Below are 120,095 nucleotides of genomic sequence, written 5' to 3'. Positions count from 1 at the left end.
ACACAAACAACAAGTGTGCGGTTAAAATTGGCAAAAAACACACACATTTCTTCACACAGGGTCGTGGGGTGAGACAGGGATGCAGCTTAAGCCCCACCCTCTTCAACATATATATCAACGAATTGGCGCGGGCACTAGAACAGTCGGCAGCACCCGGTCTCACCCTACTAGAATCCGAAGTCAAATGTCTACTGTTTGCTGATGATCTGGTGCTTCTGTCACCAACCAAGGAGGGCCTACAGCAGCACCTAGATCTTCTGCACAGATTCTGTCAGACCTGGGCCCTGACAGTCAATCTCAGTAAGACCAAAATAATGGTGTTCCAAAAAAGGTCCAGTCACCAGGACCACAAATTCCATCTAGACACCATTGCCCTAGAGCACACAAAAAACTATACATACCTCGGCCTAAACATCAGCACCACAGGTAACTTCCACAAAGCTGTGAACGATCTGAGAGACAAGGCAAGAAGGGCCTTCTATGCCATCAAAAGGAACATAAATTTCAACATACCAATTAGGATCTGGCTAAAAATACTTGAATCAGTCATAGAGCCCATTGCCCTTTATGGTTGTGAGGTCTGGGGTCCGCTCACCAACCAAGATTTCACAAAATGGGACAAACACCAAATTGAGACTCTGCATGCAGAATTCTGCAAAAATATCCTCCGTGTACAACGTAGAACACCAAATAATGCATGCAGAGCAGAATTAGGCCGATACCCACTAATTATCAAAATCCAGAAAAGAGCCGTTAAATTCTACAACCACCTAAAAGGAAGCGATTCTCAAACCTTCCATAACAAAGCCATCACCTACAGAGAGATGAACCTGGAGAAGAGTCCCCTAAGCAAGCTGGTCCTAGGGCTCTGTTCACAAATACAAACACACCCCACAGAGCCCCAGGACAACAGCACAATTAGACCCAACCAAATCATGAGAAAACAAAAAGATAATTACTTGACACATTGGAAAGAATTAACAAAAAAACAGAGCAAACTAGAATGCTATTTGGCCCTAAACAGAGAGTACACAGTGGCAGAATACCTGACCACTGTGACTGACCCAAACTTAAGGAAAGCTTTGACTATGTACAGACTCAGTGAGCATAGCCTTGCTATTGAGAAAGGCCGCCGTAGGCAGACATGGCTCTCAAGAGAAGAAAGGCTATGTGCACACTGCCCACAAAATGAGGTGGAAACTGAGCTGCACTTCCTAACCTCCTGCCCAATGTATGACCATATTAGAGAGACATATTTCCCTCAGATTACACAGATCCACAAAGAATTTGAAAACAAATCCAATTTTGATAAACTCCCATATCTACTGGGAGAAATTCCACAGTGTGCCATCACAGCAGCAAGATTTGTGACCTGTTGCCACAAGAAAAGGGCAACCAGTGAAGAACAAACACCATTGTAAATACAACCCATATTTATGCTTATTTATTTTAACTTGTGTGCTTTAACCATTTGTACATTGTTACAACACTGTATATATATAATATAACATTTGTAATGTCTTTATTGTTTTGAAACTTCTGTATGTGTAATGTTTACTGTTAATTTGTATTGTTTATTTCACTTTTGTATAATATCTACCTCACTTGCTTGGCAATGTTAACACATGTTTCCCATGCCAATAAAGCCCCTTGAATTGAATTGAATTGAGAGAGAGAGGACTAAACTGAAAAGTAAGGAAGCAGGGAAAGAAACTGTGTGTGCACTGGTTGGATTCATACAGACAGTCAGTATCACAATGCAGTTTATTTACTGCCTATATAAGGATGACAGACGCTTGCTTTTAAAGCTGATCTGGAGTCAGATATGAGTTGAGTTTTCTTCCCCCCCCCCACCGATGCCTGTGCAGTTCCGAGTAGGGTTTTTAACCAGCATTGATCTGATTAGGCTGCAGTCTTCCTTTGTTATCATCAGGGTCGTAAATGTTTAAGGAGCATTAGGAAACACAAACGAAGTGGACGGAGGAGGGCTTAATGCTTAAATGACCATTACTGGATACCTCTCTCTCCATTTACAGATTAAAAGCTTTACTGGGTCTCCTGCTCCTCCATCTCTCTCCGTCTGAACACTCATCTGTCTGAACGGACTCAGGAGGAAAAGTTTGTTGGCTTCCCCAGGGAGGACGGAGGATAAGGTAGAGAGAAAGGAATAGAGAGAGAGTAAACAAGGCCTTTTGTCTGTGCCAACGTGCACCACACACGCACGCACGCACGCACGCACGCACGCACGCACGCACGCACACACACACACACACACACACACACACACACACACACGAGCCATGTAATGCCAATGTGCACCACTCTAATTACAGGTCCTGTCTCTCACAGGCTAGAACCCTTTCTCTCACTGACTGACTGATAGCAACGTGCTGGAGGGGTAGAGTCACGACAAACCAGTCCCCCCCCACACACACACACACTCTCAGCCCAGGGGCAGAGTGATCACGAAGTAGCAGAGAGCAGGAGACCTATTCGTTTTGATTGGACACAGTGGGAGAGAAACCTGTCTGATTATTTAATAGGTCTGTGATTGGTGCTCCTCTGACTCACAGACAGTGTGTGTTTGTGTATCTGTATGTGTCAGTGTTGGTGTGTGTGCACGTCAGTGTGTGCGGTTAAGCTGACAACGTCACCAATGTGGCCGGAAGGCATGCGTTGTTATGATCATGAGCCGTCGGATAGCTAGCAACAATGACAAGAAGCTGGCATGTGGGGAATCATGTGGGACTCGTTTCAGCTAGTTGCATCTTGTTATTGATACCATATCTTGTTTTGAGGTGTTTTGACTGATGTCATGTCTATGCTAAAATGGCAAAAATTCACAAGCTAGCTAACTTACAACTGTAATAATGTATTTGAGAGACAACAAGTGCTCATTGTGCAAATGTATTTATGTTTTCAATAAACATTTGGAGAGAGGAAATATAGTTTACATGTTGTCAACAAATCTAAGCCAACCCCGTCTGTTCTGCCCCACAGTTGCACAAGCCTCGGTTTTGTTGCTAAACAACCAACCCCTCTATGTGACCACAGTGTTTGGTAGGTTTGTAGTCGCTCTTCAATGATTTAATAATGCACTGGAGAATGTACTATTGAGGAGAACTGAGACAAAGCAGAAATACATCACAGTGATTTCATTAACCACACACTGACAACGGCCATTAAAGTTGATGTAGTGTTTCAATCATCATCATCATCATCATCATCATCATCACTGCCACTGCTTCAACACAGTATCACCATGTCAGAACTAGGACAGAGAATTGGTGCGTGTGAAGTTCATCTATAGGCCTTTTTTATATGTGCCCATTAAATGCAGTCAACTGTTGATAGAGGCACATTGGATAAGTGCCATCTCTGTGTTATTCAAATACCTTTTCTTGACTTGCTCATGTACATGAGCATTCAACTCTGACCCCACGAGGTCCGCACTACTTCTGCTTTCCTCCTCTACCTGATAATGCATTGCTCCCCGCTGGCATCCCAGGTCTAAATCGGTCCCTGGTTGGAGGGGAAGCATGAAAAAAGCAGTGGGAACTGGCTTTGAGGTTCCACATTTGAATTTGAGGGATCTAGTCAGTGCATTCACAACAGTTCCAAGCCATGCTACTTAAGGTCAACTGCACACTGAAGCAGGAAGAGAAAGTAAGAAAACGTAAGATCATATTTTTTTTATTATATTCATGTACACAGTGGAGGTGTGTGTCTGAACTGCAGAGAGAGGAAAAGCACACAACACAATCTGATCAAGAGAACACTGTGCAGGGTGTGTAGAGGAGGGGTCAGAACAGAACCTGTTCTGAGGGAGCAGGGTGAAGAGAATCAGTGTATTGGCATCACGGTTTGTTTTCGTATTCTTGAACACCAGCAGAACAGTTCAGTGATCCTGAATGGTCTTTCCTGTCACTTTCCATTGTCCAATCGGCACAGAAGATAGTGGGGGAAAGTCTCGTAGCCTGACTAGAAAGAGAGGAGATCGGTCCACTCAGCGTTGCAGCGTTCAGGAGAGCGAGAGAGCGAGGGAAAAAGCATTTCATCATCATATTGTTGCTGTGCAGAGTAGTCAGGCAGCTCAGTTCTGCCTGCTCATGAATGCGTGTCTCATTTGCAGTCCCAGCGTGCGTCCTCTCCCCTCCTGAATACCCATCAGCCCATTGGGCCAGCTACCTGCAGGAGGCACGGCCCACCGGGCGGAAAAATGCTAAAAAGGGCTGCTTCACCTCTGGAGGTGCTGGGATAGAAAACATCTGATCATTATTCAGCACCATTTAGCATTATTTGGTGCTACAGTGAACAGAGGCAGAAACAAAGCATCACCAGAGATACACAGACAGAGAGACAGTGCTGAGTACAGATGCAGCATGAAAACACTGTAACCATTGAGCATCCTCTGACCTGACAAGAGTCATCCCTATGTCCAAGACACGAACACACCCACACTAAGTCATCCTGATGGCCGATATACACTCAATAGAACGTGACATTGTTGGTTACTGCGTGTATGCATAAATAAATAATGGCGTACACACCTGGCATTGACATTTTAATGAGTATGCAGTACAGTACTGTCAATTAAAGATGGGTGATTATTGAAGATGAAAGTTGATTGTGCATGTGAAAGCAGGGCAGGGCAGGTATGGAGCATAGAAAACTGGTTGAAACACTTCACACAGAAACTCTTCACACAGAAACACTGAGCGTATGCATGAATACAATCAACGAATGCGTGTGTTACAGGTGTGGCGTTAAAGGAGGAGTTTAGGAAGGGTCGAGCTCAAGCAGGCCTTTATGCTTTTGTTTCTTTTGTTATTTGTTTAAACTAACAGAAACTCTAAGAATGCTGCTCTGTCATCCTCCACTGTGTGTCTTGGCTGTAGCAGCAGAGCTGTGGCTGAGGTTGCGAGGCTGTGCTACAGTAGAGAGCTGATGCTTTAGGACCTAGGGAGTGTGAAATAGATCAAGTAGGGTAAGCCAAGCTACAGCACTAATACTGATATAAGCCTGCAGGCCATGTCAGCTCTCACTCTCTCTTCCTCTCCGTCTCTCATTCTCCCCCTCCGCTTTCCTCCCTTCGTCTCTCCCTGTACATGTTTCTTACGGAGTGTGTGTCATTCTAGTTCCTTGTGTCCCTTTCTGTTTGTGTTTTTCTTGCTTCGTTTTGATTTCACTCTGACTGTCTCTCCGCAGTGAACAGAATAACTAAGCCATGGTGCTGCTAACATTCCTGTTTCAGGCCAATGATGGTTTAAAATGCTCAAGTCCACGACAATCAGACACCAATGAACTAATATTTAACTGAGTGTGTGTGTGTGTGTGTGTGTGTGTGTGTGTGTGTGTGTGTGTGTGTGTGTGTGTGTGTGTGTGTGTGTGTGTGTGTGTGTGTGTGTGTGTGTGTGTGTGTGTCTGTGTGTGTGTTTATGATAGAGCTGTAATACAAGCGAACATGAACAGTAAAAGAATCCCTTCATCTACCCTCCTACTCTGTCAATTGATTTAACGCATGGCTTCTCGACTTATTTATTTCAGGGATATTGATGTAAATGATTCTGTCTGTTGGCAGTGGCGAGGTGTCAGCAGACGACAAACGGCCACAACAACAATTAAAAAATAACAACAGACCTCGTAAAGACCCCACACAGGCCTGACAGGCACATCAATCTACCACCTATTCTCCTCCCTGCTCTCAATTAACCCCAGAAGGAGATCTGTGAGCGGCTAGCTGACCTTGGCATTAATGATGCTCATGTTCTACGGAATGGAAGCATAGATCTTCAGGTAAGCATGTTCCCCTTTCCTTTAGAAAAGAATGACTGATTGACAGACAATATGTGTAGGGGTCTGTTGTTCAGGTGGACAGTTGGTGTGTGTGTGGGGGGTTATAATTTGATATTAGGGCCTGGGGAGTGACGCAAGATGCATACTGCAGACCTACCGCCACTTCAGCCCCTCCCTAACCCCCCAACCCCCCCCCCCCCCCTTCCCTCCTTTCTTTGTCCACCACCATCTCCAACCCCTCCGGATGGAAGTTAATTTTACACGTTCCCCAGAAATAGAGGAGACAAAAAAAAACATTAGTGTCAGCAAAAGATTTATAAGACAGAGGAAATATAGGGCCAGCGATTCTCTACGGTATGTTTGCGCTCGAGGGTCTCTCTCTCTGTCTGGTTCACTCTTTTTCTCTCTCCCTCTATCGCTCCTCACCAACGATTTCCCCCCCAGAGCTCACCAGAATATAAAGGGCTCAATTCAATCTAACCCGCATTGCAGTATTTACGCAGTAGCTTTTTCCAATGATCAAATTAACTGACAGATTGATCTTGGGTACCGTATAAAAACCCACAACTACTACCATGGCGACCCCTCTCACAGGTATGCTTTCACTTTTCAGAATTAGAAATGTGTGGGAACGGGATGAATATGGTGAACATAAGACACTGGTGGGTTTGAATGAATTCCAGCCAAAGAGTTCACACCAGATTATATTATCTCAACTAAAACAAGTAAAAAGTGCAGAGGAAATGGACGATACACCAGAAACTCACTCCCTCTTTATCCCTTGTCTTCTATCGCTCTCTCTCTCTCTCTCTCTCTCTCTCTCTCTCTCTCTCTCTCTCTCTCTCTCTCTCTCTCTCTCTCTCTCTCTCTCTTTCTCTGTTTCCTTCTCTCTCCCTCTTTGTCTCTTTCTCCCTCTCTCTCTGTTTCCTTCTCTCTCCCTCTTTGTCTCATTCTCTCTCTCTCTCTCTCTGTTTCCTTCTCCCTCTCTCTCGGTCTCTTTCTCCCTCTCCCTCTGTTTTTCTCTCTCCTTCTCTGCCTGTGAGTGTCAACCCCAGACGGGCATCTACACCTACTGAGAAGATATTAGATTTTTTATTACTTATATTGTATCAGTTTTTTGATGATGGTGTTTTATTTGTATTTCTGCAGCTGGTTTTTCTCCCAGGCCGCTGTGCTGAGTCATTTAGACACAGGTAGAGCAATAAACCAAAAGCGCTTGCATTATGACCACCTGCTCTTTGCGTGACAGACTCACCAGGTGAATCCAGGTGAAAGCTATGATCCCTTATTGATGTCACTTGTTAACTCCACTTCAATCAGTGTAGATGAAGGGGAGGAGACGGGTTAAAGGACATTTTCTACGCCTTGAGACAACTGAGACATGGATTGTGTATGTGTGCCATTCAGAGGGTGAATAGGCAAGACAAAAGATTTAAGTGCCTTTGAACGGGATACGGTAGTAGGTGCGAGGCGCACCGGTTTGTGCCAAGAACTGCAACGCTGCTGAGTTTTTCATGCTCAACGGTTTCCCGTGTGTATCAAGAATGGTTCACCACCCAAAGGACATCAAGCCAACTTGATATAACTGTGGGAAGCACAGGAGTCAACATGGGCCAGCATCCCTGTGGAACGCTTTCGACACCTTGTAGAGTCCATGCCCCGACGAATTGAGGCTGTTCTGAGGGCAACTCAATATTAGGAAGGTGCTCCTATTGTTTGGTATACTCAGTGTACATTCCTTCCTAACACTGACTGTAAGCACTTCTCCATCACTGGAGAGTACAGAGGTATGAATGGACAGAGTGAAGCTTGGATATACTAAAGCGCTATCGGACACATGGTACCCTGTCACATGTCTTCACCAAAGGAGGAAATTACTCACATATCATCTATCAAGTCACTGAGTTTAACCTCCCTCTGTCACTGTGGAGTTGGTTCACCTCTATGTCTGTCATACACAAAAAGTCTCCATCGGGCAAAACCATCACCTGACAGTGGGAGGTGAAGCAATAAAAAGAAAACAGACTGTACAAGACCGTCTCAAAAGGAAGAGAGAAGGAAGGAAGCAATAAACACTAGAGGTCCTTTATCTTCTCTTATTTTCTCCCTCCTCTCTCTCTCTGTGCCTTTCTCAGAGACTCTGTGTCTGTGTGCAAGGGCCCCGCCCCTCCTTACCCCCAGCTCAGAGAGGCTGACAGTAGCAGAAGGAGCAGCAGCAGGGAGAGGGGGGGGGCTGAGGACAGACGGGGGGACACCCCCCCACCCCCAGAACCCAGATTGGACACCGTGGCCTTCTCAGCATAGAGAGGGATCACGTCAAACTGACCCCCCTCCTCCTCTTCCTCATCCTCTTCTTCCTCACTCTGCTCCACCTGAGATAGAGAGAGATATATATTGTTAGAGGAGAGGAAGGGAGAATGAGATGAGGGATGAGTGAGGAGAAGAGAGGGGAGAGAGAGAGAGAGAGAGAGTGAATGGAGCGAGGGATTACAATGTGGAACACAGAGACGAGGGAGAGAGAGCAAGAGCAAAGAGGGGAGAGAGAGAGTGAAGGAGGACAGAGTAGGAGGAAGGATTAGGGGAGAGAGAGAGGAAAGGAGAGAGAGAGAGAGAGAGAGCAAAGAGGGGAGAGAGAGAGTGAAGGAGGACAGAGTAGGAGGAAGGATTAGGGGAGAGAGAGAGGAAAGGAGAGAGAGAGAGAGAGAGAGAGAGAGAGACAGATGGGCATGCATAAATTAATACTGATGAAGTCTGATTGATGCACTGCCTCTTGCGAACACCTTCATCTAATCCTCTCAGAGAAAGAGATGGGGGGAGAGGGAGGGAGAGAGAGAAAGAGAGAGATTAAGAGATGTAGAAAACGTGAGGGAGAGAGATAATTGAAGAGAGGGAAAGAGAGGGAAAGAGAGGGAAAAAGAGAAAGGGAGACAGACAGCCAATGAGAGAGAGAGGCACAAAAGAGAGAGAGAGAAAGGAAAAGAGAGAGCGAGAGAAAGAGGGAGAGAGAGAGCGAGAGAGAGAGAGAGCGAGAGAGCGAGAGAGAGAGAGAGAGAGAGAGAGAGAGAGAGAGAGAGAGAGAGAGAGAGAGAGAGAGAGAGAGAGAGAGAGAGAGAGAGAGAGAGAGAGAGAGAGAGAGAGAGAGAGAGAGAGAGAGAGAGAGAGAGAGAGAGAGAGAGAGAGAGAGAGAGAGAGAAAAGGAAGAGAAAGAGAGTATTGGAATCCCCCTGGTCTAGCTCGCAGCTCAGATAATCTCTAGCTGTGTTGAGCATGCGGGGAGCAGAGGAGACAAAAAGCGCTTCACTGTCACTCTGCTCAATGGACCAGACAGGGTTTAGCAGTCAGCCACCAGCAGTCACTCCTGTGGTCAATGGTCATTCCAGCAGCCTGTTGTCACGACAGTGGTCAATGGTCAGAGTGCTAGAGGTGTGTACTAGGTTGAACATTCTGTACTTGATGGTTAGCGTTCAGTCAGGTGGTCAGTGTCTAATCGAACGATCAGTCAGTGGTCAGTCCATCTGTTTGTGGTCCAGCTGGCAGTGGTCAGTCCATCTGTTTGTGGTCAAGCTGGCAGTGGTCAGTCCATCTGTTTGTGGTCCAGCTGGAAGTGGTCAGTGCTGGGTGGAGTGGTATTTTACTTTGCTTTATTTGATTGCCAGTTGTGTGATTCGTGTTTGGAGGAGCGATGCATGTTTCTGAGTGATGGTAGTTCAGCTAAAGTGATGAGTCGTTCAAAGTGTTGAGTCATGTTGAATAGTGTTCAGTAATGTAAGGTAGTATTGGGTAGTATTGAGTAATGTTATGTAGTATTGGGTAGTGTTGAGTAATGTTATGTAGTATTGGGTAATGTTGAGTAATGTTAGGTAGTATTGGGGATTGTTAGGTGGCATTGGGTAATGGCAGGTTATGTAAGGTAATATTGGGTAATGTCGTGCAATGTTAGGTAGTATTGGTAATGTTGAGTAATGTTAGGTAGTACTGGGTAATGTTAGGTGGTATTGGGTAATGTCAGGTTATGTTAGGTAATATTTGGTAATGTTGGGTAGAGTTGAGTAATGTTAGGTAGTATTGAGTAATGTTGAGTAATGTTAGGTAGTATTGGGGATTGTTAGGTGGCATTGGGTATTGGCAGGTTATGTAAGGTAATATTGGGTAATGTTGGGTAGAGTTGAGTAATGTTAGGTAGTATTTAGTAATGTTAGGTGGCATTGGGTAATGGCAGGTTATGTAAGGTAATATTGGGTAATGTCGAGTAATGTTAAGTAGTATTGGTAATGTTGAGTAATGTTAGGTAGTACTGGGTAATGTTAGGTGGTATTGGGTAATGTCAGGTTATGTTAGGTAATATTTGGTAATGTTGGGTAGAGTTGAGTAATGTTAGGTAGTATTGAGTAATGTTAAGTAGTATTGGGTAATGTTGACTAATATTAGGTAGTATTGGGTAATGTTAAGTAATGCTAGGTAGTATTGGGCAATGTTGAGTAATGCTAGGTAAATTGGGTAATTTGAGTAATGTTAGGTAGTATTGCGGGTGGGTGGGGTTATATCCTGCCTGTTTGGCCCCTCCTGTCTCAGCCTCCAGTATTTATGCTGCAGTAGTTTATGTGTATGTTCTCTCTAATTCTTTCTTTCTTTCTTTCTTTCTTTCTTTCTTTCTTTCTTTCTTTCTTTCTTTCTTTCTTTCTTTCTTAGGACCTAGGACCATGCCTCAGGACTACCTGGCCTGATGACTCCTTGATGTCCCCAGTCCACCTGGCCGTGCTGCTGCTACAGTTTCAACTGTTCTGCCTACGGCTATGGAACCCTGATCTGTTCACCGGACGTGCTGCCTGTCCCAGATCTGCTGTTTTCAACTCTCTAGAGACAGCAGGAGCGATAGAGATACTCTGAATGATCGGCTATGAAAAGCCAACTGACATTTACTCCTGAGGTGCTGATCTGTTGCACCCTCTACAACCACTGTGATTATTATTATTTGACCCTGCTGGTCATCTATGAGCATTTGAACATCTTGGCCATGTTCTGTTATAATCTCCACCCGGCACAGCCAGAAGAAGACTGGCCACCCCATAGTCTGGTTCCTCTCTAGGTTTCTTCCTAGGTTCTGGCCTTTCTTGGGAATTTTTCCTAGCCACCGTGCTTCTACACCTGCATTGCTTGCTGTTTGGGGTTTTAGGCTGGGGTTTTAGGCTGGGATGTCACTTTGTGACATCAGCTGATGTAAGAAGGGCTTTATAAATAAATTTGATTGAAATTTGATATTGCCCAATGTTAAGCAATGTTAGGTAGTATTGAGTAATGTCGAGTAATGTCAGGTATTATTGAGCAATGTTATGTAGTAGTGAGTAATGTTAAGTAGTATTGGGTAATGTTGAGTAATGTTAGGTAGTATTGGGTAATGTGGCGTAATGCTAAGTAGCATTGGGTAATGTTGAGTAATATTAGGTCATGTTGAGTAATGTTAGGTAGTATTTGGTAATGGTGTGTAATGGTAGGTAGTATTGGGTAATGTTGAGTATTATTATGTACTATTGGGTAATGTTGAGTAATGTTAGATAGTAGTGGGTAATGTTGAGTAATGTTAGGTAGTATTGGGTACTGTAGTATTGGGTACTGTATTGGGTATATTGGGTAATATTGAGTAATGCTAGGTAATGCTAGGTAGTATTTGGTAATGTTGAGTAATGTTAGGTAGTATTGGGTAATGTTGAGTAATATTAGGTAGTATTGGGTAATGTTGAGTAATGTTAGGTTAGCATTGGGTAATGTTGAGTAGTAGTACTCACAGCGTTGTTGCTGAGCTCATCCTGGGCGTTGTTGCTGAGCTTGTTCTGCTGGTCCAGGGGGGAGGGGCGAGGGGAAGGGGGAAGAATGCTCTCCACTGGCCGAGGGGGTAAGCTACCCATGGTACTTATGGAGTTCTCTGTGAGACGGACAGATAGACACATTACATTACATATTGTGTGTGTGTGTGTGTGTGTGTGTGCATGTTCACATGCGTGCATGAGAGCGAGTGTAGCTGACCATGTGACAGATTGATGGATTGAAGTGTCAAGTTGTAAATTCATTGCTTGCCGTATAGAAATTGCATTGATTGGTTAGACGGTTAATTGACAGGTAGGTGGATGTATAGACTCACCCAGACAGGCGTTATTGGTGAACATGTTCTGGATCTTCAGGCAGTTCTTCCATTGGTTGCCACTGCCCTCACAATTGCACCACAGGGCCACGTCCATAGTGCTGTTGCTAAGGTAGTTGGGGGTCATGATGGTGCCTGGAGGAGGGGGTCAAAGGTTACAGAGGTCAACTCCTACTGCAAAAGGTCAAGTCCTACCGCTGGCCATCTGACACCCCCACTCACCCACCCCTGACATGACCCGATAACACCGTCTGTCATCTTTATCACTCTCTAGTGATCCACCCAAATCTATATCCTAGAATACTCTTTATTCTCTCCGTCTCTCTCCTCTCTCATCTCACCCCTCTCCATCCTTCATATATCTGCATCCCTCGTTCTCCTATAGCCTCATCTCATCTCTCTTACCGATGAGTCCGGCATAGGATTTGAGGCACACTGTTCCACTATCTCTGAAACAGCGAGAGGGGGAATGGCCGGAGGACTGGCAGTTATGCTGGAAATCAGCCAGTCTGGACCTGAGACAGACACAGACACACACACACACACACACACACACGTACACATATGAAAATGTGAGCGCTTTTAAGAGACAAATGTGTTTATGTGTGTGTACATGTTGTGTGTCTGACCTGCAGAGATGGTCCCTCGTGCAGGAGCTCTGCAGATGCAGACAGTTGGGCTGTTTCCCGTCTCTCTCCTGGTAGGAACAGGAAGGGACGATGGTCTTCCTGCGTCTCTCCCCACACAGTTTGTCAGTACAGGGGCAGAACAGCAACCCCAGGCTGTACTCCCCCGGGACGCGCTCCAGGAAGCGCCGCAGTGCCCGGTGGCACTTCTGCCTGTTGCAGTGGTCCAAGCCTGGGACGCGCTTAGTGCAGGCCAGGACGTACTCAGACCTCAGGGACCCGCATTTCTCATATAGACCACAGTCCTGGGCTGCCTTCAGACATGCGTTCTGTCCATCGAGAGGAAGAGAGGAGGCTGAGAGAGAGAGGGGAATGGGGAAAGATAGAGAGGAGAGATATAGAGAGGAAGAGGGGAGCGAGGGAGATAGAAAGAGGAGAGAAAGTAGACATCTGGTCACTTGAGGGCTGTGTAGATGAGTTGATTGATTGGGTTTTGTAGTGTATTGATATATTGACCAGGAGTGCCTGAGGGTTTTAATGTAATGGGGGATTGTGTCGTTGGCTACCTGCTGCCACTATGGAGGCCATGTGAGACATTTCCACTGGCGAGTCATCATAGGGAGACGCCTCCAAGTCCTCATAACCTACATGATCACAGAGGAGAACATCACATTACAACCTCATCATGACAACATCGGAGACGACGTCATATCACAACCCAACACCATGATATCACATCGTAACCTAACCATGACACGCAGGAGAGATCACCACGTAATCTATGCATCCCTAATCGCATCATAATCTCCCAACACCACAGGAGACTGAATCACAAGATAACGGAACACGCAGGGAAACATCACAATATAACAGGGACTCGAATCAGACAACCACCATTTCATTATATTCACACAGCTTCTGCCAACATCATAATAACACCTACTCTAAAATCTATCGTGGATATATTTACCTAATAATAGGCATGTTGTTCCAGATTTGAAATAATTACATGGGTATGGGTACAACCTAAATATACATATTTTATTCTGTTCATATGTAAATCCCGTTCATTATTTTTCATAATGACACGGTAGGGGAGAGCACTCTCTCTGTTGTGTTAGAGTAGTGTGTAATTACCATATGCATGGTGACTAACAGGGCATGGGGAATAACTCCATTAGCTGTCATTCACCCTCATCGATGTGCGGACGGAATGGCACCCTATTCCCTACGTAGTGCACTACTTTTGACCAGGACACATAGGGAATAGGCTGCCCACTATGTAGGGAATAGAGTGCCATATAGGACGCAGACAGACGAGTGGCCGTGCTCTGACGGTAGCATCAGTGACATCACACGGTGGCTGTAGGGACGGGTCACAGAGGACGGCTAAGGGTCCAACCTAGTCGTGGCCAAATGGTGAGTCAAGAACCAGTGGTGCTAGAAGTCTATACTGAATCCTTACTTCTACAAGCTAGTAACAAACATACACATTTCTGTCACACACACACACACACACACACACACACACACACACACACACACACACACACACACACACACACACACACACACACACACACACACACACACACACACACACACACACACACACACACACACATACACAAACACACACTTTTCCCTTTTTCACACACGCTCACACGTACACACACTCACTCTGCAGGATCCTGACACTCCAGTAGACTCGGAGGCAGTGCTCCTCTCTGCGTGCGCCGCGCTGACACTTGCAGGCCAACAGGGGGAGGTAGTGTAGGGCGCTCAGGGCCTCCAGGCACTCTATCCTGGCCTTGCTCCCCGGCGGAGCCTCCTCCTCCTCGGACACACAGTACTGCAAGGTGCTGTACAGCTCCTTACACTGGGGATCTGCTTCACATCCACTCTCTGCCTCCAAACAGTCCATAATGCCCGGGGGGAGGGGAGGCAAGGAGGTGACCACATCTAGAGGGGGAGACAGAGAGGGGAAGGGGAGGGGAGAATGGTCAGCCATCTCTACATTCAAAGACTCAATCGTGAACACTCTTACTAACACTTGTAAGGCTGCTTCACGTGATGCGTTGTCTCTACCTTCTTGCCCTTTGTCATGTTGTGTTGCTACCGTGTTGTTGTCATGTGTTGCTACCATGTTGTGTTGTTGTCTTATAGGTCTCTCTTCATGTAGTGTTGTGGTGCCTCTCTTGTCGTGATGTGTGTTTTGTCCGTTCTTTTTAGGTTTAATCCCAGCCCCCGTCCCGGCAGGAGGCCTTTTGCCTCTTGGTATTGTAAAAAAGAATTTGTTCTTAACTGACTTGCCTAGTTAAATAAAGGTTAAAAAGATTTTTTTTAAATCACTCTGTGCTACAATGTATTTGCCTTCGGGATGAATGCACTGACACTGAATATGAAAAGCCATTACTGTCCTCTTATATATTTAATTTGCTTGGACGTGAAGGAATTTTCATTGAGTGAATCCAAATGTATTGTGATGAGTTTTCCATATTGTGTGGAGAAAAGCCAGAGCTTACACAGCACGAGGCTTCATATTTGGGAAATACCTCATATTTTACCCCCCAAAATTTTCTGCATTATATGTTGGCTGCTCTCCACTTTTATTTGTAAACCAAAAGCAAAATGCTCCCTTGGTAAATTTCAACGGCTCACGCACAGACCTACACACACACGCTCCTACGAGAGACCCTTTTATGTCTGGCTTATGCGGTGGGGGAGACTGAGGGGCGGAGCCTATCATTACTACAAAACACAACACCACACATCCACAGGAGGGGGTAGAGCAATCTGTCTGTGACACACGGACACAGACACCCTGCCACACACGCACACTAGATGAATGAAGTGGTTGAGAGAGCAAAAAGAGATTAATATTCAACAGAGCAGCAAATGTAAATCGAATATAATGAGTTTCATGAAATAGACTACCCGAGACACTAGGCACAGCATAGATCAACGGGAGAATGCAAATTGACTAAATAAAGTAGAGTGGGGTGCATGTACACTTAAACACCAGAGCACCAACTACAAAAACGAATGACCCATGTCACTTAAAAACCTGGAAGCTCATCAGCCTTCCCCCCTAAACTAGTCACGCGTTGCCATAGACATACCAGGCGAATCACTCACTGTCACATGACGTCACATTGACCTCATCACCTTTCAAAAGGAGAAGCTGAGAGGGCCAGTATGTATGTGGTTTATAAGACATTATAAATGCTCATACACATGTTTACAGCCAAGTTATAAAGCAGTACACCTATAAGGTTTAAGTAAAGTGTTCCTGTTTTACTTGTAACTGATCCTGGGCCAGTTCTGATGTGTTGTTCATTAATGGTTAGGGATAGGTCACAGATTGGGAGAGCTGGCTCTAGATCAGTGGTTATGGGTGCAGTGCAGTGCTATCCCAGAGTTCAGTTTAAGGAGCGGTGAGGTCCCCATGGGTACAGCAGAACGGCATATGACAGAGTTCCAGTGAAGATACACACATACACACCAAATCTCCCAGTCAAGGAGACAAAATCCGTACACACCATCTGTTGCTCCTGTGTTTGAGATTCCAAATCCTAGTTCTCAACAAACCAACGACCTCTAGACTGCCCTAGTCTCTCTCTCTCTCAATTCAATTCAATTTCAATTTAAAGGCTTTATTGGCAAGGGAAACATTTACATGGCCAAAGCAAGTGAAATAAATAATAAAGAAAAGTGAAATAAACAATAAAAAATGTACAGTAAAAATTACACTTCCAAAAGTTCCAAAAGAATAAAGATATTTCAAATGTCATATTATATATATATATAAATATATATATATATAGTGTTGTAGTTAAAGTATGAAAGGGAAAATAAATAAACATAAATATAGGTTGTATTTACAATGGTGTTTGTTCTTCACTGGTTGCCCTTTTCTTGTGGCAACAGGTCCCAATCTTGCTGCTGTGATGGCACGCTGTGGTATTTCACCCAATTGATATGGGAGTTTATCAAAATTTGATTTCTTTTTGAATTATTTGTGAGTCTGTGTAATCGGAGGGAAATATGTGTCTCTATCATGGTCGCACATTTGGCAGGAGGTTAGGAAGTGGAGCTCAGTTTCTACCTCATTTTGTGGGCAGTGTGCACATAGCCTGTCTTCTCTTGAGAGCCAGGTCTGCCTTCGGCGGCCTTTCTCAATATCAAGGCTATGCTCACTGACTCTGTACATAGCCAAAGATTTCCTTAATTTTGGGTCAGTCACAGTGGTCTGTCTCTCTCTCTCTCTCTCTCTCTCTCGCTCTCAAACCCTTTGAAACATACTAATAAAACTTCAAACGTGAAACACACACAGACCTTGGCTTTCCCTGTCCTTATCTGAACACACAATCCATATTCCAAACAAAATGTTTTATCAACCCTATCATCACATCTGTACACTACGTATACAGTGCATTTGGAAAGTATTCAGACCCCGTCATTTTTTCCACATAACAGCCTTACTCTAAAATGGATCAAATATTTTTTCCCCCCATAAATCTACACACAACACCCCATAATGACAAAGCAAAAACTGTTTTTTTGAATTATTTGCAAATGTATTAAAAATAAAAAACAGAAATACCTTATTTACACAAGTATTCAGACCCTTTGCTATGAGACTCGAAATTGAGCTCAGGTGCATCCTGTTTCCATTGATCATCATTGAGATGTTTCTACAACTTGATTGGAGTCCACCTGTGGTAAATTCAATTGATTGGACATGATTTGGAAAGGCACACACCTGTCCATATAAGGTCCCACAGTTCACAGTTCATGTCAGAGCAAAGACCAAGGCATGAGGTTGAAGGAATTGTTCGTAGAGCTCCGAGAAAGGATTGTGTCAAGGCACAGACCTGGGGAAGGGTACCAACAAATTTCTGAAGATCCCCAAGAACACAGTGGCCTCCATCATTCTTAGATGGAAGAAGTTTGGAACCACCAAGACTCTTCCTAGAGCTGGCCGCCCGGCCAAACTGAGTAATCGGGGGAGAAGGGCCTTGGTCAGGGAGGTGACCAAGAACCCGATGGTCACCCTGACAAAGCTCCAGAGTTCCTCTGTGGAGATGGGAGAACCTTCCAGAAGGACAACCATCTGTGCAGCACTCCACCTATAAGGCCTTTATTGTAGAGTGACCAGACGGAAGCCACTCCTCAGTAAAAGACACATGAAAGGTGGCTTGGTGTTTGCCAAAAGGCACCTAAAGGACTCTCAGACCATGAGAAACAAGATGCTCTGGTCTGATGAAACCAAGATTGAACTCTTTGGCCTGAATGCCAAGCGTCACGTCTGGAGGAAATCTGGCACCTTCCCTACAGTCAAGCATGGTGGTAGCAGCATCATGCTGTGGGGATTTATTTCAGCGGCAGGGACTGGGAGACTAGTCAGGATTGAGGGAAAGATGAACGGAGCAAAGTACAGGGAGATCCTTGATGAAAACCTGCTCCAGAGTGCTCAGAGCGAAGGTTCACCTTCCAACAGGACAACAACCCTAAGCACACAGCCAAGACAACATAGGAGTGGCTTTAGGACAAGTCTCTGAATGTCCTTGAGTGGCCCAGCCAGTGCCCGGACTTGAACCCAATCGAACATCTCTGGAGAGACCTGAAAATAGTTGTGCAGCGATGCTCCCCATCCAACCTGACAGAGCTTGAGAAGATATAATTAACAGGTGTGCCGTGTTAAAAATAAATTTGTGGAATGTTTTTCCTTCTTAATGCGTTTGAGCCAATCAGTTGTGTTGTGACAAGGTAGGAGGAGTATACAGAAGATAGCCCTATTTGGTAAAAGACCAAGTCCATATTATGGCAAGAACAGCTCAAATAGGCAAAGAGAAACGACAGTCCATCATTACTTTAAGACATGAAGGTCAGTCAATTCGGAAAATGTCAAGAACAAGAATTGTTCTTAGAGGCACTTTAGTATTGCCAGCCTAATCTCAGGAGTTCATAGGTTTGAAGTCATAAACAGCGCTGTGCTTCAAACAATGCTAAGAGCTGCTGGCAAACGCAGTAAAGTGCTGGTTGAATGAATGCTAACGAGCCTAATGCTGCCTACCACCGCTCAGTCAGACTGCTCTATCAAATATCATATCATAGACTTAATTATAATATAATAAACACAGAAATACGAGCCTTTGGTCATTAATATGGTAAAATCTGGAAACTATAATTTTAAAAACAAAACCTTTATTCTTTCAGTGAAATACGGAACCGCTCCGTATTTTATCGAATGGGTGGCAACACTAAGTCTAAATATTGCTGTTACACTGCACAACCTTCAATGTTATGTCATAATTATGTAAAATTCTGGCAAATTAGTTCACAACGAGCCAGGCGGCCCAAACTGTTGCATATACCCTGACTCTGCTTGCAATGAACGCAAGAGAAGAGACACAATTTCCGAAGTTAATATTGCCTGCTAACATGAATTTCTTTTAACTAAATATGCAGGTTTAAAAAATGTATACTTCTGTGTATTGATTTTAATGTCACGCCCTGACCATAGAGAGCTTTTATTCTCGATGTTGGTTAGGTCGGGGTGTGATTTAAGGGTGGGTTATCTAGGTGAATTATATTTCTATGTTGGCCTAGTATGGTTCCCAATCAGAGGCAGCTGTTTATCGTTGTCTCTGATTGGGGATCATATTTAGGTAGCCAAATTTCCCATTGTGCTTTGTGGGATCTTGTCTATGTTTAGTTGCCTATGAGAATTATTTATAGCTTCACGTTTCGTTTGTTCGTTTTGTTGTTTTGTTGTTTGAAGTTTTCTATTCCATAATAAAGGATGGAAACATACCACGATGCATCTTGGTCTACTCCTTATGACGAACGTGACAGAAGATCCCACCACAAACGGACCAAGCAGCGTGGCCAGGAGGAGAAGACATCCTGGACTTGGGAGGAGATAATGGCCGGAGACGAAAGCCTTCCATGGAAGCAGACGCAGGAGGATCAACAGTGACTCCGAAGTTCACGACCACGAAGGAAGCCCGAGAGGCAGCCCCAAAAATTATTTTTTTGGGGGGGGGCACACGGGTTGGTCGGTGAAGCCGAGGGGCGAGTCTGAGAGCGAAGAGGAATATTGGGATAGACTGAGCGAGGAGTATTGTGAGATAGTTGAGGGGAGTGATGAGGTAGAGTGGATGTTTTGGTGTCTGGAGCAAGACAGTCGCCGTGAGGAGCATGGGACCAGTCAAGCACCATGTTTTGCGGAGATACGCAATGACCATAGAGAGCTTTTATTCTCTATGTTGGTTAGGTCTGGGTGTAATTTAAGGGTGGGTTATCTAGGTGATTTATATTTCTATGTTGGCCTAGTATGGTTCCCAATCAGAGGCAGCTGTTTATCGTTGTCTCTGATTGGGGATCATATTTAGGTAGCCATTATCCCATTGTGCTTTGTGGGATCTTGTCTATGTTTAGTTGCCTGTGAGCATTATTTATAGCTTCACGTTTCGTTTGTTCGTTTTCTTTTTTGTTCTTTGAAGTTTTCTATTCCATAATAAAGGATGGAAACATACCACGATGCATCTTGGTCTACTCCTTATGACGAACGTGACATTTAAGAAAGGCATTGATGTTTATGGTTAGGTACATTTGTGCAACGATTGTGCTTTTTCGCTAATGCGATTTGTTAAATCATCACCCGTTTGGCGAAGTTGAGGTAGGCTGTGATTCGATGATAAATTAATAGGCAACGCATTGATTATATGTAACACAGGTCAAGCTAGTTAAACTAGTAATATCATCAACCATGTGTAGTTAACTAGTGATTATGTGAAGATAGATCGTTTTTTATAAGATAAGTTTAATGCTAGCAAGCAACTTACCTCGGCTCCTTGCAGCCACAAGGTCCTTTTGATGCTGCACTCGCGTAACAGGTGGTCAGCCTGCCACGCAGGCCATGCCAATTAATCGGTTGACCTCTAAAAGAAATCACTACTAAAGGACACCAATACGAAGAAGAGACTTGCTATGGCCAAGAAACACAAGCAACGGACATCCGACCGGTGACAATTTGTCCTTTGGTCTGGAGTCCAAATTGGAGATTTTTGGTTCCAACCACCGTGTCTTTGTGAGACGCGGTGTAGGTGAACGGATGATCTCCGCATGTGTATTTCCCACCTTAAAGCATGAAGGAGGAGGTGTTATGCTGTGGGGGTGCTTTGTTAGTGACACTGTCTGTGATTTATTTAGAATTCAAGGCATACTTAACCAGCATGGCTACCACAGCATTCTGCAGCGATACGCAATCCCATTTGGTTTGGGCTTAGTGGGACTATCATTTGTTTTTCAACAGGACAATGACCCAACACACCTCCAGGCTGTGTAAGGGCTATTTTACCAAGAAGGAGAGTGATGGAGTGCTGCATCAGATGACCTGGCCTTCACAATCCCCGGACCTCAACCAATTTGAGATGGTTTGGGATGAGTCGGACTGCAGAGTGAAGGAAAAGCAGCCAAAAAGTGCTCAGCATATGTGGGAACTCCTTCAAGACTGTTGGAAAAGAATTCCAGGTGAAGATGGTTGAGAGAATGCCAAGAATGTTCAAAGCTGTCATCAAGGCAAAGGGTGGCTATTTGAAGAATCTCAAATATAAAATATATTTTGATTTATTGAACACTTCTTTGGTTACTACATTATTCCATGTGTTATTTCATAGTTGTGATGTCTCCACTATTATTCTACAATGTACAAAATAGTAAAAATAAGAAATACCCTTGAATGAGTAGGTGTTCTATAACGTTTGACTGGTAGTGTATATACATTTGTAAGAACTTCTAAAAACCTGTTTTTGTTTTGTCATTATGAGGTATTGTGTGGAAATTGATAAGGAAAAAAAAAACTTTATCCATTTTAGAATACGGCTGTAATGTAACAAAATGTTGAAAAAGTCAAGGGGTCTGAATACTTTCCGAATGCACTGTACCTTGTCATTTTTCATGCATGTTATTTTCTTTCTCTTGCCGTCATCCCTCTTCATAAGGAAATCATAATGGAGTTTACACTCCCCTCTAGGTTGTTCCAAATGATTTCAATCATTTTCTGATTTGAACGAAACCATTCATACATGTTTTCCCATGGTGGAAGTAGTCAGCAAAACATTCAGGAGATAAAGGTGCTCAAAGTTGACCCATTTTGCATACCCCACCATACCATGAGACATGTCTTCGCCACTGAAAAGGATAAACTATTCAGTTTGATATCATTTGAAAGCTTAAAAACAGGTTTGTCAAACTACTCTAGGATTTCTTCAAAAAACATTTTTTTTTATCTTGAATGTAAATTATCTAAAAACGCGTAAACTCCAAAAAAAAAAAAAAACATTTTCAGAAATGTTGTACTTTAGACACAATTTTACATAATCTGAGGTGTTTGTGTTGTGCCCAACATTGGTTGAGACACTGCATAGTCTTGAATACAGGGTGGGTGTCATTTCAAACATAGAAATGGAACTCATAGAATGGACCTATCCCTTCAGACCCCTGCAATTTAGCTGGTACACCACTGACATTTAAGTTGAATTGAAACTTTAACTTCCGATTACTACCAGAAACATGTCCACCGGTCCACCCACTGATGAAAGTCAACTTGGGAATGTCTATTCTATTATCTATAGTTCTGTGATTTCAATAGGTTTCCTACGGAAGATTGATAGTTTAATTTATAACAATGGATATTCCCACTCAAGTCAACATTCTATGATGTGTGGAACTCCAACCATCCATGTGGTACCATATGAAAGTTGAAATTTCAACATTATTCACATTTTAGTAAATTTATTAGCCAAAACATGACACCCATGCCATATTCAGGGTGGGGCGGCAGGTAGCCTAGTGGTTAGAGCGTAGGACTAGTAAACGAAAGGTTACAAGATCAAATCCCTGAGCTGACAAGGTAAAAATATGTTGTTCTGCCCATGAACAAGGCAGTTAACCCGCTGTCATTGAAAATAAGAATTAGTTCTTAACTGACTTGTCTAGTTAAATGAAGGTAACATTTCTATATGATAAACTGGGTGGTTCCAGCCTTAAATGCTGATTGGCTGACAACAATTTATTGTTACTGCTCTAATTACATAGGTAACCAGTTTATAATAGCAATAAGGCACCTCGGGAGCTTGTGATATATGGCCAATATACCATGGCTACGGGTAGTGTCCAGGCACTCTGCGTTGCATCGTGGACTATTTGCATTGTGCCCCCCCAACCCGTCTTTTACGCTGCTACTCTCTGTTTATCATATATGCATAGTCACTTTAACTATACATTCATGTACATACTACCTCAATTGTCCCAACTAGCCGGTGCCCCCGCACATTGGCTACCCGGACTATCTGCATTGTGTCCTGCCACCCACCACCCGCCAACCCCTCTTTTACACTACTGCTACCCTCTGTTTATCATATACGCATAGTCACTTTAACCATACCTACATGTACATACTACCTCCATTAGCACGACTAACCGGTGCCTGTATATAGCCTCAATACTGTTATAGCCTCGCTACTGTACATAGCCTCGCCACTGTTTTTTTCACTATCTTTTTACTGTTGTACTTATCTATTGTTCAACTAATACCTATTTAAAATAAAAAAAATTGCAATGTTGTAAGGTCTACTGTTCTATTCCGGTGCATGTGACAAATAAACTTTGATTAGATTTGATATTGGCCATATATCATACCCCCTCGGGCCTTATTGCTTAAGTAAGCTGTGTCTCAACCAATGACGGGCTCAACACAAAAACAACTCAGATGACGTAAAATACAGTCTGAGCTACAACATATCTAAATATTTATTTTATTTTATTTACACGTTTGTAGATAACTGACTTTAAAGCTTAAAAGAATACTGGTTTTATTAAGATTTTTTTAATTTTTATAAATCATAAAGCAATTTGACAACCCTGTTTGTAAGCTTTCAAATTATATCAAACTGAACCGTTAATCTTTTTCAGTGATGAAAACATGTCTCACGGTATGGTGGGGAATGCAAAATGGGTCAACTTTGAGCACCTCTATCTCCTGAATGTGTTGGTATTCATGTCCAAAAAGTTACTTTCTGACCACTTCCACCATGGGCAAACATGTATGGAAGGTTCAAATCAAAAGGGGTGCAGTGAGAAAGTGATTCAAATCATATGGAACCTCTTTATGACCTTTTCCAATGCCCTGCTGTTCAAACCCCGGCCTCCCGCTATGCGGTAAAATCACCTCCGAAGGAGATATCAGGTGGGCGGGAGTCTAGGCCTAATACACTTTGGAACACCTGTCACCGGAGTGTGTGACACGAGATGGGCGCGCGCCCTGGGAGGCTGTCAACACATAGAGCGCGACCCCGCCGTGTGGCGCCCAGTCCCGGTGTCTGTCTCCGCGGCTATTCAAACACACCTGGACGCGCATCTGGCCTCAAGCACCTGCGTGCGGATAAGACGTCAACCACGATTCCGCTGTTTGCACACCGGTGTCGGTTGAATGCGCTTCCTCATTGAACAACAACTTTACAATTTATTCTGAGATTTTTTTTAAAGATTTTTTAAAATATTTTTTTTAAATCAAGAGACCTGTAAGCCAAAAAGGTGTTCGCGTTAATCAAAACACAGAAAAAGACACCGCGCTGATATACGATGCGACCCTTGGGACCCTTGTCGACTAGGCCTACACCAGCACCTCAAACACACAATAATTAACTCGGCTAATAAATAAAACTGTCGATCCGTGGTGGAATTATGCGCGCAGTCTATGCCTCAGGCGGCAGCAACTCACAGAGGGAGCGGAGACTTGGGGATGCCAACTTCCGAATATCCAAAAATAGTGGTTGTACAAGAGATCATCAAACTTTGCCCAAAGTCTGTAATGGAAATGTCTTAAGTATTTTCAGTAATCAGATCACAAAGTTGAAATTGAAGTCGTTTCCATTTGTTTCCTAAAATCTCTAATTTCATCAAATATTCCTGCTGTCATAAAGGTTTAATTAAGAGCAGCCTAGATTCAAGGAATACATTCCTTGCAAAGAGTACATCTATTTGGAAAATTAGAAGCCATGCCTGCATCCAAAGCTCACTGAAAACGCGCATTTGAACCATGTTTGTAATATGTTAAATAAAAAATTGGCGTTGTGGGCAATTAGCCTTATTACGTCTTCAGGCTTTAAATACGATATTAGTAAGATGTCATGATTGCCTGTACAATCATATTGCTAAAAAAGTGATTTTAAGGCTAGATAATAGGCTAGATATAGCCTGAATGACTGACGACAAAAATGGATGTAACACCATGGATACCTTCCTGCATCTTACCTTGTATGAAGATGCTGAGCAGTATTCCGAGGAACAACATCTCCGTTATGGGGCGGGAAGAGGCACCGGGACACGAAAAGGGAGATGGAATTTGGACTTCGTGCGTTTGCTCCGCCACGGCTCTATTCGTCCGCACACCGACCCGCGTCACTCCGCTCAACGTTACATCCAGCGGGAGTCACGCTCCACGGTTCTGGGTACGTGTTGCAGGTGTATAGTCCTGTATAACGATTAATTCTTAGATTACACTGGTCGAGAAGACAGCTAAAATAGTTTGTCTGTCACCACCGCCAAAGTGCGCAGCGTGTAGCGCGTGCCCCGATAGACTGAACACAATTAACCAAGACTCCCAAATACAGCTGTGGAACATCAGGTTACTCTGCATCCATAGATAGTGTCAAAATTAGAGAATATTTTTCTAATGCCATTTCTCTCTCCGCAGTGGCACTAGAGGAGCCCGTCTACATGCTGCCGGAGACGTCGGGAGACCATGAGGATGACAGATGCAGTGCAGTTGGGTTATTAACCGGCGGTCCCTCCTCCTCGCGCTCGTCCGTTCACTGTGCGACAGTGGGTTAAATGCCATACACAGCTGCGTCCTGATGATTGGCTCAGAAGAAGAAGTTCTCAGATGCGGCGACGGGGGACATATAGTAAGGGGTGTACCAGGCTATATTACGTCTGGACATATTCGAGTTTCCTCATAGTTTCAAACTAAATAGGATTTCATGGACGTTTGTATTTCATGTAGCCTACCGTATTACAACAGCCATGTCTGAATGCAGGTCCCCTTATCCTCGGACTGATGACATGATGCCCTGGTGTGTTTACTCATGTTGGGTCAATGAAACTCAGGTCATCCATGTAAATATTGACCTTTGGACTTAACTGTCAACACCTCTCACCGTTGTGAAAGATTTTGGCTAGTGCACAGGCTATGCTATCATGGCCCCAGATCTGTCTGTGGCTTGCCAACTGCTTATTGTCAAGCCAAACGCTCCCTTTATATTGACTGACAAACTTTTCCATTCTGTATATTCTGTTGCTGCCATGCAATGCCATTCTATCTATTCTACAGTCTATTCTATTCTATTCTATTGAGGGGGTGAGTGTTGAAGTGGATGTGTAGCCTAATGTGCAAGTGGAGAAGAGGCTCAGGGAGGTTTATGGCTGGGCAGCCATAAATAATCATGACAGAAGCGATGAGAGGAGGATCATGAGTCTTTAAATTATTCACGCAATTTCATAATTGGCAAACTCACTGGCTTGAGAACTGTGTAGTTTACGAGCTGGAATCTGCATGCTAATGAGGCCAACCTGTCAGGGTGTCACTGATTATAAGACAATGGAACAAGAAAACAATTGGGATGCTTATGAAAAACATTAGCCTACTGTGTTAGGCCTACTGGTTTCTTGTACAACGATGTTCAGAATATTCAACTTCAAATTTTTAGACCGATAAGAGAGAGAGAGAAACACAACCTATATGACTTCTGCTGTTGCTGGTATTCGCAATCCGGTATTCACTGCTTGTTTGCTATTTTCAACCTCAAATTGCCAACAGCAATCATCAGTGGGGTCATTTTAATGATGACACACACAGACATCCACACGTTATGGTCTTGTCCAGTCAAATAAATGACAGGCCTTTGTGTTGTCAACCCAGAGGTCGTATAACCCTACAGCTTGCTGGGTAATCACCAGGACCTATCCATTCAGCTAATCAGGGAAGAGATCCTGGACAATACTATGACAACACTGTGACAACACAATATAACAGCTTCACCACCATCTGGCTGGAACTACTGTTCCACCTTCCTTCTCTCTCCTCAACTACCTCTCTCTATTCTCTCTCCTCAACTACCTCTCTCCCTCTCTATTCTCTCTTCTCAACGACCTCTCTCCCTCTCTCTATTCTCTCTTCGACAACCCTTACCAAGGTTTCCAAACAGTTTCTCCCATACTCAACCTTCTCTGTCTTCCCTGGTTCTCTCTCACACTAGTCCTGCTAAAACTGCTGTCTACTACAATAATATACTGTACACTAATACCATTATCCTAAATCAGACCAGATTTATAGACTTATCTTTTCATTAATGTGTACTATGCCTGTGCATCAACATCCATTTGAAAAGGGGGAGAGACATGTCCCACTGGCACAAACGTCAATTCAACGTCTATTCCATGTTAGTTCAATGTAATTTGATTGAAATGACGTGGAAACAACGTTGATTCAACCAGTTTGTGCCCAGTGGGGAGGAGAGTAGGGTGAATATCCACACAGGCATGTAATACCCAGATATTGTTACAAAATCTCACAAACAATTTCACACGCAATTTCTTTCATTCTCTCTCCCGTTTTATATTATTTTTTAGTTCCACTTGATATGGCAAATGACAAAACAATCAAAGGCAGTGGGACGGTAGTTTACCAGCTCACAGCACCAGGAAGACAAAACAAACAAGACATTCAGTGAAATCTACACGATACAGGGGGAAGTGGATACTGAAGGCATTCATCTGAAATGTGTCTTCCTCTCTGTGATTGATTGATTGCTAGATTGTATTTGACAGTTTAAAACGTGACAGGGATCCTATAGACTTATTTCCATTGTGGTCCCCAAATTCCACGGTGCAAAAAAATAAAATAAAATTACAGACACATTACATAGATACAGACACATTACATAGATACAGACACATTACATAGATACAGACACATTACATAGATACAGACACATTACATAGATACAGACGTAGATTACATAGATTTCTATTGCTCGATCATTAGCCAGCTTTTGACATTCATGAGGTTATTGTCGGTATGGCTTTGAGTTGCTGTGGTAGTTTGTTCCATTCAACTTCGCCGGTATACACTGAGTATACCAAACATTTGGAACACCTTTCTGATATTGAGTTGCACCCCTTTTGCCCTCAGAACAGCCTCAATTCGTCGGGGCATGGACTCCACAAAGTGTTGAAAGCGTTCCATAGGGATGCTGGCCCATGTTGACTCCAATGCTTCCCATAGTTGTGTCAAGTTGGTTGGATGGTCCTTTGGGTGGTGGACCATTCTTGATACACACAGGAAACTGTTGAGCGTGAAAAACCCAGCAGTGTTGCAGTTCTTGACACAAACTGGTGCGCCTGACACTACCATACCCCGTTCAAAGGCACTTCAATCCTTTACCTAGCCCATTCACCATCTGAACGGCACACATACACTGAGTATACAAAACATTAAGGACACCTGCTCTTTCCTTGACATAGACTGACCAGGTGAATCCAGGTGAAAGCTATGATCCCTTATTGATGTCACTTGTTAAATCCACTTCAATCAGTGTAGATGGAGGGGGTAGGCTAAATAAGGATTTTTATGCCTTGAGACAACTGAGACATGGATTGTGTATGTATGCCAGTCAGAGGGTGAATGGGCAAGACAAAATATTTAAGTGCCTTTGAATGGGGTATGGTAGTAGGTGCAAGGAGCACTGCAAGGCTGCTGGGGTTTTCAAGCGCAACAGTTTCCTATGTGGATCAAGAATGGTCCACCACCCACTGGACATCCGGCCAACTTGACATAACTGTGGGAAGCATTGGAGTCAACATAGGCCAGCATCTCTGTGGAATGCTTTCAACATCTTGTAGAGTCCATGCCCCAACGAATTGAGGCTGTTCTGAAGGCAAAAAATCCTTCCTTAACCTGTCTCCTCCCCTTCATCTGCGCTGATTGAAGTGGATTTAACAGGTGACATTAATAAGGGATCATAGCTTTCACCTGGATTCACCTGGTCAGTCTATGTAATGGAAAAAGCAGGTGTTCCTAATGTTTTGTACACTCAGTGTATAAAAATGTGTTCTTACCAGATAGACTCTTACCTTTAAAATGTTCAATTTCAGAGTCTCTGGTTCTGGTGTTGTATCAGTGGACATCTCTAAATAAAATAAATAAATAAATACAAGTAAATAATTCAATAGGTACCTTGGGGCTGAGTCAATAATAATGGACCAAACCAAGTTGAATTAACTTACCCTTTTCTCTACAGAATTTGTGACCTCCAGATGAGTACGAGGGGGGAGTTCCTCACCAGCTTGTTTTGGCTGGTTTGTAGCTTATTCTTTCAATGTTTGGGGCTGCTGGTAAACCATGATGTGCACACATAATCAAAGTTACACTGAACTAGCGCACCTGTCAGTCTTTAGGGTCCGCAAAGAGCAGGCCGATTTCAGATTGTCAATGTACATTTTAGTCATTTAGCTGACACTTATCCAGAGTGACTTACAGTTAGTGCATTCATCTTAAGATAGCTAAGTGGAACAACCACATATCACAGTCATAGTAAGTAAGTATTTTTCCTCAATAAAGTATATATTTTTTGGTGTGTGCGGGGAGGGGGTGTGGTGAGAAGGGTTGCGAGGGGAGGTGTTGTGGGATTATTTATGATACTCGTTGAAGAGGTTGGGTTTCAGGTGTTTTCGGAAGATGGGCAGGGACTCTGCTGTCCTAGCTTCAGGGGGAAGCTGGTTCCACCATTGGGGTGCCAGGACAGAGAAGAGCTTGGACTGGGCTGAGCGGGTGCTACCCTCCCTTAGGGGTGGGAGAACCAAGAGACCAGAGGTGGTAGAACGGAATGCTCGGGTTGGGGTGTAGGGTTTGAGCATAGCCTGAAGGTAGGGAAGGGCAGTTCCTCTTGCTGCTCCATAGGCAAGTACCATGATCTTGTATTGGATGCGAGCTTCGACTGGAAACCAGTGGAGTGTGCGGAGGAGTGGGGTGACATGCGAGAACTTGGGAAGATTGAACACTAGGCAAGCTGCAGCGTTATGGATAAGTTGCAGGGGTTTGATGGCACAAGCGGGGAGCCCAGGCAACAGCGAGTTGCAGTAGTCCAGACAGGAGATGACAAGTGCCTGGATTAGGACCTGCGCCACTTCTTGTGTGAGGTAGGGTCGTATGTTGTAGAGCATAAACCTGCAGGAGCGAGTCACTGCTTTGATGTTTGCAGAGAACAACAGGGTGTTATCCAGGGTCACGCCAAGGTTCTTTGCACTCTGGGAGGGTGACACCGTGGAGTTGTCAACTATAATGGAGAGGTCATTGAGTGGGCAGGCCTTCGTCGGGAGGAAGAGCAGCTCCGTCTTGTCGAGGTTGAGCTTGAGATGGTGGGCCGACATCCAAGCTGAGATATCTGCCAGGCACGCAGAGATGAGTATCGCCACCTGGGTGTCTGAAGGGGGGAAAGAGAAAAGTAGTTGAGTGTCATCTGAATAGCAATGAGGAGAGACCATGTGATGATATGACAGTGCCGAGTGAGTTGGTGTATAGAGAGAAAAGGAGAAGGCCTACAACCGAGCCCTGGGGGACACCAGTAGTGAGAGTATGTGGTGCAGACACAGATCCTCTCCACATAACCTGGTAGAAGCGACCTGTCAGGTAGGATGCAATACAACAGTGTGCAGAGCCTGAGATGCCCAGTCCTGAGAGGGTGGAGAGGAGGATCTGATGGTCGAAGGCAGCGGATAGATCTAGAAGGATGAGAACAGAGGATAGAGATTTAGCTTTGGCAGTGTGGAGAGCCTCCGTGCCATAGAGAAGCGCAGTCTCGATTAAGTGACCCGTCTTGAAGCCTGACTGGTTAGGGTCAAGAAGATCGTTCTGAGAGAGACAGTGAGAGAGTTGTTCAGAGACAGCATGATCAAGTGTATTGGAAAGAAAAGAAAGGGATTTGGACGTCAGAGGAGTCGAGTGTTGGTTTCTTGAGGAGGGGAGCACCTCGGGCCATTTTGAAGTCAGAGGGATGAGTTGATGAGGGAATTGAGGAATGGGAGAAGGTCTCCAGAGATGGTCTGGAGAAGTGAGGAGGGGATGGGGTTGAGCGGGCAAGTTGTCGGTGGCCAGACCTCACTAGTCACAGCATTTCAACTGGAGAGAGGGGGGAAAGAGGTCAAGGCATAGGGTAGTTCTGTGTGAAAGGGAGGAGAGTAGAGTTGAAGAGGCAGAATCAGGGGAAAGGAGGGAAAAGGATATAGCAGAAAGGAGAGACGATAGGATAGAAGAGGATAGAGTAGTGGAAGAGAGAGAGCGAAGATTGCAACGGCGCGTGACCATCTGTGTAGAGGCTGAGTGCTTAAGGTTGGAGGAAAGGGGGACAGAAAAGAAACAAAGTAGTGATCAGAGACCTGGAGGGGGGTTGAAGTGAGATTATTAGGCGAGCATCCTCTAGTAAAGATGAGGTCAAGCGTATTGCCTGCTTTGTGAGTGGGAGGGGACTGGGAAAGGGTGAGGCCAAAAGAGGCAAGGAGGGGAAAGAGAGAGTTGGAAAGGAATCGAAGGCAGACGTCGGGAGGTTGAAGTAGCCAAGTACGAAGAGCGGTGAGCCACCGTCAGGAAATGAGCTTATCAATGTGGCAAGTAATTGAGGAACTCTCGAAGGGAACCTGGTGGGAAATAGATGACAACAATGTTAAGCTTGAGTGGAGAAGTAAAAGTGAAAGCATGGAATTCAAATGAGGAGATGGACAGGTGCGAGAGGGAGAAAAGAGAACATTTCCACTTAGGAGAAATGAGTAGCCCTGTGCCACCACTGTGACAACCAGATGCTCTCAGTCTATGAGAGAAAACATAGTCAGATGAAGAGGAGTTGTAGTACCATTTCTCCATAGAAAGAGAAGTGGGCTAAGAATGTTCCCCTGCGGGACCCCACAGCTAATCCCCTTTGCACTAGAAAGTTTTCCATTAAATCTACCATTTGGTCTCTCCCTGTTAAATAAGATTCAACCCAGTTAATTGTCCTGCTGTTAAAACCAAGGGCTTTTTACTTGCAGAGAATCTGCCTCCTGCAGATCCAGCATTACCATTCCACAGAAATGTCCCCTTTCTCCTGATGAAGTCCGTTAAAACAATAGACGTGTCAGTGGAAAGTCATGCTATTAGCACATTCATAAAGATCTATAGACGTGTTGGTTGTTTTGCAACAAAACCGACACGTGCGGAAAACAGACGGGGTTGGCTTAGATTGTTGACAACATGTAAAGTATATTTCGTCTCCAATGTTTATTGAAAACATAAATAAATGTGTACAATGAGGACTTGTTGTCTCTCAAATAGATCGTTACAGTTGTTGGCTGTTCCACGCTCTCCGCAGCCGATGTGAGTAAGACCTTTAAACAGGTCAACATTCACAAGGCCGCAGGGCCAGATGGATTACCAGGACCTGTACTCCGAGCATGCGCTGACCAACTGGCAAGTGTCTTCACTGACATTTTCGACCCCTCACTGTCTGAGTCTGTAATACCAACATGTTTCAAGCAAGACCACCATAGTCCCTGTGCCCAAGAACACTAAGGTAACCTGCCTAAATGACTACAGAGCCGTAGCACTCACGTCTGTAGCCATGAAGTGCTTTGAAAGGTTGGTCATGGCTCACATCAAGACCATTTTCCCAGAAACCCTAAACCTACTCCAATTTGCATACCGCCCCAACAGATCCACAGATGATGCAATCTCTAATGCAGCCACACTGCCCTTTCACACCTGGACAAAGGGAACACCTATGTGAGAATGCTATTCCTTGACTACAGCTCAGCGTTCAACACCATAGTGCCCTCAAAGCTCATCACTTAGCTAAGGACCCTGGGACTAAACACCTCCCTCTAGTAAGGGTAGGTAACAACACAGCCACGCTGATCCTCAACACGGGGGCCCCTCAGGGGTGCGTGCTCAGTACCCTCCTGTACTCCCTGTTCACTCATGACTGCACGGCCAGACACGACTCCAACACCATCATTAAGTTTGCAGATGACACAACAGTGGTAGGCCTGACCACCAACAACGATGAGACAGCCTATAGGGAGGACAGAGACCTGACCATGTGGTGCAAGGACAACAACCTCTCCCTCAACGCGATCAAGACAAAGGAGATGATTGTGGACTACAGGAAAAGGAGGACCGAGCATGCCCCCCATTCTCGTCGACGAGGCTGTAGTGGAGCAGGTTGAGAGCTTCAAGTTCCTTGGCATCCACATCACCAACAAATTAACATGGTCCAAGCACACCAAGACAGTAGTGAAGAGGGCATGACAAAACCTATTCCCCCTCAGGAGACTGAAAAGATTTGGCATTGGTCCTCAGAAGGTTCTACAGCTGCACCATCGAGAGCATCCTGACGGGTTGCATCACTGCCTGGTATGGCAACTGCTTGGCCTCCGACCGCAAGGCACTACAGAGGGTAGTGTGTACGGCCCAGTACATCAACGGGGCCAAGCTTCCTGCCATCTAGGACCTCTATACCAGGCGGTGTCAGAGGAAGGCCCTAAAAATTGTGAAAGACTCCAGCCACCCTGGTCATAGACTGTTCTCTCTGCTACCGCATGGCAAGCGGTACCGGAGTGCCAAGTCTAGGTCCAAGAAGCTTCTAAACAGCTTCTACCCTCTGGGTAGCTGGGTAGCCATTTGATTAGATGTTCAGGAGTCTTATGGCTTATAAGACTCCTGAACATCTAATCAAATGGCTACCCAGACTATTTGAATTGCCCCCCCCCCTCTACGCTGCTGCTACTCTCTGTTATTATCTATGCATAGTCACTTTAACTCTACCTACATGTACATATTACCTCAATTACCGCAACTAACCGGTGGCCTTGCACATTGACTCTGTACCGGTACCCCCTGTATATAGCCTCGCTATTGTAATTTTACTGCTGCTCTTTAATTATTTGTTACTTTTATTTGTTACTTTTTTTGTGTTTTCTTAAAACTGCATTGTTGGTTAAGGGCTTGTAAGTAAGCATTTCACTGTAAGGTTGTATTCGGCGCATGTGACAAATACGATTTGAGCCATATTAACATTAACATGAAATCAGTCAAAACACATCATCAAAACAAGACATGGTGTCAAGAACAAGATGAAACTAGATGAAATGAGTCACTTACGATTCCCCAGACGGCAGTTTCATTGTTGGTAGCCATCTAACCATACAGAATCACAACAACTCACAGACTTCTGCCCCATTGAAGCGTGGACAGTGTTTTCGTGATGTTGTCAGCAAACCCATACACATTATAGATTCCCTTAAACATCAATGACACCATATACAGCCTTATTCTGAAATAGATTTGTTCTTATCCTCATCCGTCTACACACAATACCCCATAATTGTCACGTTCCTGACCTGTTTTATGTTATTTTTGTATGTGTTTAGTTGGTCAGGGCGTGAGTTGGGGTGGGCATTCTATGTTTTGTGTTTCTTGTTTAGGTCACTTGTAATTAGCCTTATATGGTTCTCAATCAGGGACAGGTGTTTGACGTTTTCCTCTGATTGAGAACCATATATAGGTTGGCTGTTCACACTGTTTGTTTGTGGGTGATTGTCTTCCGTGTCTGTGTCTGCGCACCACACGGGACTGTTTCAGTTGTTCGTTCGTTTGATGTAGTCTGTTCCTGTTCGTGAGTTCTTCGTGTAGTTATGTAAGTTCCATGTTCAGGTCTGTCTACGTCGTTTTGTTATTTTGTAATTTTTCGTGTTCGTCTTCGTCTTTAAATAAATTTCAATATGTCATCACACCTCGCTGCATTTTGGTCGAATCCTTGCTCCTCCTCTTCGGTTACCAGAGAACCGTTACAATAATGACAAAGCAAAAACCAGTCTTTAGAAATGTTTGCAAATGTATAAAAACACGGAAATATCACATTTACATAAGTATTCAGACTCTTTACTCAGTACTTTGTTGAAGCACCTTTAGCTGCGATAACAGCCTTGAGTCTTTTTGGGTATGACGATACAAGCTTGGCACACCTTTATTTGGGGAGTTTCTCCTACCTATCTTTCCGATTTGGTCCTGCCGTACATACCTACACGTACACTACGGTCACAAGACGCAGTCCTCCTTACTGTCCCTAGAATTTCTAAGTAAACAGCTGGAGGCAGGGCTTTCTCCTATAGAGCTCCATTTTTAGGGAATGGTCTGCCTATCCATGTGAGAGACGCAGACTCGGTCTCGACCTTTAAGTCTTTATTGAAGTCTCATCTCTTCAGTAGGTCCTATGATTGAGTGTATTCTGGCCCAGGATGTAATGTAAACGGAAAGGCTCTGGAGCAACGAACCGCCCTTGCTGTCTCTGCCTGGCCGGTTCCCCTCTCTCCACTGGGAATCTCTGCCTCAAACCCTATTACAGGGTCCGAGTCACTGGCTTTCTGGTGCTCTTCCATGCCGTCCCTAGGAGGGGTGCGTCACTTGAGTGGGTTGAGTCCCTGACGTGATCTTCCTGTCTGGGTTGGCGACCCCCCTTGGGTTCGTGCCATGGGGGAGATCTTCGTGGGCTATACTCGGCCTTGTCTCAGGATAGTCTCTCTCTCCCTCTCCCCTCTCTCTCTTGGAGGACCTGAGCCCTAGGACCATGCCTCAGGACTACCTGGCCTGATGACTCCTTGCTGTCCCCAGTCCACCTGGCCGTGCTGCTGCTCCAGTTTCAACTGTTCTGCCTGTTCTGACTGCGGCTAAGGAACCCTGACCTGTTCACCGGACGTGCTACCTTGCCCCAGACCTGCTGTTTTCAACTCTCTAGAGACAGCAGGAGCGGTAGAGATACTCTGAATGAAAAGCTAACTCGGCTATGAAAAGCTAACTGACATTTACTCCTGAGGTGTTGACACCCTCTACAACCACTGTGATTATTATTATTTGACCATGCTGGTCATCTATGAACATTTGAACATCTTGGCCATGTTCTGTTATAATCTCCACCCAGCACAGCCAGAAGAGGACTGGCCACCCCTCATAGCCTGGTTCCTCTCTAGGTTTCTTCCTAGGTTCCGGCCAATCTAGGGAGTTTTTCCTAGCCACCATGCTTCTACACCTGCATTGCTTGCTGTTTGGGGTTTTAGGCTGGGTTTCTGTGCAGCACTTTGTGACATCAGCTGATGTAAGAAGGGCTTTATAAATGCATTTGATTGATTTCTCCCATTATTCTCTGCAGATCCTCTCAAGCTCTATCAGGTTGGATGGGAAGCATCGCTGCACAGCTATTTTCAGGTCTCTCCAGAGATGTTCGATCGGGTTCAAGTCCGGGATCTGGCTGGGCCATTCAAGGACATTCAGAGACTTGTCCCGAAGCCACTCCTGCATTGTCTTAGCTGTGTGCTTAGGGTCGTTGTCCTGTTGTCCCAGTCTGAGGTCCTGAGCGCTCTTGAGCAGGTTTACATAAAGGATCTCTCTGTACTTTGCTCCGTTCATCTTTCCCTCGATCCCAACTAGTCTCCCAGTCCCTGCTGCTGAAAAACATCCCCACAGCATGATGCTACCACCACCATGCTTCACCGTAAGGATGGTGCCAGGTTTCCTCCAGACGTGACGCTTGGCATTCAGGCCAAATCTTGGTCTTTATCAGACCAGAGAATCTTGTTTCTCATGGTCTGAGAGTCCTTTAGGTGCCTTTTGGCAAACCCCCAAGCGGGCTGTCATGTGCCTTTTAATGAGGAGTGGCTTCCATCTGGCCACTCTACCATAAAGGCCTGATTGGTGGAGTGCTGCAGAGACAGTTGTCCTTGTGGATGGTTCTCCCATCTCCACAGAGGAACTCCATCGGGTTCTTGGTCACCTCTCTCTGACCAAGGCCTTTCTCTCCCAATTGCTCAGTTTGGCTGGGCAGCCAGCTCTAGAAAGAGTCTTGGTGGTTCCAAACTTCTTCCATTTTTAGAAGGATGGAAGCCACTGTGTTCTTGGGGACCTTCAATGCTGCAGACATTTGTTGGTACCCTTCCCCAGATCTGTGCCTCGATACAATCCTGTTTCGGAGCTCCACGGACAATTCCTTCGACCTCATGGCTTGGTTTTTGCTCTGACATGCACTGTCAACTGTGGGACCTTATATGGAAAGGTGTGTGCCTTTCCAAATCATGTCCAATCAATTGAATTTACCACAGGTGGACTCCAATCAAGTTGTAGAAACATCTCAAGGATAATCAATGGAAACAGGATGCACATGAGCTCAATTTCGAGTCTTGTACAAAAGAGTCTGAATACTTATGTAAATAAGGTATTTCTGTTTTTTATTTGTAATAAATGTAAAACAATTGCTAAAAACATGTTTTCACTTTGTCATTATGGGGTGTTGTGTGTAGATTGATGAGGAAAAAAATTATACAATCCATTTTAGAATAAGGCTGAAACGTAACAAAATGTGGAAAAAGTTGGCACTGAAGGCACTGTTCACAACGACACATTCATGTGCACCCACAAACACACACAGACTCAGACACACATCCAATGATGCCAGCAGCATACCACCCTGCATCCCCACTGCTGGCTTGTCCTGGCTAAATTCCCCAATCTGGCCCTCATACCATCATGGTCACCTAATCATCCCCAGCTTCCAATTGGCTCATTCATCCCCCCTCCTCTCCCCTGTAACCATTTCCCGGGTCGTTGCTGTAAATGAGAATGTGTTCTGAGTCAACTTCCCTGGTGAAATAAATAAACATACAAATGTATGCAAAAAGTTTCCATGTAGGTTTAGTTGAAAATCTCCTTTATATTACAGTCACACTGGGATGGTCAGGTCAAATTTAAGCTCAGTTCTACTGCCTCAACACACGCTGCTCCACACACTTCCTTATTAAACATCTGCTGGTGGCTGTGTTTTAATGTTGTCACAGTACATAGACACTTCTCTCCTGGTGAGTGACTGCTCGGCTCCACGCGTATCACTATCAGGAGCATCGGGGGGCGGGGGTTGGGAGGTATGAGGGAGGGAGGGAGGGAAGGAGAGCAAACACATCCCTTTGAGAAAGAGCCTCCAGAGCTAATATTGACCAGCACGCTCAACTACACACAGCAATACAAATTAGCTACAGTACTGACCCCCGCACAAAGGACACATGTTATCACCTGGTTGAATTAGGCCCGTCTGCCACTGATCAGCAGTGCCCAGACACACATCTACTGGGAGGGAGAGAGAGAGAGAGAGAGGGAGGGAGAGAGACCGAGAGATTTTTCACAACTGGGAAAGATGGAAACCTAGTCAGTTACACAACTGAATGCATTCAACTGAAATGTGTCTTCCGCATTTCACCCAGCCCCTCTTAATAAGAGAGTTGCGGGGGATGCCTTAAATCGACATCCATGTCATCAGAGCCCGGGGAGCAGTTGTTGTCGGGGGTTAATTGCCTTGCACAAGGGCAGAACGGCAGATTTTTCCACCAGGGATTCGAATCAGCAGCGCTTTGCTTACTGGCCCAACTGAGCGACACACGCGTGCACACACACACACCATAAAAACATGACAGAACACAGTAAAGCCTACTTTTAAATATAATTGAATCTAGTAATCTGGCTCTTTACACAGGTGCCATAAAAACAACACATTTTATTGACCAACAAGTGGCTTCTTTTTCACAGTATCTATAGTTATTTTCAAGAAAGACCAATTCCCAAACATACTGCATAAATAAAATGCTGATACATATTCTGATAAATGCTGCGAGGTCACCGTTTGAAAAATACATGAACAAAGTCCTGAGTAAGAAAAAGCCCTGCTAGCCTTCAGCAATTCAGAAGCCAACATCAAGGTCCTTCTCATAACCAAGCAAATACACTGAGTGTACAAAATATTAGGAACACCGTTCGCCCTCAGAACAGCCTCAATTCGTCAGGGCATGGACTCTACAATGTGTTGAAAGCGTTCCACAGGGATGCTGACCCATGTTGATTCCAATGCTTCCCACAGTTGTGTCAAGTTGGCTGGATGTCCTTTGGGATGGTAGACCATTCTTGATACACACGGGAAATTGTTGAGCGTGAAAATACCCAGCCGCGTTGCAGTTCTTGACAAACCGGTGCGCTGCGCTCCTAAGACCATACCCCGTTTAATGCACTTCAATATTTTTTCTTGCCCATTCACCCTCTGAATGGCACACACATCCATGTCTCAACTGCTCAAGGTTTAAAAATTCTTCTTTAACCTGTCTCCTCCCCTTAATCTACACTGATTGAAGTGGATTTAACAAGTGACATCAATAAGGGATCATAGCTTTCAGCTGGATTCACCTGGTCAGTCTATGTCATGGAAAGAGCAGGTGTTCCTAAAGTTTTCTACACAGTGTACGATGCTGATGTCAAAACTCACACACTCAGATTATTAAAGTCTGTTTCAAAGTCTTGAAGACTTGTTGGGAGTTGTGTAACGGCAGATGCAGGGTGACAGGAAACAGATTGACGCTGCCCAGGGCACGCCCTCAGGTTAGACTGGGGAAAGAGATCACTCCCTGTCCCTGATGTTTAGGTGAGAGAGGCGGGGACACAGCTGTGTGTGTGTGTGTGTGTGTGTGTGTGTGTGTGTGTGTGTGTGTGTGTGTGTGTGTGTGTGTGTGTGTGTGTGTGTGTGTGTGTGTGTGTGTGTGTGTGTGTGTGTGTGTGTGTGTGTGTGTGTGTGTGTGAGTGTGTGAGAGAGAGAGCATCCCAAGGCCCTACGGCTCAGAATCTGCCGTCGCTATGCAGCTGACACTTCTTAGCAACAGAGTGACACAGTCTCAGAGACTAATTTGACTCTGTACAGGAGTAGATATTCTGGAACCTTCACCTCTACTTAAAATGTACCTCCTAGTTTTTAAAATGAAGAGATATAAAAGCTGAAAATTACCCAAAAGGCAGCAGCATAAAATAGCAGAAGCCAACTCAGTTTTAAATCATTTATCAATTACGAAGACGTTATATTTCTTCACCAACACAGTTGCTAACAACTTCACAGTAATAAAACGTACTTTCTATGGGAAGACTGTCCCCTGTGGCTCCCTGCTACTGTCATGTACCGTATCTGCCTCCTAACCAAGGCCAATATGGCAGGCAGCAGTTATGCTACCAATGATGTAACAACTTGCAGCACTAAATCATCTAGTTGGTTTTGTATAGACTAATAAACACATTTACGCGTGACACAGTGCCGTGTAACCACTCAATGGCCCTGTGCTGTTGTGTGTAATGGGGGTGTGTGTTCCTTTGCCGCACACGTCAACACTTTATATTGCACAGTCACTCACCCAACCATGGAAAGGCACACAGACACGCACAGGATGGTGTAGAAAGAAGGGAGGAAACCTTCAAACAAACACACAGGGGGAAACCCATTCATCTATATCCACCTCAGCATCAAGTCCAGAAGCCATGGTCAATAAAAATGTTCAGGACCTTGATGTAAATCTCATTAGGTTGAAGCAAGGCTGTTATCTGGCCAGTCTAGATACAGTAATTCACTTTGTTTCATAGAGACACTTCAGATAAATCACTCTACTGGGAACAGTGTGTCTCTCTCTCCAACTTTCCATCTCTCCTTTTTTTGGCAGAGGGAAATTAACAAGCTGCTTCGAAAGCCATTATCAGAAATCCATAAAAGTCATCCGAAGGTGCAGTGCACCCCTGCAAAGACATGGCCAAACTACTCCACAGTAGTCAATTCTCCAAACACGGTTTACCCACCACCCCCACTGTGTTGTTTTGGACCCAGACAGACAGCCCCTGCTATCACACAGTGGATCACAGAGCAAGCAGGTTCAAAGCCCATTCTTATTCCCCTCGGCCTCAAACACATCTAATTACCAACGGTAACACACACACACACCAGCACCACGACACAGACCACCCACCCACCCGACACAACCACCCTCACACGGTTGGTCTTTAAAACATGTTTTACAGGATGTATGTGTTACACACACACACACACACACAGAGAGAGAGAAAAAGAGAGAGACAGAAGACCTTGATGTGCAGATGTGAGGGAGAATGGCTAGCAGCGGGAATGAAACGCTCCTCTAATGCCAGACTCAGACACAGAGACATCCGTAGTGATGCCTGGCTACGTCACACTACAAAGCAAAACCACACCAAACAGTCAAGCAATCCTAACCCCGTGTCCCCATCAAACCACGTCCAGCCGCATATACACTACAAAATCCCCCATCCCTTCAGGCCATTACATGCCATACAGGTGAGTACCAACACAACTGTTGGGGGGAAAACACCATTGCGCACATGCAACTGGTGTGAAATAGCTAGCTAGTTAGCGTCGCTCGCTCTGAGACCTTGGAGTAGTTGTTTCCCTTGCTCTGCAGGGGCAGTGTGTGCAGGGGGTCCCTGGGTCGAGGGAAGGAAGCAATACTGTTATATTGGTGCCGTGACCTGGTTCACTCAGTTGGGCTCTGCCCAGCAGCTGGGGTTGCTATAGAGGAGGGGGTGGTGAGTGTAACCGGTGTGAAATGGCTAGCTAGTTCGCGTCACTTGCTCTGAGACCTTGGAGTAATTGTTTCCCTTGCTTTGCAAAGACCATGACTTCTGTGGAGCGATAGGCACAGATGCTTCATGGGTGACTGTTGTCGATTTGTGTAGTGGGTCCCTGGTTAAAGCACTGGTTGAGGGATGGATACAATACTGTTACACACAACCCAAAAACACTGGCAGCGCTATGTGTTTGAGGATGTGATGAGAAGCTCAAGATCCTATTGAGAGTTTGATGATGATTACTATAAGCCTACTTACAACAGACCTGGTGAGATGCTGACATCTTGTGAGAGAAAAGTGTAGTTGCATCCCTCCAAATAGGGGACCACAGTCATCCTTTTAGAATCCTGTTTCCCTATATTAATTTTTAATTCAAAGATTAAAATGATACAGCTCTGAAATAACGCAGGTTGAAGGATGCACCTGTTAGAAATTCACCTAGGCCTACCTCTAGGGACCCGGTGCAGTTAAAATACTTGAGGTTTCTTCTCCAGATGATTTCAACATTTGTCTTGCTGCAAATGGCCTTTCCGTCACCACAAATGTAGTCAGTCGCCCTGGCCTTCAAACTTGAGCAACTTTACAACCTTTTGCCCACTCCCCCGACAACATCAGCGATGTAATCGATTTTTACCTGATGGCACGGTATATCTCCGTTGTACCTCACTAATCAATAGGAATCTGCAATTGAAGGCTAACGTTACTTTTTCGAGAGTTGGGATGATGGAGGACCGCTCAAGCCAGGTAAACTAAAATGACGTATACCGATATTGTTTTTAAGCATTGTTGATTGACATAACATGCACGTGTTTCTGATGCAGTTCACTAGTTTTGCTGGCATTCGTGTAATATGATGCACGCACACTGGACAATGGTGTGCAATGCTTTTTGCGCGTGAATGTTTATTTTTTCACCGAAAACAAGTGCCCATACACTTCAACATCCTTACTTACTTATTTGTCAGCATCACCCAAAGTGTCTGTTTATATTATGAAGGGCGCAAAATGTTTGGAACTTTTTTTTCCGATTATCTAGGCCTGTTTGCAAAAGCAGCTAATTGGCTGGTGTATTGGCTAGTCTATTGATCTGCAAGACGCACATGTCTTTCATCAAATAGTGATGGCATTCAGTGTTTTATTTTCGGAGAGCCGGCAGGCCCATTAGGCTCCCGAACGGCTCTTCGTTTTAAACGCTTAAATTGAACTAGAACCATAATTTTTAGAACCAATCTCCAATGATCAGAGTACACACCGCTTTCTGTTAACATCTCGTTTACATTTGAAATGCTCGCATCTCTCCTTTAATCATTTCCCCCCCTCTGCCTGTCCTCTCTCCCTATTTCTGCAGCCGTTAAGAAGCGCTTCAGACTGGCCATCATTGTGAAGTGGCAGTCCACTGCTAGGCCCAAGCACGACAAGCCTTCCAGACCCCCACCTATCCCTGCCGCTTCCTCCTCGATCTCCCCTGCTGCCCCCGCGTTCTGCTGGGCTGTGGGGGGGGGGGCTCTCCCATGGTGCACGCTGCTCCTGTTTCCCCCGGGGGGGTATCTAAGTTGCCTCCTGTGGACGCAGCAGCTCTGCTCCAGGGTGTGTGTGAGGTGTTACGGGCGGAGTAAGCTCCTCAACGACCTGCAGTACCGCCACATGGGGGCCTGACGGGTTCCTGTGCTTCAGCTACCAGGTGTATGCGTCGGGGCTGGCCACACCCTTCACTGGGATGGTGCAGACTCTTCCCGGCCCCAACCCTGGAGCTATACAGGAGGCTCGCAGAGCTGCAGGACCTGATATCACCCCGACCCCTGTGAGGCACAGAGCCGCTACTCGTACTTCTCATGTTGTATAAAGACTTTTGTGTGTTTTGCACTCTTTTATTTGTAGTAAATCGTGAGTAGATGCATGATTTTACTTTTGCCTGTTTCTAATTTGAATTAAAATATTTTTAATAAATGTCAGTTTGGCTGTCTAATATGGAGTTCAGGGTGGTAGGTATTATACATCTGAAATATCCCCCATGGATTCCATAAATGTACATTTGAGGTCTTTTCACAAGGACTGGATGTAACCCTTGTAGTATTAGGGAATGCTGTTGGTGGTTGGGAGCATCCTGGAGAGGCAGCAACAGACTAGGTTTACATCTGTCAACAATGAACACTCAACAGTTTGATAGTTCAGCTGAACAAATGTACATTTAGTAAGCATTTACATACTGCAAATTTTCAGGATGCTGCAAACCACCCCCTTTTAGTAAAACACAGGAAGAATTCACAGGGGTAAATGTCCTATATTATTTTGGGAATATCCAACACTCGCCGACTGTGTAGCATTTGTTTCAGTGATTTATTGCAGACCAATGTTTTTACTATTGTAATTTGACAGTTTCTAGTTTTAGTTATTCAAGTAGGTTTTCTAAAACACAACAGTCCACATTAAATTGTAATCTGCTGTTGGATACACCTGTTGTAAATCAATCTCTTAAGGTGGAGGTAAATATCCGTTTATTGGTATGCTGATAGGACAGGCATTTTCATATTTCCAATATAGGCAGATCAACCTTTAGCGCTAAGACTAATACAGTGACTATTGCAATGTTACCCATGTCATACAATTGTCTTATGTACGTTATCAATGTTCCTCGTCCTTGAGGGTACGCAGGTGTCTGGGTAGTCGGCACGAAACCACTGCCTTTTGAGACCACTAATATGCAAGGCCTGGACAAGTGAAACTATTGGGCAATCTTCTGCAGTTGAGACGTGATGATCTTGGTTGGCATGTTGAGGGCTTTGGGTGGTCAGCGGGGAGACCTGTGGTAAACAACTTCTTGAGCCAATCGGATGATGAGGCGGGGTGTTGTCAGGCAAAACCATGACTTAGACGACTGAGGTCCTTCTCTTGATCTCCTCCACTAGTTCGGCTCTGGACACGTCAATCTGAGAAAAAAAAACAGAAATGTGGTGTTTTATTCAAGAGTGTGTGTGTGTTAGATGCTGTGTGTATGAGAATCTCACCTCCTCTCGGCTGTGGACCGTTCGGAGCTTCACCACCCCGTCCTTGAGCTCCTGCTCCCCTAGGATCGCCACCAGGGGGATCCCAGAGTCCTCACAGTGCTGCAGCTGGCTCAGCAGCTTGGGGTTCTTCTTATACATCACCTCTGCCTGACAACCCAACCACAGTTATATAAAGATTCCTCTTATGAATAGCCACAGCCCACACACGCACCATCTCTGACTCACCGTGTCAATCTCAGATCGAACACACACACACACACACACACACACACACACACACACACACACACACACCTTGATCCCAGCGTTCCACAGTTCAGCGGTCAGTCGGAGTCTCTCCTCCAGAAGGTTTTTCTGTGCCGAGGCCACCATGACTTGAGTCTCTGTGGTTCGCACCTTCTCCGCCGATGCCTGGGGAGCCAGACCCCAACACACCAGTCAACCACACACAGAGTTTCTCTCTGGCACATTGATGAACAGACCAGCCTGTGGGGGGAGCTGGCTGTTGATAATGCCCGTCCCCCTTCCTTACCTCAGCCTTCTGCTCCATGATGGAGAAGACCCTCTCGATGCCGATGCTGACCCCCACACACGGCACCTTCCTGCCCTTGGGGTCGAACATGCCCACCAGGCCGTCGTAGCGCCCGCCGCCCGCCACGCTGCCCACGCTCACACCTTCCTCAGCCTTCTCGCCCGCCCCGTTCTGGGCTGCCGCCACTGGGACCGGGCCGGTCTGGGTCAGAATGGCCTCATAAATCACACCTGTGTAGTAGTCCAACCCACGGGCCAGACTCAGGTCAAACACAACCTGGGAGAGGGGGAAGAGAGGGAAGAAAGAAGGGAGGGAGAGGACAGATTAAAAGGAGACAGTAGGAAGGAACACGAGGCAAGGAATTTGGAAAAAAGGACTGCACCCTCAGACTTATTTCAGCTGATCATATCATGACATCTATATATATATATATATAACCCCTGAACCCCCAAAAAACTATTACTGTTCATAGAGAACTAAATGCCTCTACGGAGTAGGCTGTTGATGGAAATATTTCTATAGAGACGCATTACCTGTCATATCACCTTGGTCACCAGATAACCTGTCACCTCTGACCCCTCACCTTGTCTGTAACCTGGAAGAGCTGCAGGTAGCTGAAGAGCTGCTTCATGTCTGTGAGGCCGGCACACGCCTGCTTGCTCTGTGACATCTTAGCATCCTGCAGCAGGCGCTCAGCTAGGTCCATCCCCCCTGGAACACACACCAATCACAGACAGGGTCAGACCAGGGGAAAGGTCAAAGGTCAGTCTGTGTGTGTGACCTGTCCTCACCCTGCAAGCTGACATACTGTCCGATCTGATCGGCTGCTTCCTCAGACAGACCCTTCTCCTTCACCATTTCACTCCTCACATCCTCCCAAGACATCTGGGGGGTGGGGGGGTGAAGAGAGAACACAAAGGTGGGAGAGAAAAGCAGGGAGCAGCATAGAAAGGGTGGAGAAAATAAGGGAGAAATGTTATCCTTTATTTACTTTGTTTGCATATTAAAACATTGTTAATGTTTACCGTTTAGCATTCCATTTCCTTAACCACATAAGGTTATTGTCCAGCGGGTTTACCTTGTCCAGTTTGTCCACTGTGGAGCAGATGGTGCGGAACTTGTCATCCGGAACTCCACACACTGCAAACATTCCGTCTAGAATACGTCTGTCGTTCACCTGCACAGAGAGGATATTAGGGTGGGGAGGGGAGTTAGGACGAGTATGGCCACACATACAGACCTTCCGTGTATTCCTTGCTTCATATTGCGTCACAGGATGTTTTACCACGGGTGATGTGTGTCTCTGACCTACCTTGATGCGGAAGTCTCCCAGCTCCAGCTCACTCAGGATCTCGTGGACGATCTTCAGGCACTCAGCGTCTGGGATCATGGGGTCGTACTGGCCTGCAATGTCAAAATCCTGGGAGGCGGAGAAACACACACTTAGCAAGAAAATGGGCCATGTGTATCCACAAACATCTGGATGTAGCAGAAAGCAAAAATGATTCCAGTGTTATGGCTGATGTGGACGGTCGAACCCGGGTTCGCTCTGACGCTTACACACTGATAGAACTCCCTGTAGCGTCCGCGGGTCATGGCGGGGTTGTCACGGCGATAGACCTTGGCAATGTGGTAGCGCTTGATGTTGGTGACCTTGTTCATGGCCAGGTAACGGGCGAAAGGCACCTGGGAGGGGGTGGGGTCAAGGACTAGTAGACACCTGATTGGCTCCTAACCTTGTTAAAATCCACCAGTTGGTTTGCTTTCGAGGCATGACCATGAAAAACATAGGGAATTAACTGACCAGCTTGCAGGCTAGCCCACTTAGCAAGGTACGCATCAGGACTAATACAAGGATACAGTGAGATCATATCTAAGGGACAGCAGCTCTCCTCCCTGGTCCTTCAGGTCGTAGATGAGCTTAGAATCCTCACCATACTTTCCTGTCAACGTTTCCTACAAATTGTCAACATAAGCACAAAATCCCGATTTATTACAAACCCACTGGCTAGTTTACAACTTTCTATTCATTGTCAACAGTGTGTGTGTGTGTGTGTGCCTCCCACACACCTTCAGCTCAAAGACGGGTGTGTCGATGTTCTCGGCTCCGTGGCGTTTAAAACAGCTGATGATGGTGTTGAAGACTTTCTCTCTGATGGCCATCTGCTTAGGGTTATAGTCCCTGGTACCCTGAGAGAGATGGAGGGAGAGAAAGAGTGCATAAGCAAGACATCACCTGCTGATTTGGATTTTCAGTAAAAGACGAGTAGTAAACATGTTATGCAGCAAGTTCTCTTCATGATCACCCGGTGCCTGTGAGGTGCACTCTCTATGGAGGCAGTATTTACCTTTGCGGTCTTGAGCGTGAATTGGTGTCTGCCTTCATCTCCTCCAAGCTGAGCCTTCAGCTCTAGCAGTTTGGCCACTTCTTCATCAATCTAGGAAAGAAAGACACAAACACAGTTCAGTGTTCCTCAGGACCTTGGAACAGATCCTCCCCCATCCCACCCTCCAGAGTCAGGGTCCTACCTGAGACACAGTCATCCCAGAGAGGGTGCGTAGAGAGCGGGCACAAAATCCAGACCGACGGCCCGCCAACCCCGCACAAAGACGCAGGGACGCCATACCCAGGTTAATCATCCCAGCAGGGGAAAGCAAAACAAAATCAAATGAAAAACAAAAACAAACAAAATGGCCGTTCAGGAGTGCAGCGTCAGAGCAGCAATACAGTGCAATGGCAAAGTCCACCAAGCCATGTTGTCCAATAACCACAGTCCGTGAATGCCAGGTGACGGTAAGGTTATCCAATCCAAACGCAGTGTTATCCAAGAATATCCAGTCGTAGTGTTTGGATTCCAAATGTTGACGTGTAAGGTAGAGGAAGTAGATGACGGACGGAGATGAAGGTATGACCCCAGCAGGGTTGTTGGCATCGAGCAGGAAGAACAGGAGAAAAGTGGTGAGCAACCCTATCACTAGGGAGACGGGCGGGCATGACGCATCATCACAACATGGAGGACAAAACATGAGGCAGGGGTCAATCAAACCAACCTATCACAGCCAAAAATCAAACCAACCAGCCTATCACAGCCCAGATTCAAACCAGCCGGCCTATCAAAGCCCAGAGACATGGGTGGGGGTGGGACGTCACTGATCCCTGGAATCAGAACTACCCCTAGACCAGACAAGCTTTGGGCCATGTTCAGTACGCACGGAGGAAACGGTGTGCTTTTAACACGACCCAGAACTACCTCTGGCCCAGACAAGCACAGGGTCTTGTTCAGGAGGCACAAACCAGGAGAACATTTGTTGAAACTATGTGTCCTACTGAACATGACCCTGGCCTGGTGCTGGAGGAAGATCTGAAGACTCAGTGAGATCCCACCCCCTGACTGACACACGACAAGTAAATGAAAACGCATACAGATCATCTCTATCCTCACCTGTGTAGTTAGTTAAAGGTGGGGAGAGACTCTCGGAGAAGCTCAACATTCAGCCATTAAAAGGAACCATGAGTTTACACAATGAATGACCAGCCCATGCAGTGACAACTATCCTAAGGGGATTGCATCAGTTTGGATTGATAACTGGCTTCTACTAGCTGTATCATTTGAAGCACTATTATTAACTAACGTGCATAAGAAAAATAGCATTCTTGATTTACTTTGTAATAGCCATTAAATTCCACTTCTAATTGAACTGACTAGATAATTCATCTGACCGTGAACCGGCAAGGCCCGTATTTTGGCATGAGTAGCCAGCTAACGCTAGCTTCGTTCATGACATATGTAGAACGCGTGTCTGTTCATCCCATCCCAGTCCCGCTGTCGTACAACCTTTTGGAACATCGTCGTGCTAGGCGTTGAATACTGACCTGTTCTTTGCTTGCTTTTTCTGCCTTTATTTTCCGCACGACTTCTCCTTGTGTTTTAATCGCCTCTTGTATCTGTGCTTTGTCCGCCATGGTGTTGCATCTAATGGCAGAGACTAGAAGACCATGCTAACGCTTCCTCAAAGACCGGAAGCCGAGAACCGGAGTATATACCTCCACGTACCGCACGGTGGCAGTAGATTTACATTGGTGTTTAACAGCGCGCCGTGAGATGTACATGCCAGATACAGTGTAACAATCGTGTTTAGCAGCAAAACATGGAAATGAACAGAAAGTTGCAAGTAGTTCCACACTTCTACACTATCAACTTTTTTGGGACTAAATTTGATATCTCAGAATTCACAGTATCTATAGGGTGCATTTCTAGGTTGACCTCAGTAGGGGATGTAGCTCAGTGGTAGAGCGCATGCTTTGCATGTATGAGGCCCCGGGTTCAATCCCCGGCATCTCCACTCCTTTTGATCAAGATCTGTTTTCTGGCAACTATCTTACAATCAGATAACATTGCCTATCTCATCAACAAAAATAAGAATATGAACAGCTTTAGTTTTTTTTATGATTTGATGACCACCATGCCCCCAATTTGTTGATGCATTCATTTTTGGGATTTTGTAAAACAATTTGGCACTATTATTTGTAATATATGTTCTCAGTGACCCAAATCAAGTCAAGAAAAAATATAACTGGCATTCATTTAGCTTAATAACATAATTCATTTATTAAGTGAAAGAGGATTTGTGAATAAATGTCAACAGACATTCTGACGCGGAATAGTCAGCTTTCTGCAGTGCTCACTGAGAATGCTTTGATGTGAAACTTGATATATTTTATTGTTTATAATGTCTCTGAAGGCATGAACATGCCTGCTAGTGGTTAGGTTACGCTTGTAATGTGTAGTTTGTCGGTAATAGTATACCCCATTTTAGCCTAACACAAACACACACACACGTTTCAAGTTTTAATGTCACATGCACAAGTACAGTGAAATGTCTTTATTGCAAGATCTAACCCAACAATACAGTAATCAATAACAATGTAGAAGTAAAAATAACAAGGTGTAACAAAAACACAGGAGATATAAAATTAAGAAATGAGAAGAACACGATTAAGTAAGTAAGCATACTATATACAGCTTATAGGGAGGAGGTCAGAGACCTGGCCGTGTGGTGCCAGGACAACAACCTCTCCCTCAACGTGATCAAGACAAAGGAGATGATTGTGGACTACAGGAAAAAGAGGCCTGAGCACGCCCCCATTCTCATCAACGGGGCTGCAGTGGAGCAGGTTGAGAGCTTCAAGTTCCCTGGTGTCCACATCACTAACATGGTCCAAGCACACCATGACAGTCATGAAGCGGACACGACAAAACCTATTCCCCCTCAGGAGACTGAAAAGATTGGGCATGGGTCCTCAGATCCTCAAAAGGTTCTACAGCTGCACCATCGAGAGCATCCTGACTGGTTGCATCACTGCCTGGTATGGCAACTGCTCGGCCTCCGACCACAAGGCACTACAGAGGGTAGTGCGAACAGCCCAGTACATCACTGGGGCCAAGCTTCCTGCCATCCAGGACCTCTATACCAGGCGATGTCAGAGGAAGGCCCTAAAAATTGTCAAAGACTCCAGCCACACTAGTCATAGACTGTTCTCTCTGCTACCGCACGGCAAGCGGTACCGGAGCGCCAAGTTTAGGTCCAAGAGGCTTCTACCCAGCCTATTTGCATTGCCTCCCCCCTCCCCTCCCCTCTCCACGCCACTGCCACTCTCTGTTGTCATCTATGCATAGTCACTTTAATTAACTCTACCTACATGTACATACTACCTCAACTAACCGGTGCCCCCGTACATTGACTCTGTACCGGCACCCCCCTGTATATATTGTTATTTTTATCTCTTATTCTTATCCGTATTTTTTAAAACTGCACTGTCGGTTAGGGGCTCGTGAGTAAGCATTTCACTGTATTCGGCGCATGTGACAAATACAATTTGATTTGATTTGATATACAGGGTCAGTTCCAGTAGGGGAGAGTGAGGTATGTTGTCACACTTTTCACGCTGTCTAACATTTACTGGGCACAATACATCCCAATGGTATAAATGTCATACCAAATGAAAGAAGGAAGTCTTGGGCACATATGTTGTATTCATTACATCTTCATATCTTATTTCAGTACCGGAGTTGTAGACCGTTAAATAGAGAGAGTGCACTTGTGACAATTTTCCCCATCAACGGACAAATTGTCACACTACTGTACATCGGGTAAGTTGTCACATTGGATTATCAACAAATAAGAACACAACTAATTAATTGTGAATATTGATTTTAAATTTCAAATTCCAAACCAAATTCAACTTCATTAAAAAACTCAAAATAAAAACAATCATGCCTAGAGAATCTGGCAAATCATGCCTTTCAATCAAAACAATAATGCTGGCAGAGCACACATTAATTAAGTGGCATGTCCACTTTACTTTGAACTCCAACGTTCTCTGGCGTGCACATAGATCCACGGTAATTGTTGGAATCGGAATGGAATGTAATGCTGCAGATAACTTGCTTAAATGTTTAAAGTCTTAACAAAACAGACGTGGTGTTTAAACACAATAATGCATTAACGCACAGTTTTTTAACAGCCTATATGACGTACTGTACATCCGTATCTGACTAATCAGACTGATCTTCAGAGTCACAGTTCTGGCACACATAAATTGCCTGGCCTGAGGTGCAAGCATCATGGGCCCATTTGTTGCATCTCACACACTTCACTCAAGTCTCCTTTGGAAGGATTTGAAAATGGCTCCACACAGATGAGGCAGAAGCACTCCTCTTCATCTGAAGACTCTTCTACACAATTTTTTTTTATATATATTTTTTTAGCTGGCTTCTTGTTCTTTGCAGATCCAGATTTTGACTCCCCCCTTACTTCCTTTTCTTCGGAAACAGCCTTTCACTAGATTGTGCCTTATTCTTTTCCATTTCTAGTGCCTGCTTCATTGGTGTGTCAGTTAGAATTGTTTTGCGCCATTTTCTTCCTTTGCAAGCTGGTTTTCGGGGGCCAGCTTTTGGATATGGCCGGATGTCCTCTGGAGATGGTAGTCCACTGTCAGCAATGACATTGCTGGTCAAGGGTGAGCTGGTGCTAGCATAAGAACTGGGCAGGTCTGTGTCTGAGCTCGTGCTAGGCAGGGCTGGAATGGTGCTGGGGCCTGGCAGGTTGGTGCTGGGGCCTGGCAGGGCTGAAATGGTGCTGGGGCCTGGTAGGTTGGTGCTGGGGCCTGGCAGGACTGGAATAGTGCTGGGGCCTGGCAGGTTGGTGCTGGAGCCTGGCAGGACTGGATTGTTGCTGGGGTCTGGCAGGGCAGGGTTGATGCTGGGGCCTGGCAGGTTGGTGCTGGAGCCTGGCAGGACTGGAATGTTGCTGGGGCCTGGCAGGGCAGGGTTGGTGCTGGGGCCTGGTAGGGTTGGTTTCTGAATGGGGCGATCTGTAATGTAGGATGGCGCAAACTTGGTTTCCAGAAATACATCCCTGTTGTAAGGTTGTACCCCAGCTACCCTAAAGCCAGGCCCCAGCAACATCTATGTGCACATCTAGCAGTCAACTCTAGCATCTAGCAGTCAACTCTAGCATCTAGTAGTCAACTCTAGCATCTAGCAGTCAACTCTAGCATCTAGCAGTCAACTCTAGCATCTAGTAGTCAACTCTAGCATCTAGCAGTCAACTCTAGCATTTCAACTCTAGCATCTAGTAGTCAACTCTAGCATCTAGCAGTCAACTCTAGCATCTAGCAGTCAACTCTAGCATTTCAACTCTAGCATCTAGTAGTCAACTCTAGCATCTAGCAGTCAACTCTAGCATCTAGTAGTCAACTCTAGCATTTCAACTCTAGCATCTAGCAGTCAACTCTAGCATTTCAACTCTAGCATCTAGCAGTCAACTCTAGCATCTAGTAGTCAACTCTAGCATTTCAACTCTAGCATCTAGTAGTCAACTCTAGCATTTCAACTCTAGCATCTAGCAGTCAACTCTAGCATTTCAACTCTAGCATCTAGCAGTCAACTCTAGCATTTCAACTCTAGCATCTAGCAGTCAACTCTAGCATCTAGCAGTCAACTCTAGCATCTAGCAGTCAACTCTAGCATTTCAACTCTAGCCTCTAGCTTTCAACTCTAGCATTTCAAATCTAGCATCTGCAGTCAACTCTAGCATTTCAACTCTAGCCTCTAGCAGTCAACTCTAGCATCTAGCAGTCAACTCTAGCATTTCAACTCTAGCATCTGCAGTCAACTCTAGCATTTCAACTATAGCCTCTAGCAGTCAACTCTAGCATTTCAAATCTAGCATCTGCAGTCAACTCTAGCATTTCAACTATAGCAGTCGTCTGTGCAACATCAGAGGTTTATGCTTCCCTAACTAGACATCTAGTTAACAGGGGAAAGATAGAGGCACAATAGGGACACTGTGGACTACAAAAAATGTACAAAGACTCCAGTCACCCAAGTCATAGACTGTTCTCTCTGCTACCGCACGGCAAGCGGTACGGCAGCGCCAAGTCTTTGGTCCAAAAGGCTCCTTAACAGCTTCTACCCCCAAGCCATAAGACGGCTGAACAATTAATCAAATGGACACCAGTTCTATTTACATTCACGGTAAGGTCTACACCTGTTGTATTCGGAGCTTGTGACAAATAAAATTTGATTCGATTTGAATACCCAGCTAACAGCAGGCCTACAGTCACAGTATGGCTCTGCATTCTCCTCCAAGTGATGTTCCTTATGGAGTTGGCCTCACTTGATGTCAGTTACTGTAAGTCTAATGCCAGTTGTCCTAGAGAGGATGCCAGTCTGTTTCTGCACTGAAGTGCCTGCCATATTAGTTTTAGTTGAACTAAAGATTATCTACAGTGAAAAATGTAAAATAATCAGTGTCATTTGATGATCTGGTCATTTCAACAACCTTCCCAACCCTGTTCTTGTCATTCGAGCAGACTGGCATCAGGCAATGAACACCCTTCCCACTGGGCACACTGGTTGAATCAACATGGTTTCCATGTCATTTCAGTGAAATGACGTTGAACCAACGTGGAATAGACGTCGAATGGATGTCTGTACCCAGTGGGTTCCTTCTAGGAGTATGTGACAGAACAATTAACCCAGTAAGAACTCTTATATCCTTAATGTTGCAGAGTGTAAAAAAAAAACAGGACATCTGAAAGATGTCAGTTGTGAGGTATGCCACATGCTGAGTGAACAACAAAGACCCCATGCAATGTAGAGTTCCTAAAAAGTGCCTCAGTTGCCTGGGGAACCACAAGTTCAGCCCCACAATTGGGGCATTCGCAGATTCCCAGACAAACAAGCCCATTCACATATTCAAGCCTATACCCCCTTCCCTGTTTCAGGAGTACAAAATACAGCCTCCATGCGTTAACCATCTCCCCCTCCAGCACATCACCTTTGACCCTGCCCAACCACCACATGCATTCATGTGGGTTGGCCCCGTCGTCAAGACAACAGGGGGAACTATTTTCTATTTTCTCCACCTAGTTGGCAACCAACTATAGATTCAAGGAATTCGAATATAGTCAATGGTGTTAAACCACAGTTGCGAACAGGGTTTTGATGTCCCAATACCTTGGCATTGGGTCTATGAACTGACATATAAAACAACAATTGACACATCAATCAGTTTGTTTCAATGTAAGCTATTATATAAAGTACTTGCTATAAGGATGTATTGCGAAATAAAATGGCATTATACTGGGAAAGATGGGTTAATCTGTGGACATTGGAGGTTTGGAGTTAAGATCAGAATGAATGGTGGATTGGCTGCTGTGGGTGAAAATCCAGCACTTGAAGAAAGAGGAAATGAGGAATATATGTATAAGTATTTAACTACAGGTACCGTAGATGTGAGTGAAATAGCTGTAAGTAGCAGTTGAAGTTTACTCCAAATTAGGGTAGGCATTCTATGGTAGGGGGAAAAAGCCCAGAGAAAAGAAAAATATCACAGAAAAATGGGGTCAGTTGGCGAGGTTGTGATGAGTTGAGGTTCAGAGTGAGGGCTTTAAATGAGCGAAGTGGTGGTGCTAATGTTGCCATTAGGTATTTTATCCCTTTTTGTCTCTGCTATGACAGGTCCTGGTTAAAGATTAGGGGCAGATCAGGGGATCAAGTTTTCTTGTAAAAACAGGGTGTCCTAACGTCCTTTTTCAATCAAACCTTTCCCCCCGAGGGAGAGAGAGAATGGAGGAGGAGAAAGAGGGATACATTTGGAAAAGCATCTGTTCTCTCTCTCTACTTTCTCTCTCTCCTCTCTCTCTCTCTCTCTGTCGATAGAAAGCTTCAACAGGTGGTGTTATAGTTATCCTGCATTGTCGCTCAAATCTGCTTATTTTTGGCTCTGTATTCTTTCTGTCTCCTCTGTTTGGGGTGGCAGGTAGCCTAGAGGTTAGAGCATTGGGCCAGTAACTGAAGGGTTGCTGAATCAAATCCCTGAGCCAACAATGTAAAAATCTATCGTTCTACCCCTGAACAAGGCAATTAACCCACTGTTCCCCGGTAGGCTGTCATTGTAAATAAGAATTTGTTCTTAACTGACTTGCCTAGTGAATTTTTTTGGGGTAATTGGCTTTCTTAGTCAGTATTATTTCCAGAAGGAGGTCAGTAGGATAGAATAATACCCCTGTAGAGAGAAAGAGAGTGGGAGCTAGAGAGACAGTTAGCGAGCGAGATCTGTTCTAATCTTTATCTTACATTTTTTTTAAATCCTTTCGTTAAGATGATTTAATCAAAATCTTACTAACCCCCCTCCTTACTACACACAGTCAAACGTGGACACTCACACTCACACACACAGAGACACAAACAAACACACTATATGTGCTGTCTCACTCTCACTAATTCCACAGAGAGAATCTTTAGTTACACATCAAATGTATTCTTATATGCCATGCCAAACACGTTTCTGAGCCTAATTGAATTATAAAAAAAAAACATGGATTAATTCAAAATGTGGTTTTCATATTGAATGTGTTATAGTTTACATACAGTATACAGTACACACATATATACTGTGTATAAATATTACAATTAATTAGGAGTTGGAAAGGATTGATAGCCATATGTGTGGTTTGAGTGACACACACACAGATTTGTTTTAGTGGTAGTATTGAGGAGACTATTGTGAGAGCTCAGCAACATGGGGGGGGGGTGGTTTATAGAGTTTGAGGGAGTGAAGGCGGAGTGAGTGGGTTAGCGGTTGGGAAAGGGACACATCTGTTCAGAGTGAGTGAGAGGAGAGAGCGAGAGAGAGAGAGTTCGAAGGCAGGGACGAAGGGTAAGGTAAGCATTGGATAAACTGCACTTTTTATCAATTTTTGTTTAACTGTCAATCGTGAGAATCAACTTGTGTGAGTATGCACTATTTTTGAGTTTGTGTGTATGCAGTAAAAAGGAATGTTGCACTTTGTTTCCAGTATTGGTGTACAGATGCATTGTAGTAGCTATTAAACATAATATATTTTTTATTTGCACCCCCTCTTACAGTATGCTTTTTAGCTAATGTGTTTCTTTGCCATATTGTCTGACAGTGGGTGTTAGAACCATTTGTGCGTGATGAGTGCTTTAGAACGCCAACATGCACTGAACCAGATGGCGGGCCCAAGTCAAGAGTGCGTGTTTGGAACCCAGCATAATTAAAGAATCCCTTCATTAACACCCGCTGGCACTTTCATTACTCAACCACCACATGCCACCCTTCACCCACCTTACTGTACACCTCCCTTTCTTTCTTTCTGTAGCCTACCTCCTCTCTTAAGCGTCTCTCTCCTAGTCTCCCCTTTACTCTCTCCTTTTATCCTTGAAAGGGAGATGGAGGCACCACTTGTCTTTTATTTCCTCCCTTTCTCCTTCTATCTGTCCCTTGAGAAAAGGACTGAACCCACATTCCACTTTAATCCCATTACCTTAAAACTGTCCTCCATGATCTCTCTATCCTTTCATCCCTCCCTTTTTGCCCCCCCCCCCTTCTTTAACTAAATGACAGCCGCTAATTTAATTAAACCACCACATCCTTCTCAGCCCCCCTTACTCCCACCTCCATCCCACACACACTTTCCCTCTTCGAAATTAAATCTTATTGTACACACCCTTCCATTTCCGTACACCCCTCCCTTATTTACTTTATGCAAATGTTCTTCCATCTCCTGATTAGATATTTCTTGGTTCGTCTCCTATTGATCGTGCCTACATGTCCTGACCATCTTCATCGACATTTTCATTCATCATTATTTTCAGTATGAATATAATATTGTATCTCTGCATTATATACATATTATTTAAAATGTCTCAATGAGAAAGAGGTAGATTTACTCACTTTTATGCTGAGTAAAAACGAGGCTATACAGTAGAGGCGTCAGTTGGGTCGCCATACCCTAGCTAGCTCAAGACCAAAAATGTAAAGTAGGCAACAACAAAAAAGTAGACTCAAATCATTCCAATCCCGGTTAAAACGCAACAGCTGTTTAAAGTTTCCAAGGCTGGCTTTAGGACCATGTGGAGCGTCGCTCGGAGAGCAGCTGCCAGTTCGCGCCCTTTTCTCTCACTTTTAGAAAGCAGAGAAGGTGCTAGCTTGCTTTGCCAGTCCGCGGTTTGTGCAGTGCGCCGATTGCTTTGATTTTAATGTCAGCATTTGAACTCGGCCGTGTAAACCTTGTTGTAATCTGAGAGCCAGGGGTTAATTGCATTGGTAATTGGGAGGTTAGGGAGCCCTCCTTTTAGGTGACCTTTCGAAACCAAAAGCTATTTTATTGCTCTTAAAATGCTGTGATATCTATGGGCCTAATTGATATTTAGATACATTTTCCCAGTAAGCTAGTGCAATTTGTGGTATGAAACCCCCCCACAACTGAACAACTTGCTATTGAGAGCATTTCTCCAAAATACATGTCCTGTTTTTGGCTTCAAAGACAATGACAATTGTAGGATATAAAACATGTACATTGTCATACAGTGACAGAATGATAATTGAGATCATGCAAATCAATAATGATTTAGTTGTAGGCCTACTTCTTCATCATCCTCTGCCTGCATCCCTAATCCCTACCTGTAGCCCACCTGCCTCTGGTATAATCCATTTCCACCTCTCACTCTATCAGTCTTGCTTGTCCATCTTGCTCAATTAAAATCACATATACTTACAGATCAATCTTGCTAGCAAAACGTTATTAAATAGTGCTAAGTTATTTAGTGTGGATGTAGTTTTTTATATTTTTATAATAACCACCCAGACAGTGCAATTACCACGTAGGCAACATAATAATATCAGACAGAGTCAAACTGGCCCATGGAAAGATGCCGCACCTTCGTTGGCTACTATGTTGCAATCAATATTCTCGGAGCTGCCTTGTTGATACAGAATGTTTCAATATTCTCCGAGCCGCCTTGTTGATACAATGTCAAAATATTCGCAGAAAGTTTCCCTTCTCTGTTTCCCTTCTCCCTTCTTTGGTGATTGCCAATTTACAATTGATCCTACCATTTCTCAAGATCTGCGTGCCAGTTGTGAATTTCATATTTGTATTAACTTTTATTTAATCAGGGAAGCCCAATTGAGACCAGGGTCTCCTTTTCAATATACGCACTGTAGGCTACCTAACTGTGACCAAAACATTTCCAACGGCCCCACAAACTAAATAATTATATACACTATATATACAAAAGTATATGGACACCCCTTCAAATTAGTGGATTTGGCTATTTCAGCCACACCCATTGCTGACAGGTGTATAAAATCGAGCACACCGCCATGCAATCTCCATAGCCAAACATTGGCAGTAGAATGGTCTTACTGAAGAGCTCAGTGACTTTCAACGTGGCACCGTCATAGGATGCCACCTTTCCAACAAGTCAGTTTGTCAAATTTTGACCCTGCTAGAGCTGCCCTTGTCAACTGTAAGTGCTGTTATCGTGAAGTGGAAACGTCTAGGAGCAACAATTGCTCAGCCGCGAAGTGGTAGGCCACACAAGCTCACAGAACGGGACCGCCGAGTGCTGAAGCCCGTAAAAATCGTCTGTCCTCAGTTGCAAAACACTCACTACCAAGTTCCAAACTGCCTCTGGAAGCAACGTCAGCACATAACGGAGCTTCATAAAATGTGTTTCCATGGCCGAGCAGCCGCACACAAACCTAAGAAAACCATGCGCAATGCCAAGCGTCGGCTGGAGTGGTGGTAAGCTCACCGCCATTGGACTCTGGAGCAGTGAAAACGCGTTCTCTGGAGTGATGAATCACACTTCACCATTTGACAGTCCGACAGACAAATCTGGGTTTGGCGGATGCCAGGAAAACACTATCTGCCCAAATGCAGAGTGCCAACTGTAAAGTTTGGTGGAGGAGGAATAATGGTCTGGAGCTGTTTTTCATGGTTCGGGCTAGGCCCCTTAGTTCCAGTGAAGGGAAATCTTAACACTACAGCATACAATGACATTCTAGATGATTCTGTGCTTTGTGGTAACAGTTTGGGAATGCCCTTTCTGTTTCAGCATGACAATGCCCCCTTGCACAAAGCGAGATCCATACAGAAATGGTTTGTCGAGATCGGTGTGGAAGAACTTGACTGGCCTGCACAGAGCCCTGACCTCAACCCAATCGAACACCTTTGGGATGAATTGGAACGATGACTGAGAGCCAGGCCTACTCGCCCAACATCAGTGCCCGACCTCACTAATGCTCTTGTGGCTGAATGGAAGCGAGTCCCCGCAGCAATGTTCCAACATATACTGGAAAGCCTTCCCAGAAAAGTAGAGGCTGTTATAGCCACAAAGGGGGGACCAACTCCCACGAGCAGGTGTCCACATACTTTTGATCATGTAGTGTATATTGATATATATATACTGTATATATATCCTGAACCAACACATATATCGTTTTTTGGGGGGGTGGGGGTCATGGAGGGCGATTATTTAGGATTTTATTTTATTTTTTATTTCACCTTTATTTAACCAGGTAGGCTAGTTGAGAACAAGTTCTCATTTACAACTGCGACCTGGCCAAGATAAAGCAAAGCAGTGCGACACAAACAACAACACAGTTACACATGGAATAAACAAACATACATATAACATATAACACAATAGAGAAAAAAATGTCTATATACAGTGTGTGCAAATGAGGTAAGATAAGAGAGGTAAGGCAATAAATATGCCATAGTGGTGAAATAATTACAATTTAGCAATTAATCACTGGAGTGATAGATGTGCAGAAGATGAATGTGCAACTAGAGATACTGGGGTGCAAAGGAGAAGAAAAAAAATAACAGTATGGGGATGAGGTAGTTGGATGGGCTATTTACAGATGGGCTATGTACAGGTGCAGTGATCTGTGAGCTGCTCTGACAGCTGGTGTTTAAAGTTAGTGAGGGAGATTTGGGTCTCCAGCTTCAGTGATTTTTGCAATTCGTTCCAGTCATTGGCAGCAGAGAACTGGAAGGAAAGGCGGCCAAAGGAGGAATTGGCTTTGGGGGTGACCAGTGAAATATACCTGCTGGAGCGCGTGCTATGGGTGGGTGCTGCTATGGTGACCAGTGAGCTGAGATAAGGTGGGGCTTTAGCTAGCAAAGAATTATAGATGACCTGGAGCCAGTGGATTTGGCGACGAATATGAAGCGAGGGCCAGCCAACGAGAGCGTACAGGTCGCAGTGGTGGGTAGTATATGGGGCTTTGGTGACAAAACGGATGGCACTGTGATAGACTGCATCCAATTTGCTGAGTAGAGTGTTGGAAGCTATTTTGTAAATGACATCGCCCAAGTCAAGGATCGGCAGGATAGTCAGTTTTACGAGGGTATGTTTGGCAGCATGAGTGAAGGATGCTTTGTTGCAAAAAAAGATACTCTTTGAAGAGGTACGGTTTCCGGTGTTTTCAGAAGATTGGCAGGGACTCTCAGGTAGGCAGGGGCAGTTCTTCTTGCATGTTTGAAATATTTGTGCCATATGGTGCAAAGCCAAGCTTCGTAGTCATTTAAAGCCTTTAACATAAACTGTGTCAATGTTCGCTTTGGCAACAACAGCGTAAAACCAACAATGTAAACCGGTGGTTTCTCCCTCCCATTCCCAGAGCGTTGGACTGGTTTCACGAGCAGTGGCAAAAAGTTCCAAGAGGTCCTGTCACGGCTTACCTTCACTCTGCACCGTCAACCCGACCATGAAGGACGGATGACACCTCATAGACCTTGACCAGTCGCATGGCTGAACTGACCGGAGGTGATAAATGTTCACTCCAACTTTGTTTCCCGAGTTTGATTGGAATATGTGAACGCCAGCAGGATGAAGGCAGCGGCGTGGAGTTTTCTCCTCCTGTACGTGTGCGAGCGCATGCAAACCGTGTCCGTGGCCGGGGTCCAAGGCTCAGCAGTTGCCCCAACGGACACAACAGCTTCCACATGCTCTACTCCTGTTACCCCCACGGACGACGAGACCACTGGACTGGTGGTGAGGGACAATGCAGAGGCGTATAGGTCTTTAACAAGGACGTTTTTATTATTCATGCAGAATGGATTATTTAGTTCAGCAAGTTGTCATTTACGTTGGCCTAGTGAAAATAGTCAAAGTGAATAGAGAAAATAGTGAATACCAATCCACTAGCAAAGGTGATACATCACATGCCTTGATCTGGTTTTGACTCATTTAGAGCTGCCTTGATGAGCAAGCTTAACTGGGCTCACGTGCATATGGTCATGTACCTTCACAGGATTGGTCTATTGAGTTAGACGCTTTATGTAGACACTTTGAAGAGCTGTCGAGTCAACCCCTGCTTTTTACTTATCTGATTTCCACTTAACCTGTGATTTCCCTTTACCCACTCAAAACCACCACCTCTGCTGCTCATGACGTTGTCACATTGTCACAATGAACCCACGACTCGGTAGTTTACACCTGAGTCCTACCTACATGATGCTTCTCAATGCAATACTTTGGTGTCTTGTCCCAGGATTGGCTGACGAGGTATGGCTACCTCCCGCCCTCGGACCCCTCCACTGGACAGCTACAAGCCTGGACAGCTGTCACTCATGCTGTTAGCGCCATGCAAAGGTTTGCAGGCCTAGAGGAGACAGGAGTTGCAAGTGAGAAAATAAAAAAGAGGGTTGGGGTTGGGGAAATTAGGGTGATTGTATCCATCCTCTGTGGTTCTCTCTCTCCTTCTCTCTTTCTCGCTCGCTCTCTCTGTCCTCCTGTCTAAGATGAGGAGACGCTGGCTCTGATGCGAGCCCCGCGATGTTCACTGCCAGACAAAGGGGAGGAGCCCAAACCACTGGCCAATCAGCTCCAGGAGGGGCAGGGCCTGAGGAGAAAGAGGGCTGTGACAACATGGACACGAAGGAACATCAACTGGAGGTTCCTTAGACTTCTGCTCATCATCCCTCCAACATACCCTCTTATTCATCAACTTATCACTCAATCGTTAACTTATCCCTCAATTGTCATCCCTACAGCTTTCTCATCTTCCCTAGAACTCCCTAGTCATGCTTCTCTCATTTTCTCAAATTTTCTCTCTCTCTCTCGCTCTCCCTACCTCGCTTTCTTTCTTTCTCTCAAATAAATGTCCCTAGGTTGCGTTCATACCCCACCTCCTCCTCCCTCTCCCGCGAGACGATTCGCTCTCTGGTGTTCTACGCCCTGAGGGTGTGGGAGGAGCCAACCCCGCTGGAGTTCCACGAGGTCAGTCTCTTTCTCTAGACGTTCCTTTTTGTGATAGTTGAATTACAAAGATTACCCCTCTCGCACTCTCTTTCTCTCTCTCTCTCTCCCCCCCCCCACCTCTGACCTCACTCCCTGTTTCTCCCGTTGCCAGGTGGGAGGCCCAGAAGGGGCAGATCTGCAGGTGGACTTCCTCCACGGTTTCCATGGTGACGGCTACCCCTTCGATGGTGCAGGAGGAGCTGTTGGCCACGCCTTCTTCCCTTCTGACCTCACCAGAGCGGGCGGTGTACACCTAGATGCCGAGGAGGAGTGGGTGTTCCGCCAGCCAGGTGAGTGACAGCCAGAAGACCCATAGACAAGAAAAAGAGCTACTGGGGGTTAAAGAGGCCAATACCAAACCAAACACTAGCCCCCCGTCCCCTAGGAACTTCCTGTAGATCTGAAAGTTGAAGGCAAGTATTTGCGTTACTGTGATAGTTCTGTGCAGCCCTCTGGTAAGTTAGGTAGAATTTATGGTCAACTCCACTGTTTAATCATCCTGAGGTTTACAATAGTAAGGGGTTCAATTTGGAAAATATTATTGACACACATTTTTGGAATATTATGGACACAGACAAGACACTGCTAACATTCCCCCTAAACTGAAACTCTACACCTCCCCACAACCCTCGCCCCTCCCCAGCCTCTGAGGGAACGGACTTGTTCACCGTGCTGGTGCATGAATTTGGCCACGCCCTGGGTTTGTCCCACTCGTCTGCCAGGCGCTCTGTGATGAGACCTTACTACCAGGGCCCCGTAGGAGACCCTCTCAACTACCGTCTGGGCCCCAATGACCTGGAGCTCATCACCAGGCTCTATGGTCAGTCTCTGTGTTTGTGTATATTATCACTTGTCCACTTGGTGTGGGTGTGTGTCCTCCTGTTGTTGTACTGAGTTCTGAAAGGAAGGTGTGTTGACAGGTAATAGAAATCAACTCATGGTCACAGACGTTCCTCGGTTGGTTCCTGAACCTCAGCTGCAGCATCGCGACGGACACGGACACCGACACAGACACAGGTACTGACACACTACAGACACAGGCACTGACAGGTTAACAAAAGTGGATAAGGGGCAGCCATTCAACCAATAACTATCTCCTCCATCACTGCATCTCTCCCTCCCTCTCATCCTCTCTGTTGCTCTCTGCTTCTCTTTCAGCCATTCTGTAGACCGCTGTAACACTAGCTTTGATGCAGTGGCCAAGATTAGGGGAGAGACGTTCTTCTTTAAAGGTGAGTGTGGTGTAGGTAGTCTCCCTATTGGTTGGACTATTTCCCCTAGCCTCCTGTTTTAAACTACGGGCATGATCGCCCCCTGGTGGATGTACCCACAACTGCAGGACTTTGTATTGAATTCCTCTCTGTCTCACCTCACCTCACCTCACATCTCTTTATCTGTATCTGTCCTTCACCCAATACTCCCCTCTATTACTACTCTGACTATCCTGCCTTATTCCTCTCTATTCCCCCCCCCGCCCCCCTCTCTGGCAGGGCTGAGTATTTGGAGGGTCAGTACTGGGGGGCTGGTGTCAGGACGGGGGGCCTCTGTGAGGAGGCTGTGGGGGGGTCTGCCCCCTAACCTGCCCCCCCTGCAGGCTGTGTTGGAGAGACACTCAGACCACGCCATCATATTCATCACTGGTAGGTAACCTCTGACTCCAGTCACCCCACACACTATGATGTTGGAAAATGCTGTGAAATTGTGAAAACTATAATAAGACCATTTTTATAGTAAGAGCTGTTTGAAAAAAACGCCTGAAATTTCTGCCTGTTTTGGTGGGATGGAGTTTTGGCCTGCCTGGTGACATCATCATGTGGTAAATTAGTTAATAGACCAATAAGAAAGACAGTTCCAAACCTCTCTACCAATAACAGCTAATTTTCAGTTTTCCCCTCCCCTCTCCCAGACAGTCGTAGCAAAATTATTGCTTGAGAAATTGCTCTTTGCTACAAAGCTATTTTAGTTTCTTTTTGACCATTTTAATTTAACACAATCACAGTAATTGTTACCCAGAAATGGTTTGATATTGAGATAAAAACGCTGCATTGGACCTTTAACAAACAGAGGAGAATTAGTGCTATTCAACAGACTAAACTATGCTCTTGATTCTAGTTTCTCTCTCCACCCGCAATCATATACTCTATGTGAATGAATTATAAACCAGACACAACCTTGAGAACACTCTGCATTGCCTCTTTCCATTTTGTTTTGTAGAGTCCCAGTTTTGGCTGTTCAATGACCTCTCTCTCCAGGAGGGCTACCCCCGCCCCCTCTCAGCTCTGAGGAAATGGGGAGAGACAGAAGGAAAGGGAGGAGGAGAGGAAGAAGAGGTGGAGCAGGGCCTGATGTGGGATCCAAAGGAAGGACCAGTGTGGGGGGAGATTGGAGAGGGGGAAGCAGGAGGAGGAGAGGAAGAGGAGAGTAACACCTGGGCTGACCTTATCAGAGGAGGAGTGAATGGGATTACCACTGAGAGAGACGGTGAGAGAGCGAGGGAGAAATAGAGGGAGAAAGAAAGAAAGTGTATGAGAGAGAAAGTGAGTGAGAGAGAGATGAACGAGGAGAACAGACTGAGATTCTATGAGAGTGACAATATGAAAGATTATATGTGTGAGAGACACCACACGTAATGTACAATACATGTGTGAGTCTGTATATATCAACATACATTAAGCCCCCTCCTATATCACTGCCTCAGGCTCCGTCTACCTCTTCAAAGGAGATTCCTATTGGAAGTTCCCCTACCCAGGCTCTGCCCCGGAGGCAGGATATCCCCGATCCCTGGCCGCCGATTGGTTGGACTGCCCTCACCCCTCCGCACCTGTCCTGGACGACCTATCGCTCTCTCTGCCTCCCCCTACTGGACGGCAGGAGCTCCGCGAGAGGGGGAGAGAAGAGAGGAGAGGCCAGAGGAAGGGCCTGGACAGACACAGAGACATAGACAGAGAGGGACTGCAGAACTGGCCATGCTCTTGCTTGAATGGAGCAACAGGAGGCAGCACGAGTGTGACATCGTTCATAAGTGCCCTGCTATTGACTCTCTTCCCACTGATAACTGTGTGATGTTGGGCTACGTACCAATATTCTACGATGGCCTCCCACCTCTCAACCTCGTCTGTCCCATGGCTACGTCCCAGTACTCTACGATGGCCTCCCACCTCTCACCCTCTTCTATCGCATGGCTACGTCCCATAACTACAATGGCCTCCTCCTCTCACCCCATTCATTCCCTTGGCAAGCCAGAGGTTGTGGCTGCCGTTGTCAATGGTGCTAGGCACTTTCTCACCTTCGTCTATGACAACGTTTTCCATTCACCCTTACAATCCATTCTACATACCTACACTTAGGGCTGTGGTATAGGGGTTACGGGTTAGGGGAAGTTGGGAATTTTGGACACAACCAAGAAGTCTCTCCACACTAAAGGAGGAATGTTTGTCCTGGACATTTGTATATTTCAGCAGAATCTGTCTCTGTCTATCTGTGAAATGTATCCCTTTGCACCTTGTTGTACAGCCAACGCTCAATGATTGTGTAATTCTGGCCAATTTCAGAAAATGTTATCTAACGAAATAAAATAAAACGTTGTCTTCAGTGTGCAGATGTCTAATTTATATTTGATACTAAAAGCAATAAAAGTAAGTCAATGTTTGGTTTATAGTTCACCGTCAAAACATGTCTCTTGGGGTGTTGCCCTATAGAGCCCCTGACCAAATCAAACAAATTATAAATAATTGATAGTTGTAGAGGTCCAATGGTTTAATCATGATGTCACTGCACTCTAGAGTTCAACCACATGTAAATTGACCTTGGGGATCAGTAGGAGCCTAGGCCCCACAGGCTGATTTGGGTAACTTCGGTATTGCGTAACATGGGGAGAAACATTCTCTTGAAACACACCAGTCTTACCTCAGTATACATTGAAGGTGTTTCAGCTCATTGACAACAAACACTTCCTTCTTGCTAAGACTTACTTCTCTGCAGGCTCAGTTTTATCTTGATTTACACAATGTGTGTCCTCTATGTGGCCCTCCTCCTTGCTCTGTTGTCTGTGGGAACAGCAGCACCGGCCCCAGAGGATTGTGGACATCTGGTCAAACCGCTCGCACCGGAAGACCAGCATACTGTGAGTACATCACCTACAGTTGAAGTCGGAAGTTTACATACACCTCAGCCAAATACATTTAAACTCAGTTTTTCACAATTCCTGACATTTAATCATAGTAAAAATTGTCTTAGGTCAGTTAGGATCACCACTTTATTTTAAGAATGTGAAATGTCAGAATAATAGTAGAGAGAATGATTTATTTTAGCTTTTATTTCTTTCATCACATTCCCAGTGGGTCAGAAGTTTACATACACTCAATTAGTATTTGGTAGCATTGCCTTTAAACTTGGGTCAAACATTTCCGGTAGCCATCCACAAGCTTCCCACAATAAGTTGGGTGAATTTTGGCCCATTCCTCCTGACAGAGCTGATGTAACTGAGTCAGGTTTGTAGGCCTCCTTGCTCGCACACGCTTTTTCAGTTCTGCCCACAAATTTTCTATAGGATTAAGGTCAGGCTTTGTGATGGCCACTCCAATACCTTGACTTTGTTGTCCTTATCTGAGGACAGCGCCCCACACCAAAATACTTTTCCAAACCAGCACAGGCGTCACAAAAGTAACAAATAGCGATAAAATACATCACTTACCTTTGAAGATCTTCCTCTGTTTGCAATCCCAAGGGTCCCAGCTACACGATAAAGTTGATAAAGTCCTTCTTTATATCCCAAAAATGTCAGTTTAGTTGGCACGCTTGATTCAGTAATTCACTCGTTCAACATGGATACAAACAAATCCAAAAAGTTACCAGTAAAGTTCGTCCAAAAAAGTCAAATGATGTTTCTAATTAATCCTCAGGTACTCTAATATCTAAATAAATGATGCAATTTAAGACAGAGAATAGTATGTTCAATAAGGAAGATAAATAACGAACAGCGCACACCTAATTTACGCGCCACAAGACTACATTTCTAATGAGAGACACCTTGGAGAAACTACAACTACTCGCTTTTTCAGAAAACAAGCCTGAAACCCTTTCTAAAGACTGTTGACATCTAGTGTAAGCCATAGGAACTGCAATCTGGGAGCTGTTTATTTGTATATCCCATAGACAAGCATTGAAATGGACTGTGACCTCAAAAAAACATTTTCCGGATGGATTTTCCTCGGGTTTTCGCCTGCCATATCAGTTCTGTTATACTCACAGACATTATTTTTAACAGTTTTAGAAACTTCAGAGTGTTTTCTATCCAATGCTACCAATTATATGCATATCCTAGCTTCTGGTCCTGAGTAACAGGCAGATTACTTTGGGCAAGTCATTCATCCGAACTTCCGAACACTGCCCCCTAGCCCTAAGATGTGTCCTTAAGCCATTTTGCCACAACCTGGGAAGTATGCTTGGGGTCATTGTCCATTTGGAAAACCCATTTGCGATCAAGATTTAACTACCTGACTAATATCTTGAGATGCTGCTTCAATATATTCACATAATTTTCCTTCCTCAAGATGCCATCTATTTTGTGAAGTGCACCAGTCCCTCCTGCAGCAAAGCACACCCACAACATGATGCTGCCACCCCCGTGCTTCACGGTTGGGATGGTGTTCTTCGGCTTGCAAGCATCCCCCTTTTTCCTCCAAATATAACAATGGTCATTATGGGCAAACAGTTCTATTTCTGTTTCATCAGACCAGAGGACATTTCTACAAAAAGTATGATCTTTGTCCCCATGTGCAGTTGCAAACCGTAGTCTGGCTTTTTTTATGGCAGTTTTGGAGCAGTGGCTTCTTCCTTGCTGAGCGGCCTTTCAGGTTATGTCGATATTGGACTCGTTTTACTGTGGATATAGATACTTTTGCACCTGTTTCCTCCAGCATCTTCACAGGGTCCTTTGCTGTTGTTCTGGGATTGATTTGCACTTTTCGCACCAAAGTACATTAATCTCTAGGAGACAGAACGCGTCTCCTTCCTGAGCGGTATGACAGCTGCGTGTTTTTTTCTGAGGTCAAGGGCTGATTTCTTTTGATTTTCCCATGATGTCAAGCATAGAGGCACTGAGTTTGAAGGTAGGTCTTGAAATACATCCACAGGTACACCTCCAATTGACTCAAATGATGTCAATTAGCCTATCAGAAGCTTCTAAAGCCATGAAATCCTTTTCGGGAATTTTCCAAGCTGTTTAAAGGCACAGTCAACTTAGTGTATGTAAACTTCTGACCCACTGGAATTGTGATACAGTGAATTATAAGTGAAATAATCTGTCTGTAAACAATTGTTGGAAAAATTACTTGTGTCATGCACTAAGTAGATGTCCTAACTGACTTGCCAAAACTATAGTTTGTCAACAAGAAATTTGTGGAGGTTGAAAAACGAGTTTTAATGACTCCAACCTCAGTGTATGTTAACTTCCGACTTCAACTGTATATCTATAGAGTGGGCCTAAGCCATAGTGGTGTTGTGGTATGTTAGAAATAGTGATGATTTCCAATTTGTAAACTGAATCTAAAAGGAGTTTAAAAGGCATTTGACTCCAACTTATAGACAGTGTTTATAGGCAGAATACAACCTCTGCCCTCAGGCACTATGCTCACCATACAAATAGAAATGTATGAAATTAAGTGCCAGACCAATACATTTCACCACAGATCTCTGGGAAGTGGGTCTTCATCAAGGGTTTCCTGGACCATGAGATGTTCAATGCGATACTGAGAAAGACCAACAACTCCTGGATTGAATTCTTTCCCAGTTCACACAACAAGATAGTACTTCTCCTCCAGGGAAACTTGATGTAAGTTTATAGTAACTCTCTATAGCTTTGTTTCCAATCCCTTGTGTAATGTATTGTTAGACACAGTGGCTATGTGAAGAGACATACAGCTCTCAGATAAGCCTATTAAAGTGTATCTATCTAATGATCATCTCATTTCCTCTGACAATGATGGAAAATGACTCAACTCCTCTGTCAACATCCTAAACCAGATTTCAGATAGAAAAGATGCTGTTAAATTACTCTGAGAGTTACTCTGTGTTTTCTTACATAGAGAATAATGTGACTTCCACGGGACATTTACTGCAAACCTGCCCTGACTGTCTCCTCATGCACAGCAGAAGCACCATGGCCGGAGTGCATATCTGATCTCTCTATATCTTTGGTAGGTGTGTGTGCGCACATGTACTATTGAGACCTCTCTAATGGCCAAATATTACTCAAACATTTAACCCAAAAGTTTTTGAAAACCAGGAACCCAAGTCAATCAAATCATGGAATCAACAAGTTTATTTTCCTCTTTCCAGGGAAGACCAGTACACTGCGGAGTGACAGAGCTGAAGCATTTCTGGAAAGTAGCAGAATGCCTCCAGTATACTCAGCCTGCACAGTATTCATTATTTACCCTAACCCTAACCTACTCAACAAAAGGGACACCAGGCAACATTTAGCAGTGATTTAGAATGTTGTAATTTAACAGTCTAGAATAGATCTCTATTGGCTGAGTCCTTGTGTGTTTAGAACCTTGTTCAAGTTCTCACTAACATCTCCTCTCTTCTCTCTGCAGAGTTTGCGCTGAGATAAAAGAGAGCTTGCGCGTTGCTGAATCTCAATATATAATATGGTTCACAGTGATATGGCTACAGATGATGGAATGGTTGCATTAATAAAATCATTTGTACTCTAATAAAAAGTTTGTGCTTCCTGACAATCTTTTGAAATGCATCCTCATCCATTAATACAGACAGACAGACAGACAGACAGACAGACAGACAGACAGACAGACAGGCAGACAGGAAGACAAACAGACAGGAAGACAAACAGACAGTGTCACGCCCTGACCTTAGAGAGCCTTTTTATGTCTCTAGTCGGTTTGGTCAGGGTGTGATTTGGGGTGGGCATTCTATGTTTTGTTTTCTATGTTTCTTTATTTCTATGTTTTGGCCGGGTATGGTTCTCAATCAGGGACAGCTGTCTATCGTTGTCTCTGATTGGGAATCATACTTAGGTAGCCCTTTTTCCCTCCTTTCAGTGTGGGTAGTTAACTTTGTTTGTAGCACTATAGCCCTGTAAGCTTCACGGTTGTTTCTTTCGTTTGTTGTTTTGTTGGCGACATTTTAAATAAAAAGGAAAATGTACACTTACCACTCTGCACTTTGGTCCACTTCTTTTGATGGCTGTGACAGACAGACAGTAGATTGTACACAGTGAGGTTGTTCATTAGAAAATGGGATTCACATTAAGGCCAAATACAAGGCTACATTTCCATGCATAACCTTGTACTATGGCCCATTACCGAAACCAAACACACAAAAGACAGCAGCTCTAGGATTAAATAAACACAAAATACATTAATCATTATCAAAGCTACCAAAGCATTTCTGAGTTCCTGAACGTTGTCACGGTACCCATGGTGGAATCCATAGCCCCAGGGTCAGCTCTATTCAACTTAAAGGGGAATAATGGCAAATTTCGAAATGTGTCTATGTTCCTAAACCTGTCTGACTCGTTGTTGGACTTTCTGTCAAAGTGTGTACCTCTCTCATTCAGGGAGAGCGAGGTAGAGCGCGAGCTACAATATGTCACAGAGTTATCCAGCCCCCCACTCACTGCAGCGCTAGATAGAACTTTGTGGAATAAGGAAATCTATGAAGAATATCAACATTCTGTCACAGTAGGGGCAGACTGGGACAAGAATTCGGCCTTGGCATTTTATCCACACCAGCCAGCATTACTGCGTGTGCCACCAACAGTGGAGGCTGCTGAGGGGAGAACGGCTCATAATAATGGCCAGAGCGGAGCAAATGGAATGGCATCAAATACCTGGAAACCATGTGTTTGATGTATTTGATACCATTCCACTGATCCCGCTCCAGTCACTACCACGAGCCCTTTCTCCCCAATTAAGGTACCACCAAACTCCTGTGGCCGCCAACTCACCCCCATCCCGCACCATGATTTTTTTTTCAATAGAGATGAATTACATACATCTTTATGTGCACTAACTAGGTTAATTAATTTGGGGTTATACACCTGAGGAAGTGGAAAAACATGAACTAGATCGCTAACTCTAAATCTACTACCCACTGCTAGTAGCCATGTATTCATCCAAGGGTAAATGTAACGTCCTAAAAAAAACATGGCAGTTGTAGGCTCCTGCCCATGAAACCTACAGGCCTATGCCCTCGCAATGTCCGGTGCGCATTTCACTCACGCTGCTCCATATCTCAAAATAGTTGCTATTAAGCTGAATATTGAGAGTTGAGAAATAAAAATGATAGGTACAGAAAGCTCAAGTTTCAAGTTGTATTTATGTACAGGATACACATGGTATACATCTCTACACTGTCTAACGAAATGCTTACTTGCAGGTTTCTTCTCGACAACGCAACAACAATAAGAAATAATAGAAGATAAGAACATGAACATAAAGTAAATGGCTCAGTAGAATAGAATAAACATTTTAGCATAAGTATAATACAGGAAGGCACAATTTATAGTCCAATATTTACACCTGTATTAGAGAAAGGGGGATTGGAGAGCAAGTTTTTAAATCGTGCAGTATTAGCAATACTGAATAAGAGTGTGGTAGCAGCAATTGTGATGTGTGTGTAGATACAATATATGTGTGTGTGTGTGTGTGTGTGTGTGTGTGTGTGTGTGTGTGTGTGTGTGTGTGTGTGTGTGTGTGTGTGTGTGTGTGTGTGTGTGTGTGTGTGTGTGTGTGTGTGTGTGAGTGAGTGAGTGGGAAAGTGCATGTGTACTACGGTGTGGAGAGTCAGTCCATTTCAAGAGTTCAGCAGTCTGATGGCTTGTAGATAGAAACTGTTTCTGAACCTGTTGGTATCAGACCTCATGCTCCTATATCATCTGCCCTACTCTCTTCGACAGGGACAAGGGGACGAAGCTTTGAAAGGTGTATTTTTCCCAAATTTGCATCTTTAAATATTTCAATTGTTTTCCTTCTCACGAGCGCATTGGGGAGAGAAGAGTGGCTTGCTTGTTACAGCAGTAGGCTCCAGCGAACCAGGCACAGGGGCAGGGCACTCACTTTCATTACAGGAATCATAAGGATAATACACTTTACTGTTTGACCAAATCATGGTTTTAGCCACCCAAAATATCGGAAGTTTTGAGTGAGGTGACAACGTAGAATGTGTTCTTTCTATGTTTATAAGCACCCTTTCAGTTTCTTACGATCCATGATCTTGGCTATCTAACTGAAGACAGAGTCGGATTGGGTGTCTTTGCTGATGTTTGACTTTGAATGTGAGTTTGTGTGACATGAGCTGATTTCGACACTCTCTCTCTCTCCTTCCCTCTCTCTCTCTACCACACCTGCTGTCTCGACCTCTGAATGCTCGACTATGAAAAGCCAACTGACATTTACTCATGAGGCGCTGACCTGTTGCACAATCTACAACCACTGTGATTATTATTTATCTATGAACGTTTGAACATGTTGAAGAACGATCTAGCCTTAATGGCCATGTACTCTTATAATCTCCACCCAGCACATCCAGGACTGGCCACCCCTCATTGCCTGGTTCCTCTCTAGGTTTCTTCCTAGGTTCCTGCCTTTCTAGTGAGTTTCCCCTAGCCACTGTGATTCTACATCTGCATTGCTTGCTGTTTGGGGTTTTAGTCTGGGTTTCTATATAAGCACTTTTTGACATCTGCTGATGTAAAAAGGGCTTTATAAATACATTTGAGGCCAACCGTTGCCCACTGATCAGCTAAAGGCTCATTATAGATTAGAAAAACACAGAAATTGCGCAAAAATCTGAACAGCCACCGGCCATGTCATGTCACTATTTCATTATTTTTCAACCAGCCCATCCAAGTAAAAATGGTCCACCCCACCTGGCATTTGCCAGAATTGCCAGATGGCCAATCCACCCCTGTGTCACAGCGAAAATACTACATTTGTGAAGTCCAAGCGATTGTGAGATATGGCATATATACTGTATATACATTTGTGATACATTTGAGTTGTGAGTTCACCATTTACCTGAGATCTCTGCCAAGCAAGGAGGAAAGAGGCTGACCTAATCCTGCCATCCACTTTTATCTTGCAACATAATTGGACATAATTTCACCTGCCCATAAGGAACATGATATGGGAATTGAAACCAGGTGTGTGTAATACAGACAAAACAAAACGAAACTGAAACATTTAAGTCATTTAGCAGACGCTCTTATCCAGAGCGACTTACAAATTGGAAAGTTCATACATAATCATCCTGGTCCCCCCGTGGGGAATGAACCCACAACCCTGGCGTTGCAAGCGCCATGCTCTACCAACTGAGCCACACGGGAAACATGGATCGGTGGTGACTAGAAAGCCGGTGACGTCGACCGCCGAACACCACCCGAACAAGGAGAAGGGCCGACTTTGGCGGAAGTTGTGACAACAACAAAAAAAATAGAAATGTTTAAAAATGTATACATCCCTCGTTGCATGGTGTGATCAGACATTACGGCAAAATATATCCACTAAAATGTGAGGGAAAGACTAGTAAATGCAACATAACGGCCACTTCATTGGATGACACATACGGGCTAAAATATTAATTTATGTAACAAATGTTTCATTCGATTGTAACCTCCCTGTGTTTCCTGTCTCTCTGTGCCAGTTCGTCTTGTTTGTCAAGTCAACCAGCGTTTTTGTGTCTCAGCGCCTGCGTTTTCCAGTCTCTCTTTTCTCGCCCTCCTGGGTTTGACCCTTGCCTGTCCTGACTCTGAGCCCGCCTGCCTGACCACTCTGCCTGCCCCTGACCTCAAGCCTGCCTATCATCTTGCACCGTTTGGAATCTGACCTGGTTTATGAACTCTCGCCTGTACCCGACCTGCCTTTTGCCTACCCCTTTTGCTATAATAAATATCGGAGCTCAACCATCTGCCTCCTGTGTCTGCATTTGGGTCTCGCCTTGTGCCCTTAAAATTGAACATATTGTTGTAAATGAATTTATGTTGCGGGTACTGATGCACGCATCTATCGAAATGCGATTTATGCTCACTGTCCAAGTTTTCATTGGGGTAGATCAAATATGCTATTATTACATTTATTATGTAATTGGTACTTGGTTCTCTATGGTGTTGTAGGTCAGGGCGTGACTAGGGGGTGTTCTAGTCGATGCATTTCTATGTTGGTGCTCTTAGTATGGTTCCCAATTAGAGGCAGCTGATATTCGTTGTCTCTAATTGGGGATCATATTTAAGGTGTCCATGTTCCCACCTGCATTTGTGGGATATTGTTTTGTTGAGTGCTGATGTGCGCTTTGTTACTTCACGGTCGTTGTTTGTTTAAGTTTCACTAATAAAAGATGTGGAACTCGAATCACGCTGCGCCTTGGTCCGTCTATCATAACAACCGCGACAGAATGTGATAATGTAGGATCATTTAAAAAAAGTATTCTTATAGTCCTTGAAAGTCATGTATTGATGAATGATAACTGCAATCAACAGCCATATCATGGAATAGGCTACGTGAAAGTTTAGAAAGACAGAAGGCTGACGCCTGGAATTATTTGATTTGGATGGATGGTTGACATGACAAAGGTAGGTGAATATTTAAGCGATATGGCACGAGGGGGTGTGGTATATGGCCAATATACCATGGCTAAGAGGTGTACTTATGCACAACGCATCGCAGAGTCTGATGCATCGCGGAGTGCCTGGACACAACCCTTAGCCGTGGTATATTGGCCATATACTACAAACCCCAAAGGTGACTTATTGCTATTATAAACTGGTTACCAACGTAATTAGAGCAGTAAAAATAAATGTATTGTCATACCCGTGGTATACAATCTGATATACCACGGCTGTCAGCCAATCAGAATTCAGGGCTCGAACCACCCAGTTTATAATTAAGCAATAAGGCCCGAGGAGGTGTGTTATATGGCCAATATACCACGGCTAAGGATGACACAAGCGACTGGTTTCCAACGTAATTAGAACAGTAAAAATAAATGTTTTGTCATACCTGTGGTATACGGTCTCATATACCACAGCTATCAGCCAATCAGCATTCAGGGCTCGAACCACCGAGTTTATCATTTCTTATAAAATATGGGTGAAACTTTGCTACAGTTCTCGAGCTTGTTATGTGTGTTGCTTCGCGCATTGGACTCGAGCCTGGGTGGACTCGCGCCAGGTAAAAACCTTGGCCTAATGCGCAATATATTCGACAATTCAAACAAAATACACCAGCGACATAATTTAGGAGATTAAGGTTGTGAACACAGTTTTGAACATCAGATCGACAATTATATTCTAGTGTATTAGTGTGGCTACGATGCCATCATTAGAGCACCGCATGATCTGCTTGGTTTCCAGAGCATTGAAAGAGAGAAATGAAATAGGCTACTGCCGAGGTCTGACGATGCGTCTGTGACAATAGTAAAAGTTGTGTGTTGTGTTGGGTGATGCGCTAAAGTCTGAGGTAGACTAGTTTGAAACCTGAGGGTGTGTTGTGTTTATGAGGAGCCTCCTCGTGTGTGTTGTTGCATGAGCTGGCTGCTGTTTCCTCTATAAGCAGAGATCTCAGAAAAGGTACAACTGTGAAACCGCGACCAAATTTATCACATAAATGTATTAGCTATATCTCACAATGGGGTGTTTTTGCTGTGTCAGAATGTTTATATCTTTCGTACATTTGCATTATTCCACAAAGTTCTATATATGGGGGACCTCGTAACCCTGTGACATACGGTAGCTCGCTCTCACTGCGTGCGCTGCGTGCGCACTTTGACAGACAGTCCAACAACAAGTCGGAGGGGTTTAGGAACATAGACACGGTTTAGAAATGTGCCGTTATTCCCCTTTAACGGCACTACCCTGGTCAAAGGTAGTGCTCTATATAGGGAATAGAGTGCCATTTCGGACGCAAACTGGATCACCCTGGAACACACTCAGGACAAAGTCAAACCACAGGCTGTAGCTATATTAGAGAGTGGTTCTGTGGCTCCGATAAGGTTCCAGTTTCCACCATGTGTGTTGTGTACTACTACGGTGTTGCTCTCCTGGCTCTGCTGGCAATGAGCAGGGTGACCGCGGCACCGACGACTGAGCCACCGACTGAGGAGGACTGTGGTAAACTGGTCAAACCACTCCCTGCCGACAAGCTCAACACGGTGGGTGTCAGGCCTATACTTTTTTAAAGGAGTGGGAATTGATATTTTCTGATTTGATTGAATGCATACTGAGAAAGGATGCAAGGGGAAAGACAGAGGTTGTGTCAAATGGCAGTAGGAGAGATTCATATCTATGCTGACACTGTAGACATGGATGCCAGAGGCTGTAGCATCACCACTAGACTACCCATGACTCTTGCCATCACTTTGATCTTACATATTGTATATAGTCTTTGGTAAACACTTTACTTAAAGCTGGCAGGTATGATGCTGTATTAGTTATTATAAACATCTATGAGCCTTTATGTGTTTATATTAGGCTTATAATATGTAATGTCTATGTAGCAAGTTCTCAAGTGAAAAAGTGAATGCCAGTGTAATGTTTCCCGACAGGTCTTTGGTGAATGGATTCTCATCGAGGCGTTTTCAGATGATGAAGGTTATGCCGAAAAACTGAAAATGGGAAAAAGCTCCAAGGTGGAACTACGAGCAACATCAAGCGACAAGAGTGTGCTTTTCAAACAGGGAAACATGATGTGAGTGGCTCCTTACTCTACTGCTTTCATAGGGTTGATGAACACATCTGGACCACTGACAGTTATGAGACATGAGGCCATCTCTGTATCTAATAGGACATATCCTCTTATCTTTCAGTGATGACACCTGTGTTAATTACTCCATAATGAATATGTCCATTGTAGAGAACACCATACAGCGGTTAAGTAAGTCAAATCCGTACCTTTCCCTTTCAAGTGTTTGCGGTGTGTGAGAGCTGAAATACTGTACTGTAGCTAAATATGTAGCTATCCCAGACCAGAAGTGGTTTAACAGGCTGCTTCAATTCATCCTATGCTAATGGCAGATTATCAAATAGAAATGATGCTGAGAGTTACTGTGTGTGTTTTTTTTTTTTACATATAGAGGATAATGGAATTTCCAAGGCACACTTCCTGCAAGCCTGCCCTGACTGTCTCGTCATGCACTTCAGTAACACCATTACCGTAGCAGGAGTGCCCATCCGAATGATCCGATCTTTCTATATATTTGGTAGGTGTGTGTGTGTGCGTGTATGTGTGTGTGTGTGCTTTTGAGTAGGTGGTTGTGTGAGTAAAGTGGGAGTGGGATGTTTGTGGGTGTCTATCTTTGTCAGAATTGACCCGATTGACCCGATATTTTCCCTTTTCCAGGAAAGACTGGCAAACTGCACGAATCAGAGCTGGAGCCAATCAGAAAACAAGCCGAGTGCCTCAAGTTCCCTCAGCCTGCACAGTTCATCTATGATGGCGTTGCAGGTACAATGTCTACAGATGAAATAACGTCGCAACATTGACATTGTGATCCAAATCTAAATCGTTCTTTCCTTCAATGTCTTCTCTCTCTGCAGAGTTTTGCCCCGAGACAAAGAAGAATGAGACCAAATAAAACGAAGAGCTGGAATATGGAAAACTGGAGCTATAATCATGTTCACAGGAGATATTGTTAGGAGAGAAATAAAAACGACTGAAATATTTTGTTCTTGTTTGTTTTTTTACTATTGGGTTGTGTCTCACTCACACAGACTCAAACATTGGTATAACTGCCTGTCACTCATTTGACACAAGATCTAGCAGAAAATCAGCCTGTTTGTATGAAGCCTGTGTTTCTCACTATCTTTCATTCATAACCTATTGACATTTCTATGTTTTTGTCTGTAGTACCTCGCTATATCAAATATCAAATCAATTGTGTAGAAAAAGTAACCGCACTGGAATAAAAAACACGCAGTTCCAAAAATGCCCATCAGGAGGGTTTCAAAACACAGCAGAGTAGGTGAGCAGAGCGGAACTGGAGCAGAGGAGCGTGTCCAATTTGACTGGAGCGTGGAGCGACCAATTTCGCTACAGTAGCGCCCACTTCATGAGCTCAGGGCATGCCCGCCCCAGCATGCATTTGTAGTCTACTTTTGTGCTGCTATAGCCCCTTGCTTTAGCTACCGTCATCTAGTATGCTACATATTTTCATGAAGAAATGATAAAACACACAGGTGAAAAATCAAGGTGACTTACAAAGATGAGGAGGACCAAGAGCAAGAGAGGGACTGCGGTCATGTAGTGTCCACAACTACATATTCATTGTGGAATCTGAAAAGACAGGTATCCCGAAAGCATGATGGTGTACTTACTACGTGCACATGCTAACAGAAAGGAACAATATGGGTAGCTAAGTCTGTCATTGTAGCAAAGTATTTATAAACTAAAAATCTCATCTCTTAAAAGTTTCGTTCATTTTCGTTCTATTATCTATACAATAGGCCATCATTGACTTTCGCCCAATAGGCCTGGCATATTATCTCTTTCAAGGAGCTTTCCGTTTTGATTGGGTTAATTTCCCTACCTACAGAAAAATTTAAAAAACAACCTCACATCCCTGCCCAGCCTGGCAAGAGTGGCATAAGGGTGTTTAGCATCGCCAGTGGCTCTGCAAGCGCTGAGAGGGTATTCTTCGCTGCTGCGCTGCTCTCCAGGCACTGTAGATGGAACCTAATAAGGCATTTTTAGTTTAATTTGTATTTAATTCTAAGTAAGTCACAGTCTATATGTGCAAATTATAGACTATAATGATTTAATACAACTAAATATTGTTTAAATGCTGAGCGCATAATGTCCCTGCCAGCCTAGTGTCTTGCACTTGCAAATGCTTCACAATCTATTTCTTTGTAGGCTATAGCCAGTAGTGGAAAAAATACCCAATTGTTAAACTTAATATAAAATGACTCAAGTAAAAGTGTTTGTTTTTAAATATACTTAAGTATGAAAAGTAAATGTAATTGCGAAAATATACTTAAGCATCAAAGTAAAAGTATAACTAGTTAAAAAAATCCTTATATTAAGCAAACCAGACAGCATCATTTACTTTTTATTTATTTACGGATAGCCAGGTGCACGCTCCAACACTCAGACATAATTTACAAACGATGCATGTGTTTAGTGAGTCCGCCAGATCAGAGGCAGTAAGGGTGACCAGGGATGTTCTCTTGATAACTGTGTGAATTAGACCATTTTCGTGTCATGCTAAACATCCACAATGTAACGAGTACTTTTGGGTGTCAGGACAAATGTATGGAGTAAAAAGTACATCATTTCCTTTAGGAATGTAGTGAAGTAAAAGTAAAAGTAGTCAAAAATATGAATAGTACAGATACCCTAAAAACGACTTAAGTAGTACTTTCAAGTATTTTTACTTAAGTACTTGACACCACTAGATATAGCCTTGAAATAATATAAATAATATAGCCTAAATATTTCATTTTCGTTCCTTCTTAGGGTACCTGTCTGGCTCCTGGCCTATTTAGAGTGTTTACATGCTGTTTAATACAACATGTAGCCTATTTGAAATTATGAACGCGTCTTACAGTCATCTTTTCCTGTTGTTTATTAAAATACTTTCAATTAAAATCATATGGTTTGGTTTCAATACTTCAAAACCAAATAGTAGGTCCAGGTAGACACAAAAATAGATGGGCGTTGGTTAAATTGTGATTTTAATGAATAAATCGAATTTGGAGCAGATTTTTTTTCTTCCCTTTGAGCGAAGAGTGGTTTTTAGCGAGCTGTTGGAAAGGAAGTGGAGCGCATTGAAAGGAAGTGGAGCGCCAGAGCGATGAGCTGGTTTTCAACTGCTCAACACTCATGACACACAGACAGGCTCTCCTCAAATGTCAATCATCACCTTTCCTGGGAAATACAGATGTCCTGAGTTGTAGACTAGCCAGGGGTTGTCGTCATATGTCACCCTATGTTATAAAGAGATAAGGAAGTGACTGGCTGACAGACAGAAAGGACAGGCAGACAGAGAGGACAGACAAACAGTAGGTTGTTAACAAGAATATTGGATTTACATTAAGGTCAAGTCCAAAGATAAATGTATGTGCATCAGAGGAGGCTGGTGGTAGGAGCTATAGGAGGACAGGCTCATTGTAATGTCTGGAATGGAATAAATGGAACGTATCAAATACATCAAACATATGGAAACATCATGTTTGATTCTGTTCTATTTATTCCATTCCAGCCATTACAATGAGCCCACCCTGCTATAGCGCCTCCAACCAGCCTCCTCTTCTACTATGACATACAACCAAAACCAAACACACAGCAAAGTAGCTTTGATGATGATTGAGACATTTCATGTTTATTTAATCCCAGAGCTTCAAGAACACTGGCCTTGTGAGTTCAGTGCCTATGGTTGTAGAATCAGACCCAGGACTCACAGAAATGGCAATGGCACTTATTCCCTATTACCGGTGGTGTAAAGTATTTAAGTAAAAATACTTTAAAGTACTACCTAAGTAGTTTTTTTGGGTATCTGTACTTTACTATTCATATTTTTGACTACTTTTACTTTTACTCCACTACATTCCTAAAGAAAATAATGTACTTTGTACTCCTTACATTTGCCCTGACACCCAAAAGTACTTGTTACATTTTAAATGCATAGCAGGACAGGAAAATGGTCTAATTCACGCAATTATCAAGAAAACATCCATGGTCATCCCTACTGCCTCTGGTCTGGCGGACTCACTAAACACAAATGCTTTGTTTGTAAATTATGTCTGACTGTTGAAGTGTGTCCCAGGCTGTGCCTTTTTCCACATTTTGTTACGTTACAGCCTTATTCTAAAATGGATTAAATAAATAAAAATTGTAGCAATCTACACCCAACCATCCCACAATGACAAAGTAAAAACAGGTTTTTAGAAATGTTTGAACATTTATTAAAATAAAAAAACAGAAATACCTTATTTACATAAATATTTAGACCCTTTGCTATGAGACTCGAAATTGATCTCATGTGCATCCTGTTTCCATTGATCATCTTGAGATGTTTCTACAACTTGGAGTACACCTGTGGTAAATTCAATTGATTGGACATGATTTGGAAAGGCACACACATGTCTATGTAAGGTCCCACAGTTGACAGTGCATATCAGAGGAAAAACCAAGCCATGAGGTTGAAGGAATTGTGCGTGTCAGGATTGTGTCGGTGCACAGATCTGGGGAACGGTACCAAAAAATATCTGCAACATTGAAGATCCCCAAGAACACAGTGGCATCCATCATTCTTAAATGGAAGAAGTTTGGAACCACCCTGACTCTTCCTAGAGCTGGCCGGCAGGCCAAACTGAGCAATCGGGGGAGAAGGGCCTTGATCAGGGTGGTGACCGAGAACCCGATGGTCACTCTGACAGAGCTCTATAGAGTTCCTCTGTGGAGATGGGAGAAACTTCCAGAAGGACAACCATCTCTGCAGCACTCCACCAATCAGGCCTTTATGGTAGAGTGACCAGACGGAAGCCACTCCTCAGTAAAAGGCACATGACAGCCCGCTTGGAGTTTGCCAAAGGCACCTAAAGACTCTCAGACCATGAGAAACAAGATTCTCTGGTCTGATAAAACCAAGATTGAACTCTTTTTCCTGAATGCCAAACGTCACATCGGGAGGAAACCTGGCAACCTCCCTATGGTGAAGCATGGTGGTCGCAGCATCATGCTGTGGGAATGTTTTTCAGTGGCAGGGACTGGGAGACTAGTCAGGATCGAGGCAAAGATGAATGGATTAAAGTACAGAGAGATCTTTGATGAAAACCTACTCCAGAGCGCTCAGGACCTCAAACTGGGGTGAAAGTTTACCTTCCAACAGGAACCTAACAAAATGTGGAAAAAGTCAAGGCGTGTGAATACTTTCCGAAGGCAGTGTAAGTGCACAAAGAGGGTCCTGGTCAGTAGTGCACTAAATAAGAACTAGGGTGCAATGGAAAACCCTGGGACACACTCAGGACAAAGTCAAACCACAGGCTGTAGCTATATTAGAGAGTGGTTCTGTGGCTCCGATAAGGTTCCAGTTTCCACCATGTGTGTTGTGTACTACTACGGTGTGGCTCTCCTGGCTCTGCTGGCAGTGAGCAAGGTGACCGCGGCACCAACGACTGAGCCACCGACTGAGGAGGACTGTGGTAAAATGGTCAAACCACTCCCTGCCGACAAGCTCAACACGCTGGGTTTGAGGCCTATACTTTTTTTAAGGAGTGGGAATTGATATTTTCTCATTTGATTGAATGCATACTGTGACAGGATGACAGCGGGGAATGAGAGAGAGGGTGTATCAAAGGGCAGTAGGCCAGATTCATATCTACAGTATGCTAACACTGTAGACATGGGTGCCAGAGGCTGTAGCATTACTGCTAGGCTAGCCAGGACACTGGCCGTCACTTAGATCTTGGTAGCTGTCTTGGCACCACAATGCCAGTTCACTTTCCTCCTCCCTATTGGCTGACTCGTCGTTGTTGGTTATCAGGCCTACAACCCGGGTGTCGTCCACAAACTTGATGATGGAGTTGGTGTCGTGCAAAGCCACATGGTCGTGGGTGAACAGTACAGCAGAGGGCTGAGGATACAACCCTGGGGGGCCTCTGTGTTAAGAGTCAGTGTGGAGGAGGTGTTGTTGTCAATCCTCAAAGCCTGTGCTCGGCCCGTCTGGACGTCCAGGGTCCAGTTGCAGAGGCTGGTGTCCAGACCCAGGGCTCTGAGCTTGGTGTCCAGACCCAGGGCTCTGAGCTTGGTGTCCAGACCCAGGGCTCTGAGCTTGGAGGGAACAATAGAGTTGAATGCTGAACTGTAGTCAATGAACAGCATGCTCACATAGGTGTTCCTCTTGTCCAGATGTGTTACGGTCTTGTGAATAGCGATGGAAATGGCATCTTCTGTGGATCTGCTGGAGCGTTTGTCTGGCATGCTGGCCTTGATTTGGGCCATGACCAGCCACTGGAAGCACTTAATGATGACCGGGTGAGTGTGACGGGCGATAGCCATTTGGGCATGTCACCTTGTTTTTCTTGGGCACTGGGATGATGGTGGTCTCCTTGAAGCAGGTGGGGACTACAGCCTGGGACATGGACAGGTTGAAGATGTCCAAGAAGATGCTCGCTAGCTAGTTAGAGCTGCCTGTGACAATGTATTTGAGAGACAACAAGTGCTCATTGTGCAAATGTATTTGTTTTCAATAAACATTTGGAGACAAAATATAGTTTACATATTGTCAACAGCCTAAGCCAACCCTGTCTGTTTTGCTACATAGTTGCGCACGCGTCAATTTTGTTGCTAAACAACCAATCCCTCTATTGACATTTCAAAGTGTTGGTTATTCTCGGTAGGACTTTGTAGAAAAACGAAACACTCTGGAATAAAAAATCCCGCAGTTCCAAATATGCCCAGCAGATGGGGTTGAGAACACAACTGAAAGAGGTGCAGCTCAAGTGTCATCACTTTTCCAGGAAAATGTCACACGTCCTGAGTTAGTAGGCTAGCCAGGGGTTGTCGTTGTATGTTAAATTATATGTAGAGATAAGGGAGTGACTTTCAGGCTTTCATCAGTGCACACTGTCTAGGCACGGACTTTCTGACGACTAGCCTGGGGCTGAATAGTTTGCAGTGCCATGACAGGAGCAAACGCGAGAATAACCTGAGTGGATTATCATTTGAACGCAACGGCAGCGCTGTTTTCGTCATAGACCAAAATCAGACGGAATATTTCTATTGACAGTTTGAGAGATGAGATGAGGCTCACCCATGTCAAATTTGGATGTCTTCTGGCTTCTGTTTTTCTCTCTCTAACCTGGTTCACCGCTTATAATGGAAATGGTAAAATATCGCACGTGTAACACTAGTTATTAGGCTACAAACTTTCAATTAGGCTACAAACTTTCAAAAGGTGAAACGCTTGTGCAGAACTGCTGTATCAGTTTTCGAATGGTAATATTTAAAGATAAATATACTGGACAAAACTATAAACGAAACGTGCAACAGCTTCAACGATTTTACTGAGTTACAGTTCATATAAGGAAATCAGTCAATTTAAATAAATTCATTAGGCTCTAATCTATGGATTTAACATGACTGGGCAGGGGCGCAGCCATGGGTGGGCCTGGGAGTGCATAGGCCCACCCACTGAGGAGCCAGGCCCAGCCAATCAGAATATGTTTCCCCCCCCAAAAGGGGCTTAATTACAGACAGAAATACTCCTGCTTCATCAGACGATCCCACAGGTGAAGAAGCCAGATGTAGAGGTCCTGGGCTGGCGTGGTTACACGTGGTCTTCGGTTGTGAGGCCGATTGGATGTACTGCCAAATTCTCTAAAACAACATGGTAGAGAAATTAACATTAAATTCTCTGGCAACATCTCAGGTGGACATTCCTGCAGTCAGCATGCCAATTGCATGCTCCCTCAAAATTTGTCACATAGGTGGCATTGTGTTGTGCGACAACACTGCATATTTTAGAGTGGTCTTTATTTGTCCAGCCCAAGGTGCACCTGTGTAATGATCATGCTGTTTAATCAGCTTCTTGATATGCCACACCTGTCAGGTGGATGGATTATCTTGGCAAAGGAGAAATGCTCCCTAACAGGAATGTAAACAAATTTGTGCACAAAATTTGAGACAAATAAGCTTTTTGTGCATATGGAACATTTCTGGGATCTTTTATTTCAGCTCATGAAACATGGGACCAATACTTTACATGTTGCGTTTATATTTTTGTTCAGTATATTTTATATATTGATTGATATGTTGAATTGTATACCTACAGTTGAAGTCGGAAGTTTACATACACCTTTGCCAAATACATTTAAACTCAGACTTTTCCAATTCCTGACATTTAATCCTAGTAAAAATTCCCTGTCTTAGGTCAGTTTGGATCACCACTTCATTTTAAGAATGTGAAATGTCAGAATAATAGTAGAGAGAACAATTAGTATTTGGTAGCATTGCCTTTAAATTGTTTACTTGGGTCAATAATGTTTGTACAGATTAATGTGAGCCACCGTACTTCTACACCTGCATTGCTTGCTGTTTGGGGTTTTAGGCTGGGTTTCTGTACAGCACTTTGATATATCAGCTGATGTAAGAAGGGCTATATAAATACATTTTATTTTATTTTATTTTGGCCCATTCCTACTGACAGAGCTAGTGTAACTGAGTCAGGTTTGTAGGCCTCCTTGCTCGCACACGCTTTTTCAGTTCTGCCCACAAATGTTCTATAGGATTGAGGTCAGGGCTTTGTGATGGCCTCTCCAATACCTTGACTTTGTTGTCCTTAAACCATTTTGCCACAACTTTGGAAGTATGCTTGGGGTCATTGTCCATTTGGAAGACCCATTTGCGACCAAGTTTTAACTTCCTGACTGATGTCTTGAGATGTTGCTTCAATATTTCCACATCATTTTGTTTCCTCATGATGTCATCTATTTTTGGAAATGCACCAGTCCCTCCTGCAGCAAAGCACCCCCACAACATGATGCTGCCACCCCCGTGCTTCACGGTTGAGATGGTGTTCTTCAGCTTGCAAGCCTTCCCCTTTTTCCTCCAAACATAACGATGGTCATTATGTGCAAACAGTTCTATTTTTGTTTCATCAGACCAGAGGACATTTCTCCAAAAAGTACGATCTTTATCCCCACCTTCACAAGGTCCTTTGCTGTTGTTCTGGGATTGATTTGCACTTTTCGCACCAAAGTACGTTCATCTCTAGGAGACAGAACGCATCTCCTTCCTAAGCGGTATGACGGCTGCGTGGTCCCATGGTGTTTATACTTGCGTACTATTGTTTGTACAGATGAATGTGATACCTTCAGGCGTTTGGAAATTGCTCCCAAGAATGAACCAGACTTGTGGAGGTTTACAATCTTTTTTCAGAGGTCTTTGCTGATTTCTTTTGATTTTCCCATGATGTCAATTAAAGAGGCACTGAGTTTGAAGGTAGGCCTTGAAATACATCCACAGGTACATCTCCAATTGACTCAAATAATGTAAATTAGCCTACCAGAAGCTTCTAATGCCATGACATAATTTTCTGGAGTTTTCCAAGCTGTTTAAAGGCACAGTCAACTTAGTGTATGTAAACTTCTGACACACTGGAATTGTGATACAGTGAATTATAAGTGAAATAATCTGTCTGTAAACAATTGTTGGAAAAATGACTTGTGTCATGCACAAAGTAGATGTCCTAACTGACTTGCCAAAACTATAGTTTGTTAACAAGACATTTGTGGAGAGGTTGAAAAACGAGTTTTAATGACTCCAACCTAAATGTACGTAAACTTCCGACTTCAACTGTATATACCTTCCAATGGTTCCAATCTGGAGGTAGGCCTATTTCCATGATTCTGCAACACCAGATCACTCAACCTGTTACAATCAGAAATGTACACCAGGTGCAACAAACGTCAATTTGATTCTAGCTCCTCTCTCTCTTCTCGCTCTCGCTCTCTCTCCCCTCTCTCTCTCTCTCTCTCTCTCACACACACATGCACACACAGAGTAAAAGTAATGGTGACTTTATACCATGGTACCAGTTTTACATGATGCAATACTTCAATGACTTAAAGAAAGACTACTAAAGTGTGAATTCCTTGTTTTCTGGGAAATGTACACACCATTTCACTTGCCCCTTTCCTGCTTTAGGCGTTTAACCCGGCAACTAAAACACCAGGAGTGTCCTTTGAGGAACTATGTAGTATGAATGGGGTTGTCATGGAAATCCCGGCAGTGGAATGGGGCTATGGGAGAATTATCTTAATTAATTTTGGGGGGAGGAGTAAGCGTGTGTGTGTTTGTGTGTGTGGTTATTCTACTGTACATGCAGTTTGCTGAGCTATACCTTTTGTTATCCTGCACCCAACTACTCAATACTTCAGAAAATTTGATGTCACTGAAATGTTTTCAAATCCATGCATTAAACATAGACTTGTAACTGTTATCCTCTCTCTAAATGTTTCTATCTCTCCTCCCGACTCTTTCTGTCATGCAACTGTATGTGTGGGCGCGTGTTTTTGTGTGTGTGGGTAGACAAGGGTGAACCCCCCTACGACCCTAAGATGATCCAGCTGTATGAACGTCTGCTGGCTGCAGAGTCTAGGGGGGAGCTGGTGTACAGGGAGCTCAGCAGTCTGCTGACCAGCCTGAGGAACCTTACCATACCGAGCAACAACTCCTCCACTAATATCACAGGTGAGGTGACAGAGCCAAGTTATCATCAGTATACATTTAGATCATAGGTGACAGGACAGCCGTGTTGTCATCTGTGTAAAGGCTCGTTGTACTTTGTGGATCCAGTTTGAGGACAATCCTTTACTTTCAATTCATGTTCAGTGCTGGTCACAGACGGGCAGAAATAAAACTACTCCTCTTTAATCCACATGTTTTTGGTCAATGGTAGTGTTTTCCCTATCTCTTTCTTTCTCTCCTTTCTTTCTTTCTTACTTTCTTTCTTTCTCTTTCTTTATTTGCATCTCTCTCTCTCCTCCCAAGTTTGTTTACTTTTGTGAAGCCAAGATAAGCCTTTTAAACATTGCCAACAACGCTAATAGACCTCTCTCCGCACTCTGTTAAAGTACTGCTGTAATAAAAAAGGATTAAGTGTTTTTTATGTCTGACCGTTCGTTGTGTGTTTGGTTTGGTTTCTGGTGGTGTGGAGTGTAGAAGGACTGATAAAGAGAAGACTCGGTCTGCTTTCCCCCAGAATGCCCAATGCTTACCTCTACCTGCCCCACCTACGGGACCACGCAGACAGCCTGAATCCTAACGTCGTCCTGGGACAGGGCCGGACTGGAGGTGAAAGACACATCCTTCTGTCTTAATCACTGTGTGTGCGTGTGTGTGTGTAGAAATGTATTACATGTAAAAATGTGTCTGCGTAAATATGTCCTCTTTGACAAACAGTAGGGGTTGTGTTAAAGTGAGAGGCTACACAACCTGGTGTGGATTTCACCCTGTAACCTCTATCCACCCACCTCACCCTCCCTGCTCTGTGTGGACTTTATTCCTTCTTCACCAGAACGTCACCTGTGTTATCAATAGCTCTGGAAATTTGAAATCTGCAGCAGATAAGGCTATTTACTGTGTTCTTTCCTTCCTTCCCTCCCTGTGTGTGTGCGCGTGCGTCAGTGTCCCTAGTATTGGGGATCCCTACGGTGAAGCGTCAGAAGCAGAGCTACTTGGTTAGCACCCTGAACTCCCTCCTCTACGACCTTTCACCTTCTGAACGAGAAGACACCGTCATCATCGTCTTTGTTGCCGAGGTAACTTGCTCACGTACCCTGATAGAGGCATATGGACACACGTGACAGTCTTTGCCAATCAAACCTCACTTAACGTCAATAACAATTGGGGCCCATCAGGTCATGTAGAAGTGTCTTTCTAGATGTTAAGCATAAGAGGAAGTGACTTTGTAGATGGGGTAATGTGTGCTCCCGAGTGGCGCAGCGGTCTAAGGCACTGCATCTCAGTGCTAGAGGTCACTACAGACCCTGGTTCGATTCTAGGCTGTATCACAACCGGCTGTGATTGGGAGTCCCATACGGTGGCGCGCAATTGGCCCAGCATCATCCGGGTTAGGGTTCGGCCGATGTAGGCCGTCATTGTAAATAAGAATTTGTTCTTAACTGACTTGCCTAGTAAAATAAAGGTTGAATAAAAATGAAATAAATGTGGCTTGAGGTTGGGGCCCCAGACTTTGGCCAGGTCTCTCCTTAGGGTCAAACCGACCTATTATTATTATTACAGCAGAAAATGGAGGGATTAGAAAAACAAAGTGATTAGATTCCATCAAAAGACCTGCTAAACCTATTGAATGTGTGACCGAGCCTTTCAGAACATGAGGTGTGTATGCTTTAACACTAGACTTGAACTACAGAAACTGACGGGCACGTAACGGGAATTTCCTGTTCTTGATTTCAAGACCTAAGGCCGTTTCAGCTCCTAATGTTCAACTGTGACCACTCGCGTCACAACTACCCTGCAACTGCTTTGCATATTTGCATTCCAACTCAAATGTTTGCCCAATTGATGGTAACTTTGCGTAGTGGTTGTGTATGTGTTTGTGTGTCTGAGGATATGAGCACACACAGGAGTCAAGACACAAGACACCTTCAGTATATTGCAGCTCTCATGTTTCATCTATACTGATTCTATTGCACACGAACACACCGCTCCTAGTAATATGACCTCATGTTTAAACTTTCACTGGATTTCCCCTTCTCATTCATTCCTTCTCTCTGTCTCTTTATTTCAGATGGATGCAGAATACGTCAACACCGTAGCAGAACTCATTAAGCATAAGTGAGATGTTTTGGTCGTTTGGGATTTTAGTTGGACTATTTTGGCTGTTTTTGTTGTTGTTGTTAGTCTGTTAACTTCAATGTGTTTTGTAGTTTACCTGTGTTTGCCTGTTGTGTGTGGCTGTAGTTTTCCTAAGGATGTGCACTCAGGCCTGTTGGAGGTAGTGTCCCCTTCTCAGTACTTCTACCCCAACTTCCACAGACTCAGGGAAACCTTTGGAGACTCCAAGGATAGAGTCAAGTGAGAAACGGACGCATGCACAACCAAACACAACACAACCCAACACATACAGATGTGTGGTCTTAAAATCATGAAAACAAAAAGGTTTAACACATCATGTATACCTGAAGTAAGTGGTTTGTATTGGGGTTGTTTTCAGATGGCGCACCAAGCAGAACTTGGACTACAGCTTTCTGATGCTCTACGCACATGAGAAGGGAACCTATTATGTACAGGTGGGGGTCAGAGTTCTCTGATTGGTCAGTCAGTCTGTCTGTGTAACTGTATGTGAGTTGTTCCATTTAAATATGAATTTAGAAAGTGAATTGAAATCATATTTTTATGAACACATCCTCATTGAAAAAATATGTTGTCGTCAGTTGGAAGATGACATTGTGGCTAAGCCTGGTTACTCTCAGGCCATGAAAACATACGTCAGATCACTGGCCTCGGATGACTGGATGTTCCTGGAGTTCTCTCAGCTCGGCTTCATCGGTGAGTCTATGCTCATGAGTGTGTGTGTGTGTGTGTGTGTGTGTGTGTGTGTGTGTGTGTGTGTGTGTGTGTGTGTGTGTGTGTGTGTGTGTGTGTGTGTGTGTGTGTGTGTGTGTGTGTGTCTGGAAAAGGAGGTCGTCGTTGATCGTTTTTAGATAAACACTTGTTTCTACTGTAAGACAACTGTGGAAACGAAAGCAGGTGAACATATGCAATTGATTTATTACCTTTAGTTCATGGGGTTATTTACTGAGAAAACACACTCAAAGAAGTGGATACGTACCAGTGGAGGCTTCTGGGGGGAGGACGGCTCATAATAATGGCTGGAATGGAGTGAATGGAAACCATATGTTTGTTACCATTCCATTTACTCCATTCCAGCCATTATTATGAGCCATCCTCCCCTCATCAGCCTCCACTGGTATGTACAATATACTCATGACTCTTCTTCCTTGTCGTAAAGTCATTTTCTTTTAATTTGTGGGTTTGTGTGTGTGTTTGTGTCTGCATCAGGCAAGATGTTCCGAGCCCGTGATCTACCAATGATAGCAGAGTTCTTTCTGATGTTCCACAAAGACAAACCCATTGATTGGCTGTTGGACCACATTCTGTGGGTGAAGGCTTGCAACCCAGAAAAAGATGCGGTGAGTTGTGCTCAGCAAAATAAAGTTTTCTGTTCAAGAGAATGAAATGCAAACGATAATCTAATGTAGAGTCCACGTGTCTCACACACCTGAGTTTGTGAGTGAACAATTCCTTTATTGGATGGAGAGTTGATGGGCTTTTCATCTTGTTTTGTCCTGTCCAGAAAGACTGCAACCTGCAGAAGGGCCTGCTCAAGCTGAGATATAAACCCTCTCTGTTTCAACATGTAGGCCTTCACTCCTCTCTGCCTGGGAAAGTACAGAAACTGAAAGTAAGATTATCTCTCTCTGGTGTGTTTGTGCAAGATAAACTCAGTTAGTGGCAGTTATAATTAAAATGTCTCTCTCTCTCCATTGTGTTTGAGCAGGATAAGGACTTTGGGAAGGTGCCACTGTTTGCTGCCCACAGTAACCCTCCTGCAGAGCTGAGCAGTAGTCTGAAGCACTACCAGCAGCACACCCTGGAGAGGGCCTATGAGGGCCAGGACTTCTTCTGGGGCCTGACGCCTACCGCTGAAGACTTCATCCTGCTCAGCTTCCCGCAGCCACGCACTGTCACCGGGTCAGTGGACACACACATACCCCCACAGTAGCCTACACCAGGCACGTGAACGTGAACACCAGGCACGTGAACAGTTATCGGTAGCCCTTTGTCCTCTTGTGAAAAAAGAACCCTTAAAGATTGGTGCTATTTCCTTTCATTAACAACTTTTTATTTTCAGACTTGTTTCTCTATTGTAGCTTTAAATGTAACGAACTGCGTTGGAAATGAATACGATAAATGACTTTGGAGTTGCTAGCATGTGTCTTCTCACGGTCAGGGACAGGATAGGGGCACGTGTAGTTCGACTGTTTGTCTGTAGCTGAACAAATTCAAATCAAGTAAAGACTAGTGAGCTAGCTGTTTCACCTCACCTCACACACACACACACACACACACACACACACACACACACACACACACACACACACACACACACACACACACACACACACACACACACACACACACACACACACACACACACTTTTATTTGAACTTCAACCACAGGTCACATTTAAAAAATGGCCTTCCCGACGCTGACTCCAGTTCCCTCTGTGTGCTTGCTTGTATAAAGGTTGTGGAACAGGACTTTGTCTTCCACTTGTCACACTCCTTCTCACAATGGACTCCAATAGGTCATGTTTGCCATGCCCTGATGCAAGCATTTTGATACACCCGCAACATCTGCTAAATATGTGTATGCGATCAATAAAATTTTATTTTATTTAATACCACACTGTGATTAGACACACAGGGAATGTCTCAAAGCAACTAGAATGGAGTTAAAGGCAATTACGAGTTATGAGCAAATACATTGTAGGTATTGAGTTAGTTGACACTTGTTGATCGTGGTCATTAATGGCATGAGAGGGATATATGACAGAGGTATATTCTATTCAGCCCAACTGTTGCAATTCTACAGTAGGTAATGACTCCTATGATCCAATCTTGTCTCTCCAGGTACCTGTTTCGCAGCGGAAACATTGAGATCAATGGAGACAAGTTTTATAACACCACCGTGGAGGTGCTCCCTAGTGATGTGAGTGCCATGGAGGTCATACTAACTGCAGAGTGAGTGAGTGAGTGAGTGAGTGAGTGAGTGAGTGAGAGATCTCTGGTGACTACAGTGTCATGGAGCTGGTCTAAGAGACTAATGTGACTCTCAGGTGTCAGGTCCTGGGGACTAAGTAACAAGATGACAGGAAACACCAACCACCATATGCTATCTGCTGACACGCTGATGTCCTGTGTGTGTGTGTGTGTGTGTGTGTGTGTGTGTGTGTGTGTGTGTGTGTGTGTGTGTGTGTGTGTGTGTGTGTGTGTGTGTGTGTGTGTGTGTGTGTGTGTGTGTGTGTGTGTGTGTGTGTGTGTGTGTGTGTGTGTGTGTGTGTGTGTGTGTGTGTGTGTGTGTGTGTTTGAGATAAATCAACACAAAATATGAAACTTTCACTTCTGTCCATACACTACAGTCTTATACAAAGTCAAAAATGAAAGAATCACACAGTGTTCATAATGTCATCAATATAATCATCAGTGTGTCTTGGTACCTTCAGTAGCTCTGACGTCAATCACTATCAAACGATATGTGCACAATCCCTGACATTCAGTGACTAGTCTGGTGACTTGTGAGTCTCACAAGTAGAACACTGGAAATCGTGTGTATTACAGATGGGAAAACATATAAATATGCTAAGCATTGTGTTAATTACTCTTAAATGAATATGAACTTTATGTATCTTAAACATTCCCATTCTAGTTCTAGTGTTATAGTGGAAGTGTTCCATTGACTTCTGATCATATCGTGGTTGTGTGGCTATTTTAAATTATACTCATTTGAATGACTGTACTCCATAGAACTTCAGTTATCTTATGGTTGTGTTTCGTAGAACTATTCAAATATAGCTCTATTTGTATATTTCTGTGGAGCAGAACCATCGTCATAGTGCAATGAATATTGACATAGGCGTTATACAGCTCTGCTGAATGCGATCTGAGATAGTGAAGACATAGGTCCATTGTAACACAGTTTAACATGTGTTTTTCCTCTCCAGAGCTCGGTGAGAGACAGACTGGTGGGTGGCCAGTCACCTCAATACGAAGGATCTTACGGAGGCTTCATAGTGATTGGTACATGCGTTTTAATATTCTTATTCCTGGTCAGGTGATGTGGTCGGGAAAAACTGATCTCCTTTGATTGCTAGTGGTTTCTCTGTCATCTCTGGCCTTATAGACACAAAAACTTGTCAGGGTAAGACGGGCAGACACACCTCCATCAAGGTGTTCTGTGTCTGGATTATTCGGAATCATAGAAATACAATAACTAGAATAGCTATTGGACTCTACCCTGGTAGTGTCTGTGTGGTGGGGGTTGGTTGTCTGTATAACTGTACCTTTGACCCTCTTAATGCCTTCTGTGATTGAGAGAGTGCATAGAGAGATAAGGAAAGACTAAGCTTTGCTGAATCATAAATCAGCGGAATGGAAACACTAGGCTTTAGAAATCCAGCTAATTGTAACTGTAAATCGCTATATTGGCATTATTGCATCATCGATAGTTGAGTTTAGGAATTCCTGAATTTACTGAGACCATGACCTTCTCGTGCATTAATGAGCATAATTTGCTGGTGTCAAAAACATGATACATATTTTGAAAGCTGAGAAACAGCTCTTTCAAATGATATGATATACAACAGCACCACATCAATCAAGAAACATCTGTCATTTACACAACTTCCTAATGAAGAACGAGAAAGATTGAGAGCATATTGAGCCTTATTTTGTAAGGGTTGAAAATCTGAAGTCAGAATAGTAATACCTTATACTGTGAATGAGATACAGCTGTTTTAGTGAACACTGGTATTTTTCTAGAATTCTATGGATCTTCCGTGATCAGACACTTATCTGGATAGCATATTAAACACATATATTCACCGAAACATATTACAAATGGCATTTATTCTTACATATGACAAGGAAAGACATACACAAGTAATATAATATCAATAAAACAATAACTTTATTAAAATAATACGGTTCGGGGAATACATTGTCTCATTCAAACCTGAAAACAATGTGGAAGTTACATCGCTATCACAACCAAAACATTATACAACAATCTCAGGGATATTGTTTTCCAAATTCAACTGGAATAAAAAAAGAAGAAGATAATATTAAAGCATATTATAGAGTAGTCTTCCAGTAGATTGAAGTTCACCTAGTCCATAACTGAAATAATACGATTTATGGAGAGAGCGAGAGAGACGAGGGAGAGGTAAGGGATAAGTAGAAGAGAGGATGGCAGGTGAGGAGAAAGAATGAGAGAGGTACATAGCGCTAATAGTACATAACAATAATACATTAAAAAAAAGGTAACCGTTTCATATTTGATAGTCCATAACTGAAATAATATGCTAATGTACGCCTGTAAGTAGCAAAGTCACAAACATTTCCAAACGCCTGAAGGTACCTAGTTCATCTGTACAAACAATAGTACGCAAGTATAAACACCATGGGAACACGCAGCCGTCATACCGCTCAGGAAGGAGACGCGTTCTGTCTCCTAGAGATGAATGTACTTTGGTGCGAAAAGTGCAAATCAATCCGAGAACAACAGCAAAGGACCTTGTGAAGATGCTGGAGGAAACGGGTACAAACGTATCTATATCCGCAGTCAAACGAGTCTTATATCGACATAACCTGAAAGGCCGCTCAGCAAGGAGGAAGCCACTGCTCCAAAACCGCCATAAAAAAGCCAGACTACGGTTTGCAACGGCACATGGGGACAAAGATCGTACTTTTTGTAGAAATGTCCTCTGGTCTGATGAAACAAAAATAGAATTGTTTGGCCGTAATGACCATTGTTATGTTTGGAGGAAAAAGGGGGATGCTTGCAAGCCGAAGAACACCATCCCAACCGTGAAGCACGGGGGTGGCAGCATCATGTTGTGGGGGTGCTTTGCTGCAGGAGGGATTGGTGCACTTCACAAAATAGATGGCATCACGAGGAAGGAAAATGATGTGGATATATTGAAGCAACATCAAGACATCAGTCAGGAAGTTAAAACTTGGTCGCAAATGGGTCTTCCAAATGGACACTGACCCCAAGCATACTTCCAAAGTTGTGGCAAAATGGCTTAAGAACAACAAAGTCAAGGTATTGGAGTGGCCATCACAAAGCCCTGACCTCAATCCAATAGAAAATTTGTGGGCAGAACTGAAAACAATGCGTGCAAGCAAGGAGGCCTACAAACCTGACTCAGTTACACCAGCTCTGTCAGTAGGAATGGGCCAAAATTCACCCAACTTATTGTGGGAAGCTTGTGGAAGGCTACCCGAAACGTTTGACCCAAGTTAAACAATTTAAAGGCAATGCTACCAAATACTAATTGAGTGTATGTAAACTTCTGACCCACTGGGAATTTGATGAAAGAAATAAAAGCTGAAATAAATCGTTCTTTCTACTATTATTCTGACATTTCACATTCTTAAAATAAAGTGGTGATCCAAACTGACCTAAAACAGGGAATTTTTTCTAGGATTAAATGTCAGGGAACTTGAAAAACTGAGTTTAAATGTATTTGGCTGAGGTGTATGTAAACTTCTGACTTCAACTGTAGCTATTATCAGTTAGGGTTAGGCTTCAGGCTTAGGCTACATGACTTACTGTGTTCAACAGCCAGCAAGCTTAGCTACTATTTTTAGGAATCATATGACATATCACAGATAAACCGACACCTAATGAGATATCTAGCTATGTAACTATCTAGCTAGCTAGCTACATTTTACTGGTAAAATAGCATTCCTGCAGCAGACCTCTCTGGCTGGCTAGCTATATATCAAATCACTAGCCAGTTCGTTTAACTCTGAATAATGCCTAATGACAAATGTAATTCAAATTGTCCATATGAGCATTTTATGTACAGCTATCAAATAAAACATTAAAAAGACAAAACAAGGGAAGTGATAAATGATGTAGGCTAGGCAGCTAGCTGACTTTCTACTCGGCTTGTCATCAAAAGTTAATTTCACAGAGACTCATCTTATCAATCGGAATAAATACTCTAAAATGTAAATATTATAATTACCAACATCAAAACAAATTGTATACAGTTTCTTACCTTAGCTGTCAAAGTTGTGAGGAACCTGTCAGGTCCAGTGGAGGCTGTTGGCAGCATTCACTTTCAGTCCCCAAGGCAAAACTCACAATTTGCTCAACCCTGCCAATAACGCATTGGCATCAGTCATTACTATGGCAATTCAAGATGGTGCTACTCATACCTCTAATAAACTATATTCAAGATCAAAATCCTAAAAATAGAGATGTTTAAATGCACATGTTTAGTATTAGTGGATTGAATACATCTCTCTAATTTAGCTATTTGATTAAAAATTGTAGGACCGCTGTAGGTATGTATATATGTATATATATATAAACACTACCGTTCAAAAGTTTGGGATCACTTAGAAATGTCCTTGTTTTTGAAAGAAAAGCAATTTTTTTTGTCCATTTAAAATAACATCAAATTGATCAGAAATATAGTGTAGACATTGTTAATATTGTCAATTATTGTAGCTGGAAACGGCAGATTTTTACATGTTCAGTGTTTTACTCTATGACCCCCACAAGCTTCACGGGCCTCGTCTAAAGTCGGTATCGCCAATGTGTCAACTTCTGTCTGTAGCGTCATAACAGTTTGGCCTACAAACTAATATGACCGCAAAACACCAGTCTCAACGTCAACAGCGAAGAGGCGACTCCGGGATGCTGGCCTTCTAGGCAGAGTTACAAAGATAAAAACATATCTCAGACTGGCCAATAAAAAGAAAAGATTAAGATGGGCAAAAGAACAGACACTGGCCAGAGATATGGCTTTTTCTTTGCTGCCAGTTGAGGACTTATAAGGCGCCTGTTTCTCAAACTAAACACTCTAATGTACTTGTCCTCTTGCTCAGTTGTGCACCCTCAGTTGGGCCTCCCACTCCACTTTCTATTCTGGTTAGGGCCAGTTTGCGCTGTTCTGTGAAGGGAGTAGTACACAGCGTTGTACAAGATCTTCAGTTTCTTGGCAATTTCTCGCATGGAATAGCCTTAATTTCTCAAAACAAGAATAGACTGACGAGTTTCAGAAGAAAGTACTTTGTTTGTGGCCATTTTGAGCCTGTAATCGAACCCAGACATGCTGATGCTCCAGATACTCAACCAGTCTAAAGAAGACCAGTTTTATTGCTTCTTTTATCAGAACAAAAGTTTTCAGCTGTGCTAACATAATTGCAAAAGGGTTTTCTAATGATCAGTTAGCCTTTTAAAATGATAAACTTGGATTAGCTAACACAACGTGCCATTGGAACACAGGAGGGATGGTTCAGCCGTTTCCAACTACAATAGTCATTTACAACATTAACAATGTCGACACTGTATTTTTGATCAATTTGGTGTTATTTTAATGGACCAAAATTTTGCTTTTCTTTCAAAAACAAGGACATTTCTAAGTGACCCCAAACTTTAATGGTAGTGTGTAATATATATATATATATATATATATATATATAAAACAACTATTTGATGAAACATTGAATTTAGCCTTACTGCTACAGTATTAGCCCATAGAAACACATTGATTAACATATTCATAAAAAAGTTTAAAAAATTTATAAAAAGGAATTATGTTTTGAAGTGTCTGTCCTATATCTAAGAGATCTGAGAAAGCCCAGGAAATTATCCCCCCCCCAAATTGATTTATTTAACCCCTTTTTTGGGGCACTAGAGTACTTCCATATGTACTATCATTCACTTTTTTAAACTGCTACCGGGTTACCTTCCGTCTTGTGAGGCTTGTGGGCGTCGTAGAGCAAAACAACTGACATGTACACGTTTGTGAGAGTCTCAGATTTCGATGGCGAGGTCATATTAGTTTGTAGGCCAAACTGTTAGGACGCTACAGACAGAAGTTGACACATTGGCGGTACCGACTTCAGACGAGGCCCGTGAAGCTTTTGGGGGTCATAGAGTAAAACACTGACCATATACAGTGCATTGGGTAAGTATTCAGACCCCTTGACTTGTTACGTCACAGCCTTATTCTAAAATGTATTAAATAGTTTTTTCCCCCCTCATCAAGCTACACACAATACCCCATAATGACAAAGCAAAAACAGGTTTTTAGAAATGGTTGCACATTTATTAAAAATACAAATCTGAAATATTACATTTACATAAGTATTCAGACCCTTTACTCAGTACTTTGTTGAAGGACCTTTGGCAGCGATTACAGTCTTGAGTCTTCTTCGGTATGACGCTACAAGCTTGGCACACCTGTATTTAGAGAGTTTCTCACATTCTTCTCTGCAGATCCTCTCAATGTCTGTCAGGTTGAATGGGGAGCGTTGCTGCACAGCTATTTTCAGGTCTCTCCAGAGATGTTCGATCGGTTTCGAGTCCGGGCTCTGGCTGGCCCACGCAAGGACATTCAGAGACTTGTCCCGAAGCCACTCCTGCGTTGTCTTGGCTGTGTGCTTAAGGTCGTTGTCCTGTTAGATGGTGAACCTTCACCCAAGTATGAGGTCCTGAGCGCTCTGGAGCAGGTTTTCATCAAGGATCTCTCTGTACCTTCCTCCGTTCATTTTTGCCTAGATCCTGACTAGTCTCCCAATCCCTGCCACTGAAAAACATTCCCACAGCATGATGCTGCCACCACCATACTTCACGGTAGGGATGGTGCCAGGTTTCCTCCATACGTGACACTTGGCATTCAGGCCAAAGAGTTCAATCTTGGTTTCATCAAACCAGAGAATCTTGTTTCTCAGTCCTTTAGATGCCTTTTGGCAAACTCCAAGCGGGCTGTCATGTGGCTTTTACTGAGGAGTGGCTTCTGTCTGGCCACTCTACCATAAAGGCCTGATTGGTGGAGTGCTGCAGAGATGGTGGTTCTCCCATCTCCACAGAGGAACTCTAGAGCTCTGTCAGAGTGACCATCGGGTTCTTGGTCACCTCCCTGACCAAGGCCCTTCTCCCCCGATTGCTCAGTTTGGCCTGCCGGCCAGCTCTAGGAAGAGTCTTGGTGGTTCCAAACCTCTTCCATTTAAGAATGATGGAGGCCACTGTGTTCTTGAAGATCTTCAATGCTGCAGACATTTTTTGGTACCGTTCCCCAGATCTGTGCCCTGACACAATCCTATCACGCACAATTCCTTCAACCTCATGGCTTGGTTTTTGCTCTGACATGCACTGTCAACTGTGGGACCTTACATAGACATGTGTGTGCCTTTCCAAATCAGGTCCAAACAATTGAATTTACCACAGGTGGACTCCAATCAAGTTGTAGAAACATCTCAAGGATGATCAATGGAAACAGGATGCACCTGAGCTCAGTTTTGAGTCTCGTAGCAAAGGGTCTGAATACTTATGTATTTTTAATACATTTGCAAACATTTCTAAAAACCTGTTTTTGCTTTGTCATGATGGGGTATTGTGTGTAGATTGACAAGGATTTTTATTTATTTAATTAATTTTAGAATAAGGCTGTAATGTAACAAAATGTGGAAAAAGTCAAGGGGTCTGCAAACATTCCAAAGGCACTGTATGTGTTCATGAGTCTCACCTTTTGATGTTGGGGTCACATTAGCTTGTGAGAAGACCGATTGTCAGTTTAAACAGATGGATTATGACAGGGATTTTTATTATTATACTAGTTACATTTACACGGGGGTGTGGACATCGACTCTATATTAATTAGCTGTTACACACCTGATATAAGACCCAATTGTTGAAGAGCCAGAAGAAGGGAAAGCTAAGGGAGACGGATATAGAGTTACAAGGAGACCGAGAGCGAGAAGTAGTCTTGGAAATACTAGACCTAGAGCGGCAACAGCAGTAGGACTAGGATTAATGACGGATTCTCTTGGTGACTTCAAAAAGGGAGAAAAAATAATAATTAACATCCTCTTCAGATAGACAACTCTCCCAACATATCACTACTTAGACATACCAAAACAACGCGATTCGAAACCAAAGTTTGCAGGCGAAAACCTTTGCAGTGGTTTTAGTGAAGTTGATGCAAACTTGCCACTTGCGAAATGCACTCATTCAAAATAACCTTCACTTGCTTGGTACTATTTTGTGTCCAGGGGATGTTTAAACACGCTACTGTGTCCTGATGTCCCAACTCCGCCTTTTCCTGTAAAAACTGAAGTTGTATAGTACTGATATGGTACAAGGGCCCTATTCAATCCGCATTGAGCTTTTAAAGCGGGATTGAAATGTAAAGTCAATGTTCCCCTTAATGGCAGAAATCCATCTAGCACGTTGGGGGGCGATGAAACAACGGAGTCCCATTCGTTTTCAATGAAGGGAAGCGAAGTGGGCGGGGACCGTTGGATGACGCAAACATGGGCGAGGGAGCGTGAACAAGGCGGGACCAAAGTTGGGGAAAGTGGAACTTTTGTTGCGTACTCCGCGATGTTGCGTTGTTGTTAACCAATCAAAGCTCACTATATAGTTTCCAGACCCTACTGGATTGGCTGTTGATACCAAGCACTACCTAACCTGCTTGCTAACACCGACATGAGGGCGAAGCTAGCGTGCTAGCCGTATAGTGGATGACTGCTGTAAGTGAGAAGGGTCGTCAATAGTTGTCATAAACCCCACATATTTCTTCAATTTATCTTCTTAAAATGTGATTTAAACTTAACCACACTGCTAACCCTAACCTTAAATTAAGACCAAAAGTACATTTTTGTTTATATTACTTTTTATGATATAGACAATTTTGTGGCTGTGGTAATTAGTGGAAACCAGAGAGAGAAGAGAGAGAGAAGAGAGAGAGGAGAGAGAGAGGAGAGAGACACACAGAGACTACAGTACCAACACAGCAGAGAAGAACAAAGGCACGGACACACCTTAGAAGCCTTCCATTGATGTCAGAGTCCAATCCATTCATACATAACTAACAGACTTCCTCATAGACAATAGTCTCATATGAAACGCCAATTGTTAAAATGTTATATCACACTGTGGGATGTTTTGTACATGACTGGTTATAGAGTCGATTACTGTTATAATAGACTGTATATTCTGCCAGGGGTTTTCAGAATAATGCTACGTTCAGGTTACTAATATGTTAATGCATACCACCCTGCATACCACTGCTGGCTTGCTTCTGAAGCTAAGCAGGGTTGGTCCTGGTCAGTCCCTGGATGGGAGACCAGGTGCTGCTGGAAGTGGTGTTGGAGGGCCAGTAGGAGGCACTCTTTCCTCTGGTCTAAACAAAGATCCCAATGCCCCAGGGCAGTGATTGGGGACACTGCTCTGTGTAGGGTGCCGTCTTTCGGATGGGACGTTAAAACGGGTGTCCTGACTCTCTGAGGTCATTAAAGATCCCATGGCACTTATCGTAAGAGTAGGGGTGTTAACCCCGGTGTCCTGGCTAAATTCCCAATCTGGCCCTCAACCATCACGGTCACCTAATAATCCCCAGTTTACAATTGGCTCATTCATCCCCCTCCTCTCCCCTGTAACTATTCCCCAGGTCGTTGCTGCAAATGAGAACGTGTTCTCAGTCAACTTACCTGGTAAAATAACGGTAAAATAAATAAAAAATAAAATAAAAATTGAATGTTTGTCTTATGTTTGTAGGTTCCTTTGTGGATGGGATGGCGGAGGGACAGATAGACGCACAGATGCAGCCCATCTCTGCTTTACGTCTACTGGTACACAGCAACTCTGACGTGTGGGTTCTGCTCAGTGAGGTGAGCTGTGTGCGCGAATGAGGAAGTGACAGGAATTTAGTGTTTCATTAGTCAGTCAATGGCTCTCTAGATTTAAAGGTGTGTCCAAACAGCTTGTAGGTGCTGTGTCCTGAAAGAAGAAGTGGATTTGTTTCACGAGAATGACAAGGGCTCTCTTCAGTCCGTATCGCAGAAGTTCAGCATTAACGGTGTGATTGAAATTTAAAGGCAACATTCCCGCGTTAGGGAAGACTGCATTCATGGTAAACGGTGCATATGTCAGCTCAATAGGAAATTACCTTTCAATTTCTATTGAACAGAGCCCTAAGTCACATTCCTACATAGTTCCCTTTCTTAACTTAGAGGGAACTCTGTGAACTTATTTACAATAACCATCAGTGTGTCTTGGTACCTTCAGTAGCTCTGGTGTCAATCACAATCAAACGATATGAGAACAATCCCTAACATTCAGTTACAAGTGTGGTGACCATCAACCCGTGCACAAACAAGTGTCACAAATAGAGCACTGGAAATCATGTGTTACAGAAAGAGAAAACAGCAATATGCTAAGCATTGTGTTAATTACTCTTAATTATTCTTGACTGATTATGTGGGGCGTTAGAGCTCGTTAGAGAGAGTGTGTTTCTGTGTAGGATTACAGCGGCTAAGGTTTGGTTAATGCTCATGCTTGTCCCTGTCTGTCAGATATTTATTAAACTTTGATGACGGGAAGAAACAGGAGAAACCTGAGGGATCTGCCTCCCTGCCTGTTACACTCCACACCTGGACCAACAGCGACCTCTATTGGACATGGATAGTCAATGCAGTTTCTCTAACCGTCTCACCTGCTACTAGAATGGAAGTACTGTACACACACACACTGTGGATGTTCTCTTCGCCCTTCGGATACTTTTTCAACCTATGACTATAATGTGAATCTGGAAGAGACAGTTTCAGTTTGTGTGTTCCTAAATGAGTTTGTCAATCAATTTGAGCATTTCCACGTTTGTGGAAGACTTTATACTGGACACCAGCTTTCAGCTGCGGCTTTAGTCTCCGTTCTCTAGAGGGAAAACATGATTTAACATGTACAGGGCTATGTTAGAGTATAACAACGACAATTCAGCGAGAGATGATTTGATTGATACACTCCGCCAGTAATGAATGCAATGTGTTTGTTTGTGTGTGTGTGTGTGCGTGCGTGCGCGTGCGGTGTGTGAGAAAAAGATATGGACTGATGCAATGATTGTATGGCTGTATTATTGAGTGTTAGTTACATTGTTTGCACAAGTGTGTGTGAGTTCATGTCTCTGGCCAAAATGCTGTCGATCAAGTTCATTCCACAAGTTAGTATTTTGCCATAGGTGCATTTCCCTGGTACTGAACTGCAAGTCTGCTAGTTTCAATGGGGATCAATCACTCCACATGTAGGTACTATGTGCTGTATATAAAGAAAGAACATGAAGGCATTCTTGATTGTGGATAGCAATGTAACTGCTTGACAAATTCTCTTGATTTTTTCCCAACCTTTAACGTATAAGTAGCAGTGGACTTTTGACGGCTCATAATAATGGCTGGAACAGAGTAAATGGAATGGCATCAAACACATGTAAACCATGTTTGATGTATTTGATACCATTCCACCAATTCCGCTCCAGTCATTACCACGAGCCCGTTCTCCCCAATTAAGTTGCCACCAACCTCCTGTGACAAGTACAGTGGGGCAAAAAAGTATTTAGTCAGCCACCAATTGTGCAAGTTCTCCCACTTAAAAAGATGAGAGAGGCCTGTAATTTTCATCATAGGTACACTTCAACTATGACAGACAAAATGAGAAAAAAAAATCCAGAAAATCACATTGTAGGATTTTTAATGAATTTATTTGCAAATTATGGTGGAAAATAAGTATTTGGTCACCTACAAACAAGCAAGATTTCTGGCTCTCACAGACCTGTAACATATTCTTTAAGAGGCTCCTCTGTCCTCCACTCGTTACCTGTATTAATGGCACCTGTTTGAACTTGTTATCAGTATAAAAGACACCTGTCCACAACCTCAAACAGTCACACTCCAAACTCCACTATGGCCAAGACCAAAGAGCTGTCAAAGGACACCAGAAACAAAATTGTAGACCTGCACCAGGCTGGGAAGACTGAATCTGCAATAGGTAAGCAGCTTGGTTTGAAGAAATCAACTGTGGGAGCAATTATTAGGAAATGGAAGACATACAAGACCACTGATAATCTCCCTCGATCTGGGGCTCCACGCAAGATCTCACCCCATGGGGTCAAAATGATCACAAGAACGGTGAGCAAAAATCCCAGAACCACACGGGGGGACCTAGTGAATGACCTGCAGAGAGCTGGGACCAAAGTAACAAAGCCTACCATCAGTAACACACTACGCCGCCAGGGACTCAAATCCTGCAGTGCCAGACGTGTCCCCCTGCTTAAGCCAGTACATGTCCAGGCCCGTCTGAAGTTTGCTAGAGAGCATTTGGATGATCCAGAAGAAGATTGGGAGAATGTCATATGGTCAGATGAAACCAAAATATAACTTTTTGGTAAAAACTCAACTCGTCGTGTTTGGAGGACAAAGAATGCTGAGTTGTATCCAAAGAACACCATACCTACTGTGAAGCATGGGGGTGGAAACATCATGCTTTGGGGCTGTTTTTCTGCAAAGGGACCAGGACGACTGATCCGTGTAAAGGAAAGAATGAATGGGGCCATGTATCGTGAGATTTTGAGTGAAAACCTCCTTCCATCAGCAAGGGCATTGAAGATGAAACGTGGCTGGGTCTTTCAGCATGACAATGATCCCAAACACACCGCCCGGGCAACGAAGGAGTGGCTTCGTAAGAAGCATTTCAAGGTCCTGGAGTGGCCTAGCCAGTCTCCAGATCTCAACTCCATAGAAAATCTTTGGAGGGAGTTGAAAGTCCGTGTTGCCCAGCAACAGCCCCAAAACATCACTGCTCTAGAGGAGATCTGCATGGAGGAATGGGCCAAAATACCAGCAACAGTGTGTGAAAACCTTGTGAAGACTTACAGAAAACGTTTGACCTCTGTCATTGCCAACAAAGGGTATATAACAAAGTATTGAGAAACTTTTGTTATTGACCAAATACTTATTTTCCACCATAATTTGCAAATAAATTCATTAAAAATCCTACAATGTGATTTTCTGGATTTTTTTCCCCTCACTTTGTCTGTCATAGTTGAAGTGTACCTATGATGAAAATTACAGGCCTCTCTCATCTTTTTAAGTGGGAGAACTTGCACAATTGGTGGCTGACTAAATACTTTTTGCCCCACTGTATCTATGTGATGTGTTCCATATTTCATAGGTAGAAAATACAGGTTCTCTCTACTTTACAAACTAGATTATAATTGTCTGACTTTACAATATCTACAGATATTATAGTTGATGAGTAAGTAGTATTGTTAGCTCAATTTCTCCCCAAGTTTGATCTCGAGTTTACTTCGACTTGCAGTCACAGCTAATGTTCCCCAGCAGGGGGTACACAAGTCTTGCAGCTGGGTCAACTCAACAATCCCTTCTATGGAGAATATGGGTTTTTGCGCCAATCCTCACCTCCGGATATTAAAACACTTTGTTAGCTGCCGGAAGAATACATTTGTGTATCCTAGGCCGGCAGAGGCAATCGGGGAGAGAAGTAAACTCCTCCGTCCACCTTAACAAATTGACACTGCTACATAATTATCGGTTTCCAGGTCACAGAGGACTCGAGAAGAGGACAGACTTTGGTCTAATTGAGAATCTCCCTGAGAAATTCAGTTTCTAATTCAATGGATTGACGTGCTACCTTGTTCCAGGCCTGCTGTTTCGACCCTCTCTCTCTCTACCGCACCTGCTCTCTCTAACTCTGAATGATCGGCTATGAAAAGCCAACTGGCATTTACTCCTGAGGTGCTCACCTGTTGCACCCTCTACAACCGCTGTGATTATTATTTGACCCTGCTGGTCATCTATGAGCATTTGAACATCTTAGCCATGTACTGTTATAATCTCCACCCGGCACAGCCAGAAGAGGACTGGCCACCCCTCATAGCCTGGTTCCTCTCTAGGTTTCTTCCTAGGTTCCTGCCTTCCTAGGGAGTTTTTTTCCCTAGCCACCGTGCTTTTACATCTGCATTGCTTGCCGTTTGGGGTTTTAGGCTGGGTTTCTGTATAAGCACTTTGTGACATCGGCAGATGTAAAAAGGGCTTTATAAATACATTTGATGCTGTCAATAGATTTAAGTTCAATCAATCTAGGGATTGGTATGTCAACTGAAAATCAGGCTACCACAGGCCCCAGCAGCACATGACAGATTTTTAAATATAATATTAACTATAAGAACATGTTCCTGATTGTTGAAACACTGAGCCTTGTGTTAGCTGTGGACATACAGTATGACCTCAGTGAAATGCAGAACAAAGCTGGCTGTGCCTCATTTGTCTTTCCGGGCACCCTTAGAGCCCATGTGGAAGCTGGAGATGTGGTTTAGAGAGGACTATGTGGAGACTACACCACAGGAGAGGAATACTACCACATACACTCAAAAGCAAATCAAAACACTTTTATTAAAACAAATGCATTTAAAAAAAGAACATAATGGTCAAATGTACACAACGGCTACACACCAAGGTTTAGGGTGACTTCCACTGGCTGACAAATGCAACGAATCAACTTGCTCTACCATTGATGCACATGCACAAGCCCCAAATTGTTCATTCAATGACAATTGATTGTAGAAAATACAAGGGCTGAACTCTGTTTTAACATCTTGTGTGTTTGATGAAAACTTAGCCAGTGGAGAGAATCATCATTGCAATTGAACCTAGACCTAAAAGCATAGTCTAATAATATTGATGACAAACAATATTAAAGCATACAATATTAAAACATGATGACCTTAGGGCTCTGTTTAAGCTGTAAAGCTGAAGTGTTACAGATTCCGCGATAGAAATGTAAAGGTAATTTCCCATTGAGCCGACATATGCAGCGTTTACCGTGAATGAGGTCTCTGCTAAAGCGGGAACATTGCCTTTAAATTTCAATCACGCTGTAAAGCTGAACTTCCGCGATGCGGATTGAATAGAGAGCCCTTAGGGTTGCATAATCCCAGTAACTTTCTCCAAATTCCCTGGATTTTCCAGAAATCCTGGTTGGAAGATTCCTGCAATTAGAAGTGGATAAGCAGTAAATCTGGGAATACTCTAACTGAGATCTCTGGAAAACCGGAGACTTTTGGGATAGTTACCGTAATTTTGCAAACCTATTTAGACTACTAGGCAATCTGAAATGACACGGTTCCCTCCTTCCGGCGAGGTTATGTGTCGTAAAATAAACATATACACCCAGAAATAACAAAGTCGGATACAACAACTGTGTAACAATGGCAATAATACTGTAACTTCACTGCAGAAGTCTTAAAGGTGGCGAAGTGAGGGGAGGGTCTAGGGCTATGGATGTCATGACGACAAAGGCATAAACTCTACCAGCTGTAGTTCAGGGGGGTTTATTGGGTGGTATTTGGGTTAGGAGGGCTGAAGGTAGAGGGGGGTTGGTTTAGGAGGGCAGTGGCGGTTCTTGTCTGGTCCCTTATTTTCGTTTGCTCTTGGTGTCAGTGGTCTGGAACACGCTGGAGGCAGACATAAGGTTCTCGATGTACTGACCCAGAACCTGGTTCTCAGACTTCAACTTCAGGTTCTCCTCCTTCACCGCATCCACACGCGACGACAGGTCTGACAACAACAATGATTTAAGGATTTGCAATAACTAACATTATTTACCGCTGCTTTCATCGGTCTGCAAACATCCAGCTGTCTCACCTTCTAGAGTGTGCTGAAGCTCCAACACCTGGTTTATAAGCCTGGTCTTTTCTTCCAGCTCAGCCTGATTCTCCATGTCACCTACAACACACACAATGCATTTCTATTACAAACATGTCCACAGGAAATAAATGCTGTTGACATTGCACATTTCCCAGAAGTATGTGAAGCAAGCCTTAGGCTCTTACCATCCCCGTCGGAGCTCATGGCGAAGTACTCGTCTTCCTTTTTGGAATGCAGGGCTGCGACTTACAGGGACACTGGAAGGGGACAAACATTTTGAAGGAATATGATCTTAGGCAAGGGTCAATGGCCCCTGACTGACCTGTTCAACTCTTATGTATAATGAACAAAAATATAAAAACGCAACAATTTCAAAGATTTTACCGTTCATAAGGAAATCAGTCAATTTAAATAAATTCATTAGGCCCTAATCTATGGATTTCACATGACTGGGAATACAGATATGCATCTGTTGGTCACAGGTACCTTAAAGGTAGGGGGGCCTCCCGGGTGGCGCAGTGGTCTAGGGCACTGCATCGCAGCGCTAGCTGTGCCACCAGAGTCTCTGGGTTCGCGCTCAGGCTCTGTCGCAGCCGGCCGCGACCGGGAGGTCCGTGGGGCGACGCACAATTGGCCTAGCCTCGTCCGGGTTAGGGAGGGTTTGGCCGGTAGGGATATCCTTGTCTCATCGCGCTCCAGCGACTCCTGTGGCGGGCCGGGCGCAGTGCGCGCTAACCAAGGGGGGCGGGTGCACGGTGTTTCCTCCGACACATTGGTGCGGCTGGCTTCCGGGTTGGAGGCGCGCTGTGTTAAGAAGCAGTGCGGCTTGGTTGGGTTGTGCTTCGGAGGACGCATGACTTTCGACCTTCGTCTCTCCCGAGCCCGTACGGGAGTTGTAGCGATGAGACAAGATAGTAAATACCACGAGAAAAGGGGGTAAAATTTTAAAAAATAAAATAAAAATAAAAAAGGTAGGGGCGTGGATCAGAAAACCAGTCAGTATCTGGTGTGACCACAATTTGTCTCATGCAGCGCAACACATCCCCTTCAAATAGAGTTGATCAGGCTGTTGATTGTGGCCTGTGGAAAGTTATCCCACTCCTCTTCATTGGTTGTGCGAAGTTGCTGGATATTGGCGGGAACTGGAACACTGTCGTACACATCGATCCAGAGCATCCCGAACATGCTCAATGGGTGACATGTCTGGTGAGTATGCAGGCCATGAAATAACTGACATTTTCAGCTTTCAGGAATTGTGTACAGATCGTTGCAACATGGGGCCGTGCATTATCATGCTGAAACATGAGGTGATGGCGGCAGATGAATGGCCAGACAATGGGCCTCAGGATCTCGTCACGCATCTCTGTGCATTCAAATTGACATAAAATGCCATTCTGTTTGTTGTCCGTGGCTTATGCCTGCCCATACCATAACACCACCCCCACCATGGGGCACTCTGTTCACAACATTGACCACAGCAAACCTCTCGCCCACACGATGCTATACACGCGGGTCTGCAGTTGCGATGGAGGTTGGATGTACTGCCAAATTCTCTAAAACAACGTTAGAGGCGTTTTATGGTAGATAAATTAACATTCAATTCTCTGGCAACAGCTCTGGTGGACATTCCTGAAGTCAGCAATACGAATTGCACACTCCCTCAAAACCTCTGTGGCATTGTGTTGTGACAAAACTGGACATTTTAGAGTGGACTTTTATTGTCCCCAGCACAAGGTGCACCTGTGTAATGCTCATGCTGTTTGATCAGCTTCTTGATATGCCACACCTGTCAGGTGGATGGATTATCTTGGCAAAGGAGAAATGCTCACAAACAGGGATGTAAACATTTTTGTGCGTTTGGAACATTCGATATCTTTTATTTCAGCTCATGAAACCAACACTATACATGTTGCATTTATATTTTTGTTCAGAAAAGTAGAGGTTTGTGACATGGCGCCTGCATGTGTGGATTGATCAACAGTTTTAGGATTGACTGTAAATTATTAAATACAATCAATGCAACGGTCTCTACTGGTAGACTTACATTTGTTTCCGCTGCTCCATTCAATTTGCAGCGAAGTGGTACACTTCCATTGTGAATAAGTTAGTTGTTGGCTAAATTTAATTTCAGCTACTTTGAAAAGGAGCAATCTGGAATTGCTACATCCATTTAGACTTTTATTAATGATATAGCTACACCCATTCATTCTTGGATGGTCAGTCCTTAATCTGATGGTCATTCCTTGCACAGCTCCGTCTGAATATGAGAGCGGTTACATTTCTCCAGACCCAATTCAGCTTTTTAATAAAACAGTGGCGGGGTTATGCTTTGTTGTTTAAATCGCAATTTCTCTCTTTTTTTTTAAACAGATACACTGGCTGACAAGATTATTACTCTAACGCTAGTTGAGCATAGATTTAGCGTGCTATGTAATTTAACCAGCTAGCTAGCTAACGTTAGCTAAAAATAAAAATTGGCTGCCCGCAATCACAACCTAGAAACACTTGTCCACCCAAAATCTAACATTATTATTATTATACACTTTGACTTACGAATCGGGTAGCCACCGGTAATGTTATAAATTATGTTATTCTACCAGTGTCCAGGCGAAATAATTAGCACCAAAGTTAGCAGACTGTGTAGCTAATCTTGCTAGCTATGCCGACAGAGGCCAGCTGGCGAAACAAACCCCGACTGGCCTGTTTTATTTGCTACCCAGAACAATACTTTCTACAAAACCATTAAAACAACACAAGTCGAAATTGATAGAACATATTCAAATGACTTACCCTCAAAGACAAAATAAATAAATATGCAATGTTGTGCTGAAATGGGAAAACGTCAGAAAATAATTCAACAATCCTGCCAGCAGCTGTTCAAGGTAATTTAATGTGTCAAGCGCCTCCTTCGTGAGATTTTCCTCGTGTGTCCGCTAGAGGGTGGTGTAAGACTGATTATTGTAACCAGAGCCATAATTTATCTACAGGAGATACTAATGTATTTATGGCATTGATTGTGGCCAGAATTGCGAGCCCCTTTGAAACAATGCTGCAGCTGGTCAACGACATTGCATTTTGTTGTAGACAATTAAGACACGTAAAAGCGTGGTCAAAAGCTTTTTTTAAGATTTAAATTTTATTTTAGAGTTGCACAGGGGTATACCACAAAACAGAAATGCTACCACCATTGCATTTTCTCCATACATTTGTTAATATTTATTCCTAATGCTTTTGCATCATAGAAACCATTTTGGAGAATGGAGAATATGGATGGTTCTCAGCACAGACAAGCAGAGTAAGTTAATGTAGCTATTCATTACAGATTCTCCAGTACTTTTGTATACTTTTTAGCCAATAGTTCTGAAAATTGCCTACTACGTCACATATGAGCAGATATGTGCCCCATGTCATTGCTCTTTCTCTCTGCTGTGTCCACTGAGCCGTTGGGCCCGCCCTGCAACCTCATTGGAGAACGCTGGACAGGTCTCTTCTAGCTGTCACTTGTGAGAGCAAAATTATGTTATAATACTGTAATTGCATAAAATGGTTGTTTTATGGAATAGAATAGGGTTCTTAGAACACTCATCTGTGCGTTGTCTTCTGATTGTAATCAGCTTAATGCTGACAGTGGATTTACCATGCCTTTGATTATAAAACCTAAAGACCGCATTCCATAGCAGGGAGGTACCAGGGTTCAGATTGCTCGGATAATTATGAGAGGACAAAAGCTGAAGAACATACAGACATCCAGGTACTTTCCTCAGGTGCTGGAGTTGTAGACAAACTCATGGAAAACAGAAAGGAAAACGCTGCACACTGCTGCTCATTCTCCCAGGTGATATCTATTTACAACGGTTCGACCCTTAGGTCTTCATCAGGCATCCATATCCCAGGTCGGGGTGGAAGGTCCTATATATAGGGGCAGTAGTCAGTGACATCACTTCCTGAAACAGGAGGTAAACAATGTATAACACTTTCACAATATTACAATTCAGTGTATCAAAATATATGATCATACACAGGGAATGTGATCAATATTTACAGTAATATACATGCACATTAAAAAAAATCCTAATTGAATATTGTAACTACATTTTGACATAAAAACAGTTTCAAGTCAAACTCCTCGTTAAGGCCAAGAGGAGACAGTGTGTTGAGCCTGTGGATCCAGGATGATTCCCTTTGAAGAAGTTTCCTCTCAATGTCCCCTCTCCTGCGTGACATCTTGACCATTTCTATTCCAATGTATCTCAGAGAACTAATAGGATGTCCAGCTTGTGCAAAATGAACAGCAACCGGATTTTTTGTCTCACCTGTCTGTATATTGCCGCGTTGTTCATTGATCCGTGTCTTAAGGCTTCTATGGGTTTTCCCTATGTAAGACAGACCACAAGGATATTTCAACATGTAAATAACATTGGTGGACATGCAGGTAATTAGGCCCTTGATTTTAAATCTTTGTCCTGTGTGTAAATAACTTGCATTTGTACGTAAAGCTGCATTGACCACATTGGCCACATTTGTAATTATGCTCCAGAACCTTGTCCAAAAAAGTTTCCCCCTTTCTCTGGTGGGTAATCAGATTTAACCACAAAATCTAATATCAATATTATTAAAATGGCGCCGAAGAAGGCAGACGTTTTACGTGTCCTCAACCGATTTTGTTTTTTGTTTGTTTATTTGTGTTGTTTGTAACTTATTTTTGAAACTTATTTTGTACATAATGTTGCCGCTACCGTCTCTTATGACCGAAAATAACTTCTGGACATCAGGACTGTGATTACTCACAACAGACTGGCAAAATCCTTTTTTCCGCTTTAACCGACAAGAACGATAAACTGCTTTCTCGGGAACAGGCCCAGATCCCCGTGATTTGCGTGAAGAGGAGGTGGAGAAAAAGGGGCCAGAGGGCGGGCTGCCTTCTGAGAATTCATAGGCGATAGAATAAACCCCCACTTCCTTCCACTCTGCTAGCAAACGTGCAATCTTTGGAGAATAAAATCGATGACCTACGCGGAAGATTAAACTACCAACGGGACATTCAAAACTGTAATATCTGATGCTTCACAGAGTCGTGGCTAAACGACGACACTATCAACATACAGCTGGCTGGTTGTACGCTGTACCGGCAGGATAGAACAGCGGCGTCTGGTAAGACAAGGGGCGGCAGACTATGTATTTTTGTAAATAACAGCTGGTGCACGATATAAGGAAGTCTCGAGCTATTGCTCGCCTGAGGTAGAGTATCTCATGATAAGCTGTAGACCACACTATCTACCTAGAGAGTTTTCATCTGTATTTTTCGTAGCTGTTTACATACAGTCAGAGGCTGGCACTAAGACAGCATTGAAGGAGATGTATTCTGCCACAAGCAAACAAGAAAACGGCGCTCGTAGTAGCCAGGGACTTCAATGTAAGGAAACTTAAATCCGTTTTACCAAATTTCTATCAGCATGTTAAATGTGCAACCAGAGGGGGGGGGCCCTGGACCACCTTTACTCCACACACAGAGATGCGTACAGATATCTCCCTCACCCTCCATTTGGCAAATCTGACCATAATTCTATTCTCCTGATTCCTGCTTACAAGCAAAAATTAAAGCAGGAAGCACCAGTGACTAGATCAATAAAAAAGTGGTCAGATGAAGCAGATGCTAAGCTACAGGAATGTTTTGCTAACACAGACTGGACTATGTTCCGGGATTCCTCCAATGGCATTGAGGAGTACACCACATTAGTCACTGGCTTCATCAATAAGTGCATCGATGACGTCGTCCCCACAGTGGCTGTACGTACATACACCAACCAGGCGCCACATCCGCACTGAGCTAAAAGCTAGGAGCTGCCACTTTCAAGGAGCGGAACTCCAACGCGGAAGCTTATAAGAAATCCCGCTATGCCCCCCGACGAACCATCAAACAGGCAAACGTCAATACAGACTAAGATCGAATTGTACTACACCAGCTCTGACGCTCGTCGGATGTGGCAGGGCTTACAAACCATTACAGACGACAAAGGGAAGCACAGCCGAGAGCTGCCCAGTGACACGAGCCTATCAGACAAGCTAAACTACTTCTATGCTCGCTTCGAGGCAAATAAAACAGAAACATGCATGAGAGCACCAGCTGTTCCGGAAGACTGTGTAATCACGCTCTCCGCAGCCGATGTGAGTAAGACCTTTAAACAGGTCAACATTCAGACCGATTACCAGGACGTGTACTGCGAGCTTGCGCTGACTAACTGGCAAGTGCCTTCACTGACATTTTCAACCTCTCCCTGTTGGAGTCTGTAATACCAACATGTTTTAAGCAGACCACCATAGTGCCTGTCCCCAAGAACACTAAGGTAAACTCCCTAAATTACTACCGACCCATAGCACTCACATCTGTAGCCATGAAGTGCTTTGAAAGGCTGGTCATGGCTCACATCAACACCATCATCCAGAAACCCTAGACCCACTCCAATTTGCATACCGCCTCAACAGATCCACAGATGATGCAGTCTCTATTGCACTCCACACTGCCCTTTCCCACCTGGACAAAAGGAACACCTATGTGAGAATGGTATTAATTGACTACAGCTCAGTGTTCAACACCATAGTGCCCTCAATGCTCATCAATAAGCTAAGGACCCTGGGACTAAACACCTCCCTCTGCAACTGGATCCTGGACTTTCTGATGGGCCGCCCCCAGGTGGTAAGGGTAGGTAACACACATCCGCCACGCTGATCCTCAACACAGGGGCCCCTCAGGGGTGTGTGCTCAGTCCCCTCCTGTTCTCCCTGTTCACTTATGACTGCACTGCCAGGCATGACTCCAACACCATCATTAAGCTTGCCGATGACACAACAGTGGTAGGCCTGATCACCGACAACGAGACAGCATATAGGGAGGTCAGAGACTTGGCCGTGTGGTGCCAGGACAACAACCTCTCCCTCAACGTGATCAAGACAAAGGAGATAATTGTGGACTACAGAAAAAGGAGGACCAAGCACACCCCCATTCTCATCGACGGTGCTGCAGGTGAGCAGGTTGAGAGCTTCAAGTTCCTTGGTGTCCACATCACCAACAAACTAACATGGTCCAAAGCACACCAAGACAGTTGTGAAGAGGGCACGACAAAACCTATTCCCCCTCAGGAGACTTGGGATGGGTCCTCAGATCCTCAAAAGGTTCTACAGCTGCACCATCGAGAGCATCCTGACTGTTTGCATCACTGCCTGGTATTGCATTTGCTCGGACTCCGACCGCAAGGCACTACAGAGGGTAGTGCGAACGGCTCAGTACATCACTGGGGCCAAGCTTCCTGCCATCCAGGACCTCTATACCAGGCGGTGTCAGAGGAAGGCCCTAAAAATTGTCAAAGACTCCAGCCACCCTAGTCATAGACTTCTCTGCTACCGCATGGCAAGTGGTACCGGAGTGCCAAGTCTAGGTCCAAGTGGCTTCTACCCAGCTTCTACCCCCCAAGCCACAAGACTCCTGAACACCCAATCAAATGGCTACCCAGACTATTTGCATTGCCCCCCCCCCCCCCACCTCTTTTATACCACTGCTACTCTCTGTTGTTATCATCTATGCATAGTCACTTTAATAACTCTACCTACTTGTACATATTATCTCAACTAACCGGTGCCCCCGCTCATTGACTCTGTACCGGTACCCCCCTGTATAGTCTCGCTATTGTAATTTTACTGCTGCTCTTTAATTACTTGTTACTTTTATTTCTTATCCGTATTTTTTTTTAAACTGGATTGTTGGTTAGGGGCTCGTAAGTAAGCATTTCATTCTAAGGTCTACCTACACCTGTTGTATTCGGTGCATGTGACAAATAAAATTTGATTTGATCTCTCACGTTTGGGGGGATATTTAAAAATGGGTTTCAATTGTGGGTCCGTATCAATAATTGACCAGTGCTTCTTGATAATGTCCTTAAATGCCTTCCCCAATGGTGAGTATTGCGTAAAGCATGATTGGACATGTTCTGCTTTTTCTTTTACTTTCTGTTGAAGGCTATCCAACTGTTAGTCCTTCAAAATGATCATTGACATGTTTTACCCAATTGTCTTTGTACCCCCTTTCCTTAAACCTTTGTGTGAGGTCCGTGGAATGTTCCTGATAAGAAGCATCAGAGCCGCACATTCTTCTGATGCGACTGAATTGACTTATAGGGAGACTTTTAATAAGTGGACGTGGATGAAAGCTGTCACCTCTAAGGAGGGTATTCCTGTCCCTAGGTTTCCTATAGAGATCTGTAGAGAGGGAGGTTTTGTCCTTAATAACTATCACATCTTGAAACCGTTTTTATAGTTTCAATGTCTAAATTGTGTTGTTTTTTTATCCTAATTTAATATTGTATGTGTATGTATATTACTGTAAATACTGATCACATTCCCTTATGATCATATATATTGATACATTGAATGGTAATATTGTGAAACTACGTTATACATTTTCTTTTACATCCTGTTTCAGGAAGTGATGTCACTGAGTACTGCCCCTATATATAGAACCTTCCAGCCCCACCTGGGATATGGATGCCTAATGTAGACCTAAGGGTCGAAACGTTGTAAATAAATATCACCTGGGACCATGAGCAGCAGTGTGCTGCGTTTTCCTTTCTGTTTTCTATAATTATGAGAGGAACCTTGTTTTGGGGGCCAGACCCTGGTTTCCACACAATGAGACCAGTCTTTACAGCAGATCCTGTCTCCTGTGAATTATTCATTTCTTTCATACAAATCCTAACCTTGCGACCCATTCCACACATCTGTTGTTTGTCATGTAGACTATAAAAGATCTTTGTATCCTTTGTGTCGGTGCTCTCCATGAAGGGTGGTTCGTCGACCAGCCATCGTTGTTGCAGAGCACTCACATCATTCACTTGTGTGTGTGTGTGTGACCTGCTCTCCTTAATAAGTGAATAAATATTTAGTTTAAGTATAACTCTGACTTGTGTGATAAGTTTGTCTCTCCTCATTTTTGATAATACAGAAATGAACCACCACACACTCAAATGCGAGGGGCTGACGCTCATTTGCTAGAACTCAAATTGCTAGTGGGCTGGCTCACGGGGGGGGGAAAGGTAGGAAAAATGGTATAGCACAGCTTCAAGACAACAGTCACTTTCAAAGTAGAGATGTCATGGCGAATTGAGGTAAGAGAGTAATTCTGCTCATGGATTATGCATGTATGAACTACACATTAACACATCCAGCCCAAAGCGTGAGGTTTAAAAAATACTTTCTTTGTTGCCAGGTCTTTAAGAGTGGCAGAATACAGTACAGACTTAACCATGTTCACCTTTTCAGGCAAACCTGCCTTGTTTTAGTGGACAAGACGTATCCATTGAAATACATTTGTCGAGCCACCATACACACACACACAACACCTCCAAGAACTACAAGCACTAGGAAGACACAAATGTACAGTATTTTGTGGTATTTTATGGTACAAAATGTAAAGAATGCCTTAAAACACAGGTGTCAAACTCATTCCACGGAGGGCCGAGTGTCTGCAGGTTTTTGTTTTTTCCTTTCAATTAAGATCTAGACAACCAGGTGAGGGGAGTTATTTACTAATTAGTGATCTTAATTCATCAATCAAGTACAAGGGTGGAGCGAAAACCCACAGACACTCGGCCCTCTGGGGAAAGAGTTTGACAAATGTGCCTCAAAACCTCAGCCATACTACCTCCCCGAAGAGCAGTCCAGAAGTCCACAGCACCACTAAGAAGACTGGGTACCAATCAACACTTTTCTGAATAGGGATGACAGGAAGCAATGGGACACACACACATCAGCATTGAGTTATGCAGACACAGCATTTAAGAATGAAGAATGACATCATGTTCATCTAAGATCAAGTAACTTTAGAGTTCTTACTGTGCCCGGAATGTTCTCTCAATCTCTGGTGGTCCAGTGACAATGGGCGGCATGACCTTGTGTGTCATTCTCGCCAGCCACAACCCTCTTGCCAGGTATCCTGAGGAACATGTGCCAACAACACTTCAATCTTATGAACTCAACATTACATTTACATAAGGGTACATGGTTCTGTTCCCATAAGCATTGTCATAGATATCTGTGTAGACTGCCATATGGCAATGCTAAGTCTCACTTAAGAAAATAAAGGAGAGCTGCACACTCTAGGAGCTCAGATGCAAAAATATTTATGTCCAACGTTTCGACAGACAAGCTGTCTTCATGTTATTTCTGTAGTCATGATTTTGGTAATAACGCCAGGTTGGTTTGCATAACTTCCTTAGGGAAAGTCAAGTTACACCTGTTGTCCACAAGTATGTTCCTGTATTATGAATGACCCAGAGCTGAGTTTCTAGAACACACCCACAATATTGAGGAGGGATTGTTTTAGGAGGCTGAGTGAAAACAGGTGGATGTCTATTTCTGATAGCAAAAATAAAAATACAGTAGGGCTATCTACATTATCATAATTTGGTATTGTATAGTACAGTATAGAATATGCTATACAGTCATTCGGTGCAGTATATTGTCAGAACAACTTGGATAATGTTGGAGGTGTCAACTGATGACTTCTCTCCAGTGGTGGTGAAGAAATATAATTTACTGGGGACTGGAGGTGTGTGTGTGTGTTTGTTTGTCTGAGGTGGTCACCAAAATCTAAAACAAAACTGTCCTTTTGAAAGAGTACCCCCAAAATTAATAATTTTAGGCTTGATGTCCTTTAGATCTGTGCCCACCCCGCCGCATGCTTTGGTTACATAGTGATCGACCGGTACCGTGCAGCTCAGTGGGGGTTAGCTAAAGAGTAGAGAGCTGAGGGAAGCATTGGAGTGGTAGATGAAGTATATAATATGACAGCAGTCAAAAGCGACGTGAAGGTTGGAACTGCTGCTCGCAATTCAGGGCATTCCTGCATCTGCAGGAACCCCTCTTTATACTTCTATACTATTGGTCCATTGTTAAGCTATGACTTCAGCACATAGGCAGGGGCGCTCCAGTACAGTAGATGGCGGTAATGGACCATAGCGTTGGATGCCCACCGCCGATAAACCCCAAAGAAGAAGAGGCGGGGGCGACAAAGGTAGCTAGCTATAGCTAGTACACACCGGTAGTGTCCTTCAAAAGCTCATGTTTGGTGCAATCCAGTGGGGAAACGGAGAAGACGTTGTCTGTCCCGTTGAGTTTTGATGTAGAGTCGTTGCCAGATAAGGTTAATGTAGGAAATGGAAGTTATCCAGTGGGGAAACAGAAGACGTTGTCTGTCCCGTTGAGTTTTGATGTAGAGTCGTTGCCAGATAAGGTTAACCTCTACGGGATCGGTGTCCCTCCACCAGGACAGTTGAGCTAACGTGCGCTAATTTGATTTGCATGACGTTGTAAGTAACAAGAACTTTTCCCAGGACATAGACATGTCTTATATGGACAGAAAGCTTCAATTCTTGTTAATCTAACTGCACTGTCCAATTAACAATAGCTATTACAGTGTAAAAATACCATGCTATTGTTTGAGGAAAGTGCACAACAAAAAACTTTTCACGGCAACTGGTTTGATACATTCACCAATGAAGGGAAATAATATACTTACATACAGTAATCTTGCTCTGATTTGTCATCACGAGGGTCACAGAGATAAAATGTAGCATAGTTTTGTTTGATAAAATGTATTTTTATTTTCAAATGTAGGAAATGGGTTCTAAAGTTTGAACTCCTGCCGTTTCTGTTACAGGCAGTTAGATTTGGTTGTCATTTTAGGCGAAAATTGAAAAAAAGGTTCCGATCCTTATTAAACCAGAGCAGGGTCGTTGTTCTGGGCATGCTGCAGTTGGCCTGTGCGGCGTTGTGTGCGGATTCATTGACAAATTTTTTACGCAAAAACACCAACCTCAGTGAAACTCGAGCACCTGTGTGGACTTGTTTGGTGAACAATATGACTGTTCTTTCATCTAAACAATTTAAATGATTTGTCAAATGTAGAGTACAACACTTGATTTGTTTAATTTTGTGGTGACTC

General features: G+C 43.9%; 6 protein-coding genes, 2 long non-coding RNA genes and 1 other non-coding gene across 15 annotated transcripts; 5 read left to right on the top strand and 4 right to left on the bottom strand.

Annotated features, from left to right (window-relative positions):
- Positions 1-6,607: 6,607 nt before the first annotated feature.
- LOC139581256 (GDNF family receptor alpha-4-like) lies at positions 6,608-25,374 on the bottom strand. The gene is made up of 8 exons (XM_071410820.1): positions 24,883-25,374; positions 14,239-14,520; positions 13,125-13,202; positions 12,562-12,913; positions 12,338-12,447; positions 11,933-12,067; positions 11,580-11,716; positions 6,608-8,168 (listed from the first exon to the last, which is right to left on the bottom strand). The coding sequence occupies exons 1-8, from the start codon at positions 24,920-24,922 to the stop codon at positions 7,968-7,970; spliced, it is 1,335 nt and encodes a 444-aa protein (XP_071266921.1). The 5' UTR covers positions 24,923-25,374; the 3' UTR covers positions 6,608-7,967.
- Positions 25,375-43,629: 18,255 nt separating this feature from the next.
- Positions 43,630-48,720, bottom strand: LOC139581255 (histidine--tRNA ligase). Of its 2 annotated transcripts, XM_071410818.1 has the most exons (14): positions 48,563-48,715; positions 47,218-47,663; positions 47,037-47,126; positions 46,759-46,878; positions 46,549-46,644; positions 46,249-46,374; positions 46,001-46,108; positions 45,767-45,865; positions 45,480-45,573; positions 45,272-45,399; positions 44,689-44,964; positions 44,451-44,567; positions 44,157-44,303; positions 43,630-44,078 (listed from the first exon to the last, which is right to left on the bottom strand). In XM_071410818.1, exons 2-14 carry the CDS (start codon positions 47,326-47,328, stop codon positions 44,019-44,021), a joined length of 1,572 nt encoding a protein of 523 aa, XP_071266919.1. In that variant the 5' UTR covers positions 47,329-47,663; positions 48,563-48,715; the 3' UTR covers positions 43,630-44,018. The 2 variants fall into 2 exon arrangements, with proteins under 2 accessions (XP_071266919.1, XP_071266920.1); XM_071410819.1 differs by lacking the exon at positions 47,218-47,663 and having other exon boundaries at positions 48,563-48,720.
- A 240-nt stretch (positions 48,721-48,960) lies between these two features.
- Positions 48,961-49,032, top strand: trnaa-ugc (transfer RNA alanine (anticodon UGC)). The gene has a single exon. It is a non-coding gene; the product is annotated as a tRNA-Ala (tRNA).
- A 6,785-nt stretch (positions 49,033-55,817) lies between these two features.
- On the top strand, positions 55,818-65,914 carry LOC139581253 (matrix metalloproteinase-17-like). The gene is made up of 12 exons (XM_071410816.1): positions 55,818-55,922; positions 60,697-61,070; positions 61,570-61,702; positions 61,820-61,973; positions 62,189-62,297; positions 62,431-62,608; positions 62,962-63,138; positions 63,239-63,335; positions 63,477-63,550; positions 63,809-63,958; positions 64,533-64,799; positions 65,017-65,914. Exons 2-12 carry the CDS (start codon positions 60,906-60,908, stop codon positions 65,379-65,381), a joined length of 1,869 nt encoding a protein of 622 aa, XP_071266917.1. The 5' UTR covers positions 55,818-55,922; positions 60,697-60,905; the 3' UTR covers positions 65,382-65,914.
- A 265-nt stretch (positions 65,915-66,179) lies between these two features.
- LOC139581254 (uncharacterized) lies at positions 66,180-70,042 on the top strand. The gene is made up of 4 exons (XR_011676177.1): positions 66,180-66,441; positions 69,008-69,150; positions 69,404-69,514; positions 69,657-70,042. It is a non-coding gene; the product is annotated as an uncharacterized lncRNA (long non-coding RNA).
- A 6,055-nt stretch (positions 70,043-76,097) lies between these two features.
- On the top strand, positions 76,098-77,998 carry LOC139581252 (saxitoxin and tetrodotoxin-binding protein 1-like). Its single transcript, XM_071410815.1, has 6 exons — positions 76,098-76,487; positions 76,881-77,023; positions 77,142-77,209; positions 77,409-77,534; positions 77,675-77,779; positions 77,872-77,998. Exons 1-6 carry the CDS (start codon positions 76,344-76,346, stop codon positions 77,907-77,909), a joined length of 624 nt encoding a protein of 207 aa, XP_071266916.1. The 5' UTR covers positions 76,098-76,343; the 3' UTR covers positions 77,910-77,998.
- A 5,826-nt stretch (positions 77,999-83,824) lies between these two features.
- LOC139581249 (alpha-1,3-mannosyl-glycoprotein 4-beta-N-acetylglucosaminyltransferase B-like) lies at positions 83,825-103,750 on the top strand. 6 transcript variants are annotated; one of them, XM_071410812.1, is made up of 15 exons: positions 83,827-84,160; positions 87,365-87,526; positions 87,998-88,129; positions 88,463-88,596; positions 89,589-89,635; positions 89,837-89,875; positions 90,015-90,090; positions 90,235-90,349; positions 90,863-90,993; positions 91,158-91,265; positions 91,362-91,555; positions 92,498-92,576; positions 93,589-93,664; positions 102,168-102,280; positions 102,965-103,750. In XM_071410812.1, exons 1-15 carry the CDS (start codon positions 84,076-84,078, stop codon positions 102,980-102,982), a joined length of 1,509 nt encoding a protein of 502 aa, XP_071266913.1. In that variant the 5' UTR covers positions 83,827-84,075; the 3' UTR covers positions 102,983-103,750. The 6 variants fall into 6 exon arrangements, 3 of the variants coding, with proteins under 3 accessions (XP_071266913.1, XP_071266912.1, XP_071266914.1); XM_071410811.1 differs by having other exon boundaries at positions 83,828-84,160; positions 89,762-89,875; XM_071410813.1 differs by lacking the exon at positions 83,827-84,160 and adding an exon at positions 84,214-86,275 and having other exon boundaries at positions 89,762-89,875.
- Positions 84,518-87,018, bottom strand: LOC139581251 (uncharacterized). Its single transcript, XR_011676176.1, has 3 exons — positions 86,953-87,018; positions 86,640-86,704; positions 84,518-84,652 (listed from the first exon to the last, which is right to left on the bottom strand). It is a non-coding gene; the product is annotated as an uncharacterized lncRNA (long non-coding RNA).
- A 3,080-nt stretch (positions 103,751-106,830) lies between the features above and the next one.
- Positions 106,831-111,072, bottom strand: LOC139581250 (short coiled-coil protein B-like). Its single transcript, XM_071410814.1, has 4 exons — positions 110,894-111,072; positions 108,289-108,360; positions 108,101-108,181; positions 106,831-108,013 (listed from the first exon to the last, which is right to left on the bottom strand). Exons 2-4 carry the CDS (start codon positions 108,305-108,307, stop codon positions 107,871-107,873), a joined length of 243 nt encoding a protein of 80 aa, XP_071266915.1. The 5' UTR covers positions 108,308-108,360; positions 110,894-111,072; the 3' UTR covers positions 106,831-107,870.
- Between the last annotated feature and the right edge of the window lie 9,023 nt (positions 111,073-120,095).

Source organism: Salvelinus alpinus, chromosome 7 (assembly GCF_045679555.1).
Source record: "Salvelinus alpinus chromosome 7, SLU_Salpinus.1, whole genome shotgun sequence".
Lineage (NCBI taxonomy): Eukaryota > Metazoa > Chordata > Actinopteri > Salmoniformes > Salmonidae > Salvelinus > Salvelinus alpinus.
The sequence above is the reverse complement of the archived record's forward strand: the minus strand, read 5'-3'. Positions and strand labels throughout refer to the sequence as shown.

Excerpts from the sequence above, each read along its gene's own strand:
- LOC139581249 (XM_071410811.1), top strand. The coding sequence starts at position 84,076 with ATGAGGCTCACCCATGTCAAATTTGGATGTCTTCTGGCTTCTGTTTTT. Across the intron at positions 87,527-87,997 it reads CTCCTCCACTAATATCACAG|AAGGACTGATAAAGAGAAGA; the intron begins GTGAGGTGACAG and ends TGTGGAGTGTAG. Across the intron at positions 92,577-93,588 it reads TGGAGGTGCTCCCTAGTGAT|AGCTCGGTGAGAGACAGACT; the intron begins GTGAGTGCCATG and ends TTTCCTCTCCAG.
- LOC139581256 (XM_071410820.1), bottom strand. The coding sequence starts at position 24,922 with ATGTTGTTCCTCGGAATACTGCTCAGCATCTTCATACAAG. Across the intron at positions 14,521-24,882 it reads GCTCAGCATCTTCATACAAG|ATGTGGTCACCTCCTTGCCT; the intron begins GTAAGATGCAGG and ends CTCCCCCTCTAG. Across the intron at positions 12,448-12,561 it reads ACGAGGGACCATCTCTGCAG|GTCCAGACTGGCTGATTTCC; the intron begins GTCAGACACACA and ends TGTCTGTCTCAG.
- LOC139581252 (XM_071410815.1), top strand. The coding sequence starts at position 76,344 with ATGTGTGTTGTGTACTACTACGGTGTTGCTCTCCTGGCTCTGCTGGCA. Across the intron at positions 76,488-76,880 it reads CTGCCGACAAGCTCAACACG|GTCTTTGGTGAATGGATTCT; the intron begins GTGGGTGTCAGG and ends GTTTCCCGACAG. Across the intron at positions 77,210-77,408 it reads GAACACCATACAGCGGTTAA|AGGATAATGGAATTTCCAAG; the intron begins GTAAGTCAAATC and ends TTTTACATATAG.
- LOC139581255 (XM_071410818.1), bottom strand. The coding sequence starts at position 47,328 with ATGATTAACCTGGGTATGGCGTCCCTGCGTCTTTGTGCGGGGTTGGCG. Across the intron at positions 47,127-47,217 it reads CTGGGATGACTGTGTCTCAG|ATTGATGAAGAAGTGGCCAA; the intron begins GTAGGACCCTGA and ends TTTCTTTCCTAG. Across the intron at positions 44,965-45,271 it reads TCTTCCAGGTTACAGACAAG|GTTGTGTTTGACCTGAGTCT; the intron begins GTGAGGGGTCAG and ends CCCCTCTCCCAG.
- LOC139581250 (XM_071410814.1), bottom strand. Across the intron at positions 108,014-108,100 it reads GCTTCAGCACACTCTAGAAG|ACCTGTCGTCGCGTGTGGAT; the intron begins GTGAGACAGCTG and ends TGTTGTTGTCAG.
- LOC139581253 (XM_071410816.1), top strand. The coding sequence starts at position 60,906 with ATGAAGGCAGCGGCGTGGAGTTTTCTCCTCCTGTACGTGTGCGAGCGC. Across the intron at positions 63,139-63,238 it reads GCTCATCACCAGGCTCTATG|GTAATAGAAATCAACTCATG; the intron begins GTCAGTCTCTGT and ends GTGTGTTGACAG. Across the intron at positions 63,959-64,532 it reads CGCCATCATATTCATCACTG|AGTCCCAGTTTTGGCTGTTC; the intron begins GTAGGTAACCTC and ends TTTGTTTTGTAG.